We start from the raw sequence: 107,190 nt of genomic DNA, 5'->3' as shown, positions 1-107,190 counted from the left end.
AGATGCCAGCACTCCCGCCAGTCAGATGCCAGCACTACCCCCAGTCAGATGCCAGCACTACCGCCATTCAGATGCCAGCACTCCTGCCAGTCAGATGCCAGCACTCCCGCCAGTCAGATGCCAGCACTACCGCCAGTCAGATGCCAGCACTCCCGCCAGTCAGATGCCAGCACTCCCGCCAGTCAGATGCCAGCACTACCGCCAGTCAGATGCCAGCACTCCCGCCAGTCAGATGCCAACACTACCGTCAGTCAGATGCCAGCACTTCCGCCAGTCAGATGCCAGCACTCCCGCCAGTCAGATGCCAGCACTCCCGCCAGTCAGATGCCAGCACTACCCCCAGTCAGATGCCAGCACTACCGCCATTCAGATGCCAGCACTACCGCCAGTCAGATGCCAGCACTTCCGCCAGTCAGATGCCAGCACTACCCCCAGTCAGATGCCAGCACTCCCGCCAGTCAGATGCCAGCACTCCTGCCAGTCAGATGCCAGCACTCCTGCCAGTCAGATGCCAGCACTACCGCCAGTAAGATGCCAGCACTACCGCCAGTCAGATGCCAGCACTCCTGCCAGTCAGATGCCAGCACTACCGCCAGGCTTCACAGAGGATTCTCTAGCAGATGATAAAAGAGCCCTGTTACTGCCCCACAGAAGGGAACATGTCAGCAGCCGGTACAGAAACCCCTCTAGGATTCAATAACTTTGCACCTAGATCTACATTTATAGGGTTATTTGACAGTGAAACACAGGAATTTGAGGATATACAGTATGGTCCAGTGGTGTTGACTTCTGCATTAAAGCCGAACTGTGATACTTAATTGCTAACCCATTATCCTTGCACTAAGCAACCAGTTATATTTGCCAGTTATTGAGTTATAAATGTGACTTGGACATGATTGAAACTACCGAGGGTGCAGCTGCTATGTGGCCCTAGCATAATTTGTAACAGGGGCTCTACCAGGCATAATGTGTAATGGGGGCTCTACAGTGGCGTAACTATAGAGGGTGCAGGGGGTGCAGTTGCTATGGGGCCCGGCAGGTTGGGGGGGCCCGCGGGCCCAGCAAGCTACCCCTGCACCACTTCTAAGGTTTACACCGACGTAGGCCTGGAGGTGAATGGATGCCAGTGTGCGGCATCCATTCACCTCCCGGACGGCGGCTGCGGGGGGGGGGGGGTGTGCACGGGGGCTGGGGGTAGCCCAGTAGCTTACCACGGCGATCAGTGTTTCCGGCGGGGATCACGTGGTCCCGGCGCTTGGAGATGTCATCTCCAAGCGCCGCCTTCATCTACACTGCGAGTGGGCACCGCAGTGTAAATGGAGTAAATCCTGGATCCGACCCGGCTTGGATCCTTCTTCCAAGTGTCGGGTCGGATCTGGAATTTTTGGTGTAAAAGGGGTATTAGTGACTCGGCGGTGGAACCTATATCAGCCGGGTGTACATTCACCAAGTTCTGGTAAGAAGTACATCCTACGTGGTATCACAATCTCAACTGAAATACCTAAACCTACTCAGCACTTTGCTGGGTGACACACCCCGGGGCACTGACAGTTCTAACATACAAGTGGACAATTTACCAAGGACAATTTCACATTTACAATGCAATCTGTATCACAAGCAAAAGAAGCAAAGTGGTTTTCTTTGCTGGATGCACTTATATTAAATATTAACTTTTATTAATCTCTTTTTTTTTTTTTTTTATTCTTCAGTAACTGTGGCATAAAAGAGAGAGAAGTAGGTGACAAAGAATGGGAAACCAGTGATATTAATAAAGCCGTACTGTGCCGGTGAGATAGATTGTGTGTATAAAACTTATTCGGAGAAAATTTACCAAGATTGCCGTTACAGCCAAACCGTGGTATGAATGGGTACGACCGGGATTGGCAGTGAAGGGTTCTGATTGGAGCAAACATAAAACGTATAGATCCAAAAATACATGCGTGTTATATTAATGTAGCAAGCTGCTGTGTAATGGAGCCGGCCCCGTGTGCACCACATACCCATTATAGTGATGGCACTACCACTGGGCACTGGCAGAGGCATCTCCGTCCTTCCCAATCACAGCCTGCCGGAGCCGGCCCTATGTGCACCACATACCCATTATAGTGATGGCACTACCACTGGGCACTGGCAGAGGCATCTCCGTCCTTCCCAATCACAGCCTGCCGGAGCCGGCCCTGCGTGCACCACATACCCATTATAGTGACGGCACTACCACTGGGCACTGGCAGAGGCATCTCCGTCCTTCCCAAACACAGCCTGCCGGAGCCGGCCCTGCGTGCACCACATACCCATTATAGTGATGGCACTACCACCGGGCACTGACAGAGGCATCTCCGTCCTTCCCAATCACAGCCTGCAGGAGCTAGCCCTATGTGCACCACATACCCATTATAGTGACGGCTCTATCACTTGGCACTGGCAGAGGCATCTCCGTCCTTCCCAAACACAGCCAACTGGAGCCGTCCCCGTGTGCACCACATACCCATTATAGTGACGGCACTACCACTGGGCACTGGCAGAGGCATCTCCGTCCTTCCCAAACACAGCCAACTGGAGCCGTCCCCGTGTGCACCACATACCCATTATAGTGACGGCACTACCACTGGGCACTGGCAGAGGCATCTCCGTCCTTCCCAAACACAGCCAACTGGAGCCGTCCCCGTGTGCACCACATACCCATTATAGTGACGGCACTACCACTGGGCACTGGCAGAGGCATCTCCGTCCTTCCCAAACACAGCCAACTGGAGCCGTCCCCGTGTGCACCACATACCCATTATAGTGACGGCACTACCACCGGGCACTGACAGAGGCATCTCCGTCCTTCCCAATCACAGCCTGCAGGAGCCAGCCCTATGTGCACCACATACCCATTATAGTGATGGCACTACCACTGGGCACTGGCAGAGGCATCTCCGTCCTTCCCAAACACAGCCTGCCGGAGCCAGCCCTATGTGCACCAAATACCCATTATAGTGATGGCACTACCACTGGGCACTGGCAGAGGCATCTCCGTCCTTCCCAAACACAGCCAACTGGAGCCGTCCCCGTGTGCACCACATACCCATTATAGTGACGGCACTACCACTGGGCACTGGCAGAGGCATCTCCGTCCTTCCCAAACACAGCCAACTGGAGCCGTCCCCGTGTGCACCACATACCCATTATAGTGACGGCACTACCACTGGGCACTGGCAGAGGCATCTCCGTCCTTCCCAAACACAGCCAACTGGAGCCGTCCCCGTGTGCACCACATACCCATTATAGTGATGGCACTACCACTGGGCACTGGCAGAGGCATCTCCGTCCTTCCCAAACACAGCCAACTGGAGCCGTCCCCGTGTGCACCACATACCCATTATAGTGACGGCACTACCACTGGGCACTGGCAGAGGCATCTCCGTCCTTCCCAAACACAGCCAACTGGAGCCGTCCCCGTGTGCACCACATACCCATTATAGTGACGGCACTACCACCGGGCACTGACAGAGGCATCTCCGTCCTTCCCAATCACAGCCTGCAGGAGCCAGCCCTATGTGCACCACATACCCATTATAGTGATGGCACTACCACTGGGCACTGGCAGAGGCATCTCCGTCCTTCCCAAACACAGCCTGCCGGAGCCAGCCCTATGTGCACCAAATACCCATTATAGTGATGGCACTACCACTGGGCACTGGCAGAGGCATCTCCGTCCTTCCCAAACACAGCCAACTGGAGCCGTCCCCGTGTGCACCACATACCCATTATAGTGATGGCACTACCACTGGGCACTGGCAGAGGCATCTACGTCCTGCCCAAACACAGCCTCCTGGAGCCGGCCCTATGTGCACCACATACCCATTATAGTGATGGCACTACCACCGGGCACTGGCAGAGGCATCTCCATCCTTCCCAAACACAGCCTTCCGGAGCCGGCCCCGTGTGCACCACATACCCATTATAGTGATGGCACTACCACCGGGCACTGGCAGAGGCATCTACGTCCTGCCCAAACACAGCCTCCTGGAGCCAGCCCTATGTGCACCACATGCCCATTATAGTGATGGCACTACCACTGGGCACTGGCAGAGGCATCTCCGTCCTTCCCAATCACAGCCTGCCGGAGCCAGCCCTATGTGCACCACATACCCATTATAGTGACGGCACTACCACCGGGCACTGGCAGAGGCATCTCCGTCCTTCCCAAACACAGCCTTCCGGAGCCGTCCCCGTGTGCACCACAAACCCATTATAGTGACGGCACTACCACTGGGCACTGACAGAGGCATCTCCGTCCTTCCCAATCACAGCCTGCCGGAGCCAGCCCTATGTGCACCAAATACCCATTATAGTGATGGCACTACCACTGGGCACTGGCAGAGGCATCTACGTCCTTCCCAAACACAGCCAACTGGAGCCGGCCCCATGTGCATCACATACCCATTATAGTGACGGCACTACCACCGGGCACTGGCAGAGGCATCTACGTCCTGCCCAAACACAGCCTCCTGGAGCCAGCCCTATGTGCACCACATGCCCATTATAGTGACGGCACTACCACCGGGCACTGACAGAGGCATCTCCGTCCTTCCCAAACACAGCCCACTGGAGCCGTCCCCGTGTGCACCACATACCCATTATAGTGACGGCACTACCACCGGGCACTGACAGAGGCATCTCCGTCCTTCCCAATCACAGCCTGCAGGAGCCAGCCCTATGTGCACCACATACCCATTATAGTGATGGCACTACCACTGGGCACTGGCAGAGGCATCTCCGTCCTTCCCAATCACAGCCTGCCGGATGTATAAACATCTTGCCCGCTGAAGTGGGGGAGCGCTAACTCCCCTTCTCCTGCTGACAGCGCATCAGTTAACACTGACGCGCTGTCTCCTTCCCCCCGGCCGGCTGGGCATGCGCGGGATCTCGCTACTCTTGCGAGATCCCTAGTGCAGCTCAGAGCCAGCAGCAGGGACAGCGCTGTCCCTGCTGTGGGCATAAGGCATCGCCACCTGCAGCTGTCGAAGTTGATAGCTGCAGGGGGCGGAACGGTCATACATTAGGTAGGAGGCAGGCGTGCAGTATAAAATATCGTCCCTGCGCTATGCCTCCTGCCCCAGTGCACGTTAGACACCCGCATCGCGTAGATCAGGGGAAGCTCTCTCCCCTGCCAAAACGCAGATAGACAGATAATAATACTTGGTAGAGGCTGCCACCGCTGGGCATGTGCAGCAGTTCTGCTCTGTCCTATACATTGCATTATGTTGCTGCAGCTCAAGTCATCCTATTATAAACCAGTGCTATTGTTTAAGCAACTTGCCAATTGGAGGAGGTTTCCAGGCAACCTGAACCCCCCCCCACACCTATACATGGCCCTGCCAAACCTATGTTGACAAAAAAGTGAAAAACCCATGTCAGCCTTTTCCATGTCAACCTAAGCCATTTTTTATGTCGACCTATGACCCATCACACTAGAGCCAATAAACACAGACATTTATTGAACGATTAATGGATTATAGGAACTGGGCCCCGTCCAAAGCACAAAGTCCGGTTACAAAGGGCAGACACAGAACCTTTATAAAGCCCAATGTGTGCTCTGTTCCTTTACACAGCAGACAGATACAGAACCTGGGTGAGGACAGGACCAGGCGGCAGATCTCCAGGTGAGTGACATCTCATTATACAGAGATATAGGAGCCTGTAATGGGCCGCGGTCCAGCGCAGGGATGGGCTCGCTTCTGCAGGGAAATACATCCAGGATAAAGGGTCCTGGCCAGTAAATGCCACCCAGTTCACATTGCATATGTGATCCAATGGACCCAAAGGCAAATGCAGGGGGTGTAAGGGACAGAGCAGAGCAGTGTACCAGCTTCTTCTACCACATATACTGTATGTGTGTATCTGAGCCCTCAAACATCGCAATGGACCAAAGAGCAGCTGCCAGGAGGAAGAGACAGGAGCCTTACCATAAAGTGGGAGATTGTGAGCTTATAAATGCAGTACTGGTTTTTCTGACTAAAATATAGACATCTGTACTATTAAATATTATTACTCTATTTCATACAGTATCCAGTGCATAAAAAGACCAATTGTCAGTGCTGTTACCGCTCCCCCAGACTCCCGTACTTACTCCAATGTGCTGCAGAGTGGGAGAATTTGGGGTACATTTGGAAACCACCCTCTAAAAATCCTGCGTTTGCCACTGAGGCCCCTTAATCTTGTAATATCCAGGGCTGGTTCTACCATGAGGCAGCTGCCTAGGGCTCTGAGCTCTGGGCTCTAGGGTGCCTCCACCAAGTCTACATCATTGTAGTGCGTAATGCAGGTGGCGGTGGAGGAACGTCTAAGATGCCATCTCCACACTTTTACTGTGCCCTCCGCTGCCATTGGTATCTCCGCTGCTTCCAGGTTCTGCGGGACATGAGACTGTGCTTCCAGCGTAGTTATGTGGGTAACGGAGGATGGTGATGTGAGGGGCCGTTTGTCTCCTGTGTCCGCAGTGCATTTCAGGCCTACTTGACAGGAGTGCTTGTTCAGAATGGAAGGGGTTAAGACCCAATTTTGAGTCTCGCCCCTCTCCCGATTGGGTGTTTCTGATCTGTTCCTGTTGCGGTCACTGATTGCTGGCTGTTGTGGTGTATTGATTACATAACTGTTAGTAACAATGTACAATCTTGTGGGCATTAAAGCAAAAACACTACAGTACCATAAATATACATATACTGTACGTGCACAATGCATATAAATATAACTGCTGTACCTCTGTGTATTCCGGGGGTCGGCATGTAGGCACTTACAGTATGTTCAGGACTGTTTATAATACACTCATTCATCTACTGGGATCAGGCTGTACAAATGCAGTGCTGATCGCTGGCACATGGTGACATCATATACATGGTGACATCATATCCACGGTGACATCATATACATAGTGACATCATATCCATGGTGACATCATACACTGTACATGGTGACATCATATACATAGTGACATCATATCCATGGTGACATCATACACTGTACATGGTGACATCCTATACATAGTGACATCATACACATGGTGGCATCCTACACATGGGGACATCATACACTGTACATTGTGACAGCCTATCCATGGTGACATCATATCCATGGTGACATCATACACTGTACATGGTGACATTATATACATGGTGACATTATATCCGCGGTGGCATCATACACTGTACATGGTGACATCCTACACTGTACATGGTGACATCATATACATAGTGACATCATATACATGGTGACATCCTATACATGGTGACATCATATACATGGTGATATCCTACACATGGTGACATCATATACATAGTGACATCATATACATGGTGACATCCTATACATGGTGACATCATATACATGGTGATATCCTATACATGGTGACATCATATACATGGTGACATCATATACATGGTGATATCCTACACATGGTGACATCATATACATGGTGATATCCTATACATGGTGATATCCTATACATGGTGACATCCTATACATGGGGACATCATATACATGGTGACATCATACTCATGGCTACATCCTACACATGGTGACATCCTACACATGGTGACATCCTATACATGGTGACATCCTACATATGGGGACATCCTACACATGGGGACATCCTACACATGGGGACATCCTACACATGGTTTCATCCTACACATGGTGACATCTATGGAAGTCGAGTTACACACACACCATTTTAGGATAGTATGGCCGCCATTTTGGTTCGCAGAGTTGCGCAAATAAAGTTTCCATACCCGAGTATGCGTGACAAAGTGGACCAGAAGAGTAGCCATACTATCACACATAAATTCATAAATACATACTGACACTAAGTAAAATGTAGTTAAAGGTTTAGAACGCCACACATAGCTTAGTTAGCCCCGCATACATCTGTCTGTATCATGTTTAGTACCGTTCCGTTCAGCTCATTATGCGAAGTATTCCGGTCATTGCGAATATTTCACAATGTACACTGCCCGATAGTTATGGACATAATCCATAACTCAGAGACAGTTTCTGTTGAAAGTAGTTAACAAAGGAAACTAGATGAAACCAGTTCTTATCCCTGCTGACGCCGAAACCACCAAACAAAGGACTCTTAAAGTTCACTCCCCTGCACCTGGTCAGACCAGGTACAGCGTCTAACCTCCAATCACAGTGGACCGGACATATGATCTCTGACCAATGAGAATGGCCTTTGACCTCCCCTTTCTGACCCTATAAGATAGGCGACCCAGAGCAGCCAAAGTCTCTTCGGCACATCTACCTTTCCCTGACCTGACCACCGGACTATAGTTCATCCCTGAACGATAGTGAGCTCTGACCGGACTACACTTCGCATATTTGATGAGAATGGTAACGGTTGCATTAACGGTATTTATACTTATTGTATAGTTGGCTGGTTGTGTCTTGTATCTGTATTCTTTCCCCTTAGCAGAGTCTGTTTAGCGTTCATTGTTAGTATATTGTATTACTTGTTATACCTGTTTATTCTTAATTCTGTAACCCCCTTTTGTCCATTAGGGACTCAAATACAACCTTTTTACGGAGCTCTTATCTCCATATTTCTATACAGTGGTCGTTGTCTGTTTATTCGCATAATAGCGATAAGGTATATTGCGGACACAGTCCGATAAGGTATATTCGCAGATTAGAGACAAAGTACTGCGAAGGAATCTCTGATTAAGGTATTGGTTCTTGGTATACATAATACAATAAAAGGTACGCTACGCTGCGCTACGCTTTGTTCACACGTAGCTAGGTATAAAGGGTACGTTGGTTGCGGACTTATTACGTAATCAACGCTTTTCACTTATTGTCACTCTGGTTATATTTTAATCACCATTAACACATCATATACATAGTGACATCATATACATGGTGACATCCTATACATGGTGACATCATATACATGGTGATATCCTACACATGGTGACATCCTATACATGGTGACATCATATACATGGTGATATCCTACACATGGGGACATCCTACACATGGTGACATCCTACACATGGGGACATCCTACACATGGGGACATCCTACACATGGTGACATCATATACATAGTGACATCATATACATGGTGACATCCTATACATAGTGACATCATACACATGGTGGCATCCTACACATGGGGACATCATACACTGTACATTGTGACAGCCTATCCATGGTGACATCATATCCATGGTGACATCATACACTGTACATGGTGACATCATATACATGGTGACATTATATCCGCGGTGGCATCATACACTGTACATGGTGACATCCTACACTGTACATGGTGACATCATATACATCGTGACATCATATACATGGTACACTGAACAAAGTGGAGTGAGACTGGACCTTCTGTGCGCCTGGGCAGCCTAAGGGGAATTACACCAAATTGATATCCCTAAAATATCAAATGTGAACAAGATACAAAAACAGAGTGTAGGTGTTATTCCCGAGTGGCGCCCTAATAAGAAGAGTACGTCCCTGTAAATAAAGGGGCGATCCTCTTCTCCGTAAATGTGAGATATTATATAATACCGCCACGCTCCTTCTGATCGGAAGGGGATCCTCTTCTCCGTATCAGACAGACCAACCAACTGATTGTGTGTTCCTGGACCAACCGAAGGTAACCCAAGGTTCCTCCCCGATTATGGATACCGGAAAAAATGGATATACAATGGCACATAGAGTAATACCATTTATTCAACAAGAAATAACAATAAAAGAGGTAGACAGTGGCTAATTACCAAGTTGGTGGAGAACCAGGGGCAAACCAAGTTCTCTAAAGCGCATGGAAAGGAAGGTAGGTACCCGGGATGTACCTCCAAGTCCAGGCTAATCGGTAACCATTCCAATGTCCAATCCTCAATAAAAACAACAGGCAACAGGAGCTCCCTCGCCACTCGGGAATAACACTCGGGAATAACACCTACACTCTGTTTTTGTATCATATACATGGTGACATCCTATACATGGTGACATCCTACACTGTACATGGTGACATCATATACATAGTGACATCATATACATGGTGACATCCTATACATGGTGACATCATATACATGGTGATATCCTACACATGGTGACATCATATACATGGTGATATCCTATACATGGTGACATCCTATACATGATGACATCATACTCATGGCTACATCCTACACATGGTGACATCCTATACATGGTGACATCCTATGCATGGTGACATCCTATGCATGGTGACATCCTATACATGGTGACATCATATTCATGGCTACATCCTATACATGGTGACATCCTACGCATGGGGACATCCTACGCATGGGGACATCCTACACATGGGGACATCCTACGCATGGTGACATCATATACATGGGGACATCATATACATCGTGACATCCTATACATGGGGACAATCTATACATGGGGACATCCTATACATGGTGACATCCTACACATGGGGACATCCTACACATGGTGACATCATATTCATAGCTACATCCTATATATGGTTACATCATATACATGGGGACATCCTACACATGGGGACATCCTACACATGGGGACATCCTACGCATGGGGACATCATATGCATGGTGACATCCTATGCATGGTGACATCATATCCATGGGGACATCCTATACATGGGGACATCATATACATGGCGACATCCTATACATGGGGACATCCTACACATGGTGACATCCTATACATGGGGACATCCTACACATGGGGACATCCTATACATGGGGACATCCTATACTTAGTAACATCCAGAGATATCTTAATTAGCTGGAACCGAAGGCTACTTCAGACAGATGTCTGGAATCAGATTCAGTCTGAAGACATCTGAACCGTCTTGGACCCACCATGAAGCCGGACTGAGGAAACACCTCTTTATGCTGGAAGATCCAATTTTCATCCTGGGATTGTCAAAACCGATGCAGTTTTTTAAACTACTCCCTCAGAGTGGAAGCAGAAGATGACAAGTTCCTCCTGGTCTTATGAAGAACACAGTTCCCAATTCAATGGTCAGAATGTTCCCACTAAAACCACAGATGGAGCAGTCTGTGCTATTGGTGTTCTGCCTCGGAAAGCTTGGACCGTGGCTTATTTCTGGCCTCACACTGCATATGAGATGACTTTTCAGATCTAGATGGAACCATAACTAAAGCTCCTTTAACATCAGATCTACCATCAACAACATCGGGAAACCATCAGAAAATGTTTTCCAGAAAGTTCTTGCAATTGACGGGTCATTAACTGTTCTATTCCAGCACTTCCATAGCCACACTATGGTCACAATCTGAGTCCATGGACCTTTGCAAACTGTCACGGTTTAATGTCCAGTGTTACCTGCTTCAGGTAAAAAGTGGTGTTCAGCGGCTGGGACTCTGAGCTGGAAGTGGGAAGACTGTATATAGAGTAGCTCTTTCACATAGAGCTTGGGTATCAATGAGAACTGCCATTGGAATATCAGGTAAAAAACCACCAAGTGGCTCTATTGCGGACTGGCTACCAACTGAAGAATTATAGCACGATAGATGCTGCTGGATCGGACTAACTCCAGCTGGAGAGATGTTTGTGGACTGGACTCGCTACCGGCAGAGAAATACAGCTGGAACAGACTGGCTACCAGCTGGAGAGATGTTGGTGGACTGGACTCGTTACTGGCTGAGGAATACAGCTGGACCAGACTGGCTAATGACTGAAGAGATGCTGGTGGATCGGGCTGGCTACCGGCTGAAGAATACAGCTGGACTGGACTGGCTACTGGCTGGAGAGATGCTGCTGGACCCGACTGGTTACTGGCTGGAGCTGCTGCTGGACCGGACTGGCTATTGGAAGAATATAGCTGGAACCGGCTACTGGCTGGAGAGATGCTGCTGGACTGGCTACCGGCTGAGGAATACAGTACATCTGCAGCGGAATGGATACCAGCTGGAGAAATGCTTCTAGACCGGGCTGACTACCAGCTGAAGAGATGCTGCTGGACTGGAGTGGCTACTGGCTGAGGAATACACCTGCATTACTGGCTATCGTCTGGAGAATTACTTCTGGACCGGACTTGCTGCTATCCAGAAAAATGCTGATGCATCGTAGTGGCTACCGGCTGGAGATGCTGCTGAACTGGACTGGCTACTGGCTAAAGAATACAGCTGGAACTGGCTACCGGCTGGAGAGACAATGTTAGACTGGACTGTCTACCGGCTGTCTATATATGTTTTTTAAATTAGGTATTTGTCGTCCCTGTGGTGGCCAATGTCTGGGTGTGCAGATTGCAAATCTGTGGTATAAGGTGGTATAAGGTGGTCTTTTCCTGCAAGTCTGCATGTTGGAATGTAAAGTGCCATAAGTGCAAATTCTTACACTGGGAGCCATATTGTATGGTAAAAACAGCCCTGTTTGTTTTACCAAAATGCTGTGGGGAGGGGAGGGGGGGTGCCAGGAACTTTTTTGGCAGGAGGGAGCAAAATTTACAATTATGCCACTGGACCCACATATGTTGCAGTTACGCTGATGGGGTTTATACTTCTGCCACCACCTGCAATAATCTTACAATTAATGAAACCAGGGGAGTTACAGGACCGCCGACACCTTATACACTAATTGTCACAAGGCTTAGCGATACTACACATCCGTCCAGTCTGTGATATCACCCTCTTAGGTACAAACGGGCCTGGGCCCCAGCAATAACCGGAACCCCTCGCAGTCTGCTGGAAAAGCCAACTCCTAGAGTCATCAATAACTGTGTAATATTGTGATTGCGTCCCGCAGTCCACGTTTCAGCCCCTACTTGGCAATTAATGACATTTTGCAGCACATACTTAGTGATCTAAAGCCGCAAACACAAAAGTCCATATTGAGGCTGAGTGATATTGTTCAGTGTGTACACTCAATATCGTTATCGATGCGTGCTCTCGTGGATCATTAACGACCCTCTTCCTCATCCTGCATGTTCAGGCGAGGGAGGTCCCCCTTAATGACAGCCATGCTGCAGCATGCCCATCACCCCATTCACCATAGCTTCCTTCCTTGCTGACATCGGCAAGTGTACTGCCAATGTCAGCGTCGGGGACTCGTTTAATGTGTATGGGGCTTCACAGTCCCTTTAAAAGATTGTGGTTCTAAAGGCATGCATTTTGTTGCAGCTCACTGGTGTCTTTAAAGGGCTATTGCAAATAACACACATGCAGCAGATGTCTACTCATGCACATTTTTCCTTCACCTAGGGATGGCCATCGTTGTCATTGCCATTGATGGCAATAGTGCAACTGGCCATTGATAGTGGCATACTATGCAATGGATGACCATCAATGTTTTTACCTATCGATGGTCATCCTTTTTAATTGATTGGCCTGTGGGTCATAAAACATCGATATTATGAATCATCGATGGTCAATGTCCATCTCTACCTTAACCTTGCTGGGCTCCAGCAAAGAGGTTTTGCTGTTCCTCAGTGGAGGCTACAGGTAAAGTAGAGGTTTCACCACCTGAAGATAGCGTTATGTAGTGGTGAACAATCAAGCTCATCACCACTGAATGAATAGAGTCCTCTCCACAGAGGATGGTGGCAACATGACTGGGATCTGTGGAAAGGAAGATGATCCCACTAATACAGGAGCAGTGACTGTAGGGAATAATGGCAGAGGAGCAGTAGGACATGATGCACTAATGACAAGCAATGGTTATGACCTAACTGACCTCTATCATCTATTATACCAGGTACAGAACTACGATACAACACATTGTCACTGACCATGAGCGTCCTCCCAGCACTGTCCTTGGCGGTCTCCTTCCTCCTCTCGCTCCTCTTCTTCCTCTCTTTCTGGAGAAAGCAGAAGAAACACCAGTTCCTTCCTCCAGGACCTACTCCGATCCCTCTCCTGGGGACCCCCAAATATGTTGGAATGCATAATGCCTGCAAATACTACCCAGAGGTGCGTAACACAGGTGCAATCAATGTAAACAGCGATGAAACCACAGGGTGGCAAATGTCCAGGGGCCCATAAGGTAACCAAGATGGCCCCAGGGATTGGTAGCGCTGTGTATCACAGCCACCAATACATTTGGGAAGCAGCACTCTGCTTCTCCTTCCTCTATAAGCTCGCATCAGACTCCTGTGTAACTAGCCAACTAGGGAAGGACAAGCTGAGCGCTACGTCCCGAGTGTAGCCATAGCTGTGATACGCAGCACCACCATTCTTTGTGGTCAGGCAGCCGTCATGCATCATACTTGTAGCATTATAATGATACATCCAAGGAGGGACAAAATGTTTTCTAGCTGGATTTATCTCCTAATATATCATTGGCATCAACTGTATTAAAATATTTAATTGATAACAGGCTCCAGCACAAGTGATGGCAATCATAAATTAAGATAGAAATCCAGGTAGAGAGCTTTGTGTCTCCACTGGAATGGATAAGGTCCAATGGATAATTAATAAAAACTAATAAATATAATAAAAATGTGAATAAAAAATAAAAACTTACTTATGCTGGTCAATGACTAAATGAGTACAGCTCTATTCCGAGAAATTTGGGGGAACCGTCCAAAAGTCCTATATGCACCCCTTGCAATAATATGTGGGTTCCTGGCTTCAGGTTCTTCAGGATGTTATTTATAGAACAAGAAGCCAGGAACCGGCCTATTACCACTCCACCATTGACCACAGATGAACTCTGGAAGCATCAGTACAGTGACCTCCCCTCCAGGCAGCTGTATATACCAGAAATCACCTCCGGGTAGACACAATACACCACGGTAAAGTGAGGAAAGAGCAACACCACAGCTCACTATACACAGAAAGCTATGGTAAGTGCAGGGTGTGCATACAGGATGTTTGTCAGGTTCCTCCAATTTCTCCAAAAGTAGCTGTAATCACTTGGTCATTAAGTGGCACAAGCGTGTTTACATTTTTTTATTCACATTTTTTCTTATATGCAGTATATTTATTAATGTATTTCTTTTATTTTCACATGTTCCACACACTTGTCTGAGCTCACTGTGTGAAAATGCTTTGCAAGCGTCTCTTCACAATTTTTTTTTTTTTTACCACTTTGTGTTCAATCATGCAGTTAGGGGAAATACTGTAGCATACAGTAACATAATAAATCAAAGCATTGTTGGAGGTGCCTACAGTAGCTTGTGGTAGCAGGGTAGCCGAATATCATTACTTCTAAACTGAGCTCACTGTGTGAAATGATTGTGAGCATCTCTTCTGCAAAAAAAAATAATTACTGTATAGCTCAGTGATTAAAATAAAAAGATTTGCAGCTGTCAATGAACCTTAACCACCATTCAAACTCAGGGTTCTGGCAATGTAAAGCATCGCATTAACCATTATGCTACATCTACAAGCCCTAAGGTGGCGCAGTTAAATACATCAGTAGTGCTTGGCATTCTTTTGTATGGCAGGTGGAAATTGATGCTTGTAGAATTTCATAATGTAGTTTGTCCTACAATATCATTGTATTAAAAAGGGACCTGTATTTACTGTACTGTACTGCTTATCCCTTCTGTAATCACCTAGTACAGGCATGTCCAAACTATGGCCCTCCAGATGTTGTGAAACTACAAGTCCCATCATGCCTTGCCACAGTTTGCTATTAGGGAATGCTAAAACGATTGCAAGGCATGCTGGGATGTGGAGTTTCACAACAGCTGGAGGGCCGCAGTTTGGACATGCCTGACCTAGTATAATACTTAATTTTTTTAATTGGATACACTAACTGTAAACAAATTAACATTTTCTTACATACCCAAGTTTTAATATTTATTTTCCTGGGTACCACTGTGGTGGATGTATCAGGGTATCTGTGGTGGATGTATCAGGGTATCTATCTATAAAATGCCTTTGTGCAGGTTCTGATAAACAATTCCTATGTCTCAGCTCCGTGAGAAGTACGGTCCCATATTCACCGTATGGAAACTGACGCAGCCGGTGGTCGTTCTCTGCGGCTATGACACGGTGAAAGACGCTCTGGTGAATCATGGCGAGGAGTTTAGTGGACGCCCGCTCATTCCCATACATGATCGGTTCTCGGAAGGACAAAGTAAGTCTCCAGGGTCATTTCATGGGTTTCCTGAAGTGTTTTCTGTATTTGTAAGAGCTGTATCTAACATAGCAGGTGCAACTTAGACAGACAACAAGATGGTGACTTCTGACCACATGTTCTAGTCACTGTGATCAGTGCGGTTCTCAGACAATGTGGCTCTAGGTGAAGTGTTATAATGTTGGATATTTTATATATACAGTATAATCATTTTACACTAAAACTGTCTTCTATTCTAAATTAAAGAAAGGGTGGGGCAGGGTGGTGCATGGAGGTATGCAGATACAGAGTACTGATGTTTGGTGAATATGGGGGTGAAGCCCTGCACATATGGGGGTGCAGCGTGGCACATACAGGTCCCTAGACCGCGCAGGCTTTTAACAGTTTTCTTTTCTGCTGCAACCTAGCAGAGGCGCCAGATCCGAGTCTCTCAAACCCCCTCCTGCAGCCTAACTGTAACCCTTCACCGCTTAACAATAACCTGCGCCACATTCTTACGGCCCCTTTGTTAATACCCAGCCTTCTTGCATTACTGTCTGTTCCATTTCAACAGTGCTGATCATGTGACCTCTCTGTCTCTCTGCAGGTATAAGCACCCCAAACCCTGAAAAGTGGCGCACTCTGCGCAGGTTCACCATGTCGTCACTCAGGAATTTTGGGATGGGGAAAAAAACCATGGAGAAACGGGTGTTGGAGGAGTCCGAGAGTCTCATCCAGGAGATTTCACACACAGGAGGTGAGGGTCCTATACCCTGCTGGTGACCACTGACCTACACATAAGTGTATAAGCCTTAACATTATAATTCCAAGATCAGATCTCCTGCACGATTCGCCAAGTCTCCATGAAGACCCTAAAATGTGGGACAGGTGCCTATTACCATTATTGGTATATATTGTGCTAGGTTAGACTGCTATGGTGTACAGTATTATGTGTCTAGTTCCAAAGTCTTTTTTAGTATTAACATTTTAGAAGTAAATGCTGCTACAGAATAACTGCTCTGAAGAAACAGATGTGCGATCAACTGCTGTCTATATAACAGGTCCATACTACACTCAGGGGCGTAGCTAAAGGTTCATGGGCCCTGGTGCGAACGGTCAGCTTGGGGCCCCCCTACATACAACAAAATTAAAATCTCGGTCTGTTTATATTTTAATACATCAAGTATATTATGTTAATAATAGAACTAACATTTAAACATAGGAGAGTAGTATATTTAAATAAAATATTAAAAGAACAAAGATGATAAAACTGGAGAGGCCCAGGTTACTGGAAGCTCAGATGGTGGCAGACCTATGAGCAGTAAGAATGTTTGTTGTTAGGAGTGGTAATAATAGTATTGTAAAGTGCTCCTTTTATTATATATAACATATAACCTGTAGTGTTACTTATAAACAAGCAAAACAGAATACATAATCTCACATCAAATAAATATATTCAGAAGAAGGCAAAAACAACCCAGCTAAGGGCTGTAGCTAATAATCCTCAGATAATGTTCCTTCACAAATCCAATGTGGCAAACACAAAAAACAGCTCTCTAACGCAATCACCCTGCTATGCAGAACTTCTAATACTGTTCTAATACTCACATCAGTTCTCACCTCTCAATGTATCACAGACACTGAGGGGAGGGGCACAAAACTTCAACACATGCGGCAACTTATATGCACTTTCACCTCCTCCACATTACAGTAAATAGAAACCCCCCCACATGCAGTATATATACATATAGTATGTATACATTAAATACATAGATATAGATTTTTTTTTTTTAAATGGAGCCTTAAACAATTGCAGATTAGAGAAAACATACCAGTCCCTTGTTGCTTCCCCCTCCTCAGCTAGTCTCTCAGGCTTCGGGCTTGCCATCCACAAAGCAGCCAATAAGCCTTTGGCGCTCAGCTTCTGCGGTGGCCGGGTGCGCGGTGCGACGTTCTGGCCACCTCTGCATTAGAAAAGCCGTGGGAGGGGCTGCGTGAAGCCGCGCATGCGCAGCAGCCCTCCCGCGGCCATCTTTTAATCTATAAATGCTGCAGATGGCCGCGGCCATATTTGTTTTGGGCACAAGTTGGACGCTGCGGCCGCGGCTGCTAAACTGTGCAGTCTTGTGGTCCGCGGCCCATCCAGGGGGGGACCTGCTGCCATCGCCCCCCCCCCCCGGCTCAGGGGCCCGGTCGCAGGTGCGACCGCTGCGACCCCTGTAGCTACGCCACTGACTACACTGAACCCTATGTTTGGACACTACAAGAACTTACAAATGGACTTGCAGCCAGTTCTACATGCTTCCTGTTATGCACAGTGTACTGAGGCTGGATGTATGAGGTACAGTATATCACGCTGCATGGTGTACAGAGGCTGGATGTATGAGGTATATCACGCTGCATAGTGTACTGAGGCTGGATGTATGAGGTATATCACGCTGCATGGTGTACTGAGGCTGGATGTATGAGGTATATCACACTGCACGGTGTACTGAGGCTGGATGTATGAGGTATATCACGCTGCATGGTGTACTGAGGCTGGATGTATGAGGTATATCACGCTGCACGGTGTACTGAGGCTGGATGTATGAGGTATATCACGCTGCATGGTGTACTGAGGTTGGATGTATGAGGTATATCACGCTGCATGGTGTACTGAGGCTGGATGTATGAGGTATATCACGCTGCATGGTGTACTGAGGCTGGATGTATGAGGTATATCACGCTGCATGGTGTACTGAGGCTGGATGTATGAGGTATATCACGCTGCATGGTGTACTGAGGCTGGATGTATGAGGTATATCACGCTGCACGGTGTACTGAGGATGGATGTATGAGGTATATCACGCTGCACGGTGTACTGAGGCTGGATGTATGAGGTATATCACGCTGCATGCTGTACTGAGGCTGGATGTATGAGGTATATCACGCTGCACGGTGTACTGAGGCCGGATGTATGAGGTATATCACGCTGCATGCTGTACTGAGGCTGGATGTATGAGGTATATCATGCTGCATGGTGTACTGAGGCTGGATGTATGAGGTATATCACGCTGCATGGTGTACTGAGGCTGGATGTATGAGGTATATCACGCTGCACGGTGTACTGAGGCTGGGTGTATGAGGTATATCACGCTGCATGGTGTACTGAGGCTGGATATATGAGGTATAACACGCTGCACGGTGTACTGAGGCTGGATGTATGAGGTATATAACGCTGCATGGTGTACTGAGGCTGGATGTATGAGGTATATCATGCTGCATGGTGTACTGAGGCTGGATGTATGAGGTATATCACGCTGCACGGTGTACTGAGGCTGGATGTATGAGGTATATCACGCTGCATGGTGTACTGAGGCTGGATGTATGAGGTATATCACGCTGCACGGTGTACTGAGGCTGGATGTATGAGTTATATCACGCTGCACGGTGTACTGAGGCCGGATGTATGAGGTATATCACGCTGCACGGTGTACTGAGGCTGGATGTATGAGGTATCTCACGCTGCATGGTGTACTGAGGCTGGATGTATGAGGTATATCACGCTGCACGGTGTACTGAGGCTGGATGTATGAGATATATCACGCTGCATGGTGTACTGAGGCTGGATGTATGAGGTATATTACGCTGCACGGTGTACTGAGGGTTGGATGTATGAGGTATATCACACTGCAGGGTGTACTGAGGTTGGATGTATGAGATATATCACGCTGCACGGTGTACTGAGGCTGGGTATATGAGGTATATCACGCTGCATGGTGTACTGAGGCTGGATGTATGAGGTAAATCACGCTGCATGGTGTACTGAGGCTGGATGTATGAAGTATATCACACTGCACGGTGTACTGAGGCTGGATGTATGAGGTATATCACACTGCACGGTGTACTGAGGCTGGATGTATGAGGTATATCACGCTGCTTGGTGTACTGAGGCTGGATGTATGAGGTATATCACGCTGCATGGTGTACTGAGGCTGGATGTATGAGGTATATCACGCTGCACGGTGTACTGAGGCTGGATGTATGAGGTATATCATGCTGCCTGGTGTACTGAGGCTGGATGTATGAGGTATATCATGCTGCCTGGTGTACTGAGGCTGGATGTATGAGGTATATAATGCTGCATGGTGTACTGAGGCTGGATGTATGAGGTATATAATGCTGCATGGTGTACTGAGGCTGGATGTATGAGGTATATATTGCTGCATGGTGTACTGATGCTGGATGTATGAGGTATATCACGCTGCATGGTGTACTGAGGCTGGAGGTATGAGGTATATCACGCTGCATGGCGTACTGAGGCTGGATGTATGAGGTATATAATGCTGCATGGTGTGCTGAGGCTGGATGTATGAGGTATATCACACTGCATGGTGTACTGAGGCTGGATGTATGAGGTATATCACGCTGCGTGGTCTACTGAGGCTGGATGTAGGAGGTATATCACGCTGCACGGTGTACTGAGGCTGGATGTATGAGGTATATCACGCTGCATGGTGTACTGAGGCTGGATGTATGAGGTATATCACACTGCATGGTGTACTGAGGCTGGATGTATGAGGTATATCACGCTGCATGGTGTACTGAGGCTGGATGTATGAGGTATCTCACGCTGCACGGTGTACTGAGGCTGGATGTATGAGGTATATCATGCTGCATGGTGTACTGAGGCTGGATGTATGAGGTATCTCACGCGGCATGGTGTACTGAGGCTGGATGTATGAGGTATATCGCGCTGCATTGTGTACTGAGGCTGGATGTATGAGGTATATCGCGCTGCAGGGTGTACTGAGGCTGGGTGTATGAGGTACAGTATATCACGCTGCATGGTGTACTGAGGCTGGATGTATGAGGTATATCGCGCTGCAGGGTGTACTGAGGCTGGATGTATGAGGTATATCACGCTGCATGGTGTACTGAGGCTGGATGTATGAGGTATATCACGCTGCATGGTGTACTGAGGCTGGATGTATGAGGTATATCACGCTGCATGGTGTACTGAGGCTGGATGTATGAGGTATCTCACGCTGCACGGTGTACTGAGGCTGGATGTATGAGGTATATCACGCTGCATGGTGTACTGAGGCTGGATGTATGAGGTATATCACGCTGCACGGTGTACTGAGGCTGGATGTATGAGGTATATCACGCTGCACGGTGTACTGAGACTGGATGTATGAGGTATATCACGCTGCATGGTGTACTGAGGCTGGATGTATGAGGTACTGTATATCACACTGCATGGTGTACTGAGGCTGGATGTATGAGGTATATCACGCTGCACGGTGTACTGAGGCTGGATGTATGAGGTATATCACGCTGCACGGTGTACTGAGACTGGATGTATGAGGTATATCACGCTGCATGGTGTACGATGTGCATCTCATTACGCAATTTGTCACTGGTTATGGGTATAAGAGAGCAAGTAGACAATATGGTTGAAGTACGTACTGTAGCAGGCCAGATGGGTTACCAAAATGGCTGGGATTAAACCAGGGCTTCATGGGAGCCCACATCTATGGAGCTATCGATGGCATAGATTACACTTGTGTAAGGGCACTGCGGAACGTGCGCCTCATTACGCTACACTAAAACACAGAATTACGTAACAGTATGAATGACATCCAGTATTAACAGGCCAAATTAGAGCAGTGAACGGGTTAACAAAATGGCTACCGAGTGTAACCAGGACTTTGTGTAAGCCCATATCTATGGAGCAAGCAATGGTATAGGTTTTACCTGTATAAGGGGAATGCTGAAGGTGCGTCTCATTACGCTAGTTAGACAGATGCTTGCACAGGCATTGCAATCATCAACCCGCAGCTTTGGTCCCCTAACCGCATCTGGCAGGAACTGACCCACCTGAGCCAGGATTGCTCACAGTCACCTCCCCGCACTCCAGCGGGCAGACAATTGGAGGGTTGCTTTCCTTGCTGGTGTTACAGATGTAGCCCCTGCCATCCTTGGCCGGGGCTCGCCAGACCCTCCCCGCTGGCGAGCACCGGCAGACAGGGGCTACACTGAAATTGGAGGTGCGTGCGTCTCACACGCACGTGCGTCCCAGTCTCTCCGCGGGGACGCTGCGTGTCCCTGCCCGTCTTCACTTCAGGGAGACAGTCAGGGTTAGGGGGCGCTCGGGGCGGCGAGGGGTACCTGCAGCGATGGCGGGCAACTGCGGGGGGAGGCGGTGGGGACCGGAGGCAGGCTCCATTGCCAGTGGCGGGGCTGGCATTAGAAACGCCAGCCCTGCAAAGATGGGACAAGCCACATCTGTACATAAACTATCAGTTTATGATAACTATTCTTGCCTGAAAGCTAAGTCTCCTTTTTCATATGGTACCTGTCTCGAGTCTCTAGGCCACCTAGAACCGGAGATACTGGCTAAGATTTTATAGGAGATAATAATAATAATAATAATAATAATAATGAGAGATTCAGAAAGAGCGGGATGTACTAAAAGGAAAATGCAGTAAAATGGGTGTTTTACCGCATTTTCCTATTTACCATCACCCGTCCGCCCAGTTTTCGCATGGCAGGGTATCACCCAGAGGGTGGCGATACCCTATAGAAGCCTATGGGCTTCTATCGCCGCCCGACGTCCGCGCACCCCCCACCCCCTCCTGATCTCCTCCTTCCCCAGCAGGTGTCACAGCCGAGAGGACATCCGGCTGCAGGGGGGAGGAGGAGACGCAGGGGGACACTGACAGCCGCCGGGAGGTGACGGAGACCCCCGCAGACCACATCACAGGCATCGCAGCGGCTGCCAGGCGAAGGGCGGCGATGTATATTAATACATCCCGCCCAAAGTGAGAGATTTGGTAAGAAATCTCCAGATTTTTTTAATCGCTTACACTGCAAAACCAGTGTGATTTTTGCAGTGTGAATGATTGCCGCTTTAAAAACACTGGAGATTTCTTCCCAAATCTCTCACATTCTGAGTCTCTCATCCTATTAAATCTCACAAACTGTATCAGGGTGCAAATTGAACACTTTCAGACGTTGTTGAGTTACACCGCCGGGATGTATCATTAGAAGGGCGCAGGATAGGAGCCCGTCCCTGCGAAGCCCTAACCCGGAAGCCGGGGGGGTCTGCGCATGCGCGGTTATGCGCTGACCCCCGCCGACCCCTGTGACCGCACTGCCCCACTCGCAGTGCGATCCCGCAGCCATAGGCTACAATGGGCTATCGCCATCCCAGAATGGCGATAGCCCAGGGGTACGATGCCGGGCTGCCCGATGTTGATACATCGGGCAGCTTCGCATCCCCCATAGAAACCTATGAAACCCATAGAAACCCTGCTGCGGTCCCCTTTTGATACATTTAGGAGATACTTAATATTTGCGGCTAAATCCCGAAAACGGGTGTTTTCGGGGATTTAGCCGCAAATATGGTTTGATAAATGGGCCCCTCTGTCACACACTCTCCAATTCCCCCTATTCATTCTCTCTCACCCTCCCTCTTCCATTTCCACATATTCCCTTCTCTCTCTCTCTCTCTCTCTCTCTATCAATACCCGACGCGTTTTGTCTCCCTCAGAGACTTCATCAGGGATTTTTTTTATAATCTCGAATATTAATACTTGTGCTAGTCCTGAATTAGACAGTTTTGTGGTCTTAAAGATTTTTTTTGGACTCCCAATTGGTGCGGCCGGCGTCGGGTATCGATATATAATTGCTTTTAATAAGACATTACATTTATAGGGCGCTGAAGACACTACTGTTGAGATATATATATATATATATATACGGCGAGTCGGTCGGCTCTCTGGCTGATGTCCAAATGGACCGTGGTGCCTTCCACAAATTAAATAGATAACTGCTGAACAAAGGAGGTGGCACTCACGGGTTTGAAAAACGGCAAACGTATTAAAAATACATAAAAAAAAAAAAAATGTCACAAAGGTGTCCGATGTTTCGAGGCTCTCGGCCCCTTTTTTCCACCTTGAAAAAGGGGTCGAGAGTATCGAAACGTCGGACACCTTTGTGACACTTTTTTTGTGATGTATTTTTAATACGTTTGCCGTTTTTCAAACCCGTGAGTGCCACCTCCTTTGTTCTGCAGTTATATATATATATATATATATATATATATATATATATAGATAGCTGGGTAACAGGACGGCACTCCAATGCTGCAGCTTTCGTCGGTGCCAGGTCATAAATAGAAATGCAAAAAACACTTACCCCCCCGTAGAAGGATGAAGACCAGCACTCGGACGCAGGTAAAGGTGAAGAAAAAAAACGTGTTTATTACATGAGTACAGGTGATAGCAACACGGGCTGTCCCGACAGCCGTTTCAACTGGGCATCAGCCAGTTGTCATCAGGGGAACAGAGCACTCAGCAGCCCCAGTTTAAATAGTACAACAATTGCGCCAAAACATATGATAATGAAAGAACTATGACCTTACTGATTAGGTCTGACATCATCTGAGCCCCGTCAGGTGGGAGGGGCGGGTGGCGTGGGAGTGAGTGCTGGTCTTCATCCTTCTACGGGGGGGTAAGTGTTTTTTTATATATATATATATATATATATATATATAGAAATAATGAGGCAAGCAGCGGCACTCGTAGGAAAATTTTCAAACTGTATTCAAAAACATGACCAAACCAACGTTTCGGGGACTAGCCCCTTTGTCAAGGTGTAGGTAGAACAATGTGCAAACAATACAAACCAACTTAAATAGGTGAAAAGGAACGGTCTTACCGAGTCACGGAGCCCTGAGACGCCGGGAGCAGTCAGCCGGAAGTACGTCAGACAGGAAGTGACGTTATCAGTGACGTATGTGTATTAGCTGGCTGGGAGGGAGCTGAAGCGCAAGTTGAAACGCAAGCTTCCCCAGTTGCTATAGTGAGCATGCATACTGGCGCTTATCCCGGTAGTCGCTGGGTCTCCGTTCATCGGGGACTGTAAACTGCAATACAATGCAAAATTAGTGATCTGTACATTATATACAGCGTGTCAATAGGTTAACAAAGCATAACATAATATTCAGTATTCAAACAAAACGTAATGCTGTGGATTCATTAGTGTAAATATGTAGGTAGCTCTTTGTGTGTGTGTGTGTCTCTGAGCTCAATGGGTGTCAATTGAAAAAAGGAAGAATAAGTGTTACTCAGCTGTATAAAACTACAAGTATAAAAAGACCATGTATCTACGTCAGCGTCTGTGTGATCCCTATATTTAGGGGATGGTCCCACCTGGTCTTGGTGTACATACGTGTGTCACCTTTCTGTTACCATACGGTATATTCATTATGTGTCGGCATGCTAGCAGAGATTAATTACATATCAAGCGTGTGGTATTCTATTAAATATCTGCGGGTGCATATTTCTCATCCATGATGTATATATGTTGTAATGTTACATATATGTTCACTCTGTAAACGTCTCATGTACATATTATTCACGCAAGAAGAAATACAAAGGATAGAGAGAGAGATTAAGGAGAAGAAAAAGCAAACAACGATTGGCCTATATTAGGCTCTTTGGCCTCCATTTAGGCTATTCTCCTTCAGAGGTCAAGTCTATGTTATTTTTAATGTAATTTTTAATGTTATTTTTAATGTTATTTTTAATGTTATTTTTAATGTTATTTTTAATGTTATTTTTAATCAATGTCCTATCTGTCTCATTGATTGGTACCGTCAAAATCACGGGGTCATTATGCTGTGTCAACAATTAGGTGACACTGGGAATTTAATTTGACCTTTTTCACAATGGTATATCATTTGCATCAGAAGAATAATGAAAGGGATAGGAAGATGAGACGGAGGAGAAACTAAAGCACACTCGCGATCGGCCTATAAGGCCTCTTAGATGGAGTCACATACATATCATCAACATTAGAAGAATAATAAAAGGATAGAAAGATAAGCTGGAGAGGAAACAAAAGCACACCGCGATCGGCCTATTGGGCCTGGGAGTCATAGTTGGCAATACACTGGAAGAAAATTGTAAGGATAGAAAGAGGAGATGGAGAAGAAGCTAAAGCTCACCGAAATAGGCCTGTATAGGCTGAAAATTGTTACATGTTAATCACAATGGAAGAATAATAAAAGGATAGAAAGATAAGAGGGAGAGGGAACTATAGCACACTATTAAGCCTGTTAAGACTTCTCATGTATAACATTAAACTGTAATAGTGATCCACGTCCATCATGATGTGGCATCGACTCCTTGTGTAATAGTCCATCAGTGAATGTTCAATGTTGGCCAATGGCTCTTGTCTTGGAGCTTAGTGGATACTATCTTATGGAGACAGTTGTTTGTTCAGAGGGTTCTATAGGAAGACGCTAAGAGGTAATTTGTCATTCAGGCCTGATGGTTTGATGCTGTTCAACTGGTGTATCCACCTTGCCTCTCTCTTTAGAAGGTTGCCATCTCTGTCTCCTCTTCTAAGGGTCTCAGGGATGTGGTCAACAACTGTGTGTTTCAGGTCTGATAGCTTGTGTGACTTGGCTGCAAAATGTTTGGCAACAGGCTGTTCATTTTCTTTGCCTGCCAATGCCTTACTTATCGCTGACAAGTGTAGTGCCATTCTTGTCCTCAACGTTCTCACAGTCTTTCCTACATATAGGAGGTTACACGGACACTGGATTACATACAGTATATCACGTGTGTTGAGGTGCATGTCAGCACATGCCTGATCGGAAACGTCCTGCCATCTCTGGGATGCACAAATGTAGGGCCTGTTAACATGTGTTGACATGTCGTGCACCCTATACATTTGTAACACCCATTGGGTTTCTTCAGAAAATGTCCAGTGGGATTATCAGGATTTTTTGCAAACCCCGTAATGTCATTATGAACTATAATATCCTTGATGTTCCTCCCACGTGTGTGGCAAATCAAAGGAGTCTTCTCTTTCAGAGATGGCAGGTTGGCATCAGTTTTTATAATAGGCCACAGTGCCCTTGCCGCCCTGAGAGAGACACCTTATTGGCTCCCAAAACACGCTCTCCAACAGAGATAATAAAATCTAAGACCGCTTTACCATTCGTCTCCAGATACAGTACATCCAGCTTTGTTCTACCTAGGGCGGCAAGGGCACTGTGGCCTATTATAAAAACTGATGCCAACCTGCCATCTCTGAAAGAGAAGACTCCTTTGATTTGCCACACACGTGGGAGGAACATCAAGGATATTATGACTCCCAGGCCCAATAGGCCGATCGCGGTGTGCTTTTGTTTCCTCTCCAGCTTATCTTTCTATCCTTTTATTATTCTTCTAATGTTGATGATATGTATGTGACTCCATCTAAGAGGCCTTATAGGCCGATCGCGAGTGTGCTTTAGTTTCTCCTCCGTCTCATCTTCCTATCCCTTTCATTATTCTTCTGATGCAAATGATATACCATTGTGAAAAAGGTCAAATTAAATTCCCAGTGTCACCTAATTGTCGACACAGCATAATGACCCCGTGATTTTGACGGTACCAATCAATGAGACAGATAAGACATTGATTAAAAATAACATTAAAAATTACATTAAAAATAACATAGACTTGACCTCTGAAGGAGAATAGCCTAAATGGAGGCCAAAGAGCCTAATATAGGCCAATCGTTGTTTGCTTTTTCTTCTCCTTAATCTCTCTCTCTATCCTTTGTATTTCTTCTTGCGTGAATAATATGTACATGAGACGTTTACAGAGTGAACATATATGTAACATTACAACATATATACGTCATGGATGAGAAATATGCACCCGCAGATATTTAATAGAATACCACACGCTTGATATGTAATTAATCTCTGCTAGCATGCCGACACATAATGAATATACCGTATGGTAACAGAAAGGTGACACACGTATGTACACCAAGACCAGGAGGGACCATCCCCTAAATATAGGGATCACACAGACGCTGACGTAGATACATGGTCTTTTTATACTTGTAGTTTTATACAGCTGAGTAACACTTATTCTTCCTTTTTTCAATTGACACCCATTGAGCTCAGAGACACACACACACACACACAAAGAGCTACCTACATATTTACACTAATGAATCCACAGCATTACGTTTTGTTTGAATACTGAATATTATGTTATGCTTTGTTAACCTATTGACACGCTGTATATAATGTACAGATCACTAATTTTGCATTGTATTGCAGTTTACAGTCCCCGATGAACGGAGACCCAGCGACTACCGGGATAAGCGCCAGTATGCATGCTCACTATAGCAACTGGGGAAGCTTGCGTTTCAACTTGCGCTTCAGCTCCCTCCCAGCCAGCTAATACACATACGTCACTGATAACGTCACTTCCTGTCTGACGTACTTCCGGCTGACTGCTCCCGGCGTCTCAGGGCTCCGTGACTCGGTAAGACCGTTCCTTTTCACCTATTTAAGTTGGTTTGTATTGTTTGCACATTGTTCTACCTACACCTTGACAAAGGGGCTAGTCCCCGAAACGTTGGTTTGGTCACGTTTTTGAATACAGTTTGAAAATTTTCCTACGAGTGCCGCTGCCTGCCTCATTATTTCTACATCCCTGACCCAGAAGGCACCGAGGTCTATTGTACTATTGGTTGGAGTGCCGGACCACAACTATCTTTCTATATATAGAAAGCACTTACCCCCTCGCAGAAAGGATTAGAGCCGGCACACGGTAGTAGGTGAAGAAAAAAAGGGTTTATTGCAATTACATCATTGCACAAAGAGACAGCTGCCGACCTGACAGCCGTTTCAACTGCATGTGAGCAGTTTTCATCAGAGGTCTCTGATGAAAACTGCTCACATGCAGTTGAAACGGCTGTCAGGTCGGCAGCTGTCTCTTTGTGCAGTGATGTAATTGCAATAAACCCTTTTTTTCTTCACCTACTACCGTGTGCCGGCTCTAATCCTTTCTGCGAGGGGGTAAGTGCTTTCTATTAACCACATAATGTGCCTGGCACCGGAACAGTTTTATCTTTAACCAGAGTGCCAACCTGAGAACCCAACTGTCTTTCTATATATATATATACATACATATACACACACACACACACAGGGGCCCTGCCTTTTTTGACAGTCCCGGGCCCCATCATTTCTGATGGCAGCCCTGAAGGAAGGTGATGGTAAATGGGCTGCGTATGACCCCCGACTATCTGTCCATCTTTGCGCCCCCCCCCCCCCACACACACACACACATACTGTCCATCTATGCTGCTCCCAATCCATAGACCCTCCCTTCTTCCTGCCCTAGAACCACCCTTCCCCTGGTCCTTTCATCTTTCTGTCCATCTATGCTGCCCCAATGTCCATCTGTTTGTCTTTACACACTATGGTGGTCTTTTTATGCCCCTTGTCTGACCGTCCGTCCATCTGTCAGTTTTTGCCCCAAATGGTGCTCTGGCCATCCATCCCTCTATTCCCCACGCCTTGCGTCTGTCAGTCTGTGCCACTCTATGATGCTCTGTCCATCCATCTGTGCCCCCTATCTGTCATCTGTCAGTATGACCCCTGTCCATCCATCTCCTTGTCTCTACCCACCCCTCCATCAATCATTTCATCTTTGCCCAAAAATGTTTTACTGTCTATGCCCCCATATGGTGCTCTCTGCCCGTCCATCCATCTCCCCATTTATGCCCCATATGGTGCACTATCTGTCCATACTTGTCCCCGTCCCCATTGTCCGTCTGATGTCCGCCTGACCCCCCACCACGTCTTGCACTGTAATAAGGCAGTGACTCTCAAGCTTGCTCTACCCTTCTATCTACATCATGAATCTCTCTCTGACGCTCTATCAGACACTGTCTCTCTCCCTCTGTCAGACACTCTCTCTCTCTTCCTGACACCCTCTCTTTCCCTGGCTCTCCCCTTTGTTCACCCTGATATTCTTTTTCTCTCTCTCACTCACTAACATCCTCTCTCTTTATTTCTCTCCCTCTTACTCTCCTAGACACTCTCTCCTTGTCTCTCCCTCTTACTCTTCTAGACACTCTCTCCTTGTCTCTCCCTCTTACTCTCCTAGACACTCTCTCCTTGTCTCTCCCTCTTACTCTCCTAGACACTCTCTCCTTGTCTCTCCCTCTTACTCTCCTAGACACTCTCTCCTTGTCTCTCCCTCTTACTCTCCCTCTTACTCTCTCCTTGTCTCTCCCTCTTACACTCCTAGACACTCTCTCCTTGTCTCTCCCTCTTACTCTCCTAGACACTCTCTCCTTGTCTCTCCCTCTTACTCTCCTAGACACTCTCTCCTTGTCTCTCCCTCTTACTCTCCTAGACACTCTCTCCTTGTCTCTCCCTCTTACTCTCCTAGACACTCTCCCCTTGTCTCTCCCTCTTACTCTCCTAGACACTCTCTCCTTGTCTCTCCCTCTTACTCTCCTAGACACTCTCTCCTTGTCTCTCCCTCTTACTCTCCTAGACACTCTCTCCTTGTCTCTCCCTCTTACTCTCCTAGACACTCTCTCCTTGTCTCTCCCTCTTACACTCCTAGACACTCTCTCCTTGTCTCTCCCTCTTACTCTCCTAGACACTCTCTCCTTGTCTCTCCCTCTTACTCTCCTAGACACTCTCTCCTTGTCTCTCCCTCTTACTCTCCTATACACTCTCTCCTTGTCTCTCCCTCTTACTCTCCTAGACACTCTCTCCTTGTCTCTCCCTCTTACACTCCTAGACACTCTCTCCTTGTCTCTCCCTCTTACTCTCCTAGACACTCTCTCCTTGTCTCTCCCTCTTACTCTCCTAGACACTCTCTCCTTGTCTCTCCCTCTTACTCTCCTAGACACTCTCCCCTTGTCTCTCCCTCTTACTCTCCTAGACACTCTCTCCTTGTCTCTCCCTCCTTACTCTCCTAGACACTCTCTCCTTGTCTCTCCCTCTTACTCTCCTAGACACTCTCTCCGTTGCTCCCCTCTTTCTCCCTCTTTCTCCCTCTTTACCTCCCTGCCATTCTTGCTCTCAATAACGCTCGCACCCCTCAACCCCTCTCTCTTGGTCCTCCCTCTCTCTCTCTCTCTCTCTCTGACACCCTTTATCTCTCGCTTCTCTTTCTCTCAATCACTCTTTTTCCATGAGCCTTTTCTCTCTCACGCCTTATTGTTCTATTTCTCTCTCTTTTCCCCCAGAAACACTCTTTTTCTTTGTCTCTCAACCCCCTCACTTTTTTCTTCACCTTCCTGTGTGTGTGTGTGTGGGGGGGGGGGGGGGGGGGGTGGTCCTTTCAAAATTCTGCTATGGGGCCCACAAAATTATAGTTATGCACCTGGAGCTAAATGTGTATTATCCATGGGAACCTGGAACCTTACATATGGCCTTGCCAATGTTTGACCATGTGTTCGCCAGCCCTGCAATATTACACCTAATGTTGGGACTGTATGACTGATATGAGGCGCTTTCTGATGTCTGTAATGTAAGATGAATGGAAGGAGACAATGTTAATGGGAAATATCTCTTTTCTAGGAAAGTCCTTCAACCCTATAAAGCTGCTGGCCTCCGCTGTAGGAAACGTCACCAGCTACGCGCTGCTGGGGGAGCACTTTGATTACAACGATCCAAAGTTACATGAACTCATTATAACTGTAAGGAAGTTTATAATGACTATTCACCACCCCCTACATGAGGTACGGCACCGAATACTGTCTGCAGGGAACGTTTCTGTTACTGATTACTTATTTATTATGTTCTATCTTCCCCTTCACATGGTTCAGACCCCTTCACATGCCCCTTATATCATCAGAACCCACCACGTGCCCCTTATATGTCATCAGACCCCTTCACATGCCCCTTTATATGTCATCAGACTCCTTCACATGCCCCTTATATCATCAGAACCCACCACGTGCCCCTTATACGTCACATGCCCCTTATATGTCATCAGACCCCTTCACATGCCCCTTATATGTCACAAGAACCCTACACATGGCCCTTATAGGTCATCAAACACCTCCACATGTCCCTTATATGTCATCAGACCCCTTCACATGGCCCATTTATGTCATCAGACCCCTTCCCATGGCCCTTATATGTCATCAGACCCCTTCACATGGCCCTTATATGTCATCAGACCCCTTCACATGCCCTTATATGTCATCAGGCTCCTTCACATGCCCCTTATATGTCATCAGACCCCCTTCACATGCCCCTTATATGTCATCAGACCCCTTCACATGCCCCTTATATGTCATCAGACCCCTTCACATGCCCTTATGTCATCAGACCCCTTCAAATGGCCCTTATATGTCATCAGACCCCTTCACATGTCCCTTATATGTCATCAGACCCCTTCACGTGGCCCTTATATGTCATCAGACCCCTTCACATGGCCCCTTATATGTCATCAGACCCCTTCACATGCCCCTTATATGTCATCAGGCTCCTTCACATGCCCCTTATATGTCATCAGACCCCCTTCACATGCCCCTTATATGTCATCAGACCCCTTCACATGCCCCTTATATGTCATCAGACCCCTTCACATGTCTCTTATGTCATCAGACCCCTTCACATGCCCTTATGTCATCAGACCCCTTCACATGCCCCTTATATGTCATCAGACCCCTTCACATGCCCCTTATATGTCATCAGACCCCTGCACATGCCCCTTATATGTCATCAGACTCCTTCACATGCCCCTTATATGTCATCAGACCCCCTTCACATGGCCCTTATATGTCATCAGACCCCTTCACATGGCCCTTATATGTCATCAGACCCCTTCACATGGCCCTTATATGTCATCAGACCCCTTCACATGGCCCTTATGTCATCAGACCCCTTCACATGCCCTTATGTCATCAGACCCCTTAACATGCCCCTTATGTCATCAGACCCCTTCACATGCCCCTTATATGTCATCAGACCCCTTCACATGCCCCTTATATGTCATCAGACCCCTTCACATGGCCCTTATATGTCATTAGACCCCTTCACATGCCCCTTATGTCATCAGACCCCTTCACATGCCCCTTAAATGTCATCAGACCCCTTCACATGTCCCCTTATATGTCATCAGACCCCTTCACATGGCCCTTATATGTCATCAGACCCTTCACATGCCCTTATGTCATCAGACCCCTTCACATGCCCCTTATGTCATCAGACCCCTTGACATGGCCCTAATGTCATCAGACTCCTTCATTTGGCCCTAATATGTAATCAGACCCCTTCGCATGGCCCTTATATGTCATCGGACCCCTTCACATGGCCCTTATATGTCATCAGACCCCTTCACATGCCCCTTATATGTCATCAAACCCCTTCACATGCCCCTTAAATGTCATCAGACCCCTTCACATGCCCCTTATATGTCATCAGACCCCTTCACATGCCCCTTATATGTCATCAAACCCCTTCACATGCCCCTTATATGTCATCAGGCTCCTTCACATGCCCCTTATATGTCATCAGACCCCCTTCACATGCCCCTTATATGTCATCAGACCCCTTCACATGGCCCTTATATGTCATCAGACCCCTTCACATGGCCCTTATGTCATCAGACCCCTTCACATGCCCTTATGTCATCAGACCCCTTAACATGCCCTTATGTCATCAGACCCCTTCACATGCCCCTTATATGTCATCAGACCCCTTCGCATACCCCTTAAATGTCATCAGACCCATTTACATCTCCCTTATGTCATCAAACCCCTTCAAATGGCCCTTATATGTCATCAGACCCCTTCAAATGGCCCTAATATGTCATCAGACCCCTTCACATGCCCCTTATATGTCATCAGACCCCTTCACATGGCCCTTATAGGTCATCAGACCCCTTCACATGGCCCTTATATGTCATCAGACCCCTTCACATGCCCCTTATGTCATCAGACCCCTTCACATGCCCCTTAAATGTCATCAGACCCCTTCACATGGCCCTTATATGTCATCAGACCCCTTCACATGCCCCTTATGTCATCAGACCCCTTCACATGCCCCTTATGTCATCAGACCCCTTCACATGGCCCTTATGTCATCAGACTCCTTCATTTGGCCCTAATATGTAATCAGACCCCTTCGCATGGCCCTTATATGTCATCGGACCCCTTCACATGGCCCTTATATGTCATCAGACCCCTTCACATGCCCCTTATATGTCATCAAACCCCTTCACATGCCCCTTATGTCATCAAACCCCTTCAAATGGCCCTTATATGTCATCAGACCCCTTCAAATGGCCCTTATATGTCATCAGACCCCTTCACATGCCCCTTATATCTCATCAGACCCCTTCACATTGCCCTAATAGATCATCAAACACCTCCACATGGCCCTTATAGGTCATCAAACACCTCCACATGGCCCTAATAGGTCATCAAACACCTCCACATGGCCCTAATAGGTCATCAAACACCTCCACATGTCCCTAATAGGTCATCAAACACCTCCACATGGCCCTTATAGGTCATCAAACACCTCCACATGGCCCTAATAGGTCATCAAACAACTCCACATGGCCCTTATAGGTCATCAAACACCTTCACATGGCCCTTATATGACATCAGACCCCTTCACATGGCCCTTATATGTCATCAGACCCCTTCACATGCACAAACACTGACAAATGTTTCCCTCACTATGTTCATGCATTTGTGTCTTTTGAGTTTGCAGTTTGTGAACACGTTCCCGATTCTCATGGATGTACCAATTCTGAAGCAGAAAATCTTCAAAGAAATCTCGGACCTAAAAATATTCGCCAGAAAATACATTGAGCAACACAAGAAGACACTAGAGCCTGGGTCACCCAGAGACTTCATTGACTACTTCCTGGATAAGATAAAAGAGGTGAAACCATTGCTGGGTATTGTCTGTATGTGGTTCTGCCAGGGTTTTCACAGTCTAGGGATGAGGTATCTAGAGGCAAGATAGCCAGCATGGACCAGTAGGTGCCTATTGCACTGGGCTAGGGAACTTCTTATTATCCTAATGCAATGGATGATGGTCTGCCACTGACTGAGGTGTGCTAAGATTCACCACCAGCTATTCCACCGGAGAAGGTTCTTGTCAATGCAATTTTGTCTAGACCATGACATGTCCACATCTAGCTATCACTATGTGCAATTCCAGTCTGCATCTTTGGGCCTGATTCACCAATGTACAGAACGTACTGCATACTCACATGCTGTGCCAAGCCGCAGCATGATTGACAAGATACAGCCGAGAGGTATGCTGGGCCCCGGTAAAATTTTGGGAGCGTGGCCTAATTGCAGGAGGCGTGGTCACCTCACACGATTAGGCCGCGCCGCAAAAACGTTTAGGTGGGTGAAAACAGAGCAGATCATACCTACAGTATTGTGCTGTGCTGACAGCAGGCTCAGCATGAGCTCACACTCTGTCAGTGAGACGCTCATGCTGAGCCTGCTGTCAGCATAGCACATGTATCTGTGGGGGGAAGGGGATGGGGTCGGAGCAGGGCCCCCACCGGGCCCCTCCAGCAAGCCTGGTCCCGGGTAATTAGTACACCCCCCCCTCTCTCTTGGCGGCCCTGATGTGGTGGAAGAGTAGAGGTGGCTACAATATAACATAGTGCTGCAAAATATCACCAACCACAACTAATGTAAGACATTCAGGGCTTCGCTAGTAATAGATATTGTCTGTCTTCTTTATAATGTTCCTGGCCAGAACTACATCATTGTCCAATCCAAAGACCGCACATGAGACATGATGTAGGGATGGCCAATTCACCACAGTGATGGTTTCTAGCTTTGCCATCTGTGGTGGAGATTTGATGGAACAAACTCCGCCCCCCCCCCCCCTCCCACCCCTAGCCTGGCCACACATTCTAGCATAATTTCCTGACTGGCCCTGATTCCAATGGATATAGTGGTAATAATGAGGTGTAGGGGTACAGTGGTAGTAATGACGTGTAGGGGTACAGTGGTAATAATGACGTGTAGGGGTACAGTGGTAATAATGACGTGTAGGGGTATAGTGGTAATAATGACGTGTAGGGGTACAGTGGTAGTAATGACGTGTAGGGGTACAGTGGTAGTAATGACGTGGAGTGGTATAGTGGTAATAATGACGTGTAGGGGTATAGTGGTAGTAATGACGTGTAGGGGTACAGTGGTAGTAATGACGTGGAGGGGTATAGTGGTAATAATGACGTGTAGGGGTATAGTGGTAATAATGACATGTAGGGGTAAAGTGGTAATAATGACGTGTACGGTATAGTGGTAATAATGACGTGTAGGGGTACAGTGGTAATAATGACGTGTACGGTATAGTGGTAATAATGACGTGTACGGTATAGTGGTAATAATGACGTGTAGGGGTACAGTGGTAATAATGACGTGGAGGGGTACAGTGGTAATAATGACGTGTTGGGGTACAGTGGTAATAATGATGTGTTGGGGTACATTGGCAATAATGACGTGTAGGGGTACAGTGGTAATAATGACGTGTTGGGGTACAGTGGTAATAATGACGTGTAGGGGTACAGTGGTAATAATGACGTGTTGGGGTACAGTGGTAATAATGACGTGTAGGGGTACAGTGGTAATAATAACGTGTAGGGGTACAGTGGTAATAATGACGTGTAGGGGTACAGTGGTAATAATGACGTGTTGAGGTACAGTGGTAATAATGACGTGTAGGGGTACAGTGGTAATAATGACGTGTAGGGCTACAGTGGTAATAATGACGTGTAGGGGTACAGTGGTAATAATGACGTGGAGGGGTACAGTGGTAATAATGATGTGTAGGGGTACAGTGGTAATAATGACGTGTAGGGGTACAGTGGTAGTAATGACGTGTAGGGGTACAGTGGTAATAATGACGTGTTGGGGTACAGTGGTAATAATGACGTGTAGGGGTACAGTGGTAATAATGACGTGTAGGGGTATAGTGGTAATAATGACGTGTTGGGGTACAGTGGTAATAATGACGTGTAGGGGTACAGTGGTAATAATGACGTGTAGGGGTAAAGTGGTAATAATGACGTGTAGGGGTATAGTGGTAATAATGACGTGTAGGGGTACAGTGATAATAATGACGTGTAGGGGTATATTGGTAATAATGACGTGTACGGTATAGTGGTAATAATGACGTGTAGGGGTACAGTGGTAATAATGACGTGGAGGGGTACAGTGGTAATAATGACGTGTAGGGGTACAGTGGTAATAATGACGTGTAGGGGTACAGTGGTAGGAATGACGTGTAGGGGTACAGTGGTAATAATGACGTGTTGGGGTACAGTGGTAATAATTACGTGTAGGGGTATAGTGGTAATAATGACGTGTTGGGGTACAGTGGTAATAATGACGTGTAGGGGTACAGTGGTAATAATGACGTGTAGGGGTATAGTGGTAATAATGACGTGTTGGGGTACAGTGGTAATAATTACGTGTAGGGGTATAGTGGTAATAATGACGTGTTGGGGTACAGTGGTAATAATGATGTGTTGGGGTACAGTGGTAATAATGACGTGTAGGGGTACAGTGGTAATAATGACGTGTAGGGGTACAGTGGTAATAATGACATTAAGGGGTATAGTGGTAATAATGACGTGTACGGTATAGTGGTAATAATGACGTGTAGGGGTACAGTGGTAATAATGACGTGGAGGGGTACAGTGGAAATAATGACGTGTTGGGGTACAGTGGTAATAATGATGTGTTGGGGTACAGTGGCAATAATGACGTGTAGGGGTACAGTGGTAATAATGACGTGTAGGGGTACAGTGGTAATAATGACGTGTTGGGGTACAGTGGTAATAATGACGTGTTGGGGTACAGTGGTAATAATGACGTGTAGGGGTACAGTGGTAATAATGACGTGTTGGGGTACAGTGGTAATAATGACGTGTAGGGGTACAGTGGTAATAATGACGTGTTGGGGTACAGTGGTAATAATAACGTGTAGGGGTACAGTGGTAATAATGACGTGTAGGGGTACAGTGGTAATAATGACGTGTTGAGGTACAGTGGTAATAATGACGTGTAGGGGTACAGTGGTAATAATGACGTGTAGGGCTACAGTGGTAATAATGACGTGTAGGGGTACAGTGGTAATAATGACGTGGAGGGGTACAGTGGTAATAATGATGTGTAGGGGTACAGTGGTAATAATGACGTGTAGGGGTACAGTGGTAGTAATGACGTGTAGGGGTACAGTGGTAATAATGAGGTGTTGGGGTACAGTGGTAATAATGACGTGTAGGGGTACAGTGGTAATAATGACGTGTAGGGGTACAGTGGTAATAATGACGTGTAGGGGTATAGTGGTAATAATGACGTGTTGGGGTACAGTGGTAATAATGACGTGTAGGGGTACAGTGGTAATAATGACGTGTAGGGGTACAGTGGTAATAATGACGTGTAGGGGTATAGTGGTAATAATGACGTGTAGGGGTACAGTGGTAATAATGACGTGTAGGGGTATATTGGTAATAATGACTTGTAGGGTATAGTGGTAATAATGACGTGTAGGGGTACAGTGGTAATAATGACGTGTAGGGGTACAGTGGTAATAATGATGTGTAGGGGTACAGTGGTAGTAATGACGTGTTGGGGTATAGTGGTAATAATGACGTGTAGGGGTACAGTGGTAATAATGACGTGTAGGGGTACAGTGGTAATAATGACGTGTAGGGGTATATGGTAATAATGACTTGTAGGGTATAGTGGTAATAATGACGTGTAGGGGTACAGTGGTAATAATGACGTGTAGGGTACAGTGGTAATAATGACGTGTAGGGGTACAGTGGTAGTAATGACGCATTGGGGTATAGTGGTAATAATGACGTGTAGGGGTACAGTGGTAATAATGAGTGTAGGGGTATATTGGTAATAATGACTTGTAGGGTATAGTGGTAATAATGACATGTAGGGGTACAGTGGTAATAATGACGTGTAGGGGTACAGTGGTAGTAATGACGTGTTGGGGTATAGTGGTAATAATGACGTGTAGGGGTACAGTGGTAATAATGACGTGTACGGTATAGTGGTAATAATGACGTGTAGGGATACAGTGGTAATAATGATGTGTAGGGTACAGTGGTAATAATGACGTTAGGGGTACAGTGGTAATAATGACGTGTAGGGGTACAGTGGTAATAATGACGTGTAGGGGTACAGTGGTAATAATGACGTGTTGGGGTACAGTGGTAATAATGACGTGGAGGGGTACAGTGGTAATAATGACGTGGAGGGGTACAGTGGTAATAAGGACGTGTAGGGGTATAGTGGTAATAAAGACGTGTACGGTATAGTGGTAATAATGACGTGTAGGGGTACAGTGGTAATAATGACGTGTAGGGGTACAGTGGTAATAATGACGTGGAGGGGTACAGTGGTAATAATGACGTGTTGGGTACATATACAGACGTGTAGGGGTACAGTGGTAATAATGACGTGTAGGGGTACAGTGTTTATAATGACGTGGACGGGTACAGTGGTAGTAAAGACGTGTTGGGGTACAGTGGTAGTAATGACGTGTAGGGGTACAGTGGTAATAATGACGTGTAGGGGTACAGTGTTTATAATGACGTGGACGGGTACAGTGGTAGTAATGACGTGTTGGGGTACAGTGGTAGTAATGACGTGTAGGGGTACAGTGGTAGTAATGACGTGTTGGGATATAGTGGTAGTAATGACGTGTTGGGGTATAGTGGTAATAATGACGTGTAGGGGTACAGTGGTAATAATGACGTGTACGGTATAGTGGTAATAATGACGTGTAGGGGTACAGTGGTAATAATGATGTGTAGGGTACAGTGGTAATAATGACGTGTAGGGGTACAGTGGTAATAATGACGTGTAGGGGTACAGTGGTAATAATGATGTGTTGGGGTACAGTGGTAATAATGAGGTGGAGGGGTACAGTGGTAATAATGACGTGGAGGGGTACAGTGGTAATAAGGACGTGTAGGGGTATAGTGGTAATAATGACGTGTACGGTATAGTGGTAATAATGACGTGTAGGAGTACAGTGGTAATAATGACGTGTAGGGGTACAGTGGTAATAATGACGTGGAGGGGTACAGTGGTAATAATGACGTGTTGGGGTACAGTGGTAATACAGACGTGTAGGGGTACAGTGGTAATAATGACGTGTAGGGGTACAGTGTTTATAATGACGTGGACGGGTACAGTGGTAGTAATGACGTGTTGGGGTACAGTGGTAGTAATGACGTGTAGGGATACAGTGGTAATAATGACGTGTAGGGGTACAGTGTTTATAATGACGTGGACGGGTACAGTGGTAGTAATGACGTGTTGGGGTACAGTGGTAGTAATGACGTGTAGGGGTACAGTGGTAGTAATGACGTGTTGGGATATAGTGGTAGTAATGACGTGTTGGGGTACAGTGGTAATAATGACGTGTAGGGGTACAGTGGTAATAATGACGTGTAGGGGTACAGTGGTAGTAATGACGTGTTGGGGTACAGTGGTAGTAATGACGTGTAGGGGTACAGTGGTAGTAATGACGTGTTGGGGTATAGTGGTAATAATGACGTGTTGGGGTACAGTGGTAATAATGACGTGTAGGGGTATAGTGGTAATAACGACGTGTAGGGGTACAGTGGTAGTAATAACGTGTTGGGGTATAGTGGTAATAATGACGTGTTGGGGTACAGTGGTAATAATGACGTGTAGGGGTACAGTAGTAATAATGACATGTAGGGGTACAGTGGTAGTAATGACGTGTTGGTGTATAGTGGTAATAATGACGTGTAGGGGTACAGTGGTAATAATGACGTGTAGGGGTACAGTGGTAATAATGACGTGTTGAGGTACAGTGGTAATAAATGACGTGTAGGGGTACAGTGGTAATAATGACGTGTAGGGTACAGTGGTAATAATGACGTGTAGGGTACAGTGGTAATAATGACGTGTTGGGTTATAGTGGTAATAATGAAGTGTAGGGGTACAGTGGTAATAATGACGTGTAGGGGTACAGTGGTAATAATGACGTGTAGGGGTACAGTGGTAGTAATTATGTGTTGGGGTACAGTGGTAATAATGACGTGTAGGGGTACAGTGGTAATAATGACGTGTAGGGGTACAGTGGTAATAATGACGTGTAGGGGTACAGTGGTAGTAATGACGTGTAGGGGTACAGTGGTAGTAATGACGTGTTGGGGTACAGTGGTAGTAATGACGTGTAGGGTACAGTGGTAGTAATGACGTGTTGGGGTATAGTGGTAATAATGACGTGTAGGGGTACAGTGTAATAATGACGTGTAGGGGTACAGTGGTAATAAAGACGTGTAGGGGTACAGTGGTAGTAATGACGTGTTGGGGTATAGTGGTAATAATGACGTGTTGGGGTACAGTGGTAAAAATGATGTGTAGGGTACAGTGGTAATAATGACGTGTTGGGTTATAGTGGTAATAATGAAGTGTAGGGGTACAGTGGTAATAATGACGTGTAGGGGTACAGTGGTAGTAATGATGTGTTGGGGTACAGTGGTAATAATGACGTGTAGGGGTACAGTGGTAATAATGACGTGTAGGGGTACAGTGGTAATAATGACGTGTAGGGGTACAGTGGTAATAATGACGTGTAGGGGTACAGTGGTAATAATGACGTGTAGGGGTACAGTGGTAGGAATGACGTGTAGGGGTACAGTGGTAATAATGACGTGTTGGGGTACAGTGGTAATAATTACGTGTAGGGGTATAGTGGTAATAATGACGTGTTGGGGTACAGTGGTAGTAATGACGTGTTGGGGTACAGTGGTAATAATGACGTGTAGGGGTACAGTGGTAGTAATGACGTGTTGGGGTACAGTGGTCTCCGTAGCACTATAAGGAGTGGGAAGTACTATAATGATCAGCAGATATACAGTAGACCAGTATATTGTATCTCCAGTTCCATCCGTAAGTGATATAGATAATCCTGGCTGTGTTGCAGACGAGTTGTCTGTCAGTGACGATGTTGTCCTCTGTTTCCTAGCGATGACGAGTTGTCTGTCATTGACTGTGTTGTCCTCTGTGTCCTAGCGATGACGAGTTGTCTGTCAGTGACGATGTTGTAGTCTGTGTCCTAGCGATGACGAGTTGTCTGTCAGTGACGATGTCGTCTGTGTCCTAGCAATGACGAGTTGTCTGTCAGTGACGATGGTGTCGTCTGTGTCCTAGCGATGACGAGTTGTCTGTCAGTGACGATGTTGTCCTCTGTGTCCTAGCAATGACGAGTTGTCTGTCAGTGACGATGTTGTCCTCTGTGTCCTAGCAATGACGAGTTGTCTGTCAGTGACGATGTCGTCTGTGTCCTAGCAATGACGAGTTGTCTGTCAGTGACGATGTTGTCTGTGTCCTAGCGATGACGAGTTGTCTGTCAGTGACGATGTTGCCGTCTGTGTCCTAGCGATGACGAGTTGTCTGTCAGTGACGATGTTGTCGTCTGTGTCCTAGCGATGACGAGTTGTCTGTCAGTGACGATGTTGCCGTCTGTGTCCTAGCGATGACGAGTTGTCTGTCAGTGACAATGTCGTCTGTGTCCTAGCGATGATGAGTTGTCTGTCAGTGACGATGTTGCCGTCTGTGTCCTAGCGATGACGAGTTGTCTGTCAGTGACGATGTTGTCCTCTGTGTCCTAGCGATGACGAGTTGTCTGTCAGTGACGATGTCGTCTGTGTCCTAGCAATGACGAGTTGTCTGTCAGTGACGATGTTGCCGTCTGTGTCCTAGCGATGACGAGTTGTCTGTCAGTGACGATGTTGTAGTCTGTGTCCTAGCAATGACGAGTTGTCTGTCAGTGACGATGTTGCCTGTGTCCTAGCGATGACGAGTTGTCTGTCAGTGACGATGTTGCCGTCTGTGTCCTAGCAATGACGAGTTGTCTGTCAGTGACGATGTTGTAGTCTGTGTCCTAGCAATGACGGGTTGTCTGTCAGTGACGATGTTGTCGTCTGTTTCCTAGCAATGACGAGTTGTCTGTCAGTGACGATGTCGTCTGTGTCCTAGCGATGACGAGTTGTCTGTCAGTGACGATGTTGTCGTCTGTGTCCTAGCGATGATGAGTTGTCTGTCAGTGACGATGTTGTCTGTGTCCTAGCGATGACGAGTTGTCTGTCAGTGACGATGTTGCCGTCTGTGTCCTAGCAATGACGAGTTGTCTGTCAGTGACGATGGTGTCTGTTTCCTAGCGATGATGAATTGTCTGTCAGTGACGATGTTGTCGTCTGTTTCCTAGCGATGACGAGTTGTCTGTCAGTGATGATGTTGCCGTCTGTTTCCTAGCGATGATGAGTTGTCTGTCAGTGACGATGTTGTCTGTGTCCTTGCGATGACGAGTTGTCTGTCAGTGACGATGTTGTCGTCTGTGTCCTAGCAATGACGAGTTGTCTGTCAGTAACGATGTTGTCTGTGTCCTAGCAATGACGAGTTGTCTGGCAGTGACGATGTTGTAGTCTGTGTCCTAGCGATGACGAGTTGTCTGTCAGTGACGATGTCGTCTGTGTCCTAGCAATGACGAGTTGTCTGTCAGTGACGATGTCCTCTGAGTCCTAGCAATGACGAGTTGTCTGTCAGTGACGATGTTGTCGTCTGTGTCCTAGCAATGACGAGTTGTCTGTCAGTGACGATGTTGTCTGTGTCCTAGCAATGACGAGTTGTCTGTCAGTGACGATGTTGTCTGTTTCCTAGCGATAATGAGTTTTCTGTCAGTGACGATGTTGCCGTCTGTGTCCTAGCGATGACGAGTTGTCTGTCAGTGACGATGTTGTCTGTTTCCTAGCGATGATGAGTTGTCTGTTCGTGACGATGTTGTAGTCTGTGTCCTAGCAATGACGAGTTGTCTGTCAGTGACGATGTTGTCTGTTTCCTAGCGATGACGAGTTGTCTATCAGTGACGATGTTGTCTGTTTCCTAGCGATGATGAGTTGTCTGTCAGTGACGATGTTGCCGTCTGTGTCCTAGCGATGACGAGTTGTCTGTCAGTGACGATGGTGTCGTCTGTGTCCTAGCAATGACGAGTTGTCTGTCAGTGACGATGTTGTCGTCTGTGTCCTAACAATGACGAGTTGTCTGTCAGTGACGATGTTGTCGTCTGTGTCCTAGCAATGACGAGTTGTCTGTCAGTGACGATGTTGTAGTCTGTGTCCTAGCAATGACGAGTTGTCTGTCAGTGACGATGTTGCCGTCTGTGTCCTAGCGATGACGAGTTGTCTGTCAGTGACGATGTTGTCCTCTTTGTTCTAGCGATGACGAGTTGTCTGTCAGTGACGATGTCCTCTGTGTCCTAGCGATGACGAGTTGTCTGTCAGTGACGATGTTGTCGCCTGTGTCCTAGCGATGACGAGTTGTCTGTAAGTGACGATGTTGTCTGTTTCCTAGCGATGATGAGTTGTCTGTCAGTGACGATGTTGCCGTCTGTGTCCTAGCGATGACGAGTTGTCTGTCAGTGACGATGTTGTCTGTTTCCTAGCGATGATGAGTTGTCTGTTAGTGACGATGTTGTAGTCTGTGTCCTAGCAATGACGAGTTGTCTGTCAGTGACGATGTTGTCTGTGTCCTAGCGATGACGAGTTGTCTGTCAGTGACGATGTTGCCGTCTGTGTCCTAGCGATGATGAGTTGTCTGTCAGTGACGATGGTGTCGTCTGTTTCCTAGCGATGACGAGTTGTCTGTCAGTGACGATGTTGCCGTCTGTGTCCTAGCAATGACGAGTTGTCTGTCAGTGACGATGTTGTCTGTGTCCTAGCGATGATGAGTTTTCTGTCAGTGACGATGTTGCCGTCTGTTTCCTAGCGATGACGAGTTGTCTGTCAGTGACGATGTTGTCGTCTGTGTCCTAGAGATGACGAGTTGTCTGTCAGTGACGATGGTGTCGTCTGTGTCCTAGCAATGACGAGTTGTCTGTCAGTGACGATGGTGTCGTCTGTTTCCTAGCGATGACGATGTTGTCGTCTGTGTCCTAGCAATGACGAGTTGTCTGTCAGTGACGATGTTGTCGTCTGTGTCCTAGCGATGACGAGTTGTCTGTCAGTGACGATGTTGTCGTCTGTGTCCTAGCGATGACGAGTTGTCTGTCAGTGACGATGTTGTCGTCTGTGTCCTAGCAATGACGAGTTGTCTGTCAGTGACAATGTTGTCTGTGTCCTAGCGATGATGAGTTGTCTGTCAGTGACGATGTTGTCGCCTGTTTCCTAGCGATGACGAGTTGTCTGTCAGTGACGATGTTGTCGTCTGTGTCCTAGCGATGACGAGTTGTCTGTCAGTGACGATGTTGTCTGTTTCCTAGCGATGATGAGTTGTCTGTCAGTGACGATGTTGTCTGTGTCCTAGCGATGATGAGTTGTCTGTCAGTGACGATGTTGCCGTCTGTGTCCTAGCGATGACGAGTTGTCTGTCAGTGACGATGTTGTCGTCTGTGTCCTAGAGATGACGAGTTGTCTGTCAGTGACGATGGTGTCGTCTGTGTCCTAGCAATGACGAGTTGTCTGTCAGTGACGATGGTGTCGCCTGTGTCCTAGCAATGACGAGTTGTCTGTCAGTGACGATGGTGTCGACTGTTTCCTAGCGATGACGAGTTAACTGTCAGTGACGATGTTGTCGTCTGTGTCCTAGCGATGACGAGTTGTCTGTCAGTGACGATGTTGTCGTCTGTGTCCTAGCGATGACGAGTTGTCTGTCAGTGACGATGTTGTCGTCTGTGTCCTAGCGATGACGAGTTGTCTGTCAGTGACGATGTTGTCGTCTGTGTCCTAGCGATGACGAGTTGTCTGTCAGTGACGATGTTGTCGTCTGTGTCCTAGCGATGACGAGTTGTCTGTCAGTGACGATGTTGTCGTCTGTGTCCTAGCGATGACGAGTTGTCTGTCAGTGACAATGTTGTCTGTGTCCTAGCGATGACGAGTTGTCTGTCAGTGACGATGTTGTCTGTGTCCTAGCGATGACGAGTTGTCTGTCAGTGACGATGTTGTCTGTGTCCTAGCGATGACGAGTTGTCTGTCAGTGACGATGTTGTCGCCTGTGTCCTAGCGATGACGAGTTGTCTGTCAGTGACGATGTTGTCTGTTTCCTAGCGATGATGAGTTGTCTGTCAGTGACGATGTTGCCGTCTGTGTCCTAGCGATGACGAGTTGTCTGTCAGTGACGATGTTGTCTGTTTCCTAGCGATGATGAGTTGTCTGTTAGTGACGATGTTGTAGTCTGTGTCCTAGCAATGACGAGTTGTCTGTCAGTGACGATGTTGTCTGTGTCCTAGCGATGACGAGTTGTCTGTCAGTGACGATGTTGCCGTCTGTGTCCTAGCGATGATGAGTTGTCTGTCAGTGACGATGGTGTCGTCTGTTTCCTAGCGATGACGAGTTGTCTGTCAGTGACGATGTTGCCGTCTGTGTCCTAGCAATGACGAGTTGTCTGTCAGTGACGATGTTGTCTGTGTCCTAGCGATGATGAGTTTTCTGTCAGTGACGATGTTGCCGTCTGTTTCCTAGCGATGACGAGTTGTCTGTCAGTGACGATGTTGTCGTCTGTGTCCTAGAGATGACGAGTTGTCTGTCAGTGACGATGGTGTCGTCTGTGTCCTAGCAATGACGAGTTGTCTGTCAGTGACGATGGTGTCGTCTGTTTCCTAGCGATGACGATGTTGTCGTCTGTGTCCTAGCAATGACGAGTTGTCTGTCAGTGACGATGTTGTCGTCTGTGTCCTAGCGATGACGAGTTGTCTGTCAGTGACGATGTTGTCGTCTGTGTCCTAGCGATGACGAGTTGTCTGTCAGTGAAGATGTTGTCGTCTGTGTCCTAGCAATGACGAGTTGTCTGTCAGTGACAATGTTGTCTGTGTCCTAGCGATGATGAGTTGTCTGTCAGTGACGATGTTGTCGCCTGTTTCCTAGCGATGACGAGTTGTCTGTCAGTGACGATGTTGTCGTCTGTGTCCTAGCGATGACGAGTTGTCTGTCAGTGACGATGTTGTCTGTTTCCTAGCGATGATGAGTTGTCTGTCAGTGACGATGTTGCCGTCTGTGTCCTAGCAATGACGAGTTGTCTGTCAGTGACGATGTTGTCTGTGTCCTAGCGATGATGAGTTGTCTGTCAGTGACGATGTTGCCGTCTGTGTCCTAGCGATGACGAGTTGTCTGTCAGTGACGATGTTGTCGTCTGTGTCCTAGAGATGACGAGTTGTCTGTCAGTGACGATGGTGTCGTCTGTGTCCTAGCAATGACGAGTTGTCTGTCAGTGACGATGGTGTCGCCTGTGTCCTAGCAATGACGAGTTGTCTGTCAGTGACGATGGTGTCGACTGTTTCCTAGCGATGACGAGTTAACTGTCAGTGACGATGTTGTCGTCTGTGTCCTAGCGATGACGAGTTGTCTGTCAGTGACGATGTTGTCGTCTGTGTCCTAGCGATGACGAGTTGTCTGTCAGTGACGATGTTGTCGTCTGTGTCCTAGCGATGACGAGTTGTCTGTCAGTGACGATGTTGTCGTCTGTGTCCTAGCGATGACGAGTTGTCTGTCAGTGACGATGTTGTCGTCTGTGTCCTAGCAATGACGAGTTGTCTGTCAGTGACAATGTTGTCTGTGTCCTAGCGATGACGAGTTGTCTGTCAGTGACGATGTTGTCTGTGTCCTAGCGATGACGAGTTGTCTGTCAGTGACGATGTTGTCTGTGTCCTAGCGATGACGAGTTGTCTGTCAGTGACGATGTTGTCGCCTGTGTCCTAGCGATGACGAGTTGTCTGTCAGTGACGATGTTGTCTGTTTCCTAGCGATGATGAGTTGTCTGTCAGTGACGATGTTGCCGTCTGTGTCCTAGCGATGACGAGTTGTCTGTCAGTGACGATGTTGTCTGTTTCCTAGCGATGATGAGTTGTCTGTTAGTGACGATGTTGTAGTCTGTGTCCCAGCAATGACGAGTTGTCTGTCAGTGACGATGTTGTCTGTGTCCTAGCGATGACGAGTTGTCTGTCAGTGACGATGTTGCCGTCTGTGTCCTAGCGATGATGAGTTGTCTGTCAGTGACGATGGTGTCGTCTGTTTCCTAGCGATGACGAGTTGTCTGTCAGTGACGATGTTGCCGTCTGTGTCCTAGCAATGACGAGTTGTCTGTCAGTGACGATGTTGTCTGTGTCCTAGCGATGATGAGTTTTCTGTCAGTGACGATGTTGCCGTCTGTTTCCTAGCGATGACGAGTTGTCTGTCAGTGACGATGTTGTCGTCTGTGTCCTAGAGATGACGAGTTGTCTGTCAGTGACGATGGTGTCGTCTTGTGTCCTAGCAATGACGAGTTGTCTGTCAGTGACGATGGTGTCGTCTGTTTCCTAGCGATGACGATGTTGTCGTCTGTGTCCTAGCAATGACGAGTTGTCTGTCAGTGACGATGTTGTCGTCTGTGTCCTAGCGATGACGAGTTGTCTGTCAGTGACGATGTTGTCGTCTGTGTCCTAGCGATGACGAGTTGTCTGTCAGTGACGATGTTGTCGTCTGTGTCCTAGCAATGACGAGTTGTCTGTCAGTGACAATGTTGTCTGTGTCCTAGCGATGATGAGTTGTCTGTCAGTGACGATGTTGTCGCCTGTTTCCTAGCGATGACGAGTTGTCTGTCAGTGACGATGTTGTCGTCTGTGTCCTAGCGATGACGAGTTGTCTGTCAGTGACGATGTTGTCTGTTTCCTAGCGATGATGAGTTGTCTGTCAGTGACGATGTTGCCGTCTGTGTCCTAGCAATGACGAGTTGTCTGTCAGTGACGATGTTGTCTGTGTCCTAGCGATGATGAGTTGTCTGTCAGTGACGATGTTGCCGTCTGTGTCCTAGCGATGACGAGTTGTCTGTCAGTGACGATGTTGTCGTCTGTGTCCTAGAGATGACGAGTTGTCTGTCAGTGACGATGGTGTCGTCTGTGTCCTAGCAATGACGAGTTGTCTGTCAGTGACGATGGTGTCGCCTGTGTCCTAGCAATGACGAGTTGTCTGTCAGTGACGATGGTGTCGACTGTTTCCTAGCGATGACGAGTTAACTGTCAGTGACGATGTTGTCGTCTGTGTCCTAGCGATGACGAGTTGTCTGTCAGTGACGATGTTGTCGTCTGTGTCCTAGCGATGACGAGTTGTCTGTCAGTGACGATGTTGTCGTCTGTGTCCTAGCGATGACGAGTTGTCTGTCAGTGACGATGTTGTCGTCTGTGTCCTAGCGATGACGAGTTGTCTGTCAGTGACGATGTTGTCGTCTGTGTCCTAGCAATGACGAGTTGTCTGTCAGTGACAATGTTGTCTGTGTCCTAGCGATGATGAGTTGTCTGTCAGTGACGATGTTGTCGCCTGTATCCTAGCGATGACGAGTTGTCTGTCAGTGACGATGTTGTCGTCTGTGTCCTAGCGATGACGAGTTGTCTGTCAGTGACGATGTTGTCTGTTTCCTAGCGATGATGAGTTGTCTGTCAGTGACGATGTTGTAGTCTGTGTCCTAGCGATGACGAGTTGTCTGTCAGTGACGATGTTGTAGTCTGTGTCCTAGCGATGACGAGTTGTCTGTCAGTGACGATGTTGTCTGTTTCCTAGCGATGATGAGTTGTCTGTCAGTGACGATGTTGTCTGTTTCCTAGCGATGATGAGTTGTCTGTCAGTGACGATGTTGTCCTCTGTGTCCTAGCGATGACAAGTTGTCTGTCAGTGACGATGTTGCCGTCTGTGTCCTAGCAATGACGAGTTGTCTGTCAGTGACGATGTTGTCTGTGTCCTAGCAATGATGAGTTGTCTGTCAGTGACGATGGTGTAGTCTGTGTCCTAGCAATGATGAGTTGTCTGTCAGTGACGATGTTGTCGTCTGTGTCCTAGCGATGACGAGTTGTCTGTCAGTGACGATGTTGCCGTCTGTGTCCTAGCGATGACGAGTTGTCTGTCAGTGACGATGGTGTCGCCTGTGTCCTAGCAATGAGGAGTTGTCTGTCAGTGACGATGGTGTCGACTGTTTCCTAGCGATGACGAGTTGTCTGTCAGTGACAATGTTGTCGTCTGTGTCCTAGCGATGACGAGTTGTCTGTCAGTGACGATGTTGTCGTCTGTGTCCTAGCAATGACGAGTTGTCTGTCAGTGACGATGTTGTCGTCTGTGTCCTAGCGATGACGAGTTGTCTGTCAGTGACGATGTTGTCGTCTGTGTCCTAGCGATGACGAGTTGTCTGTCAGTGACGATGTTGTCGTCTGAGTCCTAGCAATGACGAGTTGTCTGTCAGTGACAATGTTGTCTGTGTCCTAGCGATGATGAGTTGTCTGTCAGTGACGATGTTGTCGCCTGTTTCCTAGCGATGACGAGTTGTCTGTCAGTGACGATGTTGTCGTCTGTGTCCTAGCGATGACGAGTTGTCTGTCAGTGACGATGTTGTCTGTTTCCTAGCGATGACGAGTTGTCTGTCAGTGACGATGTTGTCTGTGTCCTAGCGATGACGAGTTGTCTGTCAGTGACGATGTTGCCGTCTGTGTCCTAGCGATGACGAGTTGTCTGTCAGTGACGATGGTGTCGCCTGTGTCCTAGCAATGACGAGTTGTCTGTCAGTGACGATGGTGTCGACTGTTTCCTAGCGATGACGAGTTGTCTGTCAGTGACGATGTTGTCGTCTGTGTCCTAGCGATGACGAGTTGTCTGTCAGTGACGATGTTGTCGTCTGTGTCCTAGCAATGACGAGTTGTCTGTCAGTGACGATGTTGTCGTCTGTGTCCTAGCGATGATGAGTTGTCTGTCAGTGACGATGTTGTCGTCTGTGTCCTAGCGATGACGAGTTGTCTGTCAGTGACGATGTTGTCGTCTGTGTCCTAGCAATGAATAGTTGTCTGTCAGTGACAATGTTGTCTGTGTCCTAGCGATGATGAGTTGTCTGTCAGTGACGATGTTGTCGCCTGTTTCCTAGCGATGACGAGTTGTCTGTCAGTGACGATGTTGTCGTCTGTGTCCTAGCGATGGCGAGTTGTCTGTCAGTGATGATGTTGTCTGTTTCCTAGCGATGATGAGTTGTCTGTCAGTGACGATGTTGTAGTCTGTGTCCTAGCGATGACGAGTTGTCTGTCAGTGACGATGTTGTCTGTTTCCTAGCGATGATGAGTTGTCTGTCAGTGACGATGTTGTCTGTTTCCTAGCGATGATGAGTTGTCTGTCAGTGACGATGTTGTCCTCTGTGTCCTAGCGATGACAAGTTGTCTGTCAGTGACAATGTTGCCGTCTGTGTCCTAGCAATGACTAGTTGTCTGTCAGTGACGATGTCGTCTGTGTCCTAGCGAAGACGAGTTGTCTGTCAGTGACGATGTTGTCGTCTGTGTCCTAGCGATGACGAGTTGTCTGTCAGTGACGATGTTGCCGTCTGTGTCCTAGCGATGACAAGTTGTCTGTCAGTGACGATGTTGCCGTCTGTGTCCTAGCAATGACTAGTTGTCTGTCAGTGACGATGTCGTCTGTGTCCTAGCGAAGACGAGTTGTCTGTCAGTGACGATGTTGCCGTCTGTGTCCTAGCGATGACGAGTTGTCTGTCAGTGACGATGTTGTCTGTGTCCTAGCGATGACGAGTTGTCTGTCAGTGACGATGTTGTCTGTGTCCTAGAGATGACGAGTTGTCTGTCAGTCACGATGTTGTCCTCTGTGTCCTAGCAATGACTAGTTGTCTGTCAGTGACGATGTCGTCTGTGTCCTAGCGATGACGAGTTGTCTGTCAGTGACGATGTTGTCGCCTGTTTCCTAGCGATGACGAGTTGTCTGTCAGTGACGATGTTGTCGTCTGTGTCCTAGCGATGGCGGGTTTTCTGTCAGTGATGATGTTGTCTGTTTCCTAGCGATGATGAGTTGTCTGTCAGTGACGATGTTGTAGTCTGTGTCCTAGCGATGACGAGTTGTCTGTCAGTGACGATGTTGTCTGTTTCCTAGCGATGATGAGTTGTCTGTCAGTGACGATGTTGTCTGTTTCCTAGCGATGATGAGTTGTCTGTCAGTGACGATGTTGTCCTCTGTGTCCTAGCGATGACAAGTTGTCTGTCAGTGACAATGTTGCCGTCTGTGTCCTAGCAATGACTAGTTGTCTGTCAGTGACGATGTCGTCTGTGTCCTAGCGAAGACGAGTTGTCTGTCAGTGACGATGTTGTCGTCTGTGTCCTAGCGATGACGAGTTGTCTGTCAGTGACGATGTTGCCGTCTGTGTCCTAGCGATGACAAGTTGTCTGTCAGTGACGATGTTGCCGTCTGTGTCCTAGCAATGACTAGTTGTCTGTCAGTGACGATGTCGTCTGTGTCCTAGCGAAGACGAGTTGTCTGTCAGTGACGATGTTGTCGTCTGTGTCCTAGCGATGACGAGTTGTCTGTCAGTGACGATGTTGCCGTCTGTGTCCTAGCGATGACGAGTTGTCTGTCAGTGACGATGTTGTCTGTGTCCTAGCGATGACGAGTTGTCTGTCAGTGACGATGTTGTCTGTGTCCTAGAGATGACGAGTTGTCTGTCAGTCACGATGTTGTCCTCTGTGTCCTAGCAATGACTAGTTGTCTGTCAGTGACGATGTCGTCTGTGTCCTAGCGATGACGAGTTGTCTGTCAGTGACGATGTTGTCGTCTGTGTCCTAGCGATGACGAGTTGTCTGTCAGTGACGATGTTGCCGTCTGTGTCCTAGCGATGACGAGTTGTCTGTCAGTGACGATGTTGTCTGTGTCCTAGCGATGACGAGTTGTCTGTCAGTGACGATGTTGTCTGTGTCCTAGCGATGACGAGTTGTCTGTCAGTGACGATGTTGCCGTCTGTGTCCTAGCGATGACGAGTTGTCTGTCAGTGACGATGGTGTCGCCTGTGTCCTAGCAATGACGAGTTGTCTGTCAGTGACGATGGTGTCGACTGTTTCCTAGCGATGACGAGTTGTCTGTCAGTGACGATGTTGTCGTCTGTGTCCTAGCGATGACGAGTTGTCTGTCAGTGACGATGTTGTCGTCTGTGTCCTAGCGATGACGAGTTGTCTGTCAGTGACGATGTTGTCGTCTGTGTCCTAGCGATGACGAGTTGTCTGTCAGTGACGATGTTGTCGTCTGTGTCCTAGCAATGAATAGTTGTCTGTCAGTGACGATGTTGTCGTCTGTGTCCTAGCAATGAATAGTTGTCTGTCAGTGACAATGTTGTCTGTGTCCTAGCGATGACGAGTTGTCTGTCAGTGACGATGTTGTCGTCTGTGTCCTAGCGATGACGAGTTGTCTGTCAGTGACGATGTTGTCGTCTGTGTCCTAGCGATGACGAGTTGTCTGTCAGTGACGATGGTGTCGACTGTTTCCTAGCGATGACGAGTTGTCTGTCAGTGACGATGGTGTCGACTGTTTCCTAGCGATGACGAGTTGTCTGTCAGTGACGATGGTGTCGACTGTTTCCTAGCGATGACGAGTTGTCTGTCAGTGACGATGTTGTCGTCTGTGTCCTAGCGATGACGAGTTGTCTGTCAGTGACGATGTTGTCGTCTGTGTCCTAGCGATGACGAGTTGTCTGTCAGTGACGATGTTGTCGTCTGTGTCCTAGCGATGACGAGTTGTCTGTCAGTGACGATGTTGTCGTCTGTGTCCTAGCAATGAATAGTTGTCTGTCAGTGACGATGTTGTCGTCTGTGTCCTAGCAATGAATAGTTGTCTGTCAGTGACAATGTTGTCTGTGTCCTAGCGATGACGAGTTGTCTGTCAGTGACGATGTTGTCGTCTGTGTCCTAGCGATGACGAGTTGTCTGTCAGTGACGATGTTGTCGTCTGTGTCCTAGCGATGACGAGTTGTCTGTCAGTGACGATGTTGTCGTCTGTGTCCTAGCGATGACGAGTTGTCTGTCAGTGACGATGTTGTCGTCTGTGTCCTAGCAATGAATAGTTGTCTGTCAGTGACAATGTTGTCTGTGTCCTAGCGATGATGAGTTGTCTGTCAGTGACGATGTTGTCTGTTTCCTAGCGATGATGAGTTGTCTGTCAGTGACGATGTTGTAGTCTGTGTCCTAGCGATGACGAGTTGTCTGTCAGTGACGATGTTGTCTATTTCCTAGCGATGATGAGTTGTCTGTCAGTGACGATGTTGTCTGTTTCCTAGCGATGATGAGTTGTCTGTCAGTGACGATGTTGTCCTCTGTGTCCTAGCGATGACAAGTTGTCTGTCAGTGACAATGTTGCCGTCTGTGTCCTAGCAATGACTAGTTGTCTGTCAGTGACGATGTCGTCTGTGTCCTAGCGAAGACGAGTTGTCTGTCAGTGACGATGTTGTCGTCTGTGTCCTAGTGATGACGAGTTGTCTGTCAGTGACGATGTTGCCGTCTGTGTCCTAGCGATGACGAGTTATCTGTCAGTGACGATGTTGTCGTCTGTGTCCTAGCAATGACGAGTTGTCTGTCAGTGACGATGTTGTCGTCTGTGTCCTAGCGATGACGAGTTGTCTGTCAGTGACGATGTTGTCGTCTGTGTCCTAGCGATGACGAGTTGTCTGTCAGTGACGATGTTGTCGTCTGTGTCCTAGCAATGACGAGTTGTCTGTCAGTGACAATGTTGTCTGTGTCCTAGCGATGATGAGTTGTCTGTCAGTGAAGATGTTGTCGCCTGTTTCCTAGCGATGACGAGTTGTCTGTCAGTGACGATGTTGTCGTCTGTGTCCTAGCGATGACGAGTTGTCTGTCAGTGACGATGTTGTCTGTTTCCTAGCGATGATGAGTTGTCTGTCAGTGACGATGTTGCCGTCTGTGTCCTAGCAATGACGAGTTGTCTGTCAGTGACGATGTTGTCTGTGTCCTAGCGATGATGAGTTGTCTGTCAGTGACGATGTTGCCGTCTGTGTCCTAGCGATGACGAGTTGTCTGTCAGTGACGATGTTGTCGTCTGTGTCCTAGAGATGACGAGTTGTCTGTCAGTGACGATGGTGTCGTCTGTGTCCTAGCAATGACGAGTTGTCTGTCAGTGACGATGGTGTCGCCTGTGTCCTAGCAATGACGAGTTGTCTGTCAGTGACGATGGTGTCGACTGTTTCCTAGCGATGACGAGTTAACTGTCAGTGACGATGTTGTCGTCTGTGTCCTAGCGATGACGAGTTGTCTGTCAGTGACGATGTTGTCGTCTGTGTCCTAGCAATGACGAGTTGTCTGTCAGTGACGATGTTGTCGTCTGTGTCCTAGCGATGACGAGTTGTCTGTCAGTGACGATGTTGTCGTCTGTGTCCTAGCGATGACGAGTTGTCTGTCAGTGACGATGTTGTCGTCTGTGTCCTAGCAATGACGAGTTGTCTGTCAGTGACAATGTTGTCTGTGTCCTAGCGATGATGAGTTGTCTGTCAGTGACGATGTTGTCGCCTGTATCCTAGCGATGACGAGTTGTCTGTCAGTGACGATGTTGTCGTCTGTGTCCTAGCGATGACGAGTTGTCTGTCAGTGACGATGTTGTCTGTTTCCTAGCGATGATGAGTTGTCTGTCAGTGACGATGTTGTAGTCTGTGTCCTAGCGATGACGAGTTGTCTGTCAGTGACGATGTTGTAGTCTGTGTCCTAGCGATGACGAGTTGTCTGTCAGTGACGATGTTGTCTGTTTCCTAGCGATGATGAGTTGTCTGTCAGTGACGATGTTGTCTGTATCCTAGCGATGATGAGTTGTCTGTCAGTGACGATGTTGTCCTCTGTGTCCTAGCGATGACAAGTTGTCTGTCAGTGACGATGTTGCCGTCTGTGTCCTAGCAATGACGAGTTGTCTGTCAGTGACGATGTTGTCTGTGTCCTAGCAATGATGAGTTGTCTGTCAGTGACGATGGTGTAGTCTGTGTCCTAGCAATGATGAGTTGTCTGTCAGTGACTATGTTGTCGTCTGTGTCCTAGCGATGACGAGTTGTCTGTCAGTGACGATGTTGCCGTCTGTGTCCTAGCGATGACGAGTTGTCTGTCAGTGACGATGGTGTCGCCTGTGTCCTAGCAATGACGAGTTGTCTGTCAGTGACGATGGTGTCGACTGTTTCCTAGCGATGACGAGTTGTCTGTCAGTGACGATGTTGTCGTCTGTGTCCTAGCGATGACGAGTTGTCTGTCAGTGACGATGTTGTCGTCTGTGTCCTAGCAATGACGAGTTGTCTGTCAGTGACGATGTTGTCGTCTGTGTCCTAGCGATGACGAGTTGTCTGTCAGTGACGATGTTGTCGTCTGTGTCCTAGCGATGACGAGTTGTCTGTCAGTGACGATGTTGTCGTCTGAGTCCTAGCAATGACGAGTTGTCTGTCAGTGACAATGTTGTCTGTGTCCTAGCGATGATGAGTTGTCTGTCAGTGACGATGTTGTCGCCTGTTTCCTAGCGATGACGAGTTGTCTGTCAGTGACGATGTTGTCGTCTGTGTCCTAGCGATGACGAGTTGTCTGTCAGTGACGATGTTGTCTGTTTCCTAGCGATGACGAGTTGTCTGTCAGTGACGATGTTGTCTGTGTCCTAGCGATGACGAGTTGTCTGTCAGTGACGATGTTGCCGTCTGTGTCCTAGCGATGACGAGTTGTCTGTCAGTGACGATGGTGTCGCCTGTGTCCTAGCAATGACGAGTTGTCTGTCAGTGACGATGGTGTCGACTGTTTCCTAGCGATGACGAGTTGTCTGTCATTGACGATGTTGTCGTCTGTGTCCTAGCGATGACGAGTTGTCTGTCAGTGACGATGTTGTCGTCTGTGTCCTAGCAATGACGAGTTGTCTGTCAGTGACGATGTTGTCGTCTGTGTCCTAGCGATGACGAGTTGTCTGTCAGTGACGATGTTGTCGTCTGTGTCCTAGCAATGAATAGTTGTCTGTCAGTGACAATGTTGTCTGTGTCCTAGCGATGATGAGTTGTCTGTCAGTGACGATGTTGTCGCCTGTTTCCTAGCGATGGTGAGTTGTCTGTCAGTGATGATGTTGTCTGTTTCCTAGCGATGATGAGTTGTCTGTCAGTGACGATGTTGTCGTCTGTGTCCTAGCAATGAATAGTTGTCTGTCAGTGACAATGTTGTCTGTGTCCTAGCGATGATGAGTTGTCTGTCAGTGACGATGTTGTCGCCTGTTTCCTAGCGATGACGAGTTGTCTGTCAGTGACGAAGTTGTCGTCTGTGTCCTAGCGATGGTGAGTTGTCTGTCAGTGATGATGTTGTCTGTTTCCTAGCGATGATGAGTTGTCTGTCAGTGACGATGTTGTAGTCTGTGTCCTAGCGATGACGAGTTGTCTGTCAGTGACGATGTTGTCTGTTTCCTAGCGATGATGAGTTGTCTGTCAGTGACGATGTTGTCTGTTTCCTAGCGATGATGAGTTGTCTGTCAGTGACGATGTTGTCCTCTGTGTCCTAGCGATGACAAGTTGTCTGTCAGTGACAATGTTGCCGTCTGTGTCCTAGCAATGACTAGTTGTCTGTCAGTGACGATGTCGTCTGTGTCCTAGCGAAGACGAGTTGTCTGTCAGTGACGATGTTGTCGTCTGTGTCCTAGCGATGACGAGTTGTCTGTCAGTGACGATGTTGCCGTCTGTGTCCTAGCGATGACAAGTTGTCTGTCAGTGACGATGTTGCCGTCTGTGTCCTAGCAATGACTAGTTGTCTGTCAGTGACGATGTCGTCTTTGTCCTAGCGAAGACGAGTTGTCTGTCAGTGACGATGTTGTCGTCTGTGTCCTAGCGATGACGAGTTGTCTGTCAGTGACGATGTTGCCGTCTGTGTCCTAGCGATGACGAGTTGTCTGTCAGTGACGATGTTGTCTGTGTCCTAGCGATGACGAGTTGTCTGTCAGTGACGATGTTGTCTGTGTCCTAGAGATGACGAGTTGTCTGTCAGTCACGATGTTGTCCTCTGTGTCCTAGCAATGACTAGTTGTCTGTCAGTGACGATGTCGTCTGTGTCCTAGCGATGACGAGTTGTCTGTCAGTGACGATGTTGTCTGTGTCCTAGCGATGACGAGTTGTCTGTCAGTGACGATGTTGCCGTCTGTGTCCTAGCGATGACGAGTTGTCTGTCAGTGACGATGGTGTCGCCTGTGTCCTAGCAATGACGAGTTGTCTGTCAGTGACGATGGTGTCGACTGTTTCCTAGCGATGACGAGTTGTCTGTCAGTGACGATGTTGTCGTCTGTGTCCTAGCGATGACGAGTTGTCTGTCAGTGACGATGTTGTCGTCTGTGTCCTAGCAATGACGAGTTGTCTGTCAGTGACGATGTTGTCGTCTGTGTCCTAGCGATGACGAGTTGTCTGTCAGTGACGATGTTGTCATCTGTGTCCTAGCGATGACGAGTTGTCTGTCAGTGACGATGTTGTCGTCTGTGTCCTAGCAATGAATAGTTGTCTGTCAGTGACAATGTTGTCTGTGTCCTAGCGATGATGAGTTGTCTGTCAGTGACGATGTTGTCGCCTGTTTCCTAGCGATGACGAGTTGTCTGTCAGTGACGATGTTGTCGTCTGTGTCCTAGCGATGGCGAGTTGTCTGTCAGTGACGATGTTGTCTGTTTCCTAGCGATGATGAGTTGTCTGTCAGTGACGATGTTGTAGTCTGTGTCCTAGCGATGACGAGTTGTCTGTCAGTGACGATGTTGTCTGTTTCCTAGCGATGATGAGTTGTCTGTCAGTGACGATGTTGTCTGTTTCCTAGCGATGATGAGTTGTCTGTCAGTGACGATGTTGTCGTCTGTGTCCTAGCGATGACGAGTTGTCTGTCAGTGACGATGTTGTCTGTTTCCTAGCGATGACGAGTTGTCTGTCAGTGACGATGTTGTCTGTGTCCTAGCGATGACGAGTTGTCTGTCAGTGACGATGTTGCCGTCTGTGTCCTAGCAATGACTAGTTGTCTGTCAGTGACGATGTCGTCTGTGTCCTAGCGAAGACGAGTTGTCTGTCAGTGACGATGTTGTCGTCTGTGTCCTAGCGATGACGAGTTGTCTGTCAGTGACGATGTTGCCGTCTGTGTCCTAGCGATGACGAGTTGTCTGTCAGTGACGATGTTGTCTGTGTCCTAGCGATGACGAGTTGTCTGTCAGTGACGATGTTGTCTGTGTCCTAGAGATGACGAGTTGTCTGTCAGTCACGATGTTGTCCTCTGTGTCCTAGCAATGACTAGTTGTCTGTCAGTGACGATGTCGTCTGTGTCCTAGCGATGACGAGTTGTCTGTCAGTGACGATGTTGTCTGTGTCCTAGCGATGACGAGTTGTCTGTCAGTGACGATGTTGTCTGTGTCCTAGCGATGACGAGTTGTCTGTCAGTGACGATGTTGCCGTCTGTGTCCTAGCGATGACGAGTTGTCTGTCAGTGACGATGGTGTCGCCTGTGTCCTAGCAATGACGAGTTGTCTGTCAGTGACGATGGTGTCGACTGTTTCCTAGCGATGACGAGTTGTCTGTCAGTGACGATGTTGTCGTCTGTGTCCTAGCGATGACGAGTTGTCTGTCAGTGACGATGTTGTCGTCTGTGTCCTAGCAATGACGAGTTGTCTGTCAGTGACGATGTTGTCGTCTGTGTCCTAGCGATGACGAGTTGTCTGTCAGTGACGATGTTGTCGTCTGTGTCCTAGCGATGACGAGTTGTCTGTCAGTGACGATGTTGTCGTCTGTGTCCTAGCAATGAATAGTTGTCTGTCAGTGACAATGTTGTCTGTGTCCTAGCGATGATGAGTTGTCTGTCAGTGACGATGTTGTCGCCTGTTTCCTAGCGATGACGAGTTGTCTGTCAGTGACGATGTTGTCGTCTGTGTCCTAGCGATGGCGAGTTGTCTGTCAGTGACGATGTTGTCTGTTTCCTAGCGATGATGAGTTGTCTGTCAGTGACGATGTTGTAGTCTGTGTCCTAGCGATGACGAGTTGTCTGTCAGTGACGATGTTGTCTGTTTCCTAGCGATGATGAGTTGTCTGTCAGTGACGATGTTGTCTGTTTCCTAGCGATGATGAGTTGTCTGTCAGTGACGATGTTGTCCTCTGTGTCCTAGCGATGACAAGTTGTCTGTCAGTGACAATGTTGCCGTTTGTGTCCTAGCAATGACTAGTTGTCTGTCAGTGACGATGTCGTCTGTGTCCTAGCGAAGACGAGTTGTCTGTCAGTGACGATGTTGTCGTCTGTGTCCTAGTGATGACGAGTTGTCTGTCAGTGACGATGTTGCCGTCTGTGTCCTAGCGATGACGAGTTGTCTGTCAGTGACGATGTTGTCTGTGTCCTAGCGATGACGAGTTGTCTGTCAGTGACGATGTTGTCTGTGTCCTAGCGATGACGAGTTGTCTGTCAGTGATGATGTTGTCCTCTGTGTCCTAGCAATGACTAGTTGTCTGTCAGTGACGATGTCGTCTGTGTCCTAGCGATGATGAGTTGTCTGTCAGTGACGATGTTGTCGTCTGTGTCCTAGCGATGACGGGTTGTCTGTCAGTGACGATGTTGCCGTCTGTGTCCTAGCGATGACGAGTTGTCTGTCAGTGACGATGTTGTCTGTGTCCTAGCGATGACGAGTTGTCTGTCAGTGACGATGTTGTCTGTGTCCTAGCGATGACGAGTTGTCTGTCAGTGACAATGTTGTCTGTGTCCTAGCGATGACGAGTTGTCTGTCAGTGACGATGTCCTCTGTGTCCTAGCGATGACGAGTTGTCTGTCAGTGACGATGTCCTCTGTGTCCTAGCGATGACGAGTTGTCTGTCAGTGATGATGTTGTCCTCTGTGTCCTAGCAATGACTAGTTGTCTGTCAGTGATGATGTCGTCTGTCTCCTAGCAATGACGAGTTGTCTGTCAGTGACGATGTTGTCGTCTGTGTCCTAGCGATGACGAGTTGTCTGTCAGTGACGATGTTGCCGTCTGTGTCCTAGCGATGACGAGTTGTCTGTCAGTGACGATGTTGTCTGTGTCCTAGCGATGACGAGTTGTCTGTCAGTGACGATGTTGTCTGTGTCCTAGCGATGACGAGTTGTCTGTCAGTGACGATGTTGTCTGTGTCCTAGCGATGACGAGTTGTCTGTCAGTGACGATGTCCTCTGTGTCCTAGCGATGACGAGTTGTCTGTCAGTGACGATGTCCTCTGTGTCCTAGCGATGACGAGTTGTCTGTCAGTGATGATGTTGTCGCCTGTGTCCTAGCAATGACGAGTTGTCTGTCAGTGATGATGTCGTCTGTCTCCTAGCAATGACGAGTTGTCTGTCAGTGACGATGTTGTCCTCTGTGTCCTAGCAATGACGAGTTGTCTGTCAGTGACGATGTTGTCGCCTGTTTCCTAGCGATGACGAGTTGTCTGTCAGTGACAATGTTGTCTGTGTCCTAGCGATGATGAGTTGTCTGTCAGTGACGATGTTGCCGTCTGTGTCCTAGCAATGACGAGTTGTCTGTCAGTGACGATGTTGCCATCTGTGTCCTTGCGATGACGAGTTGTCTGTCAGTGACGATGTTGTCTGTGTCCTAGCAATGACGAGTTGTCTGTCATTGATGTTGCCGTCTGTTTCCTAGCGATGACGAGTTGTCTGTCAGTGACGATGTTGCCGTCTGTGTCATAGCGATGATGAGTTGTCTGTCAGTGACGATGGTGTCGTCTGTTTCCTAGCGATGACAAGTTGTCTGTCAGTGACGATGTTGTCCTCTGTGTCCTAGCGATGACGAGTTGTCTGTCAGTGACGATGGTGTCGTCTGTGTCATAGCGATGATGAGTTGTCTGTCAGTGACGATGTTGTCTGTGTCCTAGCGATGACGAGTTGTCTGTCAGTGACGATGTTGTCCTCTGTGTCCTAGCGATGACGAGTTGTCTGTCAGTGACGATGTCGTCTGTGTCCTAGCAATGACGAGTTGTCTGTCAGTGACGATGTTGTCTGTGTCCTAGCGATGACGAGTTGTCTGTCAGTGACGATGTTGTCTGTGTCCTAGCGATGACGAGTTGTCTGTCAGTGACGATGTTGCCATCTGTGTCCTAGCAATGATGAGTTGTCTGTCAGTGACGATGTTGCCATCTGTGTCCTAGCGATGACGAGTTGTCTGTCAGTGACGATGTTGCCGTCTGTGTCCTAGCGATGACGAGTTGTCTGTCAGTGACGATGTTGTCATCTGTGTCCTAGAGATGACGAGTTGTCTGTCAGTGACGATGTTGTCGTCTGTGTCCTTGCGATGACGAGTTGTCTGTCAGTGACGATGGTGTCGTCTGTGTCATAGCGATGGTGAGTTGTCTGTCAGTGACGATGTTGTCGTCTGTGTCTTAGCAATGACGAGTTGTCTGTCAGTGACGATGTTGTCTGTGTCCTAGCGATGATGAGTTGTCTGTCAGTGACGATGTTGTCGCCTGTGTCCTAGCAATGACGAGTGTTCTGTCAGTGACGATGTCGTCTGTGTCCTAGCAATGACGAGTTGTCTGTCAGTGACGATGTTGCCGTCTGTGTCCTAGCAATGACGAGATGTCTGACAGTGACGATGTTGTCGTCTGTGTCCTAGCGATGACGAGTTGTCTGTCAGTGACGATGTTGTCCTCTGTGTCCTAGCGATGATGAGTTGTCTGTCAGTGACGATGTTGTCTGTGTCCTAGCAATGATGAGTTGTCTGTCAGTGACAATGTTGTCGTCTGTGTCCTAGTGATGACGAGTTGTCTGTCAGTGACGATGTTGTCGCCTGTGTCCTAGCAATGACGAGTTTTCTGTCAGTGACGATGTTGTCGCCTGTGTCCTAGCAATGACGAGTTGTCTGTCAGTGACGATGTTGTCGCCTGTGTCCTAGCGATGACGAGTTGTCTGTCAGTGACGATGTTGTCGCCTGTTTCCTAGCGATGATGAGTTGTCTGTCAGTGACGATGTTGTCTGTGTCCTAGCGATGACGAGTTGTCTGTCAGTGCCGATGTTGTCGCCTGTTTCCTAGCGATGACGAGTTGTCTGTCAGTGACGATGTTGTCGCCTGTTTCCTAGCGATGACGAGTTGTCTGTCAGTGACGATGTTGTCGCCTGTGTCCTAGCAATGACGAGTTGTCTGTCAGTGACGATGGTGTCGCCTGTGTCCTAGCAATGACGAGTTGTCTGTCAGTGACGATGGTGTTGACTGTTTCCTAGCGATGACGGGTTTTCTGTTAGTGACATTGTTGTCGTCTGTTTCTTCCACAGGAGGGGGGCCACTTCAATGATCAGAGCCTCCTCATAACCATCACAGGACTGTTCTCGGCTGGAATGGAGACCACAAGCTCCACCCTGAACTTCGCTCTGGTCGTGGCCAGCAGTTTTCCAGATGTGCAAAGTAAGGGACTATGGGCCTAATTCAGACCTGCTCGCTAGGCTGCTTCTAGTCAAAGCCTAGTGCGCAAGTTACCAACACCCCAGTGATCACGTGCCGCCCCACCAGCCCGATCCCCTCGCTACACTGCAGGGGATGTGTACACTTACCTCCTAAGCACCGACACAGAGGAGAAATGATTGGATGGTTAATGGTATCTGCCCACCCCCAGCAGTCGGGGAATGCCTGCGTTCTATGAGGCCTGCCCGTCATTTCTGTGGGGGCACCCACCATTGTGGGCACACACATGAAACTCCGGGAGTCCACCCTGGAACACCCCCCTGACTGCCAATCAATGTGCGAATGTCCCAATCACTGTGGGGGTTTGAACATGCTCATTACCACCTATGCGCAGTCCCCCGCCGTCGGAGACAGGGCCAAATTCGGACCTGAACAAGCAGGTGTGAATCAGCCCCTATGGGGGAAATTTACCAATATGAAAAACCTAGTTTTTCGTATTGGTATTTCCCCTACGGCTGCATACGACTTATAAGTCGTATGCAAAGTCGTGTTCCGGAGGGTCAGTTACAAAGCAGTCAGATACGACTGCTTTGTAACCCTCCGATGGTGTAACAATTCGTATTAGCTGGCCATATATATGGCTGCTAATACGAATTATTTCTAGCAGTCTGCACGGATCAGTCAGATCCGTGCAGGCTGCAAGGTGTAAAAAAAAATAGAAAAATAAATAAATGAAAAAAAAAAAACGGCGTGGGGTCCCCCCCACAGCTATAACCAGCACCAGGCTGAAGGAGCCGGGGCCGGTAATTAAAAATCAGGGAACCCGACAAATAGGGGATCCCCGATTTTTAACAACCAGCCCCAGGCTCCAGGTCCGGGGCTGGTTCCCAAAATACGGGGGACAAAATGACTAGTGGTCCCCCTTATTTTAAGAACCAGCCCCAGGCACAACCAGCCAGCAGGGTAATGTCACAGCCGGGGGACACTTATAATATAAGGTCCCGCGGCCAAAACATTAACCCTACCGACCAGTCAGCCTGGCCAGGGGCCCTGGGGGAGTGGGGACCCCCCCAATGAAGGGGTCCCCCCCCTCCAGGACTTACCTGACCAGGCTGAAGCCTGGTGCTGTCCTCGATGCCCCTGGGCGGTGGGCATCGAGCTGATAGTGGTGTAAAAAATAGATTAAACTATTGTTTTTTACTGTGGCACTATAAGTGCCAGCAAGCTGGGACTTGGAGAACCACAAGTCCCAGCCTGCTGGGCATTAAAGGGCCCGCTGGCACTTGTAGTTCCACAGTTAAAAAAATAGTGCACAAAACACACTGACACACTTTTAAAATAAAACTTTAATACATACATTACACACATACTAATACTTACCTATCTTCTTCCCGTAGGTAGCCCTGGTCCTGATGTCCTCCGGTCCTGTGTCGGCGTTCCTCTTCATGTCGACGTCCTTCTTGAAGTCGCCGTCCCTGTCGGCGATGGTGTCCGGGTCCGACGAAATCCATTTGGGAAGCTGTGGAAGGAAACCATACTCACCTGTCCCAGCGCGACGTAGTCCAGGTAAGTGTCTTGGCAAAAAAACAAACCGAACACCCCGAAACCAGCCGGACACGGAGACGCACGGTGTTTGTTTACATCGTGCGGCTCCGCCTCCCGAATGCCGCTATTGGCCGCCTTGCGGCCTAGCGGCTCCTGGTTGGCCGCTAGGCCGCAAGGCGGCCAATAGCGGCATTCGGGAGGCGGAGCCGCACGATGTAAACACCGTGCGGCTCTCTGTCCGGCTGGATTCGGGGTGTTCGGTTTGTTTTTTTGCCAAGACCCTTACCTGGACTACGTCGCGCTGGGACAGGTGAGTATGGTTTCCTTCCACAGCTTCCTCCATGGATTTCGTCGGACCCGGACACCGGACGCCATCGCCGACAGGGACGTCGACTTCAAGAAGGACGTCGACATGAAGAGGAACGCTGACACAGGACCGGAGGACATCAGGACCAGGGCTACCTACGGGAAGAAGATAGGTAAGTATTAGTATGTGTGTAATGGATGTATTAAAGTTTTATTTTAAAAGTGTGTCAGTGTGTTTTGTGCACTATTTTTTTAACTGTGGAACTAAAAGTGCCAGCGGGCCCTTTAATGCCCAGCAGGCTGGGACTTGTGGTTCTCCAAGTCCCAGCTTGCTGGGGAGGCTTGCTGGCACTTGTAGTGCCACAGTAAAAAACAATAGTTTAATCTATTTTTTACACCACTATCAGCTCGATGCCCACCGCCCAGGGGCATCGAGGACAGCACCAGGCTTCAGCCTGGTCAGGTAAGTCCTGGAGGGGGGGGACCCCTTCATTGGGGGGGTCCCCACTCCCCCAGGGCCCCTGGCCAGGCTGACTGTAGGGTTAATGTTTTGGCCGCGGGACCTTATATTATAAGTGTCCCCCGGCTGTGACATTACCCTGCTGGCTGGTTGTGCCTGGGGCTGGTTCTTAAAATACGGGGGACCCCTAGTCATTTTGTACCCCGGATTTTGGGAACCAGCCCCGGACCTGGAGCCTGGGGCTGGTTGTTAAAAATCGTGGATCCCCTATTTGTCGGGTTCCCTGATTTTTAATTACCGGCCCCGGCTCCTTCAGCCTGGTGCTGGTTTCGGCTGTGGGGGGGACCCCACGCCGGTTTTTTTTTTAATTTATTTAATTTTTCTATTTTTTTTACACTGCAGCCTGCACGGATCTGACTGATCCGTGCAGGCTTAAAGCAAATAGAACAGGAAAATGGTGTTCTATTTTCCTGTCGTATTTGCGTGGGTGTTTCACACCACTAAGCAGCCGTATTGTCAGTACGGCTGCTTAGTAAATCAGAAAACACCATTCTTTTGAATGGTGATTTCTGTCGTATTCTATCGATGGTGTAGACATTCGTATTTGTAAATACAAATACGAATGTTCCATCTTTAGGACTACGAATTGTTGTATTTTTGGGATTGTAAATCCCGAAAATACAAATTCGTAAAAAAAAAGGTGTATTTCTCCCTACGAATACACCTTTTTTCTACGAATCCATTTTGGTAAATGTCCCCCTAAATGTGACTTTGCAAAATGATTGGGGGGGGGGGGGGGTGCCCTCCATAGGACTGAAGTATATCATGTACAGACATGGCACCTGCAGCAGCCCCCGTGTGTGGCGTCCCCTGCAGCAACCCCTGTGTATGACGTCCCCTGCAGCAGCCCCCGTGTGTGGCGTCCCCTGCAGCAACCCCTGTGTATGACGTCCCCTGCAGCAGCCCCCGTGTGTGGCGTCCCCTGCAGCAGCACCTGTGTATGGCGTCCCCTGCAGCAGCCCCCGTGTGTGGCGTCCCCTGCAGCAGCCCCCGTGTGTGGCGTCCCCTGCAGCAGCACCTGTGTATGGCGTCCCCTGCAGCAGCCCCCGTGTGTGGCGTCCCCTGAAGCAGCCCCCGTGTATGACGTCACCTGCAGCAGCACCTGTGTATGGCGTCCCCTGCAGCAGCCCCTGTGTATGGCGTCCCCTGCAGCAGCCCCTGTGTATGGCGTCCCCTGCAGCAGCACCTGTGTATGGTGCCCCCTGCAGCAGCCCCTGTGTATGGAGTCCCCTGCAGCCCCCGTGTATGGCGTCCCCTGCAGCAGCCCCTGTGTATGGCGTCCCCTGCAGCAGCTCCCGTGTATGGCGTCCCCTGCAGCAGCCCCCGTGCATGGCGTCCCCTGCAGCAGCCCCCGTGCATGGCGTCCCCTGCAGCAGCACCTGTGTATGGCGTCCCCTGCAGCAGCCCCCGTGTATGACGTCACCTGCAGCAGCACCTGTGTATGGCGCCCCCTGCAGCAGCCCCTGTGTATGGCGTCCCCTGCAGCAGCCCCTGTGTATGGCGTCCCCTGCAGCAGCCCCTTTGTATGGCGTCCCCTGCAGCAGCCCCTGTGTATGGCGTCCCCTGCAGCAGCACCTGTGTATGGCGCCCCCTGCAGCAGCCCCCATGTATGACGTCACCTGCAGCAGCCCCTGTGTATGGCGTCCCCTGCAGCAGCCCCCGTGTATGGCGTCCCCTGCAGCAGCCTTCATGTATGACGTCACCTGCGTATGGCGTCCCCTGCAGCAGCACCTGTGTATGGCGTCCCCTGCTGCAGCCGCTGTGTATGGCGTCCCCTGCAGCAGCCCCTGTGTATGGCGTCCCCTGCAGCAGCCCCTGTGTATGGCGTCCCCTGCAGCAGCCCCTGTGTATGGCATCCCCTGCAGCAGCCCCTGTGTATGGCGTCCCCTGCAGCAGCCCCTGTGTATGGCGTCCCCTGCAGCAGCACCTGTGTATGGCGCCCCCTGCAGCAGCCCCCATGTATGACGTCACCTGCAGAAGCCCCTGTGTATGGCGTCCCCTGCAGCAGCCCCCGTGTATGGCGTCCCCTGCAGCAGCCTTCATGTATGACGTCACCTGCAGCAGCACCTGTGTATGGCGTCCCCTGCAGCAGCACCTGTGTATGGCGTCCCCTGCTGCAGCCGCTGTGTATGGCGTCCCCTGCAGCAGCCCCTGTGTATGGCGTCCCCTGCAGCAGCCCCTGTGTATGGCGTCCCCTGCTGCAGCCGCTGTGTATGGCGTCCCCTGCAGCAGCCCCTGTGTATGGCTTCCCCTGCAGCAGCCCCTGTGTATGGCGTCCCCTGCAGCAGCCCTTGTGTATGGCGTCCCCTGCAGCAGCCCCTGTGTATGGCGTCCCCTGCAGCAGCCCCTGTGTATGGCGTCCCCTGCAGCAGCCCCTGTGTATGGCGTCCCCTGCAGCAGCCCCTGTGTATGGCGTCCCCTGCAGCAGCCCCCATGCATGACGTCACCTGCAGCAGCCCCTGTGTATGGCGTCCCCTGCAGCAGCCCCCGTGTATGGCGCCCCCTGCAGCAGCCCCCATGTATGAGGTCACCTGCAGCAGCCCCTGTGTATGGCGTCCCCTGCAGCAGCCCCCGTGTATGGCGTCCCCTGCAGCAGCCTTCATGTATGACGTCACCTGCAGCAGCACCTGTGTATGGCGTCCCCTGCAGCAGCACCTGTGTATGGCGTCCCCTGCAGCAGCCCCCGTGTATGGCGCCCCATGCAGCAGCCCCCATGTATGACGTCATCTGCAGCAGCGCCTGTGTATGGCGTCCCCTGCAGCAGCCCCCGTGTATGGCGTCCCCTGCAGCAGCCTTCATGTATGACGTCACCTGCAGCAGCACCTGTGTATGGCGTCCCCTGCAGCAGCACCTGTGTATGGCGTCCCCTGCTGCAGCCGCTGTGTATGGCGTCCCCTGCAGCAGCCCCTGTGTATGGCGTCCCCTGCAGCAGCCCCTGTGTATGGCGTCCCCTGCAGCAGCCCCTGTGTATGGCGTCCCCTGCAGCAGCCCCTGTGTATGGAGTCCCCTGCAGCAGCCCCTGTGTATGGCGTCCCCTGCAGCAGCCCCTGTGTATGGCGTCCCCTGCAGCAGCCCCTGTGTATGGCGTCCCCTGCAGCAGCCCCTGTGTATGGCGTCCCCTGCAGCAGCCCCTGTGTATGGCGTCCCCTGCAGCAGCCCCTGTGTATGGCTTCCCCTGCAGCAGCCCCCATGTATGACGTCACCTGCAGCAGCACCTGTGTATGGCGCCCCCTGCAGCAGCACCTGTGTATGGCGCCCCCTGCAGCAGTCCCCATGTATGACGTCACCTGCAGCAGCCCCTGTGTATGACGTCACCTGCAGCAGCCCCTGTGTATGGAGTCCCCTGCAGCAGCCCCTGTGTATGACGTCCCCTGCAGCAGCCCCTGTGTATGGCGTCCCCTGCAGCAGCCCCTGTGTATGGCGTCCCCTGCAGCAGCCCCTGTGTATGGCGTCCCCTGCAGCAGCCCCTGTGTATGGCGTCCCCTGCAGCAGCCCCTGTGTATGGCTTCCCCTGCAGCAGCCCCCATGTATGACGTCACCTGCAGCAGCACCTGTGTATGGCGCCCCCTGCAGCAGCCCCTGTGTATGGCGTCCCCTGCAGCAGCCCCTGTGTATGGCGTCCCCTGCAGCAGCCCCTGTGTATGGAGTCCCCTGCAGCAGCCCCTGTGTATGACGTCCCCTGCAGCAGCCCCTGTGTATGGCGTCCCCTGCAGCAGCACCTGTGTATGGCGTCCCCTGCAGCAGCCCCTGTGTATGGCGTCCCCTGCAGCAGCCCCTGTGTATGGCGTCCCCTGCAGCAGCACCTGTGTATAACATCACTTATGAGACATCCCAAACACTCGGGTCTGGGACTAGAGCCCTAGATTTCTGCGTGATGATCTCTGAAAGACTGTGAGGAGGCGTAGAGGCCATGATCTGTGTAGCTCTTCACCCCCTGATGCAGTGACAGTCCTTTTATTATTGCTGCCAGATCTTCTGAACCCCTGGAACGCAGCAGAACCACAAGCACTATGCATTTAAACAGTGTATTGTAGTGGGCCTGGGGGTGTCCAGCTATTCGGGGACACAGTCGACATGGACACAGGTTAAAGTGCACCGCATTCCCTCACATAGCTCGCTGCGCCATGTTTCGGGCTCGGCACACTATTTTATTCTCCCACCACACCCTGGTGGATGGTAGGACATGAAATACTGCCTGTCGGCACATGTCGGCTGGAAAAACAGTGAAAAACCTCATGTTGACCTTTGCACTGTCGACCTAATGACCCTGTGGACCTAAATGCATGTCGACCTAATGGTGTCGAAACAATGACTATCTAACGACTTGCTGGTGACCCATTGACCGTACCCCGATGTAATAGGCTGCGCATGTCACATGTGAGATCTTGGCCAGTTTTTTTAACTCAAAATTTGCATGTTCTAAAAAATATCTGGGCCATATGAGGTGGTATTTAGTGCAGCAAAACTCGCTCCAGCAGACAATTAGTGTTCTAGGGTCTCCAACCGCCAGTCTGTCAGCTTTATCGGAGGGTCTGCTCTATACAATGGATCAGCAACAGTTACCAAATCTAGAACACTGAGCAACTGTGGCGGCACTGCACATATGTACACTACACATTGCACACACGCCAACTCCGAACTTGTGATCACACTAAGGAACCTGCAGCAGAAAGAGCGATGCTACGATCCCATAATGACAGGCAGCTGCTGCTCACACTGGTGCAGGGAAGAACGCTGCTTCCTCTGCTGCTGCTGCTCACACTGGTGCAGGGAACGCTGCGTCCTCTGCTGCTGCTCACACTGGTGCAGGGAACGCTGCTTCCTCTGCAGCTGCTGCTCACACTGGTGCAGGGAACGCTGCTTCCTCTGCAGCTGCTGCTCACACTGGTGCAGGGAACGCTGCTTCCTCTGCTGCTGCTGCTCACACTGGTGCAGGGAATGCTGCGTCCTCTGCTGCTGCTGCTCACACTGGTGCAGGGAATGCTGCGTCCTCTGCTGCTGCTCACACTGGTGCAGGGAATGCTGCGTCCTCTGCTGCTGCTCACACTGGTGCAGGGAACGCTGCTTCCTCTGCTGCTGCTGCTCACACTGGTGCAGGGAACGCTGCTTCCTCTGCTGCTGCTGCTCACACTGGTGCAGGGAATGCTGCGTCCTCTGCTGCTGCTGCTCACACTGGTGCAGGGAATGCTGCGTCCTCTGCTGCTGCTCACACTGGTGCAGGGAATGCTGCGTCCTCTGCTGCTGCTCACACTGGTGCAGGGAACGCTGCTTCCTCTGCTGCTGCTGCTCACACTGGTGCAGGGAACGCTGCTTCCTCTGCTGCTGCTGCTCACACTGGTGCAGGGAATGCTGCGTCCTCTGCTGCTGCTGCTCACACTGGTGCAGGGAATGCTGCGTCCTCTGCTGCTGCTCACACTGGTGCAGGGAATGCTGCGTCCTCTGCTGCTGCTCACACTGGTGCAGGGAACGCTGCTTCCTCTGCTGCTGCTGCTCACACTGGTGCAGGGAACGCTGCTTCCTCTGCTGCTGCTGCTCACACTGGTGCAGGGAATGCTGCTCACACTGGTGCAGGGAACGCTGCTTCCTCAGCTGCTGCTCACACTGCTGCAGGGAACACTGCTTCCTCAGCTGCTGCTCACACTGGTTACTGGGGGCCAACGAGTCCCAGTGGGCCCATTAATGCCCCGCATGCTGGGACTTGTGGTTTGCAAAGTCCCAGTATGAGGGGGAGGCCTTCTGAGACTTGTAGTTCACCTGTAAAAACGTTTAGGCGTATCAGCCCGGCATCCGCTGCCCACAGATACTGGTGACAGCCCTGGACAATTGCAGGGAAAATAACACTTTTTGCTGCGAATTTGCATATTCTGACCTGGCGATCCTTATGTAGGGTACACACCAGGACGACCACCGTCGTTCACGACCGATAGACGACCATGGAACGATTTCCCTTGGACTTCCCGGGAGCTCCCAGGCAGTCCCCAGCAAACGATTAGCAAAAATTGTGGTTTTTTGGCGGAACGATCTAGATCCGATCCCGATGCGCCCGCGATGGTCGTTAAGACGGTCGGATCGCTGGTTTTTGTTTTTTTGCAAGAACACCTGCGACCGTCGTCAGATTGGCCTTTGAAATTTAAATGAAGGGGCTGGACTAGCAGAGGGGATAGGAATAGCAGCAGCCATTTTAAACCAGTGTATTTCTGCTTTGTTACTAGTGAGGCTTGGTTTATACCTGCTGAACGCTGGACATAGCTATTTACACATTACTTTGTTTTGCCTGCCATTACAAAGTGTCTTTTAACCCTGCACTATGGAGAATGCAGTGATGGGTAGTCACCAGCAACAGTACCTGCTCTATTATGCAGTGTTGAAGCTCAGACGTCAGAGAGCCCAGCGCAGGAGAGAAAGATCATGCTGGACAAAGCAGTGGCTACTTCAGCGTCAGACTCGTTCGCACATGCCACTGCTCAGGGACATCAGGGAGAATAACCCAGACGATTTTCGTAACTTCTTGAGGATGGATGATGCCACATTCCAGGAATTGCTGCGTCTGGTGACTCCCCACATCGAGAAGCAGGATACCAAGTATCGCATGGCTATCCCTGCTGAGGAACGGCTGGTGGTGACCCTGAGGTTTCTGGCGACAGGACGGTCTCTTGCTGACCTAAAGTTTGGATCCCTCATCTCCCCGCAAGCTTTGGGCCTCATCATCCCGGAGACCTGCAAAGCCATTGTGAAGGTGCTGCAGTACCAGTATTGCAAGGTAAGGATGAAATATACACCGTACACTTTATTGTGCAAACAAAATATTTTTATTTATAATTTAGGCCTAGGACAGAAACAGGTTTTTTAGGCCTTTCATGGTTAAAACATGTAAAATAGTAAATAGATTGTGTCAACACAAATATATTATAATACCATATATAAAAGATATTGTACAAAAACACACACTATATATAAAGATTTAAGTATGTATGACCCAGTTTAAACTTTCCCAATAAGTACGGGCTACTGTGTGGCAGAGGATGTCTGCCGCAGATAAGTAAAGGCTGCGGCCCACATGGCGCATGGCGCAGATGCAATGGTCCCGGCCCCATTGATGTGTGCCATACGCCATGTGAGCAGTGGCCATCACATACCTGCAGCTGAGACCATGTCTGCCGCACAGTACCCCATACTATTGGCAAAGACAAAAGGGTAATAAATGGAGTTTGCTCTCCAGATTGAGGAGAATCCTGTTCTCCCTCTGGTAATGCAGGTACAGGTAGCAGCATATAAAAAAACAAAAAAACACACTGTGGCCCTTGTGTGGCAGAGGATGTCTGCCGCAGATAAGTAAAGGCTGCGGCCCACATGGCGCATGGCGCAGATGCAATGGTCCCGGCCCCATTGATGTGCGCCATACGCCATGTGAGCAGTGGCCATCACATACCTGCAGCTGAGACCATGTCTGCCGCACAGTACCCCATACTATTGGCAAAGACAAAAGGGCAATAAATGGAGTTTGCTATCCAGATTGAGGATAATCCTGTTCTCCCTCTGGTAATGCAGGTACAGGTAGCAGCATATAAATAAACAAAAAAAACACACTCTGGTAACTTCTGGAACATGCCCTTACAACAGTAGGGATAAGGTACTGTGCGGCAGAGGATGTCTGCTGCAGATATGCAAAGGCTGCGGCCCGCATGGCGCAGATGCAATGGTCCTGGCCCCATTGATGTGCGCCATACGCCATGTGAGCAGTGGCCATCACATACCTGCAGCTGAGACCATGTCTGCCGCACAGTACCCCATACTATTGGCAAAGAAAAAAGGGCAATAAATGGAGTTTGCTATCCAGATTGAGGATAATCCTGTTCTCCCTCTGGTAATGCAGGTACAGGTAGCAGCATATAAATAAACAAAAAAAACACACTCTGGTAACTTCTGGAACATGCCCTTACAACAGTAGGGATAAGGTACTGTGCGGCAGAGGATGTCTGCTGCAGATATGCAAAGGCTGCGGCCCGCATGGCGCAGATGCAATGGTCCTGGCCCCATTGATGTGCGCCATACGCCATGTGAGCAGTGGCCATCACATACCTGCAGCTGAGACCATGTCTTCGGCACAGTACCCCATACTATTGGCAAAGACAAAAGGGCAATAAATGGAGTTTGCTATCCAGATTGAGGAGAATCCTGTTCTCCCTCTGGTAATGCAGGTACAGGTAGCAGCATATAAATAAACAAAAAAAACACACTCTGGTAACTTCTGGAACAGGCCCTTACAACAGTAGGGATAAGGTACTGTGCGGCAGAGGATGTCTGCTGCAGATATGTAAAGGCTGCGGCCCACATGGCGCATGGCGCAGATGCAATGGTCCCGGCCCCATTGATGTGCGCCATACGCCATGTGAGCAGTGGCCATCACATACCTGCAGCTGAGACCATGTCTGCCGCACAGTACCCCATACTATTGGCAAAGAAAAAAGGGCAATAAATGGAGTTTGCTATCCAGATTGAGGAGAATCCTGTTCTCCCTCTGGTAATGCAGGTACAGGTAGCAGCATATAAATAAACAAAAATACACACTGTGGCCCTTGTGTGGCAGAGGATGTCTGCTGCAGATATGTAAAGGCTGCGGCCCACATGGCGCATGGCGCAGATGCAATGGTCCCGGCCCCATTGATGTGCGCCATACGCCATGTGAGCAGTGGCCATCACATACCTGCAGCTGAGACCATGTCGATGGTAAATGATAAAGTAGCCTATTTTTTAAGACAGATCCTCAAAAACAGGACACTCTGGATCTTCTATCAGTAAAGAACTGTAGAATTGACGGTACTGGGGGGGTTTAGAAGGCTGTGTAGGTGTTGACTGGGTATGTGTTGGAATTGTGCTCGACTGGCCTGCTACGGTGGCAGGCGGAGTAGGCACTGGTGATTCTAATGACAGTGGTGTGTCTGGTGCACTACCAATGCCAACTATTTTAGTGCCACTGTTGAGATACCCTAAACTGCCATTATACACCAACTCCATGCATAACTTTTCAAAAGTAAGTTGCTGGTCAGGAGCCATGTTGCGAACACACTCTGCCACATAAGTGAAGTAGTTGTCATGTTTGTCGGGGTTTCTTTGCAGGACTTGATGTGCCCGCATCATAAATTCTTCATGTGCCGCTGCTTCTCCTTTTTTTCCTTTGCCACGCATTTTTTTGGCACGGGGGAGTGGTGGAGTGGGTTCCAGGGTGGGTGGCGGAGTGCGTGCCGGAGTAGGAACTTCGTTCGATGTGCATGCATTCTCAGATAGGACAGATAGGTCTGGGGTTGCAGGTGGGTAGTCACCAAGCTGTAAAAAAATTGAACATGTTTACTAATCAATTCTATTTACTTCTAATTTCAGTTCCCTACCAGCGTGAATGAATGGAAAGTCATCGCAGAGGAGTTTGAACAGCGATGGAACTTCCCAAATTGCGGTGGAGCCATTGATGGCAAACATGTCCGCATAGCCCAGCCTATCAATAGTGGTTCCTACTATTTTAATTACAAGGGCTATTTTAGCATTGTACTAATGGCTGTTGTTAATGCGAACTATGAGTTTATCTTCCTGGATGTAGGAAGGAATGGCCGTGCATCGGATGGTGGCACTTTCAAGGACACAAAGTTCTACGAAAGGCTCATAGCGAACACCCTTCACTTGCCGTCTGTCCAGGAAACTAAACAGGGGCTTAACTTTGTTTTTGTGGCTGACGAGGCTTTTGGCCTGCACGAGCATGTCATGAAGCCATATGCGCAAAGGGGGTTGAACCATGACAAAAGGATCTTTAACTACAGGCTATCCAGGGCACGGCGTGTTGTGGAAAATGCTTTTGGCATCCTGGCAAGCCGGTTTCGCATTTTCCACACTGCCATTAACCTGAGGGTGGACAAAATTGACTGGGTTGTCACGGCGTGCTGTGTCCTGCACAATTTGCTCCGCAGAAAAGCCACACAGCAAAGGGCTACAGGCACAGCACTCCAAGAAGACCAAGAACTGCCAGAGGAGGTAGTGCAGATATCCTCCTTGCAAACCCCAACACAACACTACACAGGGAGTGCACGAGCCAAACAGGTGAGGGAACAGTACATGGCCTACTTTAATGGGGAGGGCGCTGTGGATTGGCAGGAGGAATCAATTAGATAGCCAAAAAAATAGACTCACCGATGCAGACTGCGAATTCTCCTCCTCCTCCTGCGCCGTGACTTCTTGGTTTTCATGTTCTACCATAAGGACTACTCCTGTCCTCATCGACTCCTGGCTGAGGGTGAATGTCAACCGGTCATAGTACCAGAGCGATGTTTGATACATCTCGTCGACTCCAGCACCAGACTTCTTTGCAGCCTCCATCTTCTTGTGTTCCTTTAAGAACACCGTGCGCATATTCTGGATGCGTTTCCTCACCCATTCAACATTGGCCTCTGGGTGAAATGGAAGACTGTAGCGTGCCAACTCCTCCAAGGCTTGGTTTCTTTTCATTTTGTTTGAATACTCCTTGGATTTTGTTCGCCACAGGCATTCGTGTGAACGATATTTTTCAATAAACCCTTCAAGAAACTCTTGTTCCTTTGCGTTGGACATTGGGACTGTAAAAAGATAAAACCATTTTAGTTGTTATAGTTATACCCATGTTTTGTTTCATATTTAAATTTTTATAGTTATAGTTACCAGTTTACCTAGTTCTTATGTTTTAAGTATTTAAAATGTTAATAAACTTTTATGAAAACCACTATACATTTTATTGTGCAGATTGCTATTCACACACACAGGTGAATGGGGCCTAGCAGAGAGGAGTGCATGGAATACTGCAATGGTGGACAATGGTTTATGTATATATATCTATATATACACAAACACACACACACACAGGTGAATGGGGCCTAGCAGAGAGGAGTGCATGGAATACTGCAATGGTGGACAATGGTTTATGTATATATATCTATATATACACAAACACACGCACACAGGTGAATGGGGCCTAGCAGAGAGGAGTGCATGGAATACTGCAATGGTGGACAATGGTTTATGTATATATATCTATATATACACAAACACACACACACACAGGTGAATGGGGCCTAGCAGAGAGGAGTGCATGGAATACTGCAATGGTGGACAATGGTTTATGTATATATATCTATATATACACAAACACACGCACACAGGTGAATGGGGCCTAGCAGAGAGGAGTGCATGGAATACTGCAATGGTGGACAATGGTTTATGTATATATATCTATATATACACAAACACACACACACAGGTGAATGGGGCCTAGCAGAGAGGAGTGCATGGAATACTGCAATGGTGGACAATGGTTTATGTATATATATCTATATATACACAAACACACACACACACACACACACACACAGGTGAATGGGGCCTAGCAGAGAGGAGTGCTTGGAATACTGCAATGGTGGACATTGGTTATATGTATACACACACAGATGGGGCCCACCCAAAAAAACAAAAGTGACATGGTCGGGTGCACGGTTGCCAAACCAGTGCTTTATACACACTATATACATTGGTGGCAACAGTGGGCATGCATAGAAGAGCATTGGGAGTGCAAACATACCAGGTTGTTGTTCTGGGAGATGAGACAAGAAGGAGAGTCCAACTGCTGCGCCAGCGCTGTTTGCTATGTGGAAAAACATGGCGCCGGGGGAGTGTTTAGGAAATGCCACTCAAATAGGCTGGATCAAACGACGGACGCACCGACGGACGGACGACGGAGGCGGCAAAAAACACTCACGATCTGCATACGATTGACGGTCGGTCGGCCTGGGATTGACGGATCCTACCTGCAGCACGTAGGACCAAAGATGCGACCAAACGAGCGGCGTGAACGCGCATTGGATCGGAATCGGATCAAATAAATGGCAAAAACACACGATAATACACACAATCTGCATACAACCGGTCGGAATCGGATCTAAATTGACAGAATCGTGCCCTAGTCGTCCTGGTGTGTACCCAGCATTAGTCAATTCGCATCCAGATGTTTTCTCATTATGCAAATTTTGGTAAACGTTACTAAAGAATCGCCAAACAAATACTGAAAGTCACATTTGACAGAACCATGCACAGATCAGTGTGATCTGTGCATGGTTCTGTGTTAAAAAAATTTATAAAAGTTAAAATAAAAATGGCGTGGGGTCCCCCCTCCTGAGCATAACCAGCACCGGGCTCCAACAGCCCACTGTGTCATGCCACAGCTGGGGGACACTTTATACATAAGGTGCCCCGGCCATATCATGCTCACTGTCGCTGGTCAGCCCTGGACGGGTACCTGGGGTGTGGGGACCCCTCCAATAAAGGGTCACCCCCCCCAGGTTACACCCGTCAAGTGCTGAAGTCCAGGGCTGTGACCGGTATCTGTGGGCAGCGGATGCCGGGCTGATACGCCTAAACGTTTTTACAGGTGAACTACAAGTCTCAGAAGGCAGTGGCGTAACTAGAAACATGTGGGCCCCATAGCAAAAGTTTGTAAGGGCCCCTATTTCTCACCTAATGCTAAAAAATGCATAAAGCATATAATACTTTGACAGGCAAAATGGGCCCCTCTCAGCTCTGGGCCCCATAGCAGCTGCACCCCCTGCACCCATGGTAGTTACGCCCTTGTCAGAAGGCCTCCCCCTCATACTGGGACTTTGCAAACCAGAAGTCCCAGCATGCGGGGCATTAATGGGCCCACTGGGACTCGTTGGCCCCCAGTAAAAAGAATGTTAAAAAAACAGATACAGAGAACAGTAAAACTTTATTACACACACTTATTTTACACCTATACTCACAAACCCGGGCTCCAGCGTTGTCTCTGTCTGTCCCCTGCAGCAGCTCACCCTGCACTGACTGCGAGGTGAGCTGGCTGCCCAGAGAATTCCGCTGTCAGAGTGGTACAGAAGTTCTCAGTCCTGATTGGCTGTAGGTATCTCAATGGAGAGGCCTACAGCCAATCAGAGCTGAGAGCATCTATATCTCTGTAACAACGGAGGCAACTTCTCACCTCGCAGCCAGTGCGGCGTGAGCTGCTGCAGGGGACAGACAGACAACGCTGGAGCCCGGATTTGTGAGTATAGGTGTAAACTAAGTGTGTGTATAATAAAGTACTGTTCTCTCTGTCTGTGGTTTTTTTTACATTCTTTTTACAGGTGGACTACAAGTCCAAGTTCCACCATGCAGGGGAGGCCTGCTGGAACTAGGTAGTTCTCCTGTAAAAACTTTTATGCGTATCAGCCCGGCGTCCATCGCCCAAGGACACCGGGGACAGCTCCGGGCTTCAGTCCAGGACGGGTGAAGCCTGGGGGGGACCACCATATTGGGGGGGTTTCCACTCCCCCAGGTATACCATCCAGGGCTAACCAGCCACGGTGCTCATGGTACGGCTGGGGGATAACACCATGGGCTGTTGGAGCCTGGTGCTGGTTCCAAAAGTACGGGGGACACCCAGTTTTTTTGTCCCTCGTATTTTTGGAACCAGGACCAGTCCAAGAGTCCGGGCTATTTTCAGTAACACGGGGGAACCCCTACGCTCTTTGTCCCCCGTATTTTTGGAACCAGGTCCGGTCCAAGAGTCCGGGGCTGGTTTCAGTAACACGGGGGAACCCCTACGCTCTTTGTCCCCCGTATTTTTGGAACCAGGCCCAGTCCAAGAGTCCGGGGCTGGTTTCAGTAACACGGGGGAACCCCTACGCTTTTTGTCCCCTGTATGCTTGGAACCAGGTCCGGCTCAATCAGTCTGGGGCTGGTTATGCGCCTTTTTTTTTTAAAAACAAAAATGCACATTACCATGTCTCCCAAATCGCACATTTTCAAGACTAAAAATCGCTCCATAACGCTTTTTTTTCTGCGAATTTGCATCTCGGTAAATATGCTCATTCGGGCAAAAAAATGTGCGTTGGAAAAGTGCGAGAAGGGGCATCTCATTAAGGGCCGGGTGCACTAAGCTTCAAAAGGGATAACATGGAGAGTGATAAACAGCCAGCCAATCAGCTCCTGCCTGACATTTTTTAAATACAGTCTGTGACATGGCAGGTAGGAGCTGATTGGCTGGCTGCTTATCACTCTCCATTTTATCACTTTTGAAGTTTAGAACATCTTGCCCTTAATCTCACCCAGAGTTTCACACAATCACTTTGCCTAAAAACTCTCGTTAATGGACTAAATACTGACAGTCTCTTAGGGGCCCATTTATCAAACCATATTTCACCTAAATGTATCAAAGGGGGACCGCAGCAGGAATCTATGATCCCTGCTGCGATCCCCCCTGCAGCGCCGCCGGCCGCATCCCCCATAGGTTTCTATGGGGGATGCGAAGCTGCCCGATGTATCAACATCGGGCAGCCCGGCATCGTACCCCTGGGCTGTCGCCATTCTGATATGGCGATAGCCCATTGTAGCCTATGGCTGCGGGATCGCACTGCGTGCGGGGCAGTGCGGTAAGAGGGGTCGGCAGGGGTCAGCGCATAACTGCGCATGCGCTGACCCCCCGGCTTCCGAGTTAGGGCTTTGCAGGGACGGGCTCTTTTGGGAGCCCTGTCCCTGCGCCCTTAAAATTGATACATTCCCCCGATATGATCGCATTTTACAATGCGATCCTGGGCGGTAATATTCCGCCCAGATCACATTGTAAATGCGATCATGATAAATGTGCCCCTTATACTGGGTGTAAGCGAGTAGCACCATCACTGTGTGGAGCAGTACAAACAGCGTTATACCTTACGGGGTGCTGTCATTTAGATAAAATGATCGCAATGAGATAATAGGGTTGGCTAGAAGCAGTCTCAGATTTGCCATTTGCGTTCACACTTATCTGTAATCCGTGCTGAATAAGGCCCAATGTCTGATACACCTGAATGTACTAATACCTGTATATTGCAGGGAAGGTCCAGCAGGAGATTGATGAGGTGACCCAGTCCCAGCGCCCACCTGGCATCATGGACCGGGCACAGATGCCGTACACTAACGCCGTGGTGCATGAGATACAGAGGTTCTTGGACCTGGCACCTGTGGCTCATTACCACGCAACAACCAAGGACACTCAGTTCCGAGGATACAGCATTCCAAAGGTATGGGGTCACCAGGAGAGCACACATTTTACCAGCCATATACAGTTCCACCGGCGGAACACTGTAGCTTGGATAGCTTTATACATTTACTTGAGGGCACATCATAGGCAAATGCACAGACACCCCCCTTCTCTTGGCAAATGGTTCAAATGATGACAACAGCAATGGTATATAATAGGATTACATCATGCAGTGTAAGGGACAGAGCGCAGCGGCTGCACATGCCCAGTGTACTGCTGTGTGCGGATCTGAGTCCTCAGTCAGTGCACTGGACCAGAGAGCAGCTACAAGGAAGGATAGACAGGAGCCTTACCATGAGAGGGGGGGGGGGGCTACTGGTTCTAGTATGATTTTATTTATGTATTATGTACCTTTTCCTGACCACTTATGTTTATATTAGTTACATAGGTTTGAGACCACCCATACCAGGGGTACCTAACCTATATGTCATTGTGTGACACCCACCTATACCTATAGGATTACAGGGATGAGGGTATATCCGTGGCAGCCACGTGTAGATGTCATGGTGGGCTACAGCAAAATGGCTCTGAGTGCATTAGTGGTACAGACCACAGGACGGTGTGTTGCCAATGCATGGTGGTAGTAACTGGGCAGATAGGTCCCACTAAGGACAAAGATTGGTTGATGGGGTCATCCCTATAGATGTGACTCATGCATCTCTTCTCTGAGGTTCCTCACACTTAATGCTGGTCTGCTGAGAGGAACCAGGTTTGGGGTGGTTAAGACCTTGTTGTGTACAGGGATGTCTGCCATGTTCTGCTGATGGTAATCTGGAGGGTTATAGAGACACGCAAGCGGATGACTCCAGCAATGAATAGTTACTGAAAGCAGTGGTGTACTCACTGTTGTATGCACACTGGTTCTCATGACTGAGAGATTCAGTGTAGTATTTATTTATTATGTATTTACAGCGTCTTATATAGCGCAGCAGATTCCGTTACAGCGTCTTATGTAGCGCAGCAGATTCCGTTACAGTGTCTTATATAGCGCAGCAGATTCCGTTACATTGTCTTATATAGCGCAGCAGATTCCGTTACAGTGTCTTATATAGCGCAGCAGATTCCGTTACATTGTCTTATATAGCGCAGCAGATTCCGTTACAGTGTCTTATATAGCGCAGCAGATTCCGTTACAGCGTCTTATATAGCGCAGCAGATTCTGTTACAGTGTCTTATATAGCGCAGCAGATTCCGTTACAGCGTCTTATATAGCGCAACAGATTCCGTTACAGAGTCTTATATAGCGCAGCAGATTGCGTTACAGTGTCTTATATAGCGCAGCAGATTCCGTTACAGCGTCTTATATAGCGCAGCAGATTCCGTTACAGTGTCTTATATAGCGCAGCAGATTCCGTTACAGCGCCTTATATAGCGCAGCAGATTCCGTTACAGCGTCTTATATAGCGCAACAGATTCCGTTACAGAGTCTTATATAGCGCAGCAGATTGCGTTACAGCGTCTTATATAGCGCAGCAGATTCCGTTACATTGTCTTATATAGCGCAGCAGATTCCGTTACAGTGTCTTATATAGCGCAGCAGATTCCGTTACAGTGTCTTATATAGCGCAGCAGATTCTGTTACAGTGTCTTATATAGCGCAGCAGATTCCGTTACAGCGTCTTATATAGCGCAACAGATTCCGTTACAGAGTCTTATATAGCGCAGCAGATTGCGTTACAGTGTCTTATATAGCGCAGCAGATTCCGTTACAGCGTCTTATATAGCGCAGCAGATTCCGTTACAGTGTCTTATATAGCGCAGCAGATTCCGTTACAGTGCCTTATATAGCGCAGCAGATTCCGTTACAGCGTCTTATATAGCGCAACAGATTCCATTACAGCGTCTTATATAGCACAGCAGATTCCATTACAGCGTCTTATATAGCGCAGCAGATTCCGTTACAGTGTCTTATATAGCGTAGCAGATTCCGTTACAGTGTCTTATATAGCGCAGCAGATTCCGTTACAGCGTCTTATATAGCGCAGCAGATTCCATTACAGCGTCTTATATAGCACAGCAGATTCCATTACAGCGTCTTATATAGCGCAGCAGATTCCGTTACAGTGTCTTATATAGCGTAGCAGATTCCGTTACAGTGTCTTATATAGCGCAGCAGATTCCGTTACAGCGTCTTATATAGCGCAGCAGATTCCATTACAGCGTCTTATATAGCACAGCAGATTCCATTACAGCGTCTTATATAGCGCAGCAGATTCCGTTACAGTGTCTTATATAGCGTAGCAGATTCCGTTACAGTGTCTTATATAGCGCAGCAGATTCAGTTACAGAGTCTTATATAGCGCTGAAGATTACGTTACAGGGTCTCATATAGCGCAGCAGATTCTAATGCACTTTACAATTGGAAACAGTAATAAAGCAAACTGGGTAACAACAGACTGACATGGAGGTAGGAGGGCCCTGCTGTAAACTTACAATCTATAGGGGTAAAAGGAGGGATACATAAGGATAGAATTCCATAGCATGGCAGTCCCACCAGATTACAGGACAGTCCTGATGGGATGTAATTAGATATAATGCTACTGGAGGTTGTGTGGGGGTTCCGGAATATGATAGGCTGTCTGAAGAGGTGAGTACTCAGGGAACGCTACTGGAGGTTGTGTGGGGGTAATGAATATGATAAGCTGCCTGAGGAGGTGAGTTTTCAGGGAACGCTTGGAAGTTTAGAGAAGGTTTCTGTATAGCTAACCAGTGAGTGCAGGCTGCTGGCAGGTACAGGTGAGTGGGAGACTTGTGTCGCCACCTTGTCACTTCTCACACACCCCTAAATAAGGATCTATAAGATAGGTGCAGCAATAGCACATTGGATTGTAGACCGAATGCCCTGGGTCCTAGTGCTCAACATGTATACACAGTTCTTTTAGTACAGCAAGATCTGGAGATGGATAACCTGCCCCACCTACAATGCTGTATTACTGCCAGTAGGGGGCACCAGTGTCACCTATGAGGGGGGAATTTTGGCATTTAATGTACATGGCTGAAGTGAGCCATATGGGGTACGCGCTACACTAATTGGAGGTCCATGTCGACAGGTGTCAACACAGGAAAAAAAGCGTAAAAAAGTAATTGTGCTCTATTCACGTGTCAACATTTTGCTTGAGTCGATATTTTGGCGGTGTTGACCAGTTGACTGTCTATCTAGACCTGTAGACCTTTCCATCCAAAACCTTGGTACCTGTAGGTGTGATTCTTGCCCTTTCTGGTCATGTGAGAAGTACAGACCAGTAATAATCAGATACAGTGGGCACCGCGTTCTCTCTGGGCAGCACAGGAAAAGGGCGGGATAAATTGTGTCCCTCATCCAGAGACCGGATCCTTCATCCCTCGTCCTCTGCATGGTCCCTGTATCATTCCTCCCTCATCCTCTGTGTGGTCCCTGGATCCTTCGTCCCTCGTCCTCTGCGTGGTCCCTGGATCCCTTGTCCTCATCCCCTGCGTGGTCCCTGGATCCATCATCCACTGTGTGGTCTATGTATCCTTTGGCCCTGGTCATCTTCATGGTCCCTGGATTCCTTGTCCTCATCCTCTGTGTGGTCCTTGGATCCTTCATCCTGATCTTCTGCCTGGTCCCTGGATCCCTTGTCCTCCTCCTCTAAGTGGGCCCTGGATCCTTCATCCTCATCCTCTGCATGGTCCCTGGATCCCTTGTCCTCATCTGCGTGGTCCTTGGATCCTTCATCCTGATCCTCTGCATCGTCACTGGATCCCTTGTCCCTCATCCTGTGCATGGTCTCTGGATCCTTCGTCTTTATCCCCTGTGTGGTTCCTGGATCCTTCGGCCCTCATCCTCTGTGTGGTCCATGGATCCTTTGTCCCTCGTCCTGTGCGTGGTCCCTCGATCCTTTGTCCTCATCCTCTGTGTGGTCCATGGATCCTTTGTCCTCATCCTCTGCATAGTCTCTGGATTCTTTGTCCTCATCCTCTGTGTGGTCCCTGGATCCTTCGGCCCTCATCCTCTGTGTGGTCCCTGGATCCTTTGTCGCTCGTCCTGTGCATGGTCCCTGGATCCTTTATCCTCATCCTCTGTGTGGTGTCTTCAATTATTTCAAAGGCATTTTATGATTGACTTTCTTGATGGGTGCACCACACCACGACACATCTTTTTTTCTCTCCATTTTCTTCCTTGATTATATGTCCTTTGTCAGTGGTAGCACACCCCTGAATAGAACTCATCTATATGGTTCCAACAAATATAAACAGGGGGCCGATTGCTGATCATACCTAACACCTAACACAGTCTTGTGCAATTGTTTCAAACCTACTTATGTCGCTATGTAACTATATTACTAGGTCACTATGGGCCTTATTTTGGTTCATTCTTTCTGACAAAATCCTTCTTAGATGGACAAAACCATGTGCACTGCAGGTGGGGCAGGTGTAACATGTGCAGAGAGAATTAGATTTGGGTGAGTAATTTTGTTTCTGTGCAGGGAAAATACTGACTGCTTTATTTTTACACTGCAATATAGATCTCACTTTGAAGTAAAACCCCACCCAAATCTAATTCTCTCTGCACATGTTACATCTGCCCCACCTGCAGTGCACATGGTTTTGCCCATCTAAGAAGGATTTTGTCAGAAAGAATGAACCAAAATAAGGCCCTATGTTATTGTTACTATGTCAATGGGGCAGATGTATTAAGCCTTAACAAGAGATAAATGCCAGTGTGATAAAGAGAGATAAACGTCCAGCCAATCACCTGCCAACTGCCAAGCTACAGGCTGTGTTTGAAAAAAGTCAAGTAGGAGCTGATTGGCTGGACGTTTATCTCTCTTTATCACCCTTGCATTGATCTCTTGTTAAGGCTTAATACATCTGCCCCATAGTTACTATGTCACTATACAATAAATACTTTAACCTACTTTACCACAATGGTTTATAGTCAGTGCATTATGTAGTCATTGAGTCTCTCCCCTTCTATGTAGGGAACGACAGTGATCCCATTCATTTCCTCAGTGCTGTCTGACCCCACCCAGTGGGAGACCCCCAATGAGTTCAACCCGGGGCACTTCCTTGATGACAAGGGGCAGTTCCGGGCAAGACCGGCGTTTATGGCATTTTCAGCAGGTGAGACTAAGGTCACTTATTCCGGTGATGTCATACACCATACCGATAACGTTATATAACTGTAGGAGCTGGTCCAGGTCCTGTAATATATTCTATAACGGTACAGTATTATCTGCCCCCCATGTCCCCCAGGCCCTGTATAACCTCTCTCCGGTAACATCATATAACTATAGGAACTGGGCTGAGCATTATCTGCCCCCATGTCCCCCCGGCCCTGTATAACCTCTCTCCTCTCTCCGGTAACATTATATAACTGTAGGAGCTGGGCTGAGGATTATCTGCCCCCCATGTCCCCCCGGCCCTGTATAACCTCTCTCCGGTAACGTTATATAACTGTAGGAGCTGGGCTGAGCATTATCTGCCCCCCATGTCCCCCCGGCCCTGTATAACCTCTCTCCTCTCTCCGGTAACATTATATAACTGTAGGAGCTGGGCTGAGCATTATCTGCCCCCATGTCCCCCCGGCCCTGTATAACCTCTCTCCTCTCTCCGGTAACGTTATATAACTGTAGGAGCTGGGCTGAGCATTATCTGCCCCCATGTCCCCCCGGCCCTGTATAACCTCTCTCCTCTCTCCGGTAACATTATATAACTGTAGGAGCCGGGCTGAGCATTATCTGCCCCCATGTCCCCCCGGCCCTGTATAACCTCTCTCCGGTAACATTATATAACTGTAGGAGCTGGGCTGAGCATTATCTGCCCCCATGTCCCCCCAGCCCTGTATAACCTCTCTCCTCTCTCCGGTAACATTATATAACTGTAGGAGCTGGGCTGAGCATTATCTGCCCCCATGTCCCCCCGGCCCTGTATAACCTCTCTCCGGTAACGTTATATAACTGTAGGAGCTGGGCTGAGCATTATCTGCCCCCATGTCCCCCCGGCCCTGTATAACCTCTCTCCTCTCTCCGGTAACGTTATATAACTGTAGGAGCTGGGCTGAGCATTATCTGCCCCCATGTCCCCCCGGCCCTGTATAACCTCTCTCCGGTAACATTATATAACTGTAGGAGCTGGGCTGAGCATTATCTGCCCCCATGTCCCCCCGGCCCTGTATAACCTCTCTCCTCTCTCCGGTAACATTATATAACTGTAGGAGCTGGGCTGAGCATTATCTGCCCCCATGTCCCCCCGGCCCTGTATAACCTCTCTCCGGTAACATTATATAACTGTAGGAGCTGGGCTGAGCATTATCTGCCCCCATGTCCCCCCGGCCCTGTATAACCTCTCTCCGGTAACATTATATAACTGTAGGAGCTGGGCTGAGCATTATCTGCCCCCATGTCCCCCCGACCCTGTATAACCTCTCTCCGGTAACATTATATAACTGTAGGAGCTGGGCTGAGCATTATCTGCCCCCCATGTCCCCCCGGCCCTGTATAACCTCTCTCCTCTCTCCGGTATCATTATATAACTGTAGGAGCTGGGCTGAGCATTATCTGCCCCCATGTCCCCCCGGTCCTGTATAACCTCTCTCCTCTCTCCGGTATCATTATATAACTGTAGGAGCTGGGCTGAGCATTATCTGCCCCCATGTCCCCCCGGTCCTGTATAACCTCTCTCCTCTCTCCGGTATCATTATATAACTGTAGGAGCTGGGCTGAGCATTATCTGCCCCCATGTCCCCCCGGCCCTGTATAACCTCTCTCCTCTCCCAGGTAACGTTATATAACTGTAGGAGCTGGGCTGAGCATTATCTGCCCCCATGTCCCCCCGGCCCTGTATAACCTCTCTCCGGTAACATTATATAACTGTAGGAGCTGGGCTGAGCATTATCTGCCCCCATGTCCCCCCGGCCCTGTATAACCTCTCTCCTCTCTCCGGTAACATTATATAACTGTAGGAGCTGGGCTGAGCATTATCTGCCCCCATGTCCCCCCGGCCCTGTATAACCTCTCTCCGGTAACATTATATAACTGTAGGAGCTGGGCTGAGCATTATCTGCCCCCATGTCCCCCCGACCCTGTATAACCTCTCTCCGGTAACATTATATAACTGTAGGAGCTGGGCTGAGCATTATCTGCCCCCCATGTCCCCCCGGCCCTGTATAACCTCTCTCCTCTCTCCGGTATCATTATATAACTGTAGGAGCTGGGCTGAGCATTATCTGCCCCCATGTCCCCCCGGTCCTGTATAACCTCTCTCCTCTCTCCGGTATCATTATATAACTGTAGGAGCTGGGCTGAGCATTATCTGCCCCCATGTCCCCCCGGTCCTGTATAACCTCTCTCCTCTCTCCGGTATCATTATATAACTGTAGGAGCTGGGCTGAGCATTATCTGCCCCCATGTCACCCCGGCCCTGTATAACCTCTCTCCTCTCCCAGGTAACGTTATATAACTGTAGGAGCTGGGCTGAGCATTATCTGCCCCCATGTCCCCCCGGACCTGTATAACCTCTCTCCGGTAACATTATATAACTGTAGGAGCTGGGCTGAGCATTATCTGCCCCCCATGTCCCCCCGGCCCTGTATAACCTCTCTCCTCTCTCCGGTAACATTATATAACTGTAGGAGCTGGGCTGAGCATTATCTGCCCCCCATGTCCCCCCGGCCCTGTATAACCTCTCTCCTCTCTCCGGTAACATTATATAACTGTAGGAGCTGGGCTGAGCATTATCTGCCCCCATGTCCCCCCGGCCCTGTATAACCTCTCTCCTCTCTCCGGTAACATTATATAACTGTAGGAGCTGGGCTGAGCATTATCTGCCCCCATGTCCCCCCGGCCCTGTATAACCTCTCTCCTCTCTCCAGTAACGTTATATAACTGTAGGAGCTGGGCTGAGCATTATCTGCCCCCATGTCCCCCCGGCCCTGTATAACCTCTCTCCTCTCTCCGGTAACGTTATATAACTGTAGGAGCTGGGCTGAGCATTATCTGCCCCCATGTCCCCCCGGTCCTGTATAACCTCTCTCCTCTCTCCGGTAACGTTATATAACTGTAGGAGCTGGGCTGAGCATTATCTGCCCCCATGTCCCCCCGGCCCTGTATAACCTCTCTCCTCTCTCCGGTAACATTATATAACTGTAGGAGCTGGGCTGAGCATTATCTGCCCCCATGTCCCCCCGGCCCTGTATAACCTCTCTCCTCTCTCCGGTAACGTTATATAACTGTAGGAGCTGGGCTGAGCATTATCTGCCCCCATGTCCCCCCGGCCCTGTATAACCTCTCTCCTCTCTCCGGTAACGTTATATAACTGTAGGAGCTGGGCTGAGCATTATCTGCCCCCATGTCCCCCCGGTCCTGTATAACCTCTCTCCTCTCTCCGGTAACGTTATATAACTGTAGGAGCTGGGCTGAGCATTATCTGCCCCCATGTCCCCCCGGCCCTGTATAACCTCTCTCCTCTCTCCGGTAACATTATATAACTGTAGGAGCTGGGCTGAGCATTATCTGCCCCCATGTCCCCCCGGCCCTGTATAACCTCTCTCCGGTAACATTATATAACTGTAGGAGCTGGGCTGAGCATTATCTGCCCCCATGTCCCCCCGGCCCTGTATAACCTCTCTCCTCTCTCCGGTAACATTATATAACTGTAAGAGCTGGGCTGAGCATTATCTGCCCCCATGTCCCCCCGGCCCTGTATAACCTCTCTCCTCTCTCCGGTAACATTATATAACTGTAGGAGCTGGGCTGAGCATTATCTGCCCCCATGTCCCCCCGGCCCTGTATAACCTCTCTCCTCTCTCCAGTAACGTTATATAACTGTAGGAGCTGGGCTGAGCATTATCTGCCCCCATGTCCCCCCGGCCCTGTATAACCTCTCTCCTCTCTCCGGTAACGTTATATAACTGTAGGAGCTGGGCTGAGCATTATCTGCCCCCCATGTCCCCCCGGCCCTGTATAACCTCTCTCCTATCTCCGGTAACGTTATATAACTGTAGGAGCTGGGCTGAGCATTATCTGCCCCCATGTCCCCCTGGCCCTGTATAACCTCTCTCCTCTCTCCGGTAACATTATATAACTGTAGGAGCTGGGCTGAGCATTATCTGCCCCCATGTCCCCCCGGCCCTGTATAACCGCTCTCCTCTCTCCGGTAACATTATATAACTGTAGGAGCTGGGCTGAGCATTATCTGCCCCCCATGTCCCCCCGGCCCTGTATAACCTCTCTCCTCTCTCCGGTAACATTATATAACTGTAGGAGCTGGGCTGAGCATTATCTGCCCCCATGTCCCCCCGGCCCTGTATAACCTCTCTCCTCTCTCCGGTATTATTATATAACTGTAGGAGCTGGGCTGAGCATTATCTGCCCCCATGTCCCCCCTGCCCTGTATAACCTCTCTCCTCTCTCCGGTAACATTATATAACTGTAGGAGCTGGGCTGAGCATTATCTGCCCCCATGTCCCCCAGGCCCTGTATAACCTCTCTCCTCTCTCCGGTAACATTATATAACTGTAGGAGCTGGGCTGAGCATTATCTGCCCCCATGTTCCCCCGGCCCTGTATAACCTCTCTCCTCTCTCCGGTAACATTATATAACTGTAGGAGCTGGGCTGAGCATTATCTGCCCCCATGTCCCCCCGGCCCTGTATAACCTCTCTCCTCTCTCCGGTAACGTTATATAACTGTAGGAGCTGGGCTGAGCATTATCTGCCCCCATGTCCCCCCGGCCCTGTATAACCTCTCTCCTCTCTCCGGTAACATTATATAACTGTAGGAGCTGGGCTGAGCATTATCTGCCCCCATGTCCCCCCGGCCCTGTATAACCTCTCTCCTCTCTCCGGTAACGTTATATAACTGTAGGAGCTGGGCTGAGCATTATCTGCCCCCATGTCCCCCCGGACCTGTATAACCTCTCTCCGGTAACGTTATATAACTGTAGGAGCTGGGCTGAGCATTATCTGCCCCCATGTCCCCCCGGCCCTGTATAACCTCTCTCCTCTCTCCGGTAACATTATATAACTGTAGGAGCTGGGCTGAGCATTATCTGCCCCCATGTCCCCCCGGCCCTGTATAACCTCTCTCCTCTCTCCGGTAACGTTATATAACTGTAGGAGCTGGGCTGAGCATTATCTGCCCCCATGTCCCCCCGGCCCTGTATAACCTCTCTCCTCTCTCCGGTAACATTATATAACTGTAGGAGCTGGGCTGAGTATTATCTGCCCCCATGTCCCCCCGGCCCTGTATAACCTCTCTCCTCTCTCCGGTAACGTTATATAACTGTAGGAGCTGGGCTGAGCATTATCTGCCCCCATGTCCCCCCGGCCCTGTATAACCTCTCTCCTCTCTCCGGTAACGTTATATAACTGTAGGAGCTGGGCTGAGCATTATCTGCCCCCATGTCCCCCCGGCCCTGTATAACCTCTCTCCTCTCTCCGGTAACATTATATAACTGTAGGAGCTGGGCTGAGCATTATCTGCCCCCATGTCCCCCCGGCCCTGTATAACCTCTCTCCTCTCTCCGGTAACGTTATATAACTGTAGGAGCTGGGCTGAGCATTATCTGCCCCCCATGTCCCCCCGGCCCTGTATAACCTCTCTCCTATCTCCGGTAACGTTATATAACTGTAGGAGCTGGGCTGAGCATTATCTGCCCCCATGTCCCCCTGGCCCTGTATAACCTCTCTCCTCTCTCCGGTAACATTATATAACTGTAGGAGCTGGGCTGAGCATTATCTGCCCCCATGTCCCCCCGGCCCTGTATAACCGCTCTCCTCTCTCCGGTAACATTATATAACTGTAGGAGCTGGGCTGAGCATTATCTGCCCCCCATGTCCCCCCGGCCCTGTATAACCTCTCTCCTCTCTCCGGTAACATTATATAACTGTAGGAGCTGGGCTGAGCATTATCTGCCCCCATGTCCCCCCGGCCCTGTATAACCTCTCTCCTCTCTCCGGTAACATTATATAACTGTAGGAGCTGGGCTGAGCATTATCTGCCCCCATGTCCCCCCTGCCCTGTATAACCTCTCTCCTCTCTCCGGTAACATTATATAACTGTAGGAGCTGGGCTGAGCATTATCTGCCCCCATGTCCCCCAGGCCCTGTATAACCTCTCTCCTCTCTCCGGTAACATTATATAACTGTAGGAGCTGGGCTGAGCATTATCTGCCCCCATGTTCCCCCGGCCCTGTATAACCTCTCTCCTCTCTCCGGTAACATTATATAACTGTAGGAGCTGGGCTGAGCATTATCTGCCCCCATGTCCCCCCGGCCCTGTATAACCTCTCTCCTCTCTCCGGTAACGTTATATAACTGTAGGAGCTGGGCTGAGCATTATCTGCCCCCATGTCCCCCCGGCCCTGTATAACCTCTCTCCTCTCTCCGGTAACATTATATAACTGTAGGAGCTGGGCTGAGCATTATCTGCCCCCATGTCCCCCCGGCCCTGTATAACCTCTCTCCTCTCTCCGGTAACATTATATAACTGTAGGAGCTGGGCTGAGCATTATCTGCCCCCATGTCCCCCCGGCCCTGTATAACCTCTCTCCTCTCTCCGGTAACATTATATAACTGTAGGAGCTGGGCTGAGCATTATCTGCCCCCATGTCCCCCCGGCCCTGTATAACCTCTCTCCTCTCTCCGGTAACATTATATAACTGTAGGAGCTGGGCTGAGCATTATCTGCCCCCATGTCCCCCGGCCCTGTATAACCTCTCTCCTCTCTCCGGTAACATTATATAACTGTAGGAGCTGGGCTGAGCATTATCTGCCCCCATGTCCCCCCGGCCCTGTATAACCTCTCTCCAGTAACATTATATAACTGTAGGAGCTGAGCTGAGCATTATCTGCCCCCATGTCCCCCCGGCCCTGTATAACCTCTCTCCTCTCTCCAGTAACATTATATAACTGTAGGAGCTGGGCTGATCATTATCTGCCCCCCATGTCCCCCCAACCCTGTATAACCTCTCTCCTCTCTCCGGTAACATTATATAACTGTAGGAGCTGGGCTGAGCATTATCTGCCCCCATGTCCCCCGGCCCTGTATAACCTCTCTCCTCTCTCCGGTAACATTATATAACTGTAGGAGCTGGGCTGAGCATTATCTGCCCCCATGTCCCCCCGGCCCTGTATAACCTCTCTCCTCTCTCCGGTAACATTATATAACTGTAGGAGCTGGGCTGATCATTATCTGCCCCCCATGTCCCCCAGGCCCTGTATAACCTCTCTCCGGTAACGTTATATAACTGTAGGAGCTGGGCTGAGCATTATCTGCCCCCATGTCCCCCCGGCCCTGTATAACCTCTCTCCTCTCTCCGGTAACATTATATAACTGTAGGAGCTGGGCTGAGTATTATCTGCCCCCATGTCCCCCCGGCCCTGTATAACCTCTCTCCTCTCTCCGGTAACATTATATAACTGTAGGAGCTGGGCTGAGCATTATCTGCCCCCCATGTCCCCCCGGCCCTGTATAACCTCTCTCCGGTAACATTATATAACTGTAGGAGCTGGGCTGAGTATTATCTGCCCCCATGTCCCCCCGGCCCTGTATAACCTCTCTCCTCTCTCCGGTAACATTATATAACTGTAGGAGCTGGGCTGAGCATTATCTGCCCCCCATGTCCCCCCGGCCCTGTATAACCTCTCTCCGGTAACATTATATAACTGTAGGAGCTGGGCTGAGCATTATCTGCCCTCATGTCCCCCCGGCCCTGTATAACCTCTCTCCTCTCTCCGGTAACATTATATAACTGTAGGAGCTGGGCTGAGCATTATCTGCCCCCATGTCCCCCCGGCCCTGTATAACCTCTCTCCTCTCTCCGGTAACATTATATAACTGTAGGAGCTGGGCTGAGCATTATCTGCCCCCCATGTCCCCCCGGCCCTGTATAACCTCTCTCCGGTAACGTTATATAACTGTAGGAGCTGGGCTGAGCATTATCTGCCCCCAAGTCCCCCCGGCCCTGTATAACCTCTCTCCTCTCTCCGGTAACATTATATAACTGTAGGAGCTGGGCTGAGTATTATCTGCCCCCATGTCCCCCCGGCCCTGTATAACCTCTCTCCTCTCTCCGGTAACATTATATAACTGTAGGAGCTGGGCTGAGCATTATCTGCCCCCCATGTCCCCCCGGCCCTGTATAACCTCTCTCCGGTAACATTATATAACTGTAGGAGCTGGGCTGAGCATTATCTGCCCCCATGTCCCCCCGACCCTGTATAACCTCTCTCCTCTCTCCGATAACATTATATAACTGTTGGAGCTGGGCTGAGCATTATCTGCCCCCCATGTCCCCCCGGCCCTGTATAACCTCTCTCCTCTCTCCGGTAACGTTATATAACTGTAGGAGCTGGGCTGAGCATTATCTGCCCCCCATGTCCCCCCGGCCCTGTATAACCTCTCTCCTCTCTCCGGTAACGTTATATAACTGTAGGAGCTGGGCTGAGCATTATCTGCCCCCCATGTCCCCCCGGCCCTGTATAACCTCTCTCCTCTCTCCGGTAACGTTATATAACTGTAGGAGCTGGGCTGAGCATTATCTGCCCCCATGTCCCCCCGGCCCTGTATAACCTCTCTCCGGTAACGTTATATAACTGTAGGAGCTGGGCTGAGCATTATCTGCCCCCATGTCCCCCCGGCCCTGTATAACCTCTCTCCTCTCTCCGGTAACATTATATAACTGTAGGAGCTGGGCTGAGCATTATCTGCCCCCATGTCCCCCCGGCCCTGTATAACCTCTCTCCGGTAACATTATATAACTGTAGGAGCTGGGCTGAGCATTATCTCTCCCCATGTCCCCCCGGCCCTGTATAACCTCTCTCCGGTAACATTATATAACTGTAGGAGCTGGGCTGAGCATTATCTGCCCCCATGTGCCCCCGGCCCTGTATAACCTCTCTCCTCTCTCCGGTAACGTTATATAACTGTAGGAGCTGGGCTGAGCATTATCTGCCCCCATGTCCCCCCGGCCCTGTATAACCTCTCTCCTCTCTCCGGTAACATTATATAACTGTAGGAGCTGGGCTGAGCATTATCTGCCCCCATGTCCCCCCGGCCCTGTATAACCTCTCTCCTCTCTCTGGTAACATTATATAACTGTAGGAGCTGGGCTGAGCATTATCTGCCCCCATGTCCCCCCAGCCCTGTATAACCTCTCTCCTCTCTCTGGTAACATTATATAACTGTAGGAGCTGGGCTGAGCATTATCTGCCCCCATGTCCCCCCGGCCCTGTATAACCTCTCTCCGGTAACATTATATAACTGTAGGAGCTGGGCTGAGCATTATCTGCCCCCATGTCCCCCCGGCCCTGTATAACCTCTCTCCTCTCCCCGGTAACATTATATAACTGTAGGAGCTGGGCTGAGCATTATCTGCCCCCCATGTCCCCCCGGCCCTGTATAACCTCTCTCCTCTCTCCGGTAACGTTATATAACTGTAGGAGCTGGGCTGAGCATTATCTGCCCCCATGTCCCCCCGGCCCTGTATAACCTCTCTCCTCTCTCCGGTAACATTATATAACTGTAGGAGCTGGGCTGAGCATTATCTGCCCCCCATGTCCCCCCGGCCCTGTATAACCTCTCTCCTCTCTCCGGTAACATTATATAACTGTAGGAGCTGGGCTGAGCATTATCTGCCCCCATGTCCCCCCGGCCCTGTATAACCTCTCTCCTCTCTCCGGTAACATTATATAACTGTAGGAGCTGGGCTGAGCATTATCTGCCCCCATGCCCCCCCGGCCCTGTATAACCTCTCTCCTCTCTCCGGTAACATTATATAACTGTAGGAGCTGGGCTGAGCATTATCTGCCCCCATGTCCCCCCGGCCCTGTATAACCTCTCTCCTCTCCCCGGTAACATTATATAACTGTAGGAGCTGGGCTGAGCATTATCTGCCCCCCATGTCCCCCCGGCCCTGTATAACCTCTCTCCGGTAACGTTATATAACTGTAGGAGCTGGGCTGAGCATTATCTGCCCCCATGTACCCCCAGGCCCTGTATAACCTCTCTCCTCTCTCCGATAACGTTATATAACTGTAGGAGCTGGGCTGAGCATTATCTGCCCCCATGTCCCCCCGGCCCTGTATAACCTCTCTCCTCTCTCCGGTAACGTTATATAACTGTAGGAGCTGGGCTGAGCATTATCTACCCCCCATGTCCCCCCGGCCCTGTATAACCTCTCTCCTCTCTCCGGTAACGTTATATAACTGTAGGAGCTGGGCTGAGCATTATCTGCCCCCATGTCCCCCCGGCCCTGTATAACCTCTCTCCTCTCTCCGGTAACATTATATAACTGTAGGAGCTGGGCTGAGCATTATCTGCCCCCCATGTCCCCCCGGCCCTGTATAACCTCTCTCCTCTCTCCGGTAACGTTATATAACTGTAGGAGCTGGGCTGAGCATTATCTGCCCCCATGTCCCCCCCGGCCCTGTATAACCTCTCTCCTCTCCCTGGTAACGTTATATAACTGTAGGAGCTGGGCTGAGTATTATCTGCCCCCATGTCCCCCCCGGCCCTGTATAACCTCTCTCCGGTAATGTTATATAACTGTAGGAGCTGGGCTGAGCATTATCTGCCCCCATGTCCCCCCCACCCTGTATAACCTCTCTCCGGTAACGTTATATAACTGTAGGAGCTGGGCTGAGTATTATCTGCCCCCATGTCCCCCCGGCCCTGTATAACCTCTCTCCTCTCTCCGGTAACATTATATAACTGTAGGAGCTGGGCTGAGCATTATCTGCCCCCATGTCCCCCCGGCCCTGTATAACCTTTCTCCTCTCTGCGGTAACATTATATAACTGTAGGAGCTGGGCTGAGCATTATCTGCCCCCATGTCCCCCCGGCCCTGTATAACCTCTCTCCTCTCTCCGGTAACATTATATAACTGTAGGAGCTGGGCTGAGCATTATCTGCCCCATATCCCCCCGGCCCTGTATAACCTCTCTCCTCTCTCCGGTAACGTTATATAACTGTAGGAGCTGGGCTGAGCATTATCTGCCCCCATGTCCCCCCGGACCTGTATAACCTCTCTCCTCTCTCCGGTAACATTATATAACTGTAGGAGCTGGGCTGAGCATTATCTGCCCCCATGTCCCCCCGGCCCTGTATAACCTCTCTCCTCTCTCCGGTAACATTATATAACTGTAGGAGCTGGGCTGAGCATTATCTGCCCCCCATGTCCCCCCGGCCCTGTATAACCTCTCTCCGGTAACATTATATAACTGTAGGAGCTGGGCTGAGCATTATCTGCCCCCCATGTCCCCCAGGCCCTGTATAACCTCTCTCCTCTCTCCGGTAACATTATATAACTGTAGGAGCTGGGCTGAGCATTATCTGCCCCCATGTCCCCCCGGCCCTGTATAACCTCTCTTCTCTCTCCGGTAACGTTATATAACTGTAGGAGCTGGGCTGAGCATTATCTGCCCCCCATGTCCCCCAGGCCCTGTATAACCGCTCTCCTCTCTCCGGTAACATTATATAACTGTAGGAGCTGGGCTGAGCATTATCTGCCCCCCATGTCCCCCCAGCCCTGTATAACCTCTCTCCTCTCTCCAGTAACGTTATATAACTGTAGGAGCTGGGCTGATCATTATCTGCCCCCCATGTCCCCCCGGCCCTGTATAACCTCTCTCCTCTCTCCGGTAACATTATATAACTGTAGGAGCTGGGCTGAGCATTATCTGCCCCCCATGTCCCCCCGGCCCTGTATAACCTCTCTCCTCTCTCCGGTAACGTTATATAACTGTAGGAGCTGGGCTGAGCATTATCTGCCCCCATGTCCCCCCGGCCCTGTATAACCTCTCTTCTCTCTCCGGTAACGTTATATAACTGTAGGAGCTGGGCTGAGCATTATCTGCCCCCATGTCCCCCCGGCCCTGTATAACCTCTCTCCTCTCTCCGGTAACATTATATAACTGTAGGAGCTGGGCTGAGCATTATCTGCCCCCCATGTCCCCCCGGCCCTGTATAACCTCTCTCCTCTCTCCGGTAACGTTATATAACTGTAGGAGCTGGGCTGAGCACTATCTGCCCCCATGTCCCCCCGGCCCTGTATAACCTCTCTCCTCTCTCCGGTAACGTTATATAACTGTAGGAGCTGGGCTGAGCATTATCTGCCCCCCATGTCCCCCCGGCCCTGTATAACCTCTCTCCTCTCTCCGGTAACATTATATAACTGTAGGAGCTGGGCTGAGCATTATCTGCCCCCATGTCCCCCCGGCACTGTATAACCTCTCTCCGGTAACATTATATAACTGTAGGAGCTGGGCTGAGCATTATCTGCCCCCATGTCCCCCCAGCCCTGTATAACCTCTCTCCTCTCTCCGGTAACATTATATAACTGTAGGAGCTGGGCTGATCATTATCTGCCCCCATGTCCCCCGGCCCTGTATAACCTCTCTCCTCTCTCCGGTAACATTATATAACTGTAGGTGCTGGGCTGAGCATTATCTGCCCCCATGTCCCCCCGGCCCTGTATAACCTCTCTCCTCTCTCCGGTAACGTTATATAACTGTAGGAGCTGGGCTGAGCATTATCTGCCCCCATGTCCCCCCGGCCCTGTATAACCTCTCTCCTCTCTCCAGTCACATTATATAACTGTAGGAGCTGGGCTGAGCATTATCTGCCCCTATGTCCCCCCGGCCCTGTATAACCTCTCTCCGGTAACATTATATAACTGTAGGTGCTGGGCTGAGCATTATCTGCCCCCATGTCCCCCCGGCCCTGTATAACCTCTCTCCTCTCTCCGGTAACGTTATATAACTGTAGGAGCTGGGCTGAGCATTATCTGCCCCCATGTCCCCCCGGCCCTGTATAACCTCTCTCCTCTCTCCGGTAACGTTATATAACTGTAGGAGCTGGGCTGAGCATTATCTGCCCCCATGTCCCCCCGGCCCTGTATAACCTCTCTCCTCTCTCCGGTAACATTATATAACTGTAGGAGCTGGGCTGAGCATTATCTGCCCCCATGTCCCCCCGGCCCTGTATAACCTCTCTCCTCTCTCCGGTAACGTTATATAACTGTAGGAGCTGGGCTGAGAATTATCTGCCCCCCATGTCCCCCCGGCCCTGTATAACCTCTCTCCGGTAACGTTATATAACTGTAGGAGCTGGGCTGAGCATTATCTGCCCCCATGTCCCCCCGACCCTGTATAACCTCTCTCCTCTCTCCGGTAACATTATATAACTGTAGGAGCTGGGCTGAGCATTATCTGCCCCCATGCCCCCCCGGCCCTGTATAACCTCTCTCCTCTCTCCGGTAACGTTATATAACTGTAGGAGCTGGGCTGAGCATTATCTGCCCCCCATGTCCCCCCGGCCCTGTATAACCTCTCTCCTCTCTCCGGTAGGGAAACGTATCTGTCTTGGAGAGAGCTTGGCCCGTATGGAGCTGTTCCTGTTCTTCTCTGCCCTGCTCCAGAAATTCACCTTCTCCCCACCCCCCGGGACCCCGCGCCAGGACAGCAAGCAACTGAAGCAGAACAAGGTGGCAAACCGGTATTTCTACCAGCTCTGCGCTACGCCCCGCTCCCTGGTGTCCTAGGGACTGTCCTATAGGCCTTGCCCAAAGAGCGGACACTCTACGGACAGCAGGCGTGTGATGTTCCTCAGGTGGTTTTGTGAACTGCTGTGTTTTTAGGACACACTGTATTATACTGCACAACAATTAATTAAGTTAAATACATTTCCTAATTATATAATGCTGCTGCTGATGAGGATGGTGAGGATGATGATGAAGATGAGGGTGAGGATGATGATGGTGTGATTACTGCTGATAGCCATATTCCCACATCTGGGCACTGTCCTGCTTGTTCCGCAGAGGACTGAGAGGAGACCTATATAATAAATCCAGTACGGTAATATGATCTATTGTCACTAACTGTCATTATATGACATAATTGGACCACTATTGTTACTGTGATCACTCATTGATGTTTGACTTCTGGTACTGTATAAAGCAATGTGGGGCTGCTGCAGGCTGCATGTGCTGTATGGGGGGTCCTGGGGTATATGCCTGCTATATGAGCACATACTGTACTCCCAGGAATAAGTACTATTATACAGTACTGCAGGTACTAATACACATTAATCCAGGTACAGAACTATTCTAGAGTACAGCAGATACTAATCCACATTGTTAGAGGTACAGTACTATTATACAGTACTGCAGGTACTAATACACATTAATCCAGGTACAGAACTATTCTGGAGTACAGCAGATACTAATCCACATTGTTAGAGGTACAGTACTATTATACAGTACTGCAGGTACTAATACACATTAATCCAGGTACAGAACTATTCTGGAGTACAGCAGATACTAATCCACATTGTTAGAGGTACAGTACTATTATACAGTACTGCAGGTACTAATACACATTAATCCAGGTACAGAACTATTCTGGAGTACAGCAGATACTAATCCACATTGTTAGAGGTACAGTACTATTATACAGTACTGCAGGTACTAATACATTATTGTAGGTACTGTACTATTATACAGTACTGCAGGTACTATTATACAGTTTTTCAGATACAGTACAATTATTCAGTACTGCAGGTACTATTACACAGTATTCCAGGTACATTACTATTATACAATACTGCAGGTACTATTACACAGTATTCCAGGTACATTACTATTATACAATACTGCAGGTACTATTACACAGTATTCCAGGTACATTACTATTATACAATACTGCAGGTACTATTACACAGTATTCCAGGTACATTACTATCATACAATACTGCTGGTACTAATACAGTATTGTAGGTACTGTACTATTATACAATACTGCAGGTACTATTACACAGTATTCCAGGTACATTACTATTATACAATACTGCAGGTACTATTACACAGTATTCCAGGTACATTACTATTATACAATACTGCAGGTACTATTACACAGTATTCCAGGTACAGTACTATTATACAGTACTGCAGGTACTAATACACAGTATTCCAGATACAGTACAATTATTCAGTACTGCAGGTACTATTACACAGTATTCAAGGTACAGTACTATTATACAATACTATGGGTACTAATACAGTATTCTAGATATAATACTATTATACTGTACTGCAGGTACTATTACACAGTATTCCAGGTACATTACTATTATACAATACTGCAGGTACTATTACACAGTATTCCAGGTACATTACTATTATACTGTACTGCAGGTACTATTACACAGTATTCCAGGTACATTACTATTATACAATACTGCAGGTACTATTACACAGTATTCCAGGTACATTACTATTATACAATACTGCAGGTACTATTACACAGTATTCCAGGTACATTACTATTATACAATACTGCAGGTACTATTACACAGTATTCCAGGTACATTACTATTATATAATACTGCAGGTACTATTACACAGTATTCCAGGTACATTACTATTATACAATACTGCAGGTACTATTACACAGTATTCCAGGTACATTACTATTATACAATACTGCAGGTACTATTACACAGTATTCCAGGTACAGTACTATTATACAGTACTGCAGGTACTAATACACAGTATTCCAGATACAGTACAATTATTCAGTACTGCAGGTACTATTACACAGTATTCAAGGTACAGTACTATTATACAATACTGTGGGTACTAATACAGTATTCTAGATATAATACTATTATACTGTACTGCAGGAACTAATTCTCAGTATTTCAGGTATAGTACTACTACACAGTATTCCTGGTACATTACTATTAACATTACTGCTGGTACTAATACAGTATTGTAGGTACTGTACTATTATACAGTACTGCAGGTACTATTACACAGTTTTCCAGGAACAGTATTATTATTCAGTACTGAAAGTACGATTACACAGTAGTTCGAGTACATTACTTTTAGACAGTACTGCAGGTGCTATTATACATTATTCCAGGTACAGTACTATTTTACAGTACTGCATGTACTAATACACAGTATTCCGTGTACAGTGTTATCATACAGTACTGTGCTGCACCCATTTTCTTAATACTTGCCCTACAAAGTCCCATGATGAAGGCAGCAGCATTATTTTTCAGAGGTCTGGGCATGAGCAGTAAGGTTAGAGCTCAGACTCTACTAAGCTTGACGGTGCGGTGCTGCAGCTTGCAGAGAGGAAGGGGCCCGAATAGAGGTAGCTGCACATGCGCCTCCTCCTTACGTTAATCACCACTGGTACAGCAGACACGCAGTATTCCAGGTAATGTACTATCATACAGTACTGCAGGTAGTATCACACAGAAATGGTGGGGCTGAGATGCAGATTCTGGTGGGGGTATTTGGTGTGATCTTTATATCCTTGCAGCAGGGACAGTGTGGTATTGCGGGGGCGCCTGTGATCGCTCAATTTTACAATGCCATAGGCTTTAAGGGGAGCAGGTGTGCACCTGGCTACCATCCACTACAATGTAACCTGGCTCCGATGCAAACACTGGAAGCCTACCAAATGGAAGAGAGGAGATAATCCAAAGAAGAGAAAACAAAACAGAATTTCCCAGCGTGCTATAATGGACCAGTAAAGGAGAATTGATGCCTACAGTATATGATGGTAGAATGCAGAGATCTCAGTTACATACAGTATGTGATATTAGAATCGGGGGATCTCAGTTACATACAGTATATGATGTTAGAATGCAGAGATCTCAGTTACATACAGTATATGATGTTAGCATGCAAAGATCTCAGTTACGTACAGTATGTGATGTTAGAATGGAGAGATCTCAGTTACATACAGTATGTGATGTTAGAATGCAGAGATCTAAGTTACGTACAGGATGTGATATTAGAATGCAGAGATCTAAGTTACGTACAGTATGTGATATCAGAATGCAGAGATCTCAGTTACATACAGTATGTGATATTAGAATGCAGAGATCTCAGTTACGTACAGTATGTGATGTTAGAATGGAGAGATCTCAGTTACATACAGTATGTGATGTTAGAATGCAGAGATCTAAGTTACGTACAGGATGTGATATTCGAATGCAGAGATCTAAGTTACGTACAGTATGTGATATCAGAATGCAGAGATCTCAGTTACATACAGTATGTGATATTAGAATGCAGAGATCTCAGTTACATACAGTATATGATGTTAGAATGCAGAGATCTCAGTTGCATACAGTATATGATGTTAGAATGCAGTGATCTCAGTTACATACAGTATATGTTAGAATGCAGAGATCTCAGTTACATACAGTATATGACGTTAGAATGCAGAGATCTCAGTTACATACAGTATATGATGTTAGAATGCAGAGATCTCAGTTACATACAGTATGTGATATTAGAATGCAGATATCTCAGTTACATACAGTATATGATGTCAGAATGCAGAGATCTCAGTTACATACAGTATGTGATGTTAGAATGCAGAGATCTCAGTTACATACAGTATATGATGTTAGAATGCAGAGATCTCAGTTACATACAGTATATGATGTTAGAATGCAGTGATCTCAGTTACATACAGTATATGTTAGAATGCAGAGATCTCAGTTACATACAGTATATGATGTTAGAATGCAGAGATCTCAGTTACATACAGTATATGATGTTAGAATGCAGAGATCTCAGTTACATACAGTATGTGATATTAGAATGCAGATATCTCAGTTACATACAGTATATGATGTCAGAATGCAGAGATCTCAGTTACATACAGTATGTGATGTTAGCATGCAAAGATCTCAGTTACGTACAGTATGTGATGTTAGAATGGAGAGATCTCAGTTACATACAGTATGTGATGTTAGAATGCAGAGATCTCAGTTACGTACAGGATGTGATATTAGAATGCAGAGATCTAAGTTACGTACAGTATGTGATATCAGAATGCAGAGATCTCAGTTACATACAGTATGTGATATTAGAATCGGGGGATCTCAGTTACATACAGTATGTGATGTTAGACTGCAGAGATCTCCGTTACGTACAGTATGTGATATTAGAATGCAGAGATCTCAGTTACATACAGTATATGATGTTAGAATGCAGAGATCTCAGTTACATACAGTATATGATGTTAGAATGCAGTGATCTCAGTTACATACAGTATATGTTAGAATGCAGAGATCTCAGTTACATACAGTATATGATGTTAGAATGCAGAGATCTCAGTTACATACAGTATATGATGTTAGAATGCAGAGATCTCAGTTACATACAGTATGTGATGTTAGAATGCAGAGATCTCAGTTGCATGCAGTATGTGATATTAGAATGCAGAGATCTCAGTTACATACAGTTTGTGATATTAGAATGTAGAGATCTCAGTTACGTACAGTATGTGATATTAGAATGCAGAGATCTTAGTTACGTACAGTATGTGATATAAGAATGCAGAGATCTCAGTTACGTACAGTATGTGATGCTAGAATGCAGACATCTGTTACATACAGTATGTGATATTAGAATGCTGAGATCTCAGTTACAGTGTATGATAGAATGCAGAGATCTCAGTTACAGTATATGATATTAGAATGCAGAGATCTGTTACATACAGTATATGATGTTAGAATGCAGAGATCTCAGTTACATACAGTATATGTTAGAATGCAGAGATCTCAGTTATGTACAGTATGTGATATTAGAATCGGGGGATCTCAGTTACAGTATATGATGTTAGAATGCAGAGATCAGTTACATACAGTATGTGATATTAGAATGCAGAGATCTCAGTTACATACAGTATGTGATGTTAGAATGCAGAGATCTCAGTTACAGTGTATGATGTTAGAATGCAGAGATCAGTTACATACAGTATATGATATTAGAATGCAGAGATTTGTTACATACAGTATATGATGTTAGAATGCAGAGATCTCAGTTACATACAGTATATGATGTTAGAATGCAGAGATCTCAGTGACGTACAGTATGTGATATTAGAATGGAGATATCTCAGTTACGTACAGTGTGTGATGTCAGAATGCAGAGATCTCAGTTACATACAGTATGTGATGTTAGAATGCAGAGATCTTAGTTACGTGCAGTATGTGATATTAGAATGCAGAGATCTCAGTTACATACAGTATGTGATATTAGAATGCAGAGATCTCAGTTACGTACAGTATGTGATATTAGAATGCAGAGATCTCAGTTACGTACAGTATGTGATGTTAGAATGCAGAGATCTGTTACATACAGTATGTGATATTAGAATGCAGAGATCTCAGTTACAGTGTATGATGTTAGAATGCAGAGATCTCAGTTACAGTATATGATATTAGAATGCAGAGATCTGTTACATTCAGTATATGATGTTAGAATGCAGAGATCTCGGTTACGTCCAGTATATGATGTTAAAATGCAGAGATCTCAGTTACATACAGTATGTGATGTTAGAATGCAGAGATCTCAGTTATGTACTGTATGTGATGTTAGAATGCAGAGATCTCAGTTACATACAGTATATGATGTTAGAATGCAGAGATCTCAGTTACATACAGTATATGATGTTAGAATGCAGAGATCTCAGTTACATCCAGTATATGATGTTAGAATGCAGAGATCTCAGTTACGTACAGTATATGATGTTAGCATGCAGAGATTTCAGTTACGTACAGTATATGATGTCAGAAAGCAGATATCTCAGTTATATACAGTATGTGATGTTAGAATGCAGAGATCTCAGTTATGTACTGTATGTGATGTTAGAATGCAGAGATCTCAGTTACATACAGTATATGATGTTAGCATGCAGAGATCTCCGTACGTACAGTAAATGATGTCAGAAAGCAGATATCTCAGTTACATACAGTATGTGATGTTAGAATGCAGAGATCTCAGTTACGTACAGTATGTGATGTTAGAATGCAGAGATCTGTTACATACAGTATGTGATATTAGAATGCAGAGATCTCAGTTACAGTGTATGATGTTAGAATGCAGAGATCTCAGTTACAGTATATGATATTAGAATGCAGAGATCTGTTACATACAGTATATGATGTTAGAATGCAGAGATCTCGGTTACGTCCAGTATATGATGTTAAAATGCAGAGATCTCAGTTACATACAGTATGTGATGTTAGAATGCAGAGATCTCAGTTATGTACTGTATGTGATGTTAGAATGCAGAGATCTCAGTTACATACAGTATATGATGTTAGAATGCAGAGATCTCAGTTACAGTGTATGATGTTAGAATGCAGATATCTCAGTTACAGTATATGATATTAGAATGCAGAGATCTCAGTTACATACAGTATGTGATGTTAGAATGCATAGATCTCAGTTATGTACTGTATGTGATGTTAGAATGCAGAGATCTCAGTTACATACAGTATATGATGTTAGAATGCAGAGATCTCAGTTACATACAGTATGTGATGTTAGAATGCAGAGATCTCAGTTACATACAGTATGTGATGTTAGAATGCTGAGATCTCAGTTACGTGCAGTATATTAGAATGCAGAGATCTCAGTTACGCACAGTATATTCGAATGCAGAGATCTCTGTTAGGTACAGTATATTAGAATGCAGAGATCTCAGTTACGTACAGTATATTAGAATGCAGAGAACTTAGTTACATACAGTATATGATGTTAGAATGCAGAGATCTGTTACATACAGTAAATGATGTTAGAATGCAGAGATCTCTGTTACATACAGTATATGATGTTAGAATGCAGAGATCTCAGTTACATACAGTATGTGATGTTAGAATGCAGAGATCTTAGTTACATAAAGTATGTGATGTTAGAATGCAGAGATCTCAGTTACATACAGTATGTGATATTAGAATGCAGAGATCTCAGTTACGTACAGTATATTAGAATGCAGAGATATCAGTTACATACAGTGTAGGATGTTGCAATGCAGAGATCTCAGTTACATACAGTATATGATGTTAGAATGCAGAGATCTGTTACGTACAGTATATGATGTTAGAATGCAGAGATCTCAGTTACATACAGTATGTGATGTTAGAATGCAGAGATCTTAGTTACATAAAGTATGTGATGTTAGAATGCAGAGATCTCAGTTACATACAGTATGTGATATTAGAATGCAGAGATCTCAGTTACGTACAGTATATTAGAATGCAGAGATCTCAGTTACATACAGTGTAGGATTGTGCAATGCAGTGATCTCAGTTACATACAGTATATGATGTTAGAATGCAGAGATCTCAGTTACATATAGTATGTGATGTTAGAATGCAGAGATCTCAGTTACAGTATGTGATATTAGAATGCAGATATCTCAGTTACATACAGTATGTGATATTAGAATGCAGAGATCTCAGTTACGTACAGTATATGATATTAGAATGCAGAGATCTCAGTTATGTACAGTATATGATATTAGAATGCAGATATCTCAGTTACATACAGTATATGATAGACTGCAGAGATCTCAGTTACATACAGTATGTGATATTAGAATGCAGAGATTTCAGTTACAGTATGTGATATTAGAATCCAGAGATCTCAGTTACATACAGTTTATGATGTTAGAATGCAGAGTTCTCAGTTACATACAGTATATCACCAGCCACTGCCCAGCGTCTCTGATATTGACATCCTCACACTACATGATAATAGTGAGTTCTCAATTCAGACCATGGGCCTGGAGGTGAAATTTACAAAAGGGCCTATACTCCATACAGTCTAAAAGAACATTGCACAGCAAAAATGTGCAGTGCAAAAAGGGGTGTGGTATCCCAAAGAAGGGGAGTGGCCACACAAC

General features: G+C 48.3%; 1 protein-coding gene across 1 annotated transcript; it reads left to right on the top strand.

The window, feature by feature from the left end:
* Positions 1 to 5,552: 5,552 nt before the first annotated feature.
* Positions 5,553 to 99,333, top strand: LOC146005646 (cytochrome P450 2B4-like). The gene is made up of 10 exons (XM_083145037.1): positions 5,553 to 5,648; positions 13,728 to 13,942; positions 15,896 to 16,058; positions 16,645 to 16,794; positions 31,429 to 31,589; positions 34,579 to 34,752; positions 62,908 to 63,037; positions 80,301 to 80,488; positions 85,452 to 85,593; positions 98,818 to 99,333. Exons 1-10 carry the CDS (start codon positions 5,573 to 5,575, stop codon positions 99,009 to 99,011), a joined length of 1,593 nt encoding a protein of 530 aa, XP_083001163.1. The 5' UTR covers positions 5,553 to 5,572; the 3' UTR covers positions 99,012 to 99,333.
* Positions 99,334 to 107,190: the final 7,857 nt, after the last annotated feature.

This window comes from Crinia signifera, chromosome 5 (assembly GCF_055691185.1).
Source record: "Crinia signifera chromosome 5, ASM5569118v1, whole genome shotgun sequence".
NCBI classification, from domain to species: domain Eukaryota; kingdom Metazoa; phylum Chordata; class Amphibia; order Anura; family Myobatrachidae; genus Crinia; species Crinia signifera.
This window is presented reverse-complemented; position numbering and strand designations above follow the sequence as displayed.

Bases quoted from the DNA above. Each gene is read 5' to 3' on its own strand.
- LOC146005646 (XM_083145037.1), top strand. From the start codon at position 5,573: ATGTGTGCTCTGTTCCTTTACACAGCAGACAGATACAGAACCTGGGTG. The intron at 16,059-16,644 runs GTAAGTCTCCAG...GTCTCTCTGCAG, and splicing joins TCGGTTCTCGGAAGGACAAA to GTATAAGCACCCCAAACCCT. The intron at 16,795-31,428 runs GTGAGGGTCCTA...TCTCTTTTCTAG, and splicing joins GGAGATTTCACACACAGGAG to GAAAGTCCTTCAACCCTATA.